This window comes from Microtus oregoni, unplaced genomic scaffold (genome assembly GCF_018167655.1).
Source record: "Microtus oregoni isolate MIOR12 unplaced genomic scaffold, Mior012 000015F_ref0000493, whole genome shotgun sequence".
NCBI classification, from domain to species: domain Eukaryota; kingdom Metazoa; phylum Chordata; class Mammalia; order Rodentia; family Cricetidae; genus Microtus; species Microtus oregoni.
Window position 1 is genome coordinate 29,450,437 of NW_024543074.1, and position 127,280 is coordinate 29,577,716.

General features: G+C 47.3%; 5 protein-coding genes, 1 long non-coding RNA gene and 12 other non-coding genes across 24 annotated transcripts; 7 read left to right on the forward strand and 11 right to left on the reverse strand.

Moving 5' to 3' along the window:
* Window positions 1-17,887: 17,887 nt before the first annotated feature.
* On the reverse strand, window positions 17,888-18,023 carry LOC121457185. Its single transcript, XR_005975687.1, has one exon. It is a non-coding gene; the product is annotated as a U8 small nucleolar RNA (small nucleolar RNA).
* Window positions 18,024-18,430: 407 nt separating this feature from the next.
* Tmem107 (transmembrane protein 107) lies at window positions 18,431-20,719 on the reverse strand. Of its 2 annotated transcripts, none has more exons than XM_041665405.1 (5): window positions 20,524-20,719; window positions 20,270-20,337; window positions 20,087-20,187; window positions 18,940-19,015; window positions 18,431-18,706 (listed from the first exon to the last, which is right to left on the reverse strand). In XM_041665405.1, exons 1-5 carry the CDS (start codon window positions 20,608-20,610, stop codon window positions 18,637-18,639), a joined length of 402 nt encoding a protein of 133 aa, XP_041521339.1. In that variant the 5' UTR covers window positions 20,611-20,719; the 3' UTR covers window positions 18,431-18,636. The 2 variants fall into 2 exon arrangements, with proteins under 2 accessions (XP_041521339.1, XP_041521338.1); XM_041665404.1 differs by having other exon boundaries at window positions 18,919-19,015.
* A 1,108-nt stretch (window positions 20,720-21,827) lies between these two features.
* LOC121456225 lies at window positions 21,828-27,339 on the forward strand. Its single transcript, XR_005975619.1, has 3 exons — window positions 21,828-21,906; window positions 22,049-22,082; window positions 27,303-27,339. It is a non-coding gene; the product is annotated as an uncharacterized LOC121456225 (long non-coding RNA).
* A 177-nt stretch (window positions 27,340-27,516) lies between these two features.
* Window positions 27,517-27,588, forward strand: Trnaw-cca. Its single transcript has one exon. It is a non-coding gene; the product is annotated as a tRNA-Trp (tRNA).
* Window positions 27,589-27,946: 358 nt separating this feature from the next.
* Window positions 27,947-28,028, forward strand: Trnas-gcu. The gene has a single exon. It is a non-coding gene; the product is annotated as a tRNA-Ser (tRNA).
* A 219-nt stretch (window positions 28,029-28,247) lies between these two features.
* Window positions 28,248-28,321, forward strand: Trnat-agu. The gene has a single exon. It is a non-coding gene; the product is annotated as a tRNA-Thr (tRNA).
* A 342-nt stretch (window positions 28,322-28,663) lies between these two features.
* On the forward strand, window positions 28,664-28,737 carry Trnai-aau. Its single transcript has one exon. It is a non-coding gene; the product is annotated as a tRNA-Ile (tRNA).
* A 759-nt stretch (window positions 28,738-29,496) lies between these two features.
* On the reverse strand, window positions 29,497-31,323 carry Borcs6 (BLOC-1 related complex subunit 6). Its single transcript, XM_041663909.1, has one exon. It carries the CDS (start codon window positions 31,261-31,263, stop codon window positions 30,187-30,189), a length of 1,077 nt encoding a protein of 358 aa, XP_041519843.1. The 5' UTR covers window positions 31,264-31,323; the 3' UTR covers window positions 29,497-30,186.
* A 13,832-nt stretch (window positions 31,324-45,155) lies between these two features.
* Window positions 45,156-52,227, reverse strand: Aurkb (aurora kinase B). 3 transcript variants are annotated; one of them, XM_041664864.1, is made up of 9 exons: window positions 52,049-52,227; window positions 51,741-51,879; window positions 50,029-50,131; window positions 49,870-49,921; window positions 49,498-49,689; window positions 49,170-49,308; window positions 48,938-49,086; window positions 46,346-46,520; window positions 45,156-45,904 (listed from the first exon to the last, which is right to left on the reverse strand). In XM_041664864.1, the coding sequence occupies exons 1-9, from the start codon at window positions 52,198-52,200 to the stop codon at window positions 45,731-45,733; spliced, it is 1,275 nt and encodes a 424-aa protein (XP_041520798.1). In that variant the 5' UTR covers window positions 52,201-52,227; the 3' UTR covers window positions 45,156-45,730. The 3 variants fall into 3 exon arrangements, with proteins under 3 accessions (XP_041520798.1, XP_041520799.1, XP_041520800.1); XM_041664865.1 differs by having other exon boundaries at window positions 51,741-51,812; window positions 52,049-52,135; XM_041664866.1 differs by lacking the exons at window positions 49,498-49,689; window positions 49,870-49,921; window positions 50,029-50,131; window positions 51,741-51,879; window positions 52,049-52,227 and having other exon boundaries at window positions 49,157-49,240.
* A 3,319-nt stretch (window positions 52,228-55,546) lies between these two features.
* On the reverse strand, window positions 55,547-55,618 carry Trnaw-cca. Its single transcript has one exon. It is a non-coding gene; the product is annotated as a tRNA-Trp (tRNA).
* A 511-nt stretch (window positions 55,619-56,129) lies between these two features.
* On the forward strand, window positions 56,130-56,201 carry Trnag-ucc. The gene has a single exon. It is a non-coding gene; the product is annotated as a tRNA-Gly (tRNA).
* A 1,725-nt stretch (window positions 56,202-57,926) lies between these two features.
* Window positions 57,927-57,998, reverse strand: Trnad-guc. The gene has a single exon. It is a non-coding gene; the product is annotated as a tRNA-Asp (tRNA).
* Window positions 57,999-58,453: 455 nt separating this feature from the next.
* Window positions 58,454-58,525, reverse strand: Trnap-cgg. The gene has a single exon. It is a non-coding gene; the product is annotated as a tRNA-Pro (tRNA).
* Window positions 58,526-60,823: 2,298 nt separating this feature from the next.
* Trnat-agu lies at window positions 60,824-60,897 on the reverse strand. The gene has a single exon. It is a non-coding gene; the product is annotated as a tRNA-Thr (tRNA).
* Window positions 60,898-61,184: 287 nt separating this feature from the next.
* Window positions 61,185-61,266, reverse strand: Trnas-aga. Its single transcript has one exon. It is a non-coding gene; the product is annotated as a tRNA-Ser (tRNA).
* A 385-nt stretch (window positions 61,267-61,651) lies between these two features.
* On the reverse strand, window positions 61,652-61,725 carry Trnai-aau. Its single transcript has one exon. It is a non-coding gene; the product is annotated as a tRNA-Ile (tRNA).
* Window positions 61,726-62,007: 282 nt separating this feature from the next.
* On the reverse strand, window positions 62,008-89,561 carry Ctc1 (CST telomere replication complex component 1). 3 transcript variants are annotated; one of them, XM_041664880.1, is made up of 23 exons: window positions 89,502-89,561; window positions 82,463-82,626; window positions 80,874-81,111; window positions 80,381-80,592; window positions 79,057-79,213; window positions 72,916-73,194; window positions 72,690-72,818; window positions 71,610-71,839; window positions 71,338-71,515; window positions 71,045-71,245; window positions 69,797-69,923; window positions 68,972-69,086; window positions 68,535-68,850; window positions 68,356-68,445; window positions 67,951-68,144; window positions 65,844-65,932; window positions 65,574-65,748; window positions 65,069-65,146; window positions 63,700-63,850; window positions 63,512-63,576; window positions 62,988-63,153; window positions 62,783-62,894; window positions 62,008-62,654 (listed from the first exon to the last, which is right to left on the reverse strand). In XM_041664880.1, exons 1-23 carry the CDS (start codon window positions 89,532-89,534, stop codon window positions 62,515-62,517), a joined length of 3,639 nt encoding a protein of 1,212 aa, XP_041520814.1. In that variant the 5' UTR covers window positions 89,535-89,561; the 3' UTR covers window positions 62,008-62,514. The 3 variants fall into 3 exon arrangements, with proteins under 3 accessions (XP_041520814.1, XP_041520813.1, XP_041520815.1); XM_041664879.1 differs by having other exon boundaries at window positions 67,951-68,147; XM_041664881.1 differs by lacking the exons at window positions 65,574-65,748; window positions 65,844-65,932 and having other exon boundaries at window positions 67,951-68,147.
* An 8,444-nt stretch (window positions 89,562-98,005) lies between these two features.
* Window positions 98,006-118,259, forward strand: Pfas (phosphoribosylformylglycinamidine synthase). 2 transcript variants are annotated; one of them, XM_041665688.1, is made up of 28 exons: window positions 98,006-98,085; window positions 100,404-100,580; window positions 101,408-101,543; window positions 102,404-102,509; window positions 103,138-103,327; window positions 103,446-103,551; window positions 103,870-104,010; window positions 104,130-104,254; window positions 104,733-104,861; window positions 107,715-107,846; window positions 107,963-108,091; window positions 110,164-110,237; window positions 110,348-110,504; window positions 110,751-110,812; window positions 110,929-111,090; window positions 111,444-111,566; window positions 111,694-111,825; window positions 112,055-112,285; window positions 112,433-112,613; window positions 112,697-112,780; window positions 112,979-113,134; window positions 113,317-113,436; window positions 114,053-114,198; window positions 114,483-114,690; window positions 114,796-114,887; window positions 114,973-115,087; window positions 115,927-116,250; window positions 116,341-118,259. In XM_041665688.1, exons 2-28 carry the CDS (start codon window positions 100,439-100,441, stop codon window positions 116,649-116,651), a joined length of 4,014 nt encoding a protein of 1,337 aa, XP_041521622.1. In that variant the 5' UTR covers window positions 98,006-98,085; window positions 100,404-100,438; the 3' UTR covers window positions 116,652-118,259. The 2 variants fall into 2 exon arrangements, with proteins under 2 accessions (XP_041521622.1, XP_041521623.1); XM_041665689.1 differs by lacking the exons at window positions 98,006-98,085; window positions 100,404-100,580 and adding an exon at window positions 102,192-102,310 and having other exon boundaries at window positions 101,479-101,543.
* Window positions 118,260-127,280: the final 9,021 nt, after the last annotated feature.

Consider the following 127,280-nt stretch of genomic DNA (forward strand, 5'->3'; position numbering starts at 1 on the left):
GACCACCAAATTCTAATAAACCAGAAGCAAACTTTATTCCAGAAACCAGAATTCAGGAAAAAAATAAAAAATAAAATAAAATATCTCCATGAGGCACAAAAAGCTTATCAGCTAGTTGAGACCACAGCCAGAGATAGATTTTGTCAGACTGTGGCAAAGGCCTGTTTCTAAACCCACCTTTTTATAGTAGGGCCACCAAGCATTAGGTCGGAACCTTTACAATCTCAAGGTAAAACTCAGATATAGATTGCCTTACTTTACAATCTCCATTAACAGTGTTTTTTAGTTAAATTAGTGTTTGTACTTAATCTATTGTCTTCCTTGGTACTTCCAGGTGATTTTACTGAAGCCCTGTGTTCTCCCCTTTGATGCTGCCAGTTTCACATAGCAGGGATAATGCGTAACCCAGAGGTCATATATCTATCTCCTAAAAGTTGACTCAGCTCATATCCATAGGCTAGCTCTCAGTTTGCAGAGAGATGCTTTGGTCTTGTGAACAGAGCTATGGGTTGTAAAGCGGAGAAACCCACTGTTAATCCTCGAGCTACTGAGAAAGCTGCTGACAGTCTGTTCTCATCCTCCTAGGCTTACAACTTTATATTTCTTTATTTCTACATTTCTATTTCTGGAATCTACATTTTTATTTTTTTTATTTGTTTGTTTGTTTATTTATTTATTTATTATGTGTACGACATTCCTCCCATGTGTGCCCGCAAGCCAGAAGGGGGCGCCAGGTCTTATTATAGATGGCTGTGAGCCACCATGTGGTTGCTGGGAATTGAACTCAGGACCTCTGGAAGAGCAGTCAGTGCTCTTAACCACTGAGCCACCTCTCCAGCCCTGGAATCTACATTTTTATATTCTTATTCTTGGACCCTTCACTCTGCAGACCAGAGCTGGCCTCAAACTCACAGAGATCCCCTCCCTCTGCTTTCTGAGTGCTGGGATTGAAGGCCTGTATCACTGCCACCTGGCAGATGGAGTCTTTTTTGGTTCGTTTTGATTTCATCTCTTAACTTTTTTTTTTCCACATCCAGGAACATTAGGTTGGATTTTGTGCTTGTGCTCGCAACATTGGAGACTGAAATCGGCATTTTTCTGCTTTTTTTTTTTCTTTTTTGGTTTCTTGAGATAGGGTTTCTCCGTGTAGCTTTGGAGCCTGGCCTGGAATTTTCTCTGTAGACCAGGTTGGTCTCAAACTCACAGAGATCCTCCTGCCTCTGCCTCCCAAGTGCTGGGATTATTAAAGGATACGCCATCAAATAAAGGATGCCCGGCCCTAATGGTATTTCTTTGCCAAGTCGTTTTATAGTGAAAGGTAACATATGCACACAGAAGTCACATCTTGTGGCTGGAGAAGTGGTCCTTACTGCTCCTCCAGAGGATTCTGTTCCCAGCAATTAGAGTAGTGATATAAAAACCACCTGCAACCACAGCTCTGGGGGATCTGAAGCCCTCATCCAGGACACAGACCCACACAAATAACCTACAACCACAGCTCCGGGGGATCTGAAGCCTCATCCAGGACACAGACCCACACAAATAACCTACAACCACAGCTCCGGGGGATCTGAAGCCTCATCCAGGACACAGACCCACACAAATAACCTACAACCACAGCTCCGGGGGATCTGAAGCCTCATCCAGGACACAGACCCACACAAATAACCTACAACCACAGCTCCGGGGGATCTGAAGCCTCATCCAGGACACAGACCCACACAAATAGCCTACAACCACAGCTCCGGGGGATCTGAAGCTCATCCAGGACACAGACCCACACAAATAACCTACAACCACAGCTCCGGGGGATCTGAAGCCCTCATCCAGGACACAAATAAAAGATAAAAGTATTATATTATGGGGTTTTAGACAGGGTTTCTTTATATAATACCCCTGGCTGTCCTGGAAGTCGCTTATGTGCACCAAACTGGCTTCAAACTCACACAGATTCTCCTGCCTTTGCCCCCTGAGTGCTGGGAGTAAAGGTATGTGCCACCATGCCCAGCTATCTTGTTTGTTTTTAAAATTGCATTATGACATGTGGTTATCAAAGGACCACTTACAAGCTTTTCTTTCTTTCCACCATGTTCGGTGATGGACAGGTCATCAAACTTGGCAGCATGTCCTGGTGAGTCATGTCAATGGACCCATTTCTTTGTTCAGACATGGTCTCACTTACAGTTCAGACTGGTCTACTGAACTCTGAGATTACAAGTCTATGTCATGGCACCTACCTGTTTTAAATGGTATCTGTTTCATCTGTGTAGTTTTCCCTACCCAAATACAAAGCGCCATGCCAGGAAATTTCTGAATAAAGAAAGATCAAAACAGTGGTGCTCAGTGAAGAGTATTCTAAGTGAGACTCAGAATAAAGAAATACATAAGCACTAGGGAGTGGTGGCGCCGATCTTTAACCCCAGCGCTCAAGAGGAAAAGTCAGGAGGATCTCATCTGAGTTCCAGGCTTTCCAAGGCTGCATAGTGAGATCCTGTCTTCCCCCCCCCCCCCCCCCCCCCGCGGAGACAGGGTTTTCTCTGTAGCTTTAGTGCCTGTCCTGGAACTAGGCTCTTACAGACCAGCCTGGCCTCAAACTCACAGAGATCCTCCTGCCTCTGCCTCCCGAGTGCTGGGATTAAAGACTTGTGCCACCACAGCCCAGCCAAGACCCTGTCTTTAAGGGCAAAAAAATAGTTGTCAGGAGGCAAAGGCAGGTGGATCTCTGTGAGTTCGAGGCCAGCCTGGTCTACAAGAGCTAGTTCCAGGACAGCCAGAGCTACACAGAGAAACCCTGTCTCAAGAAAAAAAAATTTTGTTTTCAGTGATAGAAATAGAGTTTATTAAGGAAAAAAAAAGGCGCTCCTGAGGGTGGAAGTAAGTTAGTGACCTGGACAGACAGACACTTAAATGTCATTCATTTTATTTCTTCTTACAATTTATTGTATTTGGGGGCAGGGTAGGTCAGAAGACACTTGTTGGAAACTGATTTTCTCCTTCCGCCATGTTAGTACCAGGGATTGAACAGAGGCTGTTAGGCTCGGCAGTGATGTGGGAATGTCATATCAATCTGTTGATTTCATTGGTTAAGCAATAAAGAAACTGCCTTGGCCCATTTTATTGGTTAAAACATAGGTGGGAGGAGTAAACAGAACAGAATGCTGGGAGGAAGAGGAAGTGAGCTCAGAGACTCCACAGCTCTCCTCTCAGGAGCAGACGCCTCAGAGAGATGCCATGCTCCCATCTCCAGGGCGGACGCGAGAGCTCTGCTCTCTGAGACAGACGCGATTCAGCTCCGACCCAGGATGGACATAGGCTAGAATCTTCCTGGTAAGACCGGTGCTCACAGATTATTAGAGATGGGTTGATCGGGATATCAGAATTAGCCAGTAAGGGCTAGAGCTAACGGGCCAAGCAGTGTTTAAATGAATACAGTTTGTGTGTTGTTATTTCGGGCATAAGCTAGCCGGTGGCGGGAGCTGGGTGGCAGAATGCAGCCCCACAGCTCCCACTACACAGCAGCACGCAGTTTACAAGCCAAACCAGCTCTCCAGTTCTGCGCTTTTATCTTTCAAAAGTTACTTAGGAACTGGTGTGGTGGTGCAGGCTTTTTATCCTGCACTGGGGAGGCTCAGAGAGTCAGAGCTACATAGTGACACTCTGTCTCAAAATAAAATAAAAAGTTATTAAGGGCTGGAATGTAGCTCAGTGGTAGAGTGTGTGACTAGTGTGTTCAAGGGTTTGAGGCCCCATCACCTCAGAATTTTTTTGCTGGCATAGTGGCACATGGCTGTAATCCTAACACCCAAGAGTCTCAGGAAGAAAGATCGCCATGAATGAGTCTGACGCCAGCCAGACTACACAGGGAGACCTGGTCCCCAAAACAAATTAGTATATAAATTTGTGCTCAGAGCTCCAGAACTTCAGAAGAGCATGCAGGGGGAAAGAGAGCGTCTCTTCTTGCATCCCAGGTGCCACATTTCCAATAACTGATAACCCCCGTGCCTGTGCCTCCTTGCAAACACACATTTTAATCTTTCTTCCTAATGCAAGCAATCTATATATACTGTTCTGTTCTGCACTTGGTTTTTCCATTTAACATAATTTGGAGATTGTTCCATTATATGTAGGGTCTAAAACTCACAATTTTATGATTGTGTAGCATCCTGCTGTATGGCTGTAACATGCTTTAATCAATCCACTGTAGACAGTCTCTTAACTTTTTGCCAACCTAAACAAAGCTACAAAGAATATTCTACACCTTCCAATTTTACCTATATGCAAATATGTCGGGTGAATTTCTAAATATGAAAATCCTAGGTCAAAGCCAGGCACAATAGAACATACCTTTAATTCCAGCACTCTGGTGGCAAAGACAGTTGGATCTCTCTGAGTTTGAGGCCAGCCCGGTCTACAGAGTGAGTTCCAGGACAGCCAGGGCTACACAGTGAAACCCTGTCTGAGAAAACCAAAAAGAAAAGAAAAGATAGAAAAAGAAAATCAAACCATAGACAGAGCTGGGCCAGGAGGGAGAGCTTTAATGTGGTACTCAGGCGGGTGAGGTGGAGAATCACAAGTGGAAGGCTGTCTAGACTGCAGAGTGAATCAAAGGTCAGCCTGGGAAGCTCAGTGAACCCAATATAGCAAACTGAAAAAATAAAATATCTTGAGAGGTTGGTGATAGAATTCATTAGTGGAGTGTCTGCCTGGTACCAATGGGCCCTCGGTTCAACCCTGGTACTGGAAAAACAAATCCTAAGCCCAAAGGTGCTTGTGATTTTAACGGATATTGCCAAGTTACTACCCAGGGATGTGCTACCAAGTTTTCCTCCCACCCAGCAAACATCTCCTATATGCTATGAAACTTTTTAGGCATTGTTAATATGTTGGGGCTGGAGAGCTGGCTCAGTGGTTTGGAGTGCCTGCTGCTCTCCTACCAGATCCAGGCTGGGTTCCCAGTCCCTAGCCAGCAGCTCACAACTTCTAACTCTAGCGCCAGAAGGTTCAGTGCCCTCTCCTGGCTTCCTCAGGCGTCTGCACACATATCACATCATACACACACAGATATAGACATACACATATGTAAAAAGAAACCTTAAAAATAAATAAACATAATGCCTGGTGATGGTGGTGCACACCTTTAATCTCAGCACTCAGAAGGCAGAGGCAGGTGGATCTCTGTGAGTTTAAGGTCAGCCTGGTTTACAGAGTGAGTTCCAGGATAACCAAAGCTACATAGAGAAACCCTGCCTCAAAGAAACAAAACCAAAAACAAACATATTAACTAAACACAATTTTCATTTCTTGTATGGTGGATGATATGAGGTTTCTTCACATGTTTGTTGTGGAACAGAATATTTGTTTAACTATGCAAAGATGTGTTACTGTTTCACCTTGCCTGCCTAAGGCACCTGAGTGGTCTAATAAAAAGTAGAATGGCCAATATCTAGGCAGAGGAGGGATAGACGGGGCTAGTAGGCAGAAAGAAAAGGGGAGCCAGCCAGGGGCCCAACCAACCAACCAGCCAGGGGCCCAGCCAACCAACCAGCCGGGGATCAGCCAAGACGAAACGGACGAAGCAGGAAAGCAGCACGGACAGTGCATAGACAAGGTAAACAAGTCTTGGGCCAGCACATAAATTAATAGAAAGGGGTAGATTAAGTTAAAGTGGAAAAAGCTAGTTAAAAACAAGTCTAAGCTAAGGCTGAGCATTCATTAATAAGTCTCCATGTCCAAGAAAGCCTGCTACATGGGGGCTGGGGAGATGGCTCAGTGGTTAAGAGCATAAACCTGCTCTTCCAAAGGTCCTGAGTTCAATTCATAGCAACCACATGGTGGCTCACAACCATCTGGAATAAGGTCTGGTGCCCTCTTTTGGCCTGCAGACATACACGCAGACAGAATATTGTATACATAATAAATAAATAAATAAATAAATAAGAAAAAAAGAAAGCCTGCTACACATTTCATAGTTACTTTTAACTCTACTTATCTGTGAAGTGCTTATAAATTATATGATTTTAAGCTATTCATACTTTTCTTACAGATCTATAGATTTTGTGTCAACATTAACTTTTTCTCTACGAAATGATTTACAAATATTTTCTCAACAGTATCATCTGGCTTTCAACTTGTTCTATTTTTTTATTTTTACTGTGCATAAGTTTTGTTGTTGTGTTTCCTTGTTTTTACTGACAAAGTGTCCCCGGAATCACTTAGGTTGGCTTCAAACCTGTAATCCTCCTGCCTCAGTCCCCTGAGTTTCCAACATGCACCAGGATCCCCAGCTACAGAGTTTCAATGTTTTGAACTAAGGATTAATCTCAGAATTTAGTGTATCCTAAGCATGCCTTCCACCAAGCTACACCATCCCAACATTCCTGTACAGTTAAATGTGCTAGTATTCTTTTACAGCTTCTGTTTCTTATCATATAAATATAAATTATACATTTATATGTAAATATATAATCTACTCAAAATTTATTGTTAAAGACTCCGCAGAGTTGAGTGTGGCTGCAAACACCTGTAATCTTAGCTATCAGGAGGTGAGAGGATTGCTCTAGTTTGCTTTCTGTTGCTTTGATAAAACATTGATCAACAGCTAAACGGTGGTGGCACACATCTTTAATCCCAGCACTCGGGAGGCAGAGGCAGGCAGATCTCTGTGAGTTCTAGACCAGTCTGGTCTACCAACCAAGTTCCAGGACAGGCTCCAAAGCAACAGAGAAACCCTGTCTTGAAAAACAAAACAAAACAAAAAGAACCTGTTCTCAGCAATCAAAGAAAAAAAGAAATTCAACGCACCTTTGAGTATTTTCTTGTGTTGAGGTAGGACTTCCCTATAAAGCCTTAGCCTGGTCTTTTACTTGCTATCCTCTTGTCTCAGCCTCTCCAGTTCTAGTGAGAAAGGCACTAGCTCTCTGTAGGTAGTGAGGAGAGAGGCCGCAGTGAAGGGTGAGTTGCTCAGACAGACAGCAGACAGCAGAGAGGGCAGAAGCTGGAGCTAGAATGAAGGTTAGGACTTAAGTGACAGCACTAGGAGCACTGAGGAAGATGGCCGTGCAAGGGCAAAGCTCCGGCCAGTGACAGCAGGGCCCTGTCCCTCCCCACCACAAAGTGCTTAAGAACCTATGTAAGACACATATACATAAGTATAAATAAATATTTTTTTAAATATTTATTTATTTATTATGTATACAATATTCTGCAGGCCAGAAGAGGGCACCAGACCTCATTACAGATGGTTGTGAGCCACCATGTGGTTGCTGGGAATTGAACTCAGGACCTTTGGAAGAGCAGGCAATGCTCTTAACCACTGAGCCATCTCTCCAGCCCCCAAATAAATATTTTTTAATAAATAAATTTATTTAATAAATAAATATTTATTTATTATGTATACAATATTCTGTCTGTATGCCTGAAAGCCAAAAGAGGGCGCCAGACCTCCTTACAGATGGTTGTGAGCCACCATGTGGTTGCTGGGAATTGAATTCAGGACCTTTGGAAGAGCAGGCAATGCTCTTAACCACTGAGCCATCTCTCCAGCCCTGTAAGACACTCTTGTCTTTCCACATACCCTTGCAGCTCATGTAGCTCTTTGGTTTTGTTTGTTTGTTGTTTCTTGAGACAGGATTTCTCTGTGTTGCCCTGACTGCCATGGAACTGGAGTTACAGTCCAGGATGGCCTCGAACTCATAGAGATCCCCTTGTCCGTCCCTGCCTCCTGAGTGCTGGGATTTAAGGTGTGGGGTGCCGCTGCTCCGTTTAATGTAGCTAATTGTAACAGATTAAAACATAAAGATGGCTTCGGACCAGAAGATCACACCGAGGCAACTGCCTCAGGCAGCCTTACTAACAAGAAGCTAGGTTTGAGGTAAGGAAGAAGGTGCAGCCACACCCTGGTGACTGGGATAGGGCTAACTCTCTGCTGTGGTAAAGCTACCAGCAAGAACAAAGGCTGCACAGTATAATGAATAGCACTTGTGAGGCCTGCGTCCGAGGTCGGAGGACAGTAATGCTGGCCAGTCAACTCTCAGCTAGCCAAGCGTCCAATTCAAAGATGGAGAGCTGGTTTTCTCCCTTCACAATGCGGTTCCAGGCCATCAGGAAAGTGCATCTACCCACTGTAGCAAGTCTTCCTCTCTACTGCCGGCTCCCAAATAACCACACAGACTTACTAATTATGAAAGCTTGGTAAATATGAAATATTTAGCTTAGGCTTGTCTCAACTAGTTCTTATAACTTAAGTTCTTATTACTTAAATTAACCCATTTATATTAATCTATGATCTGTCATGTGGCATTACCTCTCTTCCATCTTTTGTTTTGTTTTTTCAAGATAGGATTTCTGTGTGTAACAGCCCTAGATGTCCTGGAACTAGCTCTGTAACCCAGGCTGGCCTTGAACTCACAGAGTTTCACTTGCTTCTGCCTCCTGAGTGCTGGGATTAAAGGTGTGTGCCACCACCGCCTAGCCCCTCTCTTCCATCTTTCAACTGTTTTCTTTTCATGACTGAAGGGCAACTCTACCTTTCTTTTTCCCAGAAGCCTCTCTGCTCCTGGAAGTCCCACCTAACTTCTTCCCATCTAGCTATTGGCCACTCAGCTCTTTATTAAACCAATCACAGTAACATCTTCACACAGTGTGCAAATATCCCACAACAGCGTCTTATACCATATTCTAGTTCTGAGTCAGGAGAATTGAAAGTTCAGTGCTAGGTTGGCTACATAGCTGGGTTATGTCTTCAAAGAGCAATAACGAAAGTCAATTCTTTTGGGAGGGGGAAATAAAAAGCTTGTCTAAAATTGAGGACAGCAGACAAAGAAAAGGCAACAGTGGCGACAAGGAAGGACAGCTGTAGACAGAGGATTCGGGAATCTGAAGAAGAGAGAGATGGTTTTCTCCTTTCAGCTCTGTCAGAGGGTTTTTGGATTTTGCTTTTTTGTTTTCTCGGTGGATATGTGAGTTCAGCCTGCTTTGTTTTAACTAAAGAAAATATTATGAAGGGCTGAAGAGATGGCTTGGTAGTTAAGAGCACTTGATGTTCTTTCAGGAAAACCAAATTGGATTCCCAGCACCTACATTGGGTGGCTCATAACTGCTTGTAACTCTTTATAGGTGGATCCAGTGCCTCTGATCTCTGAAGACACCTTCATTCAAGTGCACACAAGCACACACACAAAATTAAATTTAATAAAAAATATTTAAAGTTATTATCTTCTTGATGTAGGCTGGTCAGCCTCCTGAGCACTGAGATTAGAGGTCTGAGCCACCACAGCAGCCTTGTAAGAGAGAGTTCTTTCAAATGTCCCAGAGGCCATGTATTAAAGGAGGAATCCTTTTTTTCTTTTTGTTTTTTTCTGTCATATATATATATATATATATATATATATATATATATGTGTGTGTGTGTGTATATATATATATATATATATATATATATCTTTTGTTTTTTGTAGACAGGGTTTCTCTGTGTAGCCTGGCTGTCTTGGAACTCACTATGTATCTACCTAAAGCAGGGATTCTTAAAGTTTCTCCAGAAAAAAATTTAAGGAGACGCTCCCCTAGTGTATATGTATGTAAAACAGATATACGAATCAAACATTTCCTGATTAAAAATCACAAAAAAATTATCTTAAAATAATTCCAAGAAGAGGCAGGTGGATTTCTGTGAGTTCAAGGCCAGCCTGGTCTATAAGAGCTAGTTCCAGTACAGGTTCCAAAGCCACAGGGAAACCCTGTCTCAACCACCCCCCCCCGCAAAAAAAATTCCAACAGTTGGAATTATTGGAAAGATGATCTATATAGCAAATTCTAGTCTGGCTAGAGCTGCATGGTAAGACCCTGTTATTACCTCAAGTCGGGGCTGGAGAGATGACTCAGTAGATTAAGTACACTGGCTGTTCTTCCAGAGGCCCAGGTTCAACTTCTAGCATCCACATGACAACTCACAACTGTCTATAACTCCAGTTCCAGAGGATCTGACACCCTCACACAGACATACATATGTTGTGGAAGCTCCATCAGCCAACAGCCTTTAAGATACAGCCCACTTGGGTGTGGTCTCTTATACTATAAATGCAGCTGTAAAGCGGGCACTCACTCTCTTGCTTTCGGCTGCTAGACTCTGTTCCCCATTCATGCAGAGGACTGTGATCTAGGACAGTGATCTGTGATTCTTCCCTAAATAAATAATCTTTATTATACGTAAATCTAAACTAGTGTGGGATTATTTTTTAACTTCCATCATCATACATACATGCAGGCAAAACACTGATGCACATGAATAGATTAATTTTAAAAAGTAAATTAATGAATTAGTGAACAAGATATGAGATGGGCTAAAGACCAGAAGGAAGGGGGATGATAGGGTAATAAAGAGAAGGAATAGGATTAAAGTATGTTACATACATGCATAAAAATGTCACAATGAAATTCACTACTTTGTTCAAATGAGCCAATAAAAATTAAAATAGCCGGGTTTAGTGCTAAGTTTCTTTAATGCCAGCACAATGGGCAGAGGCAGCTGGACTTCTGTGAATATGAGGTCAGCCAAGTCTGTCCACATAGCATGTTCTGTGCCATCTGGAGTTACATAGTGAGATTCCTCATCTCAAATTATTAATAATTTAAAAAAATTTAGAACTGAGTGGTGGTGACACACATTTTTAATCCCAGCACTTGGGAGGCAGAAGCAGGCAGATCTCTTGAGTTCGAGGCCAGTCTGGTCTACAGAGTGAGTTTCAGAACAGCCAGGACTACACAGTGAAACTCTTGAAAAACAATTTTTTTTTTAGGTTTGCTTATTTTATGTGTGTGAGTGTTTTTATCTGCATGTGTGTATGTACACAATGTGCATTCCTGTGGAGGCTAGGAGAGGGCAATGGATCCTTGGAACTGGAGTCGCAGATGTTGTGAACCACCATGTGGGTGCTGGGAACCAAAACCAGGTCCTCTATAGAAGCAGTAAGTGCTTTTAGTCAGTGATCCTCAACTTAGAATGGTGAAAACCAAACCACACCACACAAACACACAAACAACCATAGCCACTGTAGCTCTCCTGTGCTCAGGAGCATTAAGATTCTTCTTGTCCTACCAGTCCTGTGTTCACCTCCATTCTCCATCTCCCTCACAGATGTTCCTGTGTACAGTACATAGGGACCACATTCTTCTGGCATATGGCTGGACACTTGGGACGTTTCTCCTTTGCTTTCATGAATGATGCTGCTGTGATGGAGTGTGTGTATATCTGTCTTCATCTGTTTTCAGTTCTTTTGGAAACACACACATGTATAGTTCAGAGGTACAGTTTTTGCCTGACTTGTGGCACTTCTACATTACCCCTAGCAATGATGCAGCTTAAGTTTTAAGAAGCACTTATCATTGTAAGACGTGTTCCTGGACAGTAAAGAATTACAGATTCACATTTGGACAGATTCAGACATTAAAAAAAACTCTAAATGGGTCACAGTGTTGGATAAATGTACGTAGACTTGGGAGGGAGAAGAAAAAGAGTATAAAGAGTCATAAAATAAATTTAATGCTTAAAAAAGGGTAAAATCTTTAAAGAGACAGAGTACAGATAGTCATAGATTAAAAGGAGTAAAGAAAAATAAGCCACATAAAAATGGAAAAATCACAGAGAGTCAGGATTATGTATATTGTGTTTTCTTTGAATTTTTTGACTGTGAAGGAGCTAAGTACAAAGAGACATTTCATTGTATGGGCTGCTAAGCTAAACCAGCATATATGTTCTAAATGTATCTTGATTCCAATATTTGAGTCTAAGGATATATTGCACTGGAAAAGAGGTTTGTTGTATGAGCTGCGGGCTGCGTTCCTGCCGCCAGCTCCCGGCTGCCTGGCTAGCTTATGCCCCAAAATAACAACACACAAAACTGTATTCATTTAAATACTGCCTGGCCATTTCTATTAATGTGTGTAGCACCGAGGTGCGCTTACTGGGAAGATTCTAGCCTACGTCCATCCTGGGTTGGAGCTTCATCGCGTCTGCCCTGGACTGGAGCATGGCGTCTGTCTGAGGCATCTTACCTCATTTCCTCTTCCTCCCAGCATTCTGTTCTGTTTACTCCACCCACCTATGTTCTAACCTATGAGGGCCAAGCAGTTTCTTTTTTAACCAATGACCTTCCTCCATCAGAGGTTTTTCTTTTGTTTCCACAGAAGATGAGAATCTGTGGAATACTTCTAGACAAACATGGTTTGATAGGTCACACCCCCCTGAAAGGTCACCATGAACACCCTCAAAAAATTACTTCACCCAGATACTGACTGAGATGAACCTAGCACACAGGATACACCATAAAAGACCTGATTAACAGCGCCCCCAATCAGCAGGAAGCAGTACGGACAAAACTATGCCCATATTCCCAAATATTGCTTATAAATGTTCTTTTACATTTAAAGGGGGGTATTCTACAGAGATTTGCATTGGTATGGATCTTGGTTTATTGATACAAATTTAAGGTCAATTTTGTTACATGTATATGTATTTCTGATCTTGATTAAGGCATTGTGTTTGTATAGCTCATTTAAAAAATGTAATGCATAATTAAGAAATATAGCACTGCCGGGCAGTGGTGGCGCACGCCTGTAATCCCAGCACTTAGGAGGCAGAGACAGGCAGATCTCTGTGAGTTCGAGGCCAGCCTGGTCTACCAAGGGAGTTCCAGGACAGGCTCCAAAGCTACAGAGAAACCCTGTCTCGAAAAACCAAAAAAAAAAAAAAAAGAAATATAGCACTCAGGAGGCAGAGGCAGGCAGATTTCTGTGAGTTCGAGGCCAAACTGCTCTACAAGAGCTAATGCCAGGAGAGGCTCCAAAGCTACAGAGAAACCCAAATGTGTGTGTGTGTGTGTGTGTGTGTGTGTGTGTGTGTGTGTTAATAGATAGTCATCTATAATAGTTAAGTTTATATTCATGTTATTTAGATTTTCTAGATTTTCTAGATGTATAGAGATATATTTCAGATGGGTAGACATTCTTCAAACCTTTCAAAAACTACAGAATATGGCATTTAAAATGTTTAAGAACTTAAGACTGTTCATGAAAGTGAGACACATCTGCTCCTGGCAGCACCAGTTACTTCAAGAGGAAGATGGGTATTGAAGAGGCTCCTTAGCCACTTGCATAAGAAACTTCTTGCTTGGACTGCTTCACTGGACATGCAGTACCCACAGAGAGATGACTGCTGAACTTGCCTAAAGGTGAGATGGTGCTTTGGGGTTCCTGCTTCATGAAAGAGTCTGCGAGACATTCTGCAGGACACAGAAGAAAGTGATTGAACTGTCTTTGAAATTTCCTGTTTCATGGAAAAGTCTGCTTGATGGTATAGGCCTGTAGGCTGAAGATGGATGCCCCAATGGTACAGAAGAACTTTGGGTGACTGTCCATGCAGTGAGATGTCTCTGTCAATTCTAGAGTTTTAGAAGTTGCTTACTTAGGTAATATTATATCCTTCTGGAGTCTGATGGAGCTGAAGAATAGATAGTTATAGTTTTCCTTAGTTGTGATAAAAGATAAAGTAAATAGAAATATTGTAACTGTAATTATTGCTTGATGCCTGTTATATGTAATTTTACTATGTTAAAGTTAAAACCTTCCTTTTTATTTAAATAGAAAAAGGGGAGGTGATGTGGGAGTCCCCTCTGTGTGAAGCTATTGGTTAATAAATAAAAAACTGCGTTGGCCTGATAGGGCAGAACTTAGGTAGGCAGAATACACAGAAAAGAATTCTGGGAGGAAGAAAAAAGAGTCAAAGAGATGCCACGGATCCATCAGAGACAGACCCTGGGAATTTTACCTGGTAAGCCACTGCCATGTGGCAATACACAGATTAATAGAAATGGGTTAAATTAAGATGTAAGAATTAGCCAATAAGAAGCTAGAACTAGGGGGCTGGAGAGATGGCTCAGAGGTTAAGAGCACTGACTTTCCTTCCAGAGGTCCTGAGTTCAATTCCCAGCAACCACATGGTGGCTCACAACCATCTGTAATGAGATCTGGTGCCTTCTTCTGGCATGTAGGCACACATGCAGACAGAACATTGTGTACATAATAAATAAATCTTAAAAAAAAAAGAAGCTAGAACTAATGGGCCAAGCAGTGATTTAATTAATAGTTTCTGTGTGGTTATTTCAGGGCTAAGCTAGCTGGGCAGCCAGGATGAACAAGCAGTCCCCTGCAACATGTATATAGCCCTGGCTGTCCTGGACCTCGCTCTGTAGACCAGGCTGGCCTCAAACTCACAGAGATCCACCTGCTTCTGCCTCCCAAGTTCTGGGATTAAAATCATGTGTCACCACCACCCGGCAGGGTTTCTTTATGCAGTGCAGCTGCCTGGAGCTTGCTGTGAAGATTAGGATGGCTTCCAACTCATAGAGATCCTCCTGCCTCTGCCTCCAGAGTACTAGGACTAAAAAGGTATGCACCACCACTCCTGGCCATTTTTTAAAGTTGTGTGGCTATATATGGATATATGGCCATGAGTGCAGGTACCTATGGAGGGGCCTCACATCCCCTGCAGCTGCAAGATGTGGGTGCTAGGTACCAGAGCCTGGGTCCTCTGCCAGAGCAGCACAAGCCCTTATGCACTGAGCCACCACTCCCTCTCTACTGTTCTAATCAGTTGATTTTGTAGAATGCTTTATTTATCAGAACCCTAAGCTTCTCTTTCCCAAGTATGCAGCATGAATCCCGGCTTGTTAAGGTTTACGGTTGAATTAATCACTGGAGCAGGGAAGATGGAATGCTGGTATTGGGCAGGTTAAACTACCTGGTCACCCCTGAAGCAAAAAGAGGATTAGGAGAGAGTGACTGTCAGCCTCTTACTGAGCATAAAGACTAAGAACGGGGTACCATTCTTAAGAAGCCAAATGGGGTACTATCATTAGGAAAAGGATAGATGCTGAACAGGTGAAAACAACAGATGTCCCCATGATCCAAGTAAACTCATGGAAAAGGTCCTATCGTTATGGATCTGACACACTACTGCCCCATCTACCCCATCCCCACTGGGATTAGCTCAATCTTCCTTGCAGCCCCACCAAATAGTCTGTGAGCTGACATGAACCAATTTGGTCCCTTTCACAGGTGGCTGTAGCACACCTGTCCACACCCATAAAAGTATTTATTACTGAGAAATAGCAAGCAAGTTCAGTCAGATGGCTGCTCCTCAAACTGCAGGTGCCCACCCTTCACCCTGCCTTGCAGGAAGCACACCCCATAACAGACTTAGCACGCTCACAGAAGGTGTCAGGTAACTACAGATCTAGGACGAAGTGGCCCGAGAGAGAACCTTCAGGACTCAAGCCTCAGAACCATGAGTACTCAGGCTGCAGACTTCATTCCTCCAGTTACGACGAGGGTCTCTTAAATAGTCCTGAGATCTATAGCCCAGCGTGTTGGCACACATCTTTAATCCCAGCAATCAGGAGGTAGAGGCAGGCAGGTCTGTGAGTTCAAGGCCAGGCCAATCTACATAGCAAGTTCCAAGATAACAAGGGCTATGTTATCTTGAGAGCCTGTTTCAAAAGAACCAAAAATGAACAAATAACCCTCAGATCTAGAAAGCCATTAACATCACAGCAAAATGACAATCTGTTTCTGATGCTGACCGGTAAGTCCTCTGGCGCTGACTTGTGAGTACAGATGAGGGAGCTGAGGCAGAGGGAGGGTAAATGGCTTTTTGGTGACGGGGAAGCATCTGGGTTCAGAGTTGCTGCTCCACAGTTACAGAACAACCAGAAGCATCTAGCTGATATTTAAGGGCTAGAGAGGAGACTAGGAGTGGGAACTAAGGGCATACTTCAGGTGGGAGAATGCTTAGCTAGCACACACAAGACCTTAAATTTCAACCTCAAAGCCACAGAAACTGAGCACAGTTGGGTGAGCCTTCCTGTAATCCCAGCACTTGGGAGATGAGGACCAGAAAGACATTCAAGGTCATCCATCCTTAGCTACACAGCAAGTTCCGGGCAGTGTGGGACACTTGAGACCTTGTCTTTAAAAACAAATAAGGGCTGGAGAGACTGCTCCGCAGTTAATAGCACTGACTGCTCTTCCAGAGGACCTGAGTTCAATTTCCAGCACCCATATGATGGCTCACACCTATGTGTGGTGAGATCTGGTGGGTGCCCAGAACACTGTATACATAACAAATAAGGGGTGGTGGAGTTAGAGGGTAAAGATGCCTGCTCCCAAGACTAACACCTGGTGGGTGGAGAGTACCGACTCTGGCAAGTTCTTGTCTGACCTTCCCATGCGTGTGGCCACAAACATACAAGCATACCACATACATCAACGGAATGTAATTAAGAAGTAGTAGTAGGGCTGGAGAGATGGCTCAGTGGTTAAGAGCATTGCCTGCTCTTCCAAAGGTCCTGAGTTCAATTCCCAGCAACCACATGATGGCTCACGACCATCTGTGGGGAGGTCTGGCGCCCTCTTCTGGCCTTCAGAATATTGTATACATAATAAATAAATAAATAAATAAATAAATAAATAAATAAATAGAAGTAGTAGTAGTGCCAGGTGGTGGTAGGACTGAGAAGGCTATGAAGTCCTGAGTTTAATCTTAAACTGGGCACAAAGGAGAAGGAGGGAGAGGAGGAGGAGTCAGCAGACAGTGCTCACCAACACTTATTTAGTGGGCTGGTGACAATGTAACAGTTCTAACACTCTTTTGTTGTTTTGGTTTTTTGTTTTGTTTAAATAGGATTTCTCTGTGTAGCTCTGGAGCCTGGCCTGGAACTCATGAGGAGGATCTCTGTGAGTTTGAGGCCATAGTGGTCTACAGAGTGAGTTCCAGGACTGGCTCCATAGCTACCCTGTCTCAAAAAGAAAAACAAACAAACAAAAAGTGCTTTGAGAAACTTTTGAAAGATTTGACTACAAAAAGGAGCATTTTTCTGGGGGGTCCAAAGGGATCTGTTCTTGACAATCCAATCAGCAGAGGATATTGTTCAGCAGTCGGCAGACAGAACTGTTTCAAGCCTGCAAGCTGCCTAGGAACCTTCTCAGGCTGAGATTAGCCTCCATCCTGGGCTGCAGTACCACCACCCTCTTCGTGGCTTTGATGCTGGAGGAACTCAGCACCAACCTCCACAGCTGGACCAACTTCAGCAAGGTCTCACTCTGTATCCCTGCCTGGCTCGAATCACTCACACTGCAGATTAGGCTGACCTGCGCATGTGAGTGCAGGAACTGTGGGCAAGCATCGCCATTCTGGCTACTTTTAAGTTTTTGATGCTGAGGATCTCACCCAGAACCTCAAACACAGCAAGTATGCACCTACTTAATTGCAAGTTCACACTGTTTAATTTTAAATAATAGTTATATTTGGCAACCTGTCAGTAAAGCTCCCGAAAAAAGCTATTTTTTTCCACATTCAGTAAGACACATGCAAGGGTGTGGACTTCTCTGAGAGTTGTACTCAAGCAATAGCTGAGACATGTAATATTTTGGTGGCTCTCAAGTCATAACTTTAGGAGTTATAACTCCTAAGTAGTTGTGGGTTTGGTTTTTTGTATCCTGTACCACAATCTCTAGTGCTTGGCCTACGGTTAGGTCATTGAATCAAGGTGAGAAGAGAGGATGCTAAAGGTCATAGGGGTAAGGCTGTTAGTAGGCACTAGACTAAGTGTCATTCCAGGACTCTGGGTAGGTGTCAAAAGAGCCTCCAGCCAGGACTTTACCTTGGAGATTGGCACTTCCCACAACAGATAGGTCTGAGCAATCAGACAACTAAGATAAAAAAAACAACTATCAAAAAGAAACCTAGTCAAGCTAACAAAACAAGTTATGAAACTAAACACCTACTTAGAACACTCTATCAATTTGTACTGCAGAAAATAAGTGTGATCGTCAGAGAATCAGATAGGAGCAACCAGGATGCTGTCAGGTCCTGGCTACACGGAAATGCTAATCAGCAAGTCATGCAAGCTCCACTCATCATTTTCTATCTGCCCTCCAAAAGGAGGAACAGGTAAGGATTAACCTCCTGACGATATAGATCGCGGGGTCCCATTGTTTATTGGGCAAAGATATTTCCGGTTAAAGCAAGGGTGAAAATGTGACAGTTTTAGCACAAACCCAGTAATTCAGGGTTTTTGCAACCGTAGAATAAAACCTATTTGCAAGTCGCTATATATAAATTATTTTCCATTCGGCGCCCAAAAGGGAGATATAAAATCCTCCCAGAATGCTCCGCTCGCACACGGCAAACTAGAAGCTCTGTGTGCGGTGCTTATTTACATATCTCCGCCCACTTACTTCCGTCTATCGTGTACCGTAAAAATCCAAATAGAAGGATCGCCTACTAGCTTACGTACAGGAAGGCTAGGAAAAAAGTTTTTACACCAGCTCCTTGGCCCACCCAGTTGTCTTCTGAAAAATAGTATCAGACTAGCTCTTACTAAAAAATTATTTTATTACAAGGCTCTAATAAAATTATAAGCCAAGATTTCAGAGATCTTATCCCAACACTGCCATCCTCTGCTTAAAAGCAGTGAGCGGGGCTTAAGAGTAGGGAGAGAAAAAACTGAAGCCTGTCTTTCTTCTTCCCCCACCGAGAGAAAGCTCATCACTTTTCCAGCCTTGGTTCCTACGTCCAGGTCGTGATCAGAAAGGTTTCTTTTTCAGCCCAAAGACAGCGATGAATAAAGCCGTTTCCGTGAGAGCAGGGATGAGGCTGTGAAAAGGAGGGCATGGGTTCAGGGCCCCTTCCAACACAAACACCCAAACCTCCAAACACTATACGGGACTGTGCTTCGGGATGCGTATGACACTTCAAAACACTAGTAATTTCACAGGCGCACGAACGATCTAGGAGGGGAAAATCTTCAGATTTAGGCTAGACTTTCCACCCCCACCCCTGTTCTAGAATATAGGGTGCTACGGCACCTGCAGAAGGCAAAAATGTACCAGTATGTGGTACATTCCCATCGCTCGAATATGAAGAAAGATAGGGCCACAGATGCGCTACAGTGGGCTGCAATGGCTTAAAAACACAGCAGAGTCAAGGAAAGTAACGGAGTGACGGGCCCCATCTGGACCTGGGTTCATCTCTTATTCCCTCCCCATAAAGCAAGTGCCCGAGTGGGCAGTCATGCATTCTGAATGTGTGGACAAAGATGCTTAAGAGACCAGAGCTCAGACTAGAGGCGGTGGTACACAGCTTTAATCCCCAGCACTAGGGAGGCCAAGGCAGGTGGATCTCTGAGTTCAAGGCCAACCTAGACTACAAAGCTAATTCTAGGACAACCAAGCTATGCAAGGAAACCTTGTCTCAAAACACCAATAAAAAAAGGGGGGGGGACCCGTTTCTACGTATCTAGGACAACCCTGCACACTTCTGGGGGAGGTTAATGTTACATACACCCTAGGCCACACATGAATACCTACAGGCCTGATAAACTGCAGGAATCTCTCCAGTGCCTGATCGATCCTCCTTGTCCACAGTTCAGTCAAGAGCCGCGACCATTGCCTTCTTCTCTTCTCCTCATCCTCCTTTCTTTCTTTCGTTCTTTCATTCCCTCCATCCTTCTCTTCCTTCCCTTCCCTCCCCTTCTTTTCTTTCCTCCCCTCCCCTCCCTTCTTCCCTTCTTCTTCTTCTTCTTTCTTTTCTTTTTTTGAAACAAGGTTTCTCTGTGTAGCTCTGGCTGTCCTGGCACTCGTTCTGTAGACCACACTGACCTCGAACTCAGAGATTCGCCTGCTCCTGCCTCCCTGGTGCTGGGATTAAAGGCCTGTGGCACCACATTCTGCCATCAAGAACCTTCTTTTGTGCTTCATTGTCTTAGTTCCTTCTGAGTTCTCGTATTGCTTTGTATTTTACATACTCTGCAACTAGTGATTATCACACTGATTCACAGATGTGTATCTCCCTCCCCCTCGAATGGGAGAAAATGGCTTATGACAGGGATGAACAAATGTTTGAAGACTAGTAATTCCCCATACTGTCTAAGACCTCTCACCTAGAGAGATTCGGTTTGCCCCCTGAGCAGAGACTTCTACCCAAAAGGTCTAAAGGGGTGGAAAGAGTGGGGCGCTGGGCAGGCAGAAAGGATACAGAGGAGGCTCTGGGTGCTATTGAACATGGAAACTCCTGAGAGGAAGCCGGCCAGCTCCACCGCAAAGAAGCCCAAGGTGAGACAGAGAGCTACCACCAATCTGCAGAAAGGGAAGGGGTTGGATCAGAGCTTCTGAGAGTCTTTGAAGACCCCTGCATTCTCATCCCGTCCCAAGCGCTCACTGGACGTCCTGCTTCTCATATTCCTCGGGGGTGAACTTGAGAGGCAGGCAAGCCTGGATGTTGCTTTCCTGGTGAACCGGGCAAAAAGGAAGAAAAGTCAAAGGAGGGACGGGGTTGCGGGGACAGGTGGGGGAGGGCCCGGGGACCGGGCGCAATGGACTGGGTAAGGCCCGGGGGAGGAGTGGACTGATCTGAGCTGGGTCCACTCCAAGATGAGAACGGCTGGGCACGCGCGCGTCCCGTCCGTGTCTTACCCGGGACCAGAATAAAGTGATGACAACCACCAGATGAGCCAAGAGCGTCAGGAACCGAGAGGGCACGAGCCCGGAGATCCGACCCATGGCCTCGGGGACCCAGAGCGGGGGTCGTGGAAGTCAGAGATGGGTCACGCCTCAAGTCTCCCGCACCAAGCAGGCCAGACCTCTCTGTTTAAGCCTCCTTCCCGGGCACTCAGGCACCGCCCAGTTGCCATGGTAACTGCGTCCGCAGGCGCCACGCAGCTGTTTCCGGAAGTCTCGCGATAGCGCCGCGCCCCGGGCCGAAGTCGGGAGATCGGGTCTCCAGGCAGGCGTGGCGGTGAGCGGTTGAGTGGACCCCCCGGGGGCGCACCGGGAACCGCCAAGTCCTCCCTTCTCCTCTGGACACGAGGGGAGAGGAGGGTGTGCGGAGCTGGTCCCTCAGTCGCCGTCATGTCACCGAACCCCTGGTTGTCAGAGGACCCCCCCCAGATCAAACTTTTACCCCTCAAAGAATGACTCATTTCTCCCCCAGAAAACGTGTTTCAGTTTAATGAGAGATTTGCCGAGCGCAGAAACGATTAGAATAGGATTTGGGTGAGGTGAGTGCTTCGGGAACCGAGGGGGTTAAATCAGAAACGGTGAGGAGTGGAGGGATGAATTGGAATAGCGTTGAGTCCTTTGGGAGGCTTAACACAGACTGGGGATGCTGGGCCAGCATCCCTTTTCACTCTCTTGAGATGTCAGGTCTCCGACATCGCTCAGTTACAGACCAAGACCTTGTTACTAGGGCGACCTGACTGATCTGGGGCTTCCAATGAAATCCCTGCTGATTGGAACGTCCTCACCACCTTCCCCGATTCACAATCAATTCCATTGATTATGGACCTCCCAGCCAACTGGCAGTTCTCTTCTCTCCATTCCTTTCCTTGTGCCTTTAAACGAGTCGAAAAGACAAGGCTCAGAGGTATTTCTGACTTAATTCACTCAACTAATCTTTCTAGGCGGCTCCCAAATGCCAGGCACAGTGCTTGACTCTGAGAGTATGTTGATATATAAACTAAAGCCTCTCCCTCCAGTTTTATAGTTTAGGGAGGGAGATCGGTAGCAAACATTTAAAAAGTAATAATAAAAAGCCCTGCACGGTACTATAAATAAAAAGGGCAACGCAAATAATATCAAAGGAGAATTTGAAAACAGATAATTCTTAAAGTTTTGTTTTAAGGAACTGACCAAAACCTAGAAGAAATATATTTGTCTTCCTAGAGTAATACATGGGTTTCCTTTTCCTAAGTTTTCAGAGCTCAAAGTCAAAATATTTTAGTTAAAGGTCGTGAAAGACAGACTGAGGAGTTCTGAATGAAGGGGACAGAGCTGACAATACATGGGATCCCAAACCAGGTAAAAGGATCCTCCACACATGAGCTCCCAAACCGTAAAAGCCCCCGTCACACATACACTGGAATGCTGGATAAAATTTGTGTAGGGCTTGTAACTTAGATAATAGTGGTATAAAAGTGTGATTTCCTGATTTTTTTTTCAGCATTGGCGATAAATTCCAAACCGCTTTCATATAGGTAAGCACTCTCTACTGAGGTATACTTCCACCCTCCCTTCTAAATCTTACAGGATCATCATTAATGCCTGGAATGGCACTCGAAAGCATGAGGGATAATTTATAGCATTGAAGGTCCCTATTTATCAATTCAGGGTCTGGACCGTACCAAGCAAGGGCTTTACTACCAAGCGCCACTTGAGGTCCTAATAGTGAAACTATCTAATACCTTTTTCATATGAACCTGAATCTTAAGCTAGGTAGGGGCAAACACTTACAACCCCAGAATTTTGGAGGTGGGGGAAGGGTCAGAAATTCAAGGTCAATGCTCAATTATGTAGTGAGTTGTAGGTCAAGCTGGACAGTGTCAGATCCTGTCTCAATAAAAACAAAGCAAAACAATAACAACAAAAATTAGAGAGATGGCTCAGTAGTTAAGAGGACATGGCACACACCTTTCTTCCCAGCACTTGGGAGGCAGAGGCAGGAGGATTTCTGAGAGTTCAAAGCCAGCCTGGTCTAGAAAGCAACTCCCAGGACAGCCAGGGCTGTTAACACAGAGAAACCGAGTCCAGAAAACAAAGAAGCAAAGAAAAAGCACATAGTGCTCTAGCTAAATTCAGTTCCTAAACCCCATACTGTGCAGCTCACAGCCTGTAACCCCAGCTCCCGGGGACCCAGGCTAAAGAGGCTGTATCACATAGGATGAAGAGCCAGGAAAAAGCTAGGGTGAGCTTTTGAAGATTTCCCAAGGTCTGAGGGCAAGAAGTCAGCCCAGTGGAGATCTGGGGAAACAGCATTCCAGGCGGAAGGAGGATCAAGGGCATGTTTATCAGACAGAAAGGAAGCCAAGGATTCTGAAGCCTACACTAGAGGGGAGAGAAGAGGGGAAGAGAGGATCAGAGTGATGTTGAATGGCTAAATTCTCTCAGCCTCTGCAGCCATGGAGTGAGACATAATCCGATTTGCATTCTAGACTCTGGTTGCAACATAGAAAATAGATTTTAAGTAGAAGATAAATGGGAAAGATATGAAAGAAACATCTAGAAGGGATAGGTTGGACTTAAATCAGATGGAATCTAGCAGGTGGATTGGAGGGAATCAAGAGAAACTTTTTTTTCTTTTTTAAAGCTAAGGTTTTACTCTGTACTCCTAGCTAGCCTGAAGTTCACTGAGTACTCTAGGCTGGCCTTGTGTTCACAGCAGTTTTCCTGTCTCCGCCTTGCAAGTTCTGGGATCTCTGGCATGAGAGATATCTAGAGGAAAAAGATCTGGGTCTGGCTGTGTGCTGTGGGGTTCGAGCACCTGGAATTTTGGGGTTTCCTGCCTGTAGTGCTTCTAGTCTAAGGGGCTACCAGATGGCAGAAACTAGGTACTCACACTTGATGTTATATGGTAATGGCACTAAGTGAGCTTGGTGGGTCTGTCCAGTCCTTTCCACGACTTTGGTTCTCAGAAGCCTGCCCTAGAAAAGCTGTTTCTGAGTTTTAGTGCCACTCTGTGGCCTTAGGAGGTACTGTGGGTGATGCATGTGCTTCAGCTGTCTCACTTCGGACTGGGGCTCCTCTCTCCTAATGTTTGTGGGGTGCACACACACAGACACGGGGAAGGGGTGTTAATGACATCAATCAGGAAAAGTGACCTGCAACATTATCTGATTCAAATCACCCTTGTTGGGAAGGAACATAAGAGTATATGTACATCTCTGAGCTTGGGGCCCTTCCAGGGCCTAGGGGACTGTGCTTCCTGCTCAGACAGCTGCTCTGGAGTTTGGTCACAGGCATTCCATTTAACATGTTCTGGTAGCCTGTTGGCAACATGTGCCGGGCTTCGGCTTCACCCTAGCCTTACTCAGCTGGTCTCCAGAGCGGTTGCTTAGGAATGGACTCACTTTGGCAGCCTGTCCTAGAGCAGCCAGCCGTCACCGTGGAGGCCTGTGCCAGCCCCTCCAGAAAGAGCTGCCCCGCTGCTGGTGACTTGCCCTTTGTGCTGATCATCAGAAAAGAATGCTTCTGCCTGGGTTTTAGAGTCTGCCCACTGGGAACATCCAGCTCTATCAGGACCCAGGGATCACGGAGCCTACCTGCATCAAGGATCAAGACCCTACTGTGCAATGCTGTGGATGTTTTAACCTAGGTGGCCGTCATGCTTTGGCCAGCCTGTCCACTTCTGCTCCAATATCAGTGACCCACAGTCGGGGCTGCTGTGACTCTTCCACTTCTTTCAGGCTCAAGGGGCCCAAGATGCCAAGGACCACCCCCCCTGGTGGGGCAGAGCTGGTTATTCAAGAGGGAGTGCCAACAGGGGTCAGGCTTGAGCCGCTACCACATCACAGAACGGCCTGCAAACTGGCAAGTGCCTGCACCAAGTGCAGGTGCCCAGGCCGCCATCTTAACTTTTCAATTTTATTTTATGATTATATTAAACACATGATTCCAAAGCAAAACTCTACAAAGTAGAGTCATCTAGAGATCTCAGTGTCCCCGTTTAATCACACATAAACCATTTTATTAGTTTCTGGCTTACTGCTCCATCAAAAACAAACCGGCCTCAAGCTTGCAGCCAAAGATGGCCTTGAGCAGATCTTGACAGCTGTGCGGGCCCACCAGACAGTGTCTCACTAAGTAGCCCAGGTTGTTCTTGAGTCTGAGATTCTTCTGTCTCTTACCCTCCTCTAATGCCGGTACTTCAAGGCTTGCCACACGAGGACTTTATTCTTCACTCACTCTCATTTTAGGAGAGAATAAAAGGCCGTTCCTTGTTTTGAGACAGGGTTCCGCTATGGCCCTTGACTTGCCTGGAACTCATTACGTAGACTAGGCTGGCCTCCAACTCTTGGAAATCCCTACGTCTGCCTCCTGAGTAGTTGGATTAAAAACATGAACCAAGCGTTGTTTTTTCTAAAACAAGAACAATTATCAGTAAAGACTAAATTATATGCCAGTTGGCGGTAGAAGTGGATGCCTTTAATCCTGGAACTCAGGAAGCAGAGGCAGGGGGATTTCTGAGTTTGAGGACACCCTGGTCTACAGAGCAAGTTCCAGGACAGCCAAGGCTACCCAGAGAAACCCTGTCTTGGGGGGGAAAAAACCCAACCAAACAACAACAAAAACTCTAAATGATCACATTTTATGGAGTCAAACTTTTGATGGTCATATTGTTTCCATTATAAGGAAAAAAGGTGTGTTGCCTTCTAAGAAGTGATTTTACCTTATTGTCTATATTCTGAGAAGTCCTTAGCCATGAACTCCCTGAACTTGGATGATGCCACCCCTTCCCCAGTGCTGGAGTGCGGAGTCAGCAGCTCTACCCAGCTGTCTCTCTCTGCCTCTCTCTTTTATTCCTTCCCTCTCTTGCCTTCCTTTGACAGAGGACCTCCATATTATCCAGGCTGGTCTCAGACCACTAAAATGTAGCATGGGGGTGGAGCAGAAGAATTGTGAGTGCAAGGCCTGCTTGGGCTACTGTAGAAAGTCAAGGTCAGCCTGGGAAATTTAGCAAGATCTTGTTGGAAAATAAAAAGCCACAGCCCCAGCACTCAGGAGCCTGAGGCAGGAAGATTGTCAAGAATGTTAGACCCTTCAGCCACAGAGTATGACAGTGCTCAAAACAGCACAAGGAGTATTTAAGTGCCCTTGTGGGGGAGAGAGAGAAAAGGCACGCCACGTGGGGAGGAAGTCTGCCCCGAACTGAGTCCTGAAAGCAATGTGAGGGATTTTGAAAGCCCTTCAAGCAATACCAAAGGCCGTGGTTCAAAGACATTTGGGGTCGTCATGAGTTTAGACATTTGAAAATGATTCAGCAGGTGCTAGGCATATAACTTAGTAGCCTAGCATGTAAGCGGTCACTGGGTTCATTCCTAGAACAGAGGGGAAGGAAGAGGAGGAGGAAGGAGGGAAAGAGAAAAGAGAGAAAAATAAATGAGTTGGTGGCACACATTTGTATTCCCAACAATTGGGAGGCTGAGGCAGAGATTGCTGAAAATTCAAGGACAGCCAGAGCTATAAAGTAATATATATTATATAGTATTCTGTCTCAAAAAGTAAAAATGACCAGAACCTTAAAAGTTAGTTTTAGCCCTGTGTTCCTGTAATCCTACCACCGTGAAGGCTGAAACCAAAAGAATTCAAGTTCAAGGTCAGCTTGGACAACTAAGGAGCCAGCTGTCTTTAACGAAGAAACGAGCAAAAGTGAGTAGGGGCTGATGCTGGTGAGATAGCTCAAGGGTTAGGAGCACACATTGCTCTTCCTGAGGACCTGTTCCCAGGAGATCAATTCCCAGGACCCCCAGCTGCGGGGGATCTCACACCTGTGCACTCTGCAGACACTTGCATTTATGTGCATGTACTCCTCCTACATACACACAATTAAAATAATAAAAATAAATCTTAAAAAATAGATAAGATTACAAATCTTAAAAAGATAAAATTACTAACCCGTTGGTGGTGGCCCAGCCTCCAAGGCAGGTGGATCTCTGTGAGTTGGAGGCCAGCCTGGTCTATAGAGCAAGTTCCAGGGCAGCCAGGGTTACAGAGAGAAACGCTGTCACAGAAAACAAATCACTCAAAAATGATTACGTAAGTGTACCAAGTAGCCTATATATGAATTGTATATGAGGAGCCCACAGGCGTTAGGAACTCAACTTCTTGACTCTGTAAACCCAAGGAGCTAAGACTGGATCCGACTTCAAAGAGCCTTTGATTTTAAGCCAGGGAGCGATGGAGGACCTTCCGGAGCCCAAATGAGAGAGGAGCTTGATACATAGCAAGCCAGCCCAGGAGGCCCAGAGAATGGACATGGGTATTGGCAGAATTCCTGAGGGATTGGAACAGATGGGATTTCGGGACTGGAAACCGGATGTGTGGGAGAGGGAAGGGTCAAGAGTCTCCCCTTTCATGGCCTGTCATGGGCATGCAAAAGACCTGGGAAAGAAGAAATGGTTAGTCAAGGGGAGATGTCCGCTGGCGCCAACACCAGGGTCTGTGAGCAAGATTCAGGAGCCCTGAGTGTGTACAGTTGAGAGCTGGAGCTAGGGAACACTGCAGCCTAAGGAGAGAAGACAGACCCCTGATGAAAATGGGCGCGGGGGGGGGGGGGGGGGGGGGGAGGCCAAGAAGTCGCTGTCCTTCTGCATCCAGTTAAGAGCAGGCCTTAGTAGGTGTGACAATGGAACACCAGGCCGCTGCTTGCCTTTGCCGGAGTGGGGGGGAGGGGACGGGACCATTCTTTGCTTTCCTTTCAGCTGACCTTCACAGGACTCCGGGAACGGACAGGGACGGGAGGCCGTGGAGTCGGAGGGATGGAGCTGCTTTTGCTACGTTCAGATGGTGCGGTCTCCTCCGAGGGGAGAGGCTCCAGCCATATTTTGGGTTTCCAGAAACATTAGAGAAAAAGAAAAAAAAAAAAAATCCTTCCAATAGTGCCATGAGGTGATCCGTGCAGGGCTGTGGCCGGCCGGCCTCGTGGCGCAACGGTAGCGCGTCTGACTCCAGATCAGAAGGTTGCGTGTTCAAATCACGTCGGGGTCATTTACACTTTTTTTTCCCCCCAATTTCCTTTACTTTTGTCCCAGTGATAAAAAAAAAAAAAAAAAATCTCTTAAAGAACAAAAAGAAGAGGCTCGGGAACCAAATCTTGACGCCGCCCAGTCAGGATATCTCGGTGATCTATTTCTAGTGAGCATTTTTGCGATAATCCAGAAATTCTGGGCAAAGCGGGACTCGAAGCCAGCCAGCCCGAATTGGAGCCTTCGGTGTTGGCTCCATCACTGCTCTGCGAGTGCGCGCGGCAGTTAGGCCAGGAGTCCTGGAAACGCAGACAGGGGCGGCCTCGGTCAGGAGTGAGGGTTCAGGTCTCAGAGAAGCCAACGCGAGCACCGCCTGTGTGGACGAGGTGGCCGAGTGGTTAAGGCGATGGACTGCTAATCCATTGTGCTCTGCACGCGTGGGTTCGAATCCCATCCTCGTCGTCGGTGTAGCTTCTACGGTCTACATTCAGTTTTGTAATCGAGAGACAAATTGTGACAATTTCCAATTTCCGAGTCACTCTGTCTTCAGAACACCTACTACCAGGGCGGCTTCCAGTCCTTTCTACTACCTTTTCCAGCAGCACCGAGATTTATTTCCTGGTTGCTCATCTGCCCTATGAGTGACCTCGCCAAGTAGTGAAGGAGTTACCTCATCGGATAGGCGCCGTGGCTTAGTTGGTTAAAGCGCCTGTCTAGTAAACAGGAGATCCTGGGTTCGAATCCCAGCGGTGCCTTTCCCTTTTACAGAAACTAGAAAAGTTCCAACAAACACGAGACGTGAACAGACTTTGAGTCCATCTACTTACGTCTACTCACTGCTTTGCCTCTGGCGTTCCGATGATTTTGTATTTGGGAGTGGGTTCCAGAACCTCCTTCCAGATCACATTTACGTACTGACCCGAAATCAAATGTCAAAATCGCATCATTCCATTCTTGCCTGTTAAAATTGCAAGTTGTTAACTACTCACTGCTAGTTTGGATATATACATTTTCCGTCCTCCAAAATGTCTTTTCTTGGCTAGACTGGAACATCTATTCCTTTTACATGCCTTTAAAAATATATGTCTGTTGTAACTGGCCGGTTAGCTCAGTTGGTTAGAGCGTGGTGCTAATAACGCCAAGGTCGCGGGTTCGATCCCCGTACGGGCCAGAGAGTACTATTCCTTTTGAATTTCAAATAATAGGCTGTTTTTGCAATTATTAGATGGAAGTATAGAATTGTTTTCCTTTTATCCCTTTTAACAATGTGGCCTTTTTTTCTCTGCAATTTTAGATAAAGGTATAGAATTCTCTTAGTCTTTTTTTATTACTCGTTTTAGTTGGATTCCAAGATGGTCTTACTAGTTTTAATTATTTTTCTAAAAGGGAGACATCTAAGAACACTTCATAAAGCAGTATTTCTAATCCTGAAACAGTTTGAACTAAACAAATGTACTGGAATATGTCCAAAATGTGGGATTCGGGTATCATTTTTGTTATCTTGGAGATTCGATGATCATAATATGTAGTTCTTGAATGTACTGTGTAAACTGTAAGGAGAAGACAGTCTTTGTGGACTGATCTGCACTGAGGTCAGGGACAGAGCTGCAGGAGTTTATATTTCCTCATTACCAAGATAACCAATCTGCCGAGCGTCTGCTGTCCATTGGAAGCAGAAAAGCCACCACCACCACCACCCCCCGGCCCCCAGACCCGTGCTGGCTTCTGCTTGTAGTGGCTCTGAGAACCTTTGTGTAATCATCTCCTTCAGATCTGAAGCAGGCCTTAGATCCTTCTCCCTCTAGCATGAGACTTCCTCCCCCACACCCCCAGTTCCCACCCCCAGGGAGCTCCAGGAACCACCCCGACCTTCACTCCCATTCCTCTGCCTTGTCAATCCCTGCGACCCCACACAGAAACAGGCTCAGCCTTAGCAGCAGCGGCACTTTAATTCCACAAAACTCTCCACAACAGGTGGGCTTCAAAACCAGCAACAATTCTAAACTTAACCGAGAGCGGTGAGACACCTCCCACCTCACCCTCTCCACCAGGGAATGTGCACCTGCTTGCTCCACCCCGTGGCATTTTAGGGGACCAGAGGGAAGAAGCAGAAGGTTATGCATTAGCAGATGTGCGCCCTTGCCTGCACGGCGCCTGCCGAGGACCACTCAAGCTCCTAAAGCCCCTGGCACTTGGGGTCTGATCACTGGGATCAGGACAGCCACAGCAAACAGTGGCCCCTTCCGTTCTCTTCTCGGCACGCGTGGTGGTCTGCTCCACCGCACCAGCAGAGATCTAAAGGCCTGCGTTCCCAAGGATGGCGTTCTAGCGAGGGAGAAGAGTCAGGAAGAACAGGGTAGACTGCTGGCCAACTGAATAGAAGCAGAGCTACAGCCCTTTGCAGTAGGAAAATCTTTACGACTTCCCCATTCCCCATTCCATTCACACATTACTCCGAGAATGGGCACAGGCTACGTAAACGCTTGTGGAAGAACCTCTAACGCACAGGCCTCCCCTCAACCTGCAGTTTCCACCAGAGCTTCTCGAAGAATCCTTAGGGTCCAACTGGACCCTGGCCTGGCCAGGTTAGGCATGGCCTCTCTCTCCTCTGTGCTCCTGGTCACTTGCATAGGGCCTCCAACACCTCCAGAGTACGTCGGATATCTCGGACTTGGCGTGCCAGCCCCTGAACCGGTTGCAGAGCCCGTTCCAGCTCCTCGCAGCGCGCAAGTAAGGTGTACATGCCCTTGATGCTCATGTCCACGGCCTCGCCTAAAGAATCCACGGCGTCGCGGTAGGTCTGGATACAGCCCACGCTCAATGCTGTCAGCTCCTGCACCGCACCACCCAGCCCGCGGAGCAGACGGTCCACCCTGCCGCCCAGCTCGCGACTCAGCCGCTCCAGATCCCTCAGCACGTCGGGGTCGATGGGAGGAATAGTGGGAGTGGGTGCGGGGGTCAGGCTGGACCGCGCAGAGGCAGGGGGAAGGGGCGGGGGGGCGCCACTCAGACGGATCTTGAGTTGTAGGTTGTTGGCGACGAAGTGGGTAAGGTCGCCGTGGCGGCTCACCGTGCCCTCGAGCTCTAGGGGGCTGGAGATGGTGGCGCGACGTCCCCCGCCAGCGCCGGCCTCGCCAGTCGCCGAGGATCCCCCTCCGCCGCACGCCCCACTCAGCCCGTCCAGGCTGCGGCTGTCCTGAAGGCGGCTGGGGAACGAGCGGCCAGCCCTACCCGCCGCCGCCTCCTCTTCGTCGTGGTCTGCATCCTCTCGCTGCGGAGGCTCCACATCCATCTCGACGCCGCCGGGGCTCCCTCGACGGCAGACCCTCAGGGCGGAAGGCTGGTTCTCGCCGGGCTCGGGGTCCTGGTGCCAGGAGGACGGGGGCGGGGCGAGCTCAGAACCTGCGGGTCCCCCGCGGCCCCGGGTCCCTGACGGCGTCGCCCTGATGCCCGGCTGTTCCTCCCAAGCTCCCGGCTCCGGCCGGCGGACGATGCTGCCGCTCGACGTCTTCGGGGACGCTCGTGGGTGACGGCTCGCGACCCCAACGTTCTCAGCCTCTTCCTCCCCGGACGCCCTCAAGACTGAGGGCGGCTTCGAAGGCGTTCGGACCGGCTGGCCGCTGAAATTCGCGGCCTGATGATCGGCGACGGCCGAAAGGTCCGGTTCTGGCCCGAGCCGCCCCCCGGCGGCCTCCATGCTGCGGGTGGGGGCCGGAACTTCGAGTCGCTCGCCCGGTTCCGCGGCGGCGGCGGCGCCTTTAAGGGGCGGGGGCGGAGGCGCGCCGATTGGCAGCGGGCTGCTCGGGGCACGGACAGGAAGGACTCTGCGATTGGTCGCCGCCCCAGGAAGTTACGGACGAGGAGTGTTGTTGAACTGCAGAGCCCACGTGAAAGCCAGTCGGGTAGCGGCTGGGACGTGACAGCTGCGCCCGGAGTCCCGCGGGGCGGAGCCAGGCTCTGGATCCACAGTTACTGCCTAGCAATCACACCCCACCGGGGATCGTTCTAGGATTTCTGGAGGTTCTTGGGATGCGACTATTTTAAAGCCAGAATTCTCAGCGGCACAAGAGTGATTGGTTCTGTTCTTGAGACCCTGAGACCTGGTCGTTGACACCCAGAGCGTCTCACTGTGGACAGAGTTGCAGCAAGGTCTGTGGATTTTCTGGGTGTGTTTGCCACTCTCCGGCCTCCTGTCTCCTCTGGGTAGAGCTTTGTCTCATTAGAGGATAAAACGTGATTTTGTCACAAAAGAAAACATTCAACAGATGAAAAGATCAGAAATATTGATAAACACTGTGCGGGAAATAAAGGACTGTAATTGAGAGTAAGTAGTACTAGTTAGAGGAGGCCTCTGATGGGAAGACTCGGAGAACCATCAAGAGCATCAGAGCCACCTTGCAGGCAGGGTGGCTTTCCTAAATCTCAGGGGCAAAGAGGGGTGATATAAACAAAAAGTGTTGGGGCGCGGGGCTAGGGAAGAGATAGCAAGAAGATCCTGGGGCTAAAATAAACGAGAAGGAAGGAGGATTTCCAACATCGAGACCAAGATTCAGGCAGGAGGTCCATCTCGCCGGGCGTTTTAGTTTCTGTAGTGGGTGAAGATTTTTTTTTTTTTCCCAAGGGCAAACTGTTGGTAGAAAAGTTGTTAGTTACAAAATAGAACCAAAGCTCTGGGTCCCTTGTATTTAGCAAAGCAAATTATTAATATCCTCCTTGGTTTATAATAGGTGTGATCGTTCCTGTTTTGGGAACGGAAACCTTTGTGGAAAGTTTTCACAGTCACTGCTGAGCCACTGCAGGGTTGTTACTTTCCCTTTTTGCCAGCACCGACATTGGCCTTAGCAGTTCTATCCTGACTGTCCTAATTCTACTCTTGCACGTGCCACCACCGCCTGGCGAGCTTTTTGAGTTTTTTTTTTTTTTTTTTTGGTTTTTCGAGACAGGGTTTCTCTGTGGTTTTGGAGCCTGTCCTGGAACTAGCTCTGTAGACCAGGCTGGTCTCGAACTCACAGAGATCCGCCTGTCTCTGCCTCCCGAGTGCTGGGATTAAAGGCGTGCGCCACCATCGCCCGGCCTTTGAGTTCTTTTTTTTTTTTAAAGCGTAATCCAAGGAATCCTAAAACATGCCAGAGATATGTCTTGCCACCACCAAAATGGGTTTTAAATTTAAATTTCAATTCAAATAACAAGATGACATTTGGTGTGACAGTAAGTGTACATTTTGGCTATTTCTCTCTGTGTGTGTTTCTCTGTCTCTTTCCCTAATAGATTTTTTTAAAAAATTTATTGAAAAAATTTCATATAATTTATTTTAGTCGTGTTTTCCTCCCCCAACTCCTTCCAGATCCTTCCCACCATACACCCAATTTTGTGCTCTTCTTTAAAAATAAAACAAGCCAGGCGATGGTGAGGCAAGAGCTTGTCTCTGTGAGTTCGAGGCCAACCTGGTCTACAGCATGAGTTTCAGGACAGCCAGGGCTGCACAGAGAAACCCTGTTTTAAAGAAGCAAAATATAAAAAGAAAGACATGGAAATAAAAGGCAAAGAAGCTGGAGAGCTGGCTCAGCAGTTTAAAACCCTGACTGCTGGACCTGGGTTCAATTCCCAGCACCCACATGGCAGCTCACAACTGTAACCTCAAGATCTAACACCCTTACACAGATATACATGCAGACAAAACACCCACATGCATAAAATAAAAATAAATAAATAAAAATGAAAGAAACAAAAGTAAAGCAAGAAACACCAAAAAGCTACAAAAGTGAACATCAAAATCGAGCAAAAGACTAAGACAAAAAAAAGTGCTTAATGGAAAACAAAATGAAAAGCCAGTAAAAATACCCCCGAGTTGGTGTTGTATCAACTCTCTGTTCCTGGGCATAGGACCTGCATTTGAATGTGATTGATATACCCAATGGGACTCAGTTAAAGAGAACTGACTTGCCTTTGCCAGCAGGTAGCCATTGCAGATAGCTTTATTAAGGGTGGGACTTTCTGTCACTCCCCGTCGGGCTCCTGTCTGGCTTGAACCATGCTGTCACAGTCACTGGGTTCTGATGTGCATCAGTCCCATTGCGCTATTGTGCTTAGAAGATGTGGTTTCCCTAGAGCCAGCCATCACCTGTGGCTCTCGCAGTCTTTCTGCCTCTTCTGCAACATGGATGCCTAATCCTTGAGGGGAGCATTTGATGAGGACTCCCATTTAGGACTGGGTGCTTCAAAGTCTCTCACTCTCTGCACATGGTCTTGGTGTTAGTTCCCATACACTACAAGAAGATTCTCTGATATGGCCTGGGCAAGGCACTGATCTATAGCTATAGCAGTATGTAATTAAAAGCCTTTTTATTGCAATGTTCCTTTAGTAGAGTAGCAGCAGCAGCAGAGTAAGTGCTAGCTGCCTAACCTAGGCCCGTGACCTACCTAGTCAGGTTCCTGGCCACTTTAGCGATACCAGGTATGGGTTCCATCTCATGGAACTTTAAAAAGTGGCTGGTTACTTCCACTTGTGCCACTGTCGCACTAGTATATCTTGCACGCAGGTCACTATTGTAGGCAACACTGTTTGTAGCTGGGAATAATGATGATTACCTTTCTTCTCTGATAGCATGCAGAATGCCTTCCAGTTCCATACCATAAATACTAGTCAGTAGGAGTAAAGCTTTTAGTTAGACACCAGCTTGACTTCTCTGTGTTCTGTAACAGTAGTGTTGTCTTCAGCAATGGGGACTTACCATTAGGATGTGGAAGTAACCAATAGGCTTGGCAGCAGCCTTTAATCTTTAGAGGGCTCCATGGCCAACCACTCAACAAGATGTAACCCATCCCTGCCACTGGAGGATTTTCTTGGTGGCATAAGATGTCCAGCTGGCCTGGGTGATGGTGGCTAGCATGTCTTTAATCCCAGCACTCAGGAGGCAGAGGTAGGCAGATCTCTGTGAGTTCAAGGCCAGCCTGGTCTACAGAGCTAGTTCCAGGACAGGCTCCAAAGCTACAGAAAAACCCTGTCTTTCTTGAAAAACCTTTAAAAAAAAGTCTGGTTGGAACACCAACTTTTGGGGACACCATTTAGATTTCTTTCATATATGTATATATTTTAGGAAACTTCTACAGTAGGTTTTCATATGGTTGTTTATTTACGCCAAACACGTGCGTACCCATCTTTGACTACTAACCCTCAAAGAGCATCCGTTCCTGTAGAGCTGCCCAAGTGGGGGGTACTAGGTAATAATAGCCATTTTAATTACAAATAACCAGGTATGCATAACTGTAGGGGAAATGTGTTACAGTTGTAGTGTTGCAGAAATACCCTGGCTAATCAGGAAGCCAGGATATACTTAGAGCCTCAGTAGGACAGCTCTGGAGGCTGGAGCCACAATAGGACAGCTCAGCCCTGGAGGAAAGGTGTCCTAACTATCAGGAAACCAGGCTACCTTAAGCTGAGGTGTGGTGGGGGATGGTCTCCCCTCAGGATCTTCTCCTGGAGAGCCGCTACAGCTGAGTTTTGCTCTGTTCCCTTAAGGGAAAGTCCTAGAAGAGCTATCTGTCTCTTCTCTGGCCCAAGATGTTTCTTCTTCTGCTAACACTCTGCTAACGGGGATGCCCCTGCAAGAAATGTAGCAATCTCCTCCAGCTTCTTGAAAAGTTACCTTTTGCTGCCTGGCCTTGCTCAGCTCCGGCTTAAGGAGCGTCCTAGTAAGGGTCTTCTGTTGTGCTGCGCCTTGCTGAGACCCTCTAGGGAGCATCTCAGCAAGTTTAGCTCAGTCCTCTAAGTGATGTCCCAGCCAGGTTCTTCTAGTCTGCACCAGCGAATGAAGGTCATCACCCAAGACTCCGGAGAAAGAGATTTATTTGAGAAGGAGTCCAGGAGAGCAGTTGCCCCTGCCAGGGAGGGATTAATGGCAGCCTTTAACTGAAGGGGCCCTGAGGCTTATATAGAGCTTCTTAGGGGCAGAGTTTTTCCAAGGAAAAGGGGGACTGGTTAGTTTTTTCCTGTTCAGGGATTGGTCAGTGTAGTTGTTCAGGGGCAGAGATGATGGCTCTGACTTTATGACCAATTTGTTTCTCTCACTGGTCCTTTTTAGCTTTCTGACTCTCATCTTAGGACCAGGGTATATATTTCTCTCACTGGTCCTTTTTAGCTTTGTGACTCTCATCTTAGAACCAGGGTATATATTTCTTTCACGGGCTCTGATTCTAGGGACAAAGTGTGTTTCTTTGACACTAGTTTCAGAGTCAGGGTACATTTTTTTAGTCCTGGGTTCAGGGATAAAGATGTTTCTTTCACTGGCCCAGGTATCAGATGGGGGGGGGGGGGGTGTTTCTTTCACTGGCTCTGGACTCAGAGTCAGGGCACTCAGTGATTGGTTGGTTTCCTGATCCAGTTGTCCCTTTTACCCTACAATAACCTCCTGCAGAGGACTGTGAGAAGGATGCCTGAGAGCCGTTAACACTGAAGAGTCACCTTAGTTGTTGTCTGCTGGTGTCGGATCTGCTTCAGGAGACATTAAAGGAGAAAGAGGGTTAACAAAACCACCCCACCAATTAATGCATATGTGAGCATCCAGGAGGGATCCAATAGCCTTTTCATATTATGCCAAACACTTTTTTAAAAATGAAAAGTCAAGCTGGGTAGTGGTGGTGCACACCTTTAATCCCAGCACTTGGGAGGCAGAGGCAAGTGAATCTTTGTGAGTTCAAGGCCAACCTGGTCTACAAGAGCTAGTGCCACGACAGGTTCCAAAGCTACAGAGAAACCCTGTCTCGAAAAATAATAATAATAATAATAAAGAGTCAGGGGCCATAACCTCACCCTTAATAAATCAATTTGGGGGCTGGAGAGATGGCTCAGTGGTTAAGAGCACTGACTGCTCTTCCAGAGGTCCTGAGTTCAATTCCCAGCAACCACATGGTGGCTCACAGCCATCTATAATGAGATCTGGTGCCCTCTTCTGGCATGCGAGCATACATAGAAGGAATGTTGTATACATAATAAATAAATAAATCTTAAAAATAAATAAATAAATAAATAAATTTGTTAGGGGGGCAGTGACGGGCAAGAAAGGGGAAACATTACCCATCCTGGGTTATTCCCTCCTTGGTGGAAGCAGGCTGATCCATGGCTGGATGTACATCTCTTACCGGAGTCCATATTAGCGTTGTGGCAGTCTGAGGAAAAACACAAGCATACCCTCTCCCACAGGGAGGTTGGAGGCTGCCTTGGAGGGAGACAGGCTCTCTCCATCTCACCAGGGGCAGGGAGTGGTCCTTGGTAGAGATGCCCAGTGCTTGTAAGCTGGACTGAGCCCCTTGTCATCAAAACTGAAGAAGCTCTTATGGAAAAGGACCTCTGTTCACGCCAGATGAGGATCTCTCCTAGTCTCTGGTGAGACTGCCCTGGCCAACAGCTCCTGAAGAACTCTATTGGTCTCTCCACAATGGCTTGTGCCTGTGGATTGTAGGGGATGCCAGTGGTATGGGAAATCTTCCAAGAGCCTAGAAAGTCATTGAATTGTTGAGAGGAATAAGCAGGACCATACATTGCATACACTTACAAATAATTAAAAATAGGGTAAATATGTTAAAATGTAATAATATTTTATTGAGTATATATGTCACATCTATTATTATCTATCATCTATCATCTGTTTATGTATCTATCCATTGATCTATTTTTATCATCTATCTATCATCTTCTTTCATCTATATATCTATTTTTCTATCAATCTATTTATTTTACCTATCAGTCTGTTAATATATACTTAGCCAAAGAAAGGTACTGAAGAGTCAAAAGGGAAAAATAGAATTTTGGAGTGATAACAGAGTTTTGGCAAAAATAGTCCCTAGATTTTTTTGTTTTCTTCTGTCCCACACCAGGTCGCCCTTCTGATATGAGACAGAAACTCTGAATTCTTTTTCTCACATGCTTGGGTTTAGAGAAGGAGAGAGCCATACTCCCAAGCCAGCTTTGATTTTTAACTGAATTGGGACTACACCTTTTCTGAGAAGTAGAGAGAGATAGATGTCTAGGTAGTGAGATCTAATATGTGACAGGTACCCGTGCTCATCCCTCTGAGTTTTTATTGGAATCTGACAAGGCCAGTGTGATGTTAGGACAGGAGTGGGTGGAGGCGGGGACTGCATGGAAGGGTATCTTTATTAGACGTGTAGAGAGGCCTGCTAAGAGCTTGTTTTTCGGCAAATGATTGTCAATTAGTTTGATGTTGTATCTAAAATGATAGTATCTGATAAACCATTCAGTCCAGGGATGTCCAGGAGATTAGTCAGTCCTGTCCAGTTAATCCCAAAGGTGGTTTCCCAAGGAGGAAGACTAAAGACATGTCACCCATCAAGGGCTCCCGGGTCACCCACATTGTCCCATCAATCTGAATACTTCACACACCAGTTCCACAAGAATATCGTTTGATCTCCAAATCAATCTTACAATCTCCTGCAAAACTAGTCTGAAGGCCCAGAGGAATTTGTCTTCTGTTTACATTTTCAGTATAAGCCTTAACACTGTTGACTCTAAGGGGCTGCTGACCCACGTTCACGTTTGCTCCCCGCACAGCTGGTTCTTGGTTTCTCGAAAGACCTTCTCTGTGAATTGACAAATAAAGGCCCCACGTGCTTTCCCATATTATTTAGCCGTTCTACTAGTTCAGTGTCTGAAAAATGAACCCAGGTGGTCAGACTGCAGGTGCACCCTCAGGCGCACAGCCTGCTCCTTGTCCTCCAACAGCGCTAGCACACAGCACAGGCGGCTGGCCTTGGCGCTGTGGCTCCTGCGGCACCAGGTGAGAAACCCAAGCGCCAGCAGCACTGAAGATCCGCCCCGGGTAGCCGAGGGCATACACTGACAGGAGCAGCATGAGGCTGTCGAGAGTCAAAGGGGATCAGGAACTGTGAGGACACCCCGGAGCAGCCAGCTGCAGTGGGCCAGTCCCAAGCTCCCACCGCTCGGGCCCCACAGAAGCAGCAGGCATTCCTGACTGCTCTGGTGGGCTCGGGCCCTTGGGGTGGCACAGGCCTCAGGCCTTGGGACTCCAGCTTTACCAGAGAAATGCTGCCATTCCCGGACAGGCTGCCGAAGCCCAAGGCGGGCCCCCGGCTGCCCTCCAAGCCTTACTGGCATGTCTGCTGGGTCAGCTGCGCAGGGCCAGACCTATCGGGACCACCTGGAAGGACAGAAGCCGCGGAAGAAGCAGGCGGCTCAGAGGACAGGTACACAGTCCAGCAGAGGTCCGACAGGGGCCCACAGCCTTCACTGCGGCCAAGTTGCACACCAGGCTAAGGAAGCCTAGGAGTGTCACCAACTCCTGAGGCTCAGACAGCACCCTGAGACCCCAGTCAAGCAGGAAGCTCACACCAGTGACAGCTCACACCTCAGGCCTGGCCAGCAGGGCCTCCAGGCACTCATCTCCCAGGCCGCCCCACAGCTCACTCTCCCTGTCATCCCACAGATGACAGATCAATATTACAGCCACAACGAAAAAAAAAAAAGCTGACCAAGCGAGCTCAAACCCTGTTAGCAGTCCCTGTTCCGGGGCCAGACATCCTCCCGGCACCCAGGCGTTCTGATCCATTGGCAGCTGACATTTCATTCTCGTCTCTCATAGGCTAGGCACGATCAGGACCTCTGACAGCGCCTATTGCTAGGTAATCAGGAAACACCGCTTGGTCGCTCCTTATTGGACCCTTTGACAGCTCCAGGCAGTCTCCGGGCTGGCTCCTTTTGGCCTGGCAGGCTTTAACTTCCTACAATGATGAAACAAGCATTCTGAGCTAAACTGAGGGACACGTCGTCTCCAGAGACTTTAACACCCGCTTTCACTTTTGATACTAGGACTGGCTTTGCCCTCAACGGTGACTTTTCGTCCATCTCATCCCCTGGTATGAGAATGAATTTGGCTACAACAGGGTGACAGATGGGCTTCATGGTCCATATAGCTTTCAAGGAATAAGAAGCCCCGAAATGCACACCCCAGGGAAATATGGAAAACAGAAGCCGTTGGCTGCTGAGGGGTCCCTACCTCAACTTAGCTCCCACCCTGAGCATCTCCCCTCAGATTCCATCCCAGACCTTCACCTGATCGCCAGGGCTGCCTTTGACTCTTGACAAATAGAGCTTAGACAGTCCTACCTATCTAGCAATATAGTTCATTGTATCCAGAAAAAAAATTTCAAGACAGGGTTTCTCTGTGTAAACAGCCCTAACTATCTTGAAACTCAAGTAGACCAGGCTGACCTTGAACTCATAGAGATCCACCTGCTGCATCTGCCTCCTGAGTGATGGGATTAAAGGTGTGCACCACCACCACCTGGCAATCCTTCTTTCCTTCCTTCCTTCCTTCCTTCTTTCCTTCCTTTTTCTAGTTTTTCAAGGCAGGGTTTCTCTGTGTAACAGCCCTGGCTGTCCTATTACTCACTCTGTAGACAGGCTGGCCTCAAACTCACAGAGATCCATCTGCCTCAGTCTCCCGAGTGCTGGGATTATAGGCATGTGCCACCACGCCTGGCTGCAATTTTTTTTTAATTAAAAAAATAAAGTGTGATTGGAGTAAAGGTGAGGGTCTGGTGACTCCACCCTCTTCCGTAGGGAACGTCAGCAGGCTCAGTCTTGAGGGTCTCTTGCAGATAGTCACTGCTGTTCTGAGGAAGCACTTATTATGGTAAAGCAATCAGGAGTGGGCCGGTTCCCACCAAACTCCAGTAGCTGCACCACAAAAGCGGGAAGGAGAAGCTAGGGGCAGTGACCACAGTGTCTATGACATCAGTGGTCAGCAAAGCATGACTCCCTCGTGGGTCAAACCAGCTCATCAGCATGAGACCTGAGAGGAAGGTTGCTTATATAGGCCGCCTTCTGTATATTTTGTTTTTTCAAGAAAGGGTTTCTCTGTGCAGCCCTGGCTGTCCTGGGACTCTCTCTGTAGACTAGTCTGGGTTTGAACTCATCTGCCTGCCTCTGCCTCCCAAGTGCTGGAATTAAAGGTGTTCGCTACCACCAACCACGCAGTTTTTATATTTTTATAGGGTTGAAAATAAGGAGTATGAAAAGTTATGAAGTCAAATGTCCATGTCCCCAAATAAATAGATATTGGAATCTAGTCATGTTTACTCATGTATGTGCAGTCTATGTTGCTTTGGGGCAAGAACAGTAGAGTACAGTCACAGTGGAGACCATATGACCTGCAAAGCCTGAACTAGGTGCTGTAGCTTTGGATGTGGGATGTTAAAAGCCTTCGTCCCCGGCAAGGCACTACTGACGGGGTGGAAACAGTAAGAAATAAGGCCTAGGGGCTGGAGAGATGGCTCAGTGGCATTTGTCTTTTGCTTTCTGGTTATGAAGTGATCCGTTTCGCTTTGCCATGTGCTTCTACCACGATGTGCTGTCTTGTTTCAGGCCCCAAAGTGACAGGCCAACCAAGTTGACTATCTCAGCCTGTTACAACCATGGAAAAGCTGATGAATGTTTTAGTCATCACCTGAACGTTTGGCACAAGGGCTCTGAGCTCGGGTGGTCAGGCCATTATTCTGTGCATCAAAACTCTAGGGCAACGCCTTTATTCCTGGCATTTAGGCAGTGGATTCAGGTGAATTTAAGCCCAGCCTGTCCACATAATAAGAGAATTCCAGTCCAACTGGGACTACCCTGTCCCAAAACAAAACAAAACCAACCAAAAAAAAGCTCTAGGGTATATTCACATCTTCAGAAGAGTGAACTCTCTAGGTCCGAGCCTCTAGGGTAACATGGTCAGCCCAGTCTCTGCTATGCTCAGGTCCATGCTGTGGAAGTTAGAGTCAGCCACATAGCGCAAGGTAAACAGCTTTTCTGGCAGGAACTGGGAATGTCCTCTGCTCCCAGCACCAGACAGCTTGCATCACCAGCCAGGAGGTGCCACATTTCAGGGGCCAGGTCCTGGAGTCAGAGCCTCCAGGGGTGAAGGGCAGGTGGGCATTAGCAGAACCAAGAGGGGACAACTGTTGCCTGAGCAAACTGTTCACAGTTTGGTAAGTGTCCTGCCTCAGGACTGTCCCCTCCGCCACCTCACCCACTCCCCACCAACGACATAAAATTATGACGTTCCCTTGTTTGTTCCCAAAATGTAATTGTATTCTGGAATGTACTTTTCTCACTGAATGTATCGCACGCAGATGTACCTCTAACTCAGCAGAGATCTGAATTAAGAATTGCATAGGCTGGGCGGTGGTGGAGCACACCTTTAATCCTAGCGATTGGGAGGCAGAAACAGGTGGATCTCGGAGTTCGAGGCCAGTTCAGTCTACAAAGTGACAATCAGAGTTAGAGAAATTCTTGGAAAAACAAACCAAAGGTGAATTGTACCATCTGTACATATGCTGTACTTCCATGTATGCAGGCAAACACGCATACATCCTTAAGATAAACTGCATACAGTCCACAGATAGGATGGTGCTAAGCTTTGAACCTTTGACACCCGCAGAGTCATGTTCTGGAGTTCGAGAGCTAGCTGACAGGTTGGGGCAAGTGACTGGCTCGTGAGGACTTTAACCAAATTGTGGATTTCCTTAAAATCATTTTTTAATATTAGAATATAAAGAAATAGACTTAGTTGTGGCATTTTCAAGCATATATATCATTATTCTTTATTCTTTTTTATTCATGTTCTTGTGTGCACACACGTGGGTGCCTGTGGAAGTCACAAAAAGATGTCAGATCCCATGGAGAAGTCACATTTGGTTGTCGGTGGCTGTGAATTGCCTAACCTGGGTTCTTTGGACCCACACCTGGGTTCTTCTCTGAACTGTTATCTAGCCCCGTTATGCTGCTCTGATTCACCCCACTCCTCCCTATCCTCCTCCCCCTTCTGTTCTCATATAAATTTCATTTCCTGATTTCATTCCATTTCTGTCTTCACATTTCACACACACACACACACACACACACACACACACACACACACACCCATCATAAGGTCAGAGGATAACTTGAAGAAGTCCGTTCCTTCCTTCCACCATGTTTCCCAGCAACGGAACTCTGGGGTCCTCGCTTGGTGGTAAGCACCTTTACCTGCAAAGCCACCTCACAGCCCTAAAAGCACGTATCATTTGCATTTCCCTGAGGGATGAGGGGGTGAACACTTTCTCAAGTATCTATTGGCTTCCTTTGAGTACCATCTATTCATTTAGTTAGCCTATTTTTTGGAATACCTCATAGAGCCTAGCTATTAATTCATCACGAGATGTGTGTGCAGCTGGAAAGACTTCTCCTCGCTCTGTGGGCTGTGCCGTTTCCTTGACTGTACAGCTTTCTATAATTCTGATCTCGCCCTGTAGCTAAGGCTGGCTTTGAACACGTGATAATCCTGTTGCTTCTGTTTCCTGTGTACTAAGACTAAAGGTATGGGCCACTGCTCCGGGTTTGACCTATGTTGACTTTTTTACTTTTAAATGTGTGAGTGTTTTGCCTGCAAGTATGTCTGTGCCTGGAGCCCTCAGAGACCAGGTGTCGGGTGCCAGGAAACTAAAGTTACAGTTGGTTGTGGCCTGGGTGTTCTTAGGAAGAGCAGCCATCACTCCAGTCCCTCGACTTATTATATTTTTTGAAACAGTCTCACTAGGTAATCTTGGCTGGCCTGGAACTCACTCTATTAGACCAGGCTATCCTCAAACTCAGATCTGCTTGCCTCTGCCTCCAAGCACTGAGAATAAAGGTCTGCACCAACCTGACATCTTTAACTTTTTTTTTTTTGAGACAGTTTCTCTGTGTTACTCTGACTGTCCTGGAATTTACTCTGTAGACCAGGCTGGCTGGCCTTGAACTCAGAGACTCCTCTGCCTCCCAATACTAGGATTGAAAAGGGCGTGCACCACTATCGCCCAGCACTTTAATTTTTTTATATAAAAAATAGGTTCTTTTGGAGTGGTGGTGGCACACACCTTTAATCCTAGCACTTGGGAGGCAGAGGCAGGTAGATCTCTGTGAGTTCAAGGTCAGCCTGGTTTACAAAATGAGTTTCAGGACAGCCAGAGCTGTTACATAGAAAAACCCTGTCTTGGGCTGGAGAGATGGCTCAGAGGTTAAGAGCATTGCCTGCTCTTCCAAAGGTCCTGAGTTTAATTCCCAGCAACCACATGGTGGCTCACAACCATCTGTAATGAGGTCTGGTGCCCTCTTCTGGCCTGCAGGCATACACGCAGACAGAATATTATATACATAATAAATAAATATTTAAAAAGAAAAAAGAAAAAAAGAAAAACCCTGTCTTGAAAAACAAAAAGCAAACAAACAAAAAATAAGATTATTTTCTCATATAATATACCGATTATAGCTGCTGAGTGGTAGTGGAGCATGCCTTTAATACCAGCACATGGAAGGTAAAGGCAGGTGGATCTCTATAAATTCGAGGCCAGCTGGGTCAAGAAAGAGAGAGAGAGAGAGAGAGAGAGAGAGAGGAAAGAGAGGAGAGAGATACAAAACCACACGGAGAAACCCTGTCTTTAAAAAAAAAAACAAACAAATCCAGGCGGTGGTGGTAAAGACTTTAATCCCAGCACTCGGGGACAGAGACAGGCAAATGTCTGTGAGTTCGAGGCCAGCCTGGTAGCCTGGTCTATAGAACTATTTCCATCCAGGACAGACTCCAAAGCAAAGAGAAACCCTGTCTCCAAAACAAACAAACAAATAGCAACAAACAAAAACCCAACCAACCAAGGCTTCTAAGAGATAACAACCAAACCTAACAAAACAAAACCTAGTAAAATGAAGCACGAGCTTCCATACCGCAGTTGGTCACGGCCGCCCAACAGAGGAGAAGAGCCCCAAGAGCAGGCAAGGTTAGACTTGCATCACTGCCTCTCCTGGAACTTGTTTTTTTTTTTTTTTTTTTTGGTTTTTTGAGACAGGGTTTCTCTGTGGTTTTGGAGCCTGTCCTGGAACTAGCTCTGTAGACCAGGCTGGTCTCGAACTCACAGAGATCCGCCTGTCTCTGCCTCCCGAGTGCTGGGATTAAAGACGTGCGCCACCACCGCCCGGCTCTCCTGGAACTTGTTATGTAGAACAGGCTGTCTTCGAACCTGTGGCGATTCTCCTGACTCAGTCCCTTAAGTGCATGTACCAACATGCCCAGCTAACTTGGTGTTTTGGCTTCACAATGTTGGCTAGCAACTATTTTTTACTCTCAATACAGTATTCAAAAAAAACTTGAAATAGCTGGGCAGTGGTGGCGCACGCCTTTAATCCCAGCACTTGGGAGGCAGAGGCAGGCGGATCTCTGAGTTCGAGACCAGCCTGGTCTACAGAGCTAGTTCCAGGACAGGCTTCAAAGCCACAGAGAAACCCTGTCTCGAAACCCCCCCCCCAAAAAAAAAGGGCTGGAGAGATGGCTCAGAGGTAGAGCACTGACTGCTCTTCCAGAGGTCCTGAGTTCAATTCCCAGCAACCACATGGTGGCTCACAACCATCTATAATGAGATCTGGTGCCCTCTTCTGGAATACAAACATACATGGAAGGAATGTTGTATACATAATAAATAAATAAATCTTAAAAAAAAAAAAAAGAGCTAGTTCCAGGACAGGTTCCAAAACCACAGAGAAACCCTGTCTCGAAAAACCAAAAAAAAAAAAAAAACTTGAAATATTTAAGACTTCATTATAAAATATACTTTGGGCTACATATTTTTTCTGAATTTAAGATAGGCTAGGCTAAGCATGTTTCATAGACAAACTGGATTAAATTCATTTTTGGCTTATGGTATTTTAAAATAACATTTGGCAAATTGAAAGAAATCAGACTATATGGTTTTGGATTGTGTATGGGCATTTGGCCTGTATGTATGTGTACCACATCCATGCCCAGCACCTGCAGATTCCTTAGACTGGAGTTACAGATGGCTGTGAGTGCCATGGGGTGCCGTGCACTGAACTCCTGGGTCTCTGGAAGAACAGCCAGTGCTTTTAACTGCTGAGCCATTGCTCCTGCACTGTTTTAGTTTTATGTTTCGTCTACATGTGTGTGCACCCCAGGTAAGCCTGGTTTTGCCTGTGGAGGTCAGAAGGGGGGGTCAGATTCCCTAGAACGTTGAGTTGTGCATAGTCATATACAACCCTTCCCTCCCCCAACACAAATATACAAAGAAAATATACACAAATATACAAAGAAAAACCAAGCAAAGGACAGAGACAAAAATCAAGAACCAGGCTGAAGGGCAGAGGGAGACAGTACCCTCTGAGAATGGGCCCGGACCCAAGGGTGAGCTGCAACCTGGGCCAGGGGCAGCCGCTCTGAAGGGTTGTGCTTGAGCAGCTTAGAGATGAGGTCCTTGGCACCCTCAGGCACAGACGGGGGGAACTTCAGGTCCACCTGCAGGCCAGGAAGGCAGAAAGGTTCTGTCTGTGTTACTCTGGCTACTCACTCTATCAAGAGAGTTGTGCATACCCCACCCCCAGGATAACCCACAAAGGATGGCTACAGGGGGCGGGGGAGCCATTTTCCTTTGGGAGGTTGCTGGTACTCATGCAGGCAGCAGCACTAGCTGGTCTAGGGAACTATAAAAAAAAAAAGGACATGAAGGTGGGTGGGGCACGTGTTGGGAAAGGAGCTGGGGGCGGGGCTTGGAGAGGGGTAGGGGAGTTGTGGGGGGGGGACAGTGGATACGATCAAGGAACATCGTATACCTGTATGAAGTTTTCAGGGCATAAATAAGTACTCACAAACAGGGAGCCTTTGCAGAGCCCTATAAATCCACGGGGCCCACCCCAGACCCTGGCTGCCACAGTACACAGAGTCCATGAGGCCTCCCACCTTGACAATCCGACGGTATGTCTCACTGTGGTTAGCAGTCTCGAAGGGAGGGTTTCCCACCAGCAGTTCATAGCAGAGCACCCCAATGCACCATAGGTCGACCATTTCATTATGCATGCGCCCCTCAATCATCTCTGGGGGCAGGTAGTCCAGGGTGCCACACATGGTCTTCCTCCTGATGGGATGAGGAAAGTGGGTAGGGTACCAGAAATCAGTAGGCAGACCAGAGAACCCAGGATGCACTGGGAGGGGGGGTGTCCATCTAAATCAGACAGTGCCTGGAGTAGGATGTGGTAATGGTATAAATCAGAGTGTCCAAGATAGGCAAACATGGCTCCAGCATAGCCACACTAATGCAATATCTTATTTTATTTTTTTTTTTTTTGGTTTTTCGAGACAGGGTTTCTCTGTGGTTTTGGAGCCTGTCCTGGAACTAGCTCTTGTAGACCAGGCTGGTCTCGAACTCACAGAGATCCGCCTGCCTCTGCCTCCCGAGTGCTGGGATTAAAGGCGTGCGCCACCACCGCCCGGCTTTTATTTTTTTTTAGTTTTTTTTTTTATTTTATTTTTTTGAGACAGTTTCTCTGTGTAGCCCTGGCTATCCTGGAACTCACTCTGTAGACCAGACTGGCTTCCATCTCAGAGATCTGCCTGCCTCTGCCTCCCGAGTGCTGGCATTAAACGTGTGCACCTCCACTATCCGGCTATTTTAATCTCAATAAATAAAAAAATAAAACAATCAGAGATGAGGACAATGCTCATTTCAAAGAAAAACGACAGAAAATATCTCTAACACCCAGCAAGCACATGCTACTTAAATCAGATCACGTTTTCACTGTGCAACACCACGGAGCATTAGACACGATGCAGTCACCAGATACTGTGATGTACACCTCTAATCCCAATGCGTGGTAAATTTTTTGTTTTGTTTCTCCTGAGCTAGGGTCTCCTTATAACATAGGTTTGGCTGGCCAGGAACTCACTAGGTAGAACAGACCAGCCTCGACCTCAGAGAGATCTGCCTCCTTAGGGCTGGATTGAAAGGCATGAGCCACCTGGCTTATCCCAGCATTTGGGTGGCTGAGGTAATTGTCAGTCTGAGGCCAGTTTGGGCTCCCAGGTAAAATTCTGTCTAAGAACTGGGAAGGTGTGTGTGGGGGAGCTCAGTAGTTAAGAGCACTGACTGCAGGACCCAAATTCAATTCCCAGCACCCACATGGCAACTCAGAGCTGACACTCTTACACCACACAGACATATAGGCAGACAAAACACCAAAGCACAAAAGTCATCAAAAAATGCTTATTAAAGCCGGGCAGTGGTGGCACACACTTTAATCCCATCACTCGGGAGGCAGAGGCAGGCAGATCTCTGTGAGCTTGAGGCCAGCCCTGTCTAAAATTGAGTTCCGCTGGGCGGTGGTGGCGCACGCCTTTAATCCCAGCACTCGGGAGGCAGAGGCAGGAGGATCTCTGTGAGTTCGAGACCAGCCTGGTCTACAAGAGCTAGTTCCAGGACAGGCTCCAAAACCACAGAGAAACCCTGACTCAAAAAACCAAAATAATAATAATAATAATAATAATAATAATAATAATAATAAAAATAAATAAATAAAATAAAATTGAGTTCCAGGATAGCCAGGGTTAGAGAGAAACCCTGTCTCAAAAAAAAAAACAAACCAACAACAAAACGTTAAAATACTGAGAAGAGGTGTTGAGGGGTGTGGCTCACTGAGAGCATTTGCCTAGCATAGGCAACACCCTGGGTTCCATCCTCAATACCGCAAACACACAAAACCAAATAAAATGTGCCATGGGTAACCAGGCAGCGTGTGCCCGTGATGCCAGACACTCATTTGGACTGCCTGGGCAGCACAGCGAGGCCATTTTTCCTTAGTGAACAGGGTTGGCAGGGGTAGACTTGACAGAGTGACACAAGCCTAATCTTACTGTGCTTGGAGGTAAAGGCAAGGATGGTGAACTTTGGCTACACAGAGTCTGAAGTCATTTACATAGGACCCTGTTTCAGTTCTAATCAGTCACTGTGGGAGTTTTCACAATGATGTGGTGGGAGAGGGCCCAATATTTAATAGAAAAGGTTAGAAAATTCAGGGCATGAATCATAGCGTCACCTATTTCTGTAAAGATATCGCTATGTCAAGCCAGGCGGTGGTGGCATGCACCTTTAACCCCAGCACTCGGGAGGCAGAGGCAGGCGGATCTCTGAGTTCGAGGCCAGCCTGGTCTACAAGAGCTAGTTCCAGGACAGGCACCAAAGCTACAAGAAACCTTGTCTCAAAAACAAAAACAAAACAAAGCAAAACAAAACAAAACCCCAAAAATATCACTATGTCTATATTGCAAGGAGACAAACTTCATCCTGAGAAACGAGATATTTTTATTTTGTTTTTTGAAACAGGGTTTCTCTGTGCAACGGTCCTGGCTATCCTGAAACTCGCTCTGCAGACCAGGCTGGTCTGCCTGTCTCCTAAGTGTTGAGATTAAAGGCCTGCGCCACCACCAACCAGTTACAGAAGAGTTTTATACAGAATGTCACAGCCGCACACCAGGGACAGTCCCCTAGCCCCACCATACCTCAGGGAGGGGGCATGCACAGACCAGCCGAAGTCCGCAATCTTCAGCTCCCCCTGAAGACCTAACAGCAGGTTCTCAGGTTTTATGTCTCTGTGAATGACCTTCTTCTTGTGGCAGTACATCAGGGCATCCGACAGCTCCTCCATGATCTGAGAGGGTCCACAACAGAAGGTCAAACCGGCCTTCACTTCCGCCAACAGCCCCAGCCTCACAGCCCACACTGGGTCCTGACCGTGGCTGTCCGCTGCTCATCGAAAGTTCGGTTCTTCTGTAGTTCCTTGTAGAGCTCCCCACGCGGGGCATATTCCAGTATCAAGTAGATCCTCCGCCGGTCGTAGAAGTAGTTGTAGAGCTGAAGAATGTTGGGATGTCTGGGGCAAAGAAAGAGGAAGCTTCGGCTGGTGTTTAGGAGACAGAGGGCAGAGACCGAGATCGGGGTGGGAGTGGTAAAGAGGAGCTGGGCAGGTGGGCCCATTGTATCAGACAGGGTTGGGATTGCAGAAAGAGGAACGTGACGCCATTAGGTTGCAGAGGGGCGGGGGTCGGGGCGAGTGGCATACTTCAGATGCGCCTGGATTTCGATCTCTCGGCGCAGCTGGTGCTCCACTCCCTCCTTCTCAATCTGAGACTTGAAGAGGATCTTGAGCGCCACAATGAACTGGCTTTTCTTCTCCCGGGCCAAATACACATTTCCAAATTTGCCTTTGCCCAGAGGACGCCCAATCTCAAAGTCGTCAATAGTGAGGGTCCGCCTGATTAAAAAAAGTGGGGGGAAGGCGCTAGCTCAGCGCATGGCTGGCTTAGATCCTCAAGGTGTTTGATTCCTCGCTCCTCGATCAGCTGCACGTTTCTCCATCCCTAACCCCTTAACTTTGCCATTCCAGCCCCACCAACCACTGTTCAAGCTCCCCTACCTGCTCTGGGGTACTTACAAGGCAGTGGGGCCCCGACTGACATTTTCAGACAACTTCTGGCCAGGGGCGGCTAAAGGAGAGAGCAGGCATGTTGAGTTCCACCTCTGGCATTCTTACCTTATACCCTCTCTGAGGTTCCAGTCCCCTTGGGCCAGTTCTCCCCACTGTCCCAGGTACCTGTGCACTGGTCACTGGTCCGGTTCATGAGAGCAAGTGTAGATGTCACAGCAGGCTCCTTCCGCAGCACTCTCTGGGGCAGGGTGTTCAGGCCCGAATAAGACTGGGGAGCAAAGGGTGGCTCTGAGGGTGTCCTTGTCCCTGAGGCCTAGCTGGAAGCAGCATTTCAGCTACCCATCATCCACTCACAGTTCAAAGAGCAATAGAGACACACTGTCATTTGGCTGGCTGCCTAGCCCCAAAGTTCTGCCCTTGCTCCATAAGAAAGGGGAAATTAAGAAACAGCTCGAGAGCCCCGTGTGCTGGCACACATCTGTAACCCCAGCCCTTAGGAGTTCAAGACAATCCGCAACAGTCAGTTCAAGGCCAGTGTGAGCTAAATAAGACCTTGTTTTAACATCACCCACCCCCCAAACAAAATAACAAAAACGGAAAAGAGCAAAGTAAATGAATGAATGAAAAAAACAACCCAGGGCTGGAGAGATGGCTCAGTGGTTAAGAGCATTGCCTGCTCTTCCAAAGGTCCTGAGTTCAATTCCCGGCAACCACATGGTGGCTCACAACCATCTGTGATGAGGTCTGATGCCCTCTTCTGACCTGCAGGCATACACGCAGACAGAATATCGTATACATAATAAATAAACCCAAGACAAGGGGAAAAAAGATTGACCCTGACATCTAACAATTCCCCTGGTCCTGGCCCACACAACCTTCTCAAGCATGGCGCTGTCCAGATAGTTCTACACACAACCCATTCATCCAGGCTCCCGTAAGAGCCTGAGCTCACCAAGTTGTAACATCAGTATTTAATCTTTTACAGTAACAGACCAGGGGTACTGAGGGACACAGATGGCCTTTGCGACCTCTCCCCTTTCCACTTCTCTGAGTAACAAAGCATTTCTTCTGGGAGTGACCAGGGTAAATGTAACAGTGTGTCTCATTCAGACTCAGCAGTGCTCCGTGCAGGGAGAGGAAGCCTGGACAAGGAAACAGATGGACTGTCCAGGATGCCCAGGTCCCACTGACAGGGTACAGCCTGTGAAGGGTTCTTCATTTTGGGCGGGGGGAGCACAGGGTCCCATTATTTTGCCAAGCTCACTACAGGTGTGCTGTATTACAGGTGTGAAGGCGCCAGTGTGCCTACAAACCTCCTCCAGTGATCAGTATAGACTGGTCCATGTATTCACACACACACACACACACACACACACACACACACACACACACACACACCATTTCAAATCTATTTGCATCCTTAGTCCCAACCACTCGTTAAGATCAATTCCAGGGCTGGAGTGTAGCTCAATGGTACATCAAAACTCAAGGCTTTGATATCCAGCCTCACAAATAAATACCAGACAGACCTGGACCTTTTTTAAACATTAGCTTTCTATTCTACAGTCTAATTTCTGTGGAGCTAGTTTTTTTCAGCCTGGAGGGTGGGACTCACGGTCCGAAAGCACAGTGCTGCTGCTTGCTCAGTCCAGCTATTATTTGTAGGTGACAAAGATCTCGGCTCTATAGAAGCCCTCAGATTCAGGTTGGCAGCATATGACACGATAAGGCTGCAAGGGGTCGACTGGGCTCTGCAGGCAACCTTTCAGGGAACGTGGCCTAAGTGCAGGGCGGACGGCCAGCAGCAGTGCCCTTCACCCATCTCCAAGGACTCGCCTTCCGGGGGAGGTGGGCGAGGAATGTGGCCAGGACCTTACCTTCAGCGAGTTGTAGGGCCAGGGGTAGGCGTTTTCCTTCTGAGCCATTCTCCAGGAAAAGACGGAGGAGAGCTGGGCAGAGAGGGCAACAGCGGTGAGAGACGGAAGGTGAGGAGGCGGATCTGCGGTGAGGGAGAGCCTGGGCGGGCGGAAGGAAGTGCCCAGTAAGTTGCAGGCCGAAGTTGGGGCGCATCCCTGCGCTCCCTCTGCACTCCTCTCCGCACCCCCTGCACCTCCTCTGCACCCCTCCCTCTGAGCGACCCGGCTGGCACATGGCCAGTCCCACGGAGCCCGACCCCGTGGATCACCTGCGCTCTCGGGAGCCCACGGCTCTGCCGCCCTCCTCTCGGCTGGGCGCTTGCACGTTGGAAGAAGCTGTCCCGCAGCTCCGTGACCCCGACACGTTCAAATTACCCGCTCTGAGTCCATTGGCTGAGCTGCCATGCAAGCCCACTGTCATTGGCTAAGCCTCTGGTGACATAACTCGTTGAGATGCAAAAAAAGGTGCGGGTTGAGGCTTGTTTCTTTATCTTGAGGCTGTGTCCCAAGGTCCTCACACTTTTTTTTCTCGTTCATAAAAAATTAAATATTTAAAGTGGACGGTGGTGGCTCGCGCCTTTCCCAGCACTCGGGAGGCAGAGACAGGCAGATCTCTCTCTCTCTCTCTCTCTCTCTCTCTCTCTCTCTCTCTCTCTCTCTCTCTGTGTGTGTGTGTGTGTGTGTAAAACTTTCGTTTTCTGTTAGATGGAGAGTCTATTATGCCGCCACTGCTTAAACTGTCTGTTTACCTCAGGAGGGAGAGACAGGTGGATCTCTGTGAGTTCGAGGCCAGCCTGGTTTACAAAGCGAGTTCCAGGACAGGCAAGGCTAAACAGAGAAACCCCGTCTGGGGGTGGAGGGGACGACAACAAAAAACAACAAACAAAATGTCTGGTTCTCAGGAGAATTTAAATGCTGCCCTTAATATACTTTTTGAATATACAATCCTCCTTAAGTATCCTTGGTATATTGTCTTTAGAACAACCTATGATATCCAAACCCGGACTACTCAGGTCCCTTCTAGAAACAGGCATAATATTGTATACGGCCTAATTTTTGCATTAAGTTTGTAATTCTTTCGGGCTCATTGGCTAATCTCTAGATCGATCACCTAACTATCAAATACTACGGCAATACTGTGAAACAGTAGTAAGCTGTCTCCGAGGAAATATGACGCAGGGAGGAAAAGTCAATACAGATGCAATCGATTAGATGAGATGCAGACAGGCAGACAGACAGACAGTTTGTTGGGTCCATGGTTGTATTTCTGGGTTCTCTATTCTCCTTGTCTGTTTTGTATTTGGGTTTTGTTTGAGACAGGTGGCTCTGTTTAGCTTTCTGCCGCGGATCTTTCTGTGCTGGTTCTCCGAGGGCTGTGGTGTTTGAAGACAGTTTTAAAAACCAGCGTGTTCTCCATTCCTTAGCTAGGCACACTCCAAATCCACTCTTCTGCAGATGTTCTGTTTGTGTGTCCTTGTTGTTTCGTTCTTAAAAATCCTTTAGCATTTCTAGTTCTAGCATCAGGCTTGGAATTCCAGCACTCTGGAGCCTGAGGCAGGAGGATTGCCAGGAGTTCCAGGCTACAGTTTGAGCCATTTACTCAAACAAGTAAACAAATTCTGTAAATTAGCAGTTCCCACTGAGTTAGCTCTTGATTTTCATCCCATCTCTGAGTAAAGGTAAATGTAGATTCTTCTGGCCAAGTAACATTGAGGGTGGTCACGAGGGACTTTACCCGGTTTTCCTGCTAAGGGCTGACACTTCACACACCTGAGGAGCAGAACTATTTTGAGGGCTCCAAAGTTTGGGCATATGCAACTTCCGCAACAAAGACTGTGTGTCCCTGTCTTAGTACATGTGACAAAGTGACCGATCTGGCACAAGATAGGACAAGGCCCAGGAGGGAGTGCGGTGAAGGGGGCAAGATTCTAGTTGGCTTGGCATCTGTTGGGTGGGCAACATTCTGAGGCCCAAATTCCTCACTGGGAAACCCTCCCGCACAGACAAAGTGTAGCTGCTGGAGCAAAGAAGTATCAGGATGTGAAACTGTCTATCTATCTGGGAAGACAAGGTGTGTGTGTGTGTGTGTGTGTGCAGGTATGTGTGTATATATGTGTGTGTGTCCATGTATGTGTGTGTGGTACGGGGAGGTGGGTTGGGCATGAAGAGTTTGCTAGCTTGGGGTTTCTCTTTCACTTCTTTCTTTTGTTCTGCTTTTTTTTTTCCCTTTTAAAAAACAAACTGAAGGTGGCAAAATGTCCATGGTTCCAGGACCTTAGGGGAAGTATGGAGGGAAGTATCGTTTATATGCAATAGTCTGTGTTCTAGACAAAGTTCATCAGAGAGGGGAAAACTACTTTAAAAAATTTGGACTCACCCATGGTGTCTCATTCACTCCTGTAATTTGGAGGCAGAGGCAGGAGAGTCACTGTAAGTAGAAGCCAATTTGGTTTGCACAATAAGTTCCAAGACTGGTTATGAAATAATAAAATAAAAATAAAAAAACAAAAATTGGACTTAAATTTTATTTTATTTTTGACTTTTCAAGGTTTTGATAGTCAAATGCTACGTCTGATTCATTTCAACTCCTTCACTGCCAAACCTGGGGGATGGGGTACTGACGGCTTCCTTCTTGTCTGTGATGACCAGGGTGTACAGATACCTGCCGCAGCGAACCTTGAACTTCCCGTTATCCTTATTCTTCTTCATCTTGACGGACGCCATTGGCATCCCTCCGCCAGACTGTGAACAGAAAGTCTTGATTTCCTCACTTTTCTGAGAAATGGCGACGGGCGCTCTGCGCTGGCAGCCGCACCAAAAAAAACACAGCAACGAGACTTAAATTTTCGATAAGGCAGCAACCCTTGGGGGCGGGGGGAGATGCTTGAAAAAGTTTCATAGCCCCTAGAGCCTTTTAAAAACAGCTAAGGTTTTTAACAGTACTGAAATTCTAGAATTCATGTCCTAGATCTTATCTAGTCAAGGCAAGGAAAGGTTAGGCCGGTGAAGCAGAGCTTGGGAGTCGCAGAGGGCAGGACGAGAGTTCTAGACCAGCCCTAGGGCTCCCAGGCCCGCCAGGGCTACAGGAGCCCACACGGAAAAAGCAAACCCCAACAACCGTGCCAAACCCCAAATCAACAAACCAATAAACAAGCAAGAAGGGCGACGCTGGTGGCAACATTTTAAATAGTAAGAAAAAGTGCAGATAATAAGATGGCCAAATCTCCAACTTCAGAAAAATTGCTTAATACTTTACATGATTGTCATAAAACTTTAGGTTGTCGCTCTAACTATAAAGAATATAAAATTATATTTTTCATACAGATGTTGAGCACAAATAACGGAGCAAAATTGTGGACCCCACCAGTAGACATAAATTAAGAAGTCCAAAGCGAAAAAAAGTGGTTTGGGATAAATACAGTCTGGAACTAGCTCTTGTAGACCAGGTAGCATCGAATTCACAGAGATTCGCCAGCCTCTGCCTCCCGAGTGCTGGATTAAGGGCGTGAGCCACCTCTCGCCCAGCTATTATAGTTTTTAAAGTGATTAATTATTCCTACAATTTATCCGATAAAAGGAACATTTATTACCATAAATACATTTTCTTAGCAAGAGTTGGATAGGGACTGCTAATTAACAATTACTGTTAGGATATCTAAATGTTTAAAACTAGAGGAATGAATATTTCTACAGAAAACTGAAAAGGTGTAATGATTAGGACCCGACTACTAAAGTGACCTACATAACTAGAAAATTAGGACACCAAATGACCCCGACGTGATTTGAACACGCAACCTTCTGATCTGGAGTCAGACGCGCTACCGTTGCGCCACGAGGCCTCCGAGGTTCCCTTGCTTGACGGGTGTGGTGAACTGATGCTTCACCGCAGTAAGCACGGAGCGTGTGCACGGAGTGTGTCTGTCTCTTCAGGCTCGGTCTCGGGCTTTGCTCGCACGGTCCTCGGACCGAGGGAGGCTCGTGTTCACGTGGAAATGACCGCGGTTGAACGATGAGATGTGCTTTGGTACGTTTGGCAGAAATGCAGATTCTTAAGTCTTGGACTACACTAAACTCACTCAGAGAAGCTACTTAAACGTTTGGAACGATTTTTCCCTCCCTGGGGATGATGTCATTATGGTGTCACTGATTCCAAACAGAGTTTTAGATTTAATTCCAGCTGTGCTCATGACAAAAACCAAAGCAAAACAAAGTCCATCTCATTTAGTTTCTTTAAATCTTGTTTTTCTTACTCGTACTTTTGATATAATCATACAGTTTAACACAGTAACGCCGAAAAGGTACGCGAGAAAATAAATATAAATAGGATCGAAGCAGGACCGCCTCACATCTGCGTTGGTGGTATAGTGGTGAGCATAGCTGCCTTCCAAGCAGTTGACCCGGGTTCGATTCCCGGCCAACGCAGTTCCTACTTTGTTTTTTTTCTCCCTTTGCTGTCCAGAGAAACCTTTATCTCCAAGGTCTTGGTGTCCACGCTTGTCACTTCTTGTCACTCCGGCCCCCAGGTTCCTGCAACATGCGTCCTATACTTTCTCCCTGTGTGCACCCTGTGTGGAAACACAGAAACTGCTCGGGTTGCTGGGCAAATCCAGACCCAGATGCCTGGGAAGGGCCAAAGCAAAGGTTGAATCAGCCTCTACATTCTTTGAGATTTTAACCAGTAAAGCTTAGGCTGCGAATACTAGAATTACAATGGGGATTGGAAATATAACTATTGAGTGAGCATTAAGGGAAGTAATTGTAGTTGGGATAAAAAGTGAAAGTATCATCCCTTCTAGGCACAGTAAGGTTGATATAAGGTGGGACCGAAATATTGGTGTTCCTAGGAATGAGAAGATAAAGGCTAGGGTAATATTAAAAACTGCAGATGTCATTTTGGTAATTATGATGAAGATCATAATCTAATGAGTGGGAATCATTAATTTTAGTTAAACTGATTACCAATTGTTCTGTTCATTCTAGACTTTTGGGATCATTCATAGGCGAGGCCTAGCGCTAAAACAGTGATTAGAATAAATGCAATTAGGGCTGTGGAATTTAGGTTGGAGATTGTAAGGCTCGTGGTTGGGGGAGCAGTAGGGCAATCTCTAAGTCAAATAATAAAAATGCAATTGCTACTAGGAAAAATTTTATAGAGAATGGAGTTTATCGGGTCAAACCCGATTCATAAGGGTTTGCTTTTTCTGTATATAAATTTAGATGAGGCAGTCAGAAGGCTACTGAAATTAAAATTATAGATAAGGTGATGCTAATTAATAGAACTAATAGTATGTTAATTACTTTCTTCTAAGATAATTCTAGAGCTAACTGGTTGGAAGTCAGATGTACTGGTTGTACTAAGAAAGTAAGCTCCTCTTCAATAGACAGAGACGTGTAGGAAAAGTCAGACTACATCTATGCCGTGTCAGTATCAGGCTGCTGCTTCGAAGCCAAAGTGGTGTTTGGATGTGAAATGGAATTTTAGTTGTCGAAGGAGGTAGATAGGAAGAAAAGTAGATCCAATGGTTACGTGTAGGCCATGGAAGCTTGTTGCTGTTTAAAGTAAGTTGATCCACAGATTCCGTCTGAGATGGAGGATGGGGTTTCGAAATATTCTGAGGCTTGTAGGAAGGTAAAGTAAACTCCGAGTAGGAATGTAATTAGCAGGGCTTGATTTATATTACTACGTTCGCCCTCTATCCAGGCTGTGGTGAGCTCATGTAACTGAGACTCCTGATTCCAGAGGGCTAATGTGTTGAGCAGAGGGACTTCTAGAGGGTGTGGTGGAACAAAACCTGTTGGCGGTCAACAACCTCCTAGGTCGTGTGTACGTACTAGGCTTGAGTGGTAAAAGGCTCAGAAAAAGCCTGCGAGAAAGAATACTTCGGATATGATAAATAGGGTTATTCTGTAGCGTAATCCCTTTTGGATAATAGGTGAACGAAAACTTTAAAATGTCCCTTCTCGGATAATATCACGTCAATGGCAAATTGTAAGCACGTTTGCTATTAATTCTAGAGATAGCAGGGTAAATGAGTTGCAGTGGAATCATATTACGAAGCCAGAAGTCAAGTAAGCAAATCCCTCAATTTAAGCAACGAATGGCAGTGCGCAGTTTACTGGGATTGCTGAACAAAAGATATAGCGCTTCTCCCCGTCGGGGAATCGAACCCCGGTCTCCCGCGTGACAGGCGGGGATACTCACCACTATACTAACGAGGAGTGAGCTGAGGCGGCCTTACTCCGGATCCCTGATCTGGGTTCTAGGCTGAAGCTGCTCTGCGGTCTATTCCCCCAGCCACCCAGAGTGCTAATCAGAAATCCACGGCCGCAATCAACAGCATCGGAAAGTGAGTCAGAAAGGCCGGAGACAGTAGGAGTGATCGAGAGGCACGAATGGTCTCCGAGGCTGGCGAAACCCGAGCTCTGACAATTCGTGGCTCTAAGAGGACCCAGAATATCTCCGGCCTCTCATCACCTGTCACCCACAATAACAAGATGGATGTTTGTAAAACTGATACCAGCCTCCAGCGTCCAAGGAGAGGTCCCTAGCAGGAAAGAAGAGAGCAGAAGTCGAGCGACCTGCCTAAAACTGGAGGGTGTTCCGAACGTCAGCTCGGATTGTGCTAGTTAGAGCCCACAGGCTGCTCGGTGACACGAACAAAAGTGCAAAGACAGGGCTCGTCCGGGATTTGAACCCGGGACCTCTCGCACCCGAAGCGAGAATCATACCCCTAGACCAACGAGCCGGCGTGCGACGAGCCTTGTGGACACCTATAGAGGTCGTGTGCCTTGTGCTCCCGTCTGCGCGACAGCCGGCCTAGGAGGAGGGCGGCTCGGAGACCGCCAAACCCTCCGGAGCAGGGGCCAAGGATCTCCGCCCGCTCGCGAGCTCCTAGGAAGTGGCGTTGAGGAAGTGGGAGGTGCAGGCTCGCTGTCCCCGCGCCTCCGTGCTGGGCGCTTTCCTCACTACTCGTGCGGTTCCTAACCCTGAGGTCTCCGCCTTCCTCGCCCTGCCCGGAGTCCTCCGGCCCAGATTTGAGCTTTGACGTTAATCCGTGGACCGGCTTGGCTTGGCTTGGCTTGGAGCCGTGCTGGGGACCGCGTCCTGGACTCCCTGGGTACGTTAGCCGTCCTGCAGCAACCTAGGACGGGGCTTCCGTAGTCCACCGTCTAGCCACGCGACCCGTCCAGCAACGCCCAGCTAGAAGTCCCAGAGACCCAAAGACTTCCTCGGGGGCGCTGCCAGCCCCGGGTCCTGGGCTCCCAGCTCGAAGCGTCCGAGTCCCTCCCACCCTCCTGTCTAGCTTTCTCATTCTGTCCCAGTGTAACTGGGTGTCTGCCGCCTGAAACGTGGGCAAAACCCGGGAACTGAGTCTTTATTCAGAGAAGACAATGAATTAACATCCTGAAGGGTCTGTTTCACATCTCGTTAGCCAGTGGATTACCTAGGGAGGAGAAACAAAGGCAGGGTTGAACTTCGCCTCTGTAGCCAGCCGCGCCGCTGAGATTCGTGGTGTTGGCGTTTTTCTCCTTGTCATTCGGTCTCCTTTCTCTCACTGGTAGAGGAAGGGTTCACAGACGCCAAGGCCACGGCATTATGCATTCCTTTTAGCTCCCTACAAAACGAAATGCAAATGTGCCCTCACACACTGCGAAGTGCTCTTATCATTCGTCTTTGATGAAAATATCTCACACTAATAGGAGCCAAAGCCTTACACTGAAATGCGCAGTTCTAGGGTTTAACTTTGAGCTGCCACCCTTGATGACTGCCATTGGGATAGGGCAAGACGTCTTGGTGCGTCTACACTAGGAGACTTCCCACAGGGCCTGTCAGTTACTAAGGTATTATTTTTCCAAAGCCTGTCTAGAACTTTCCTCCTGTAACTGCCCACTCCTGTGTGTGTGTGCTCTAAGTAACAGGCACATGCCCCCAACTAAGTATTTAACACGTGTTTTAAAATGTGCGTGGGTGTCTTGCACACGTCACTTCGTAATTGCAGAGCCTAGAAGAGGATGTCAGATTCCCTGGAACTGGGGTTAACAGATGGCTGGGAATTGAGCCTGACTCCTCTGGAAGAGTCGTTTCTCCATTCCCTATGTCATTATTGTGTCAGTCCCGCGCAGCCTGTTGAACAGTGTGTTTTCCATGGAATACCCAGCAGCTTTCTACCTGGTCATCAAGACTTAGTTTATCTCATATAGAAAGCTGAGCCTGCCCACCACCTTCACTTTCAGGCATGATCAAATGCGACCTCTTTCTCATGCTCTTGCCTTGTTGAAGGAGCCGGAGACAAAAGTCTGCCTTACTGCTTGCTTTGCTCATGAATGTGCTCTGGGTTCAGTTTTCATCGCCTTGTCCCCGAGGGAGCAACGCCTTCAAGGCCACACTTTTTCTCAGACGTCGCCTGTGGGAAAGGTGTCGAGAGCTATCTTCCAAGGAGGTTTAGCTACGCCAACATATCACTGTTGGTTCTTCTGCTCCTTTCAGGAGCCGCGTCACCGTTATCATCCAGCCTCCATATACCAGGAACACTCTCCGATGGCTGTCGTCACGATGCCCTCTTTACTCTCTACCCTTCAATGGCGGCAGCCCTGTCCTGCTGAATTCCTACCCTAACTTGCTCCTTGTGGATAGATGGAGATGGCTTCAGCGGTAACTTCACACGAAAGGCCTGTTTGCTACAGGACTGCATCGAGAATCCACACAATTTTAACATATACTTTATAATATATCCAAAATATAAAACTATGAGGCCCCAAAACAAAAGACAGTGAAATAAAACAATAATAAAACGTCTTGCCCTATCCCAATCAAATAGTAGTTCAAATACAAACAGTAACAGGATTAGGACAGAAGCATAGGGATGAGATCACAGGAAAGACGCACTATGAAAGTTTGGACTCGAGGTAAGGTTTCTTATTTGTATATTACTTATACCTTATCATTTGGTGTAAGTGGGCCATCTTACAGCCATATAAAATTGGTAAAGGTTAATTCAAATTAAAAGCAGAAGTGTGTATAGTATATTCAGTGAATACACACAAGGCACCGCTGGGATTCGAACCCAGGATCTCCTGTTTACTAGACAGGCGCTTTAACCAACTAAGCCACGGCGCCAAGGGCACAGAATTGTCTTTCTGGTATGTATTACAGGAATATATGATTCACGGTTCAGACTACAATCTGTTGTACAATCTAAAATATGTTTGTTTTGTATTGCGTTCCTGTCCATAGGGCTCCCTTAATGTTGATATTCCACAACTAAGGAACGGAGGTGCATGTTTAAGCTCTGACTCTAAAATTCGGAGAGGACGTTTAGAGTGCTGTACAGTTCATACCTAAGACAGCAATGACACCAACCAAAAAGTAGAAACTTTAAAGTTTAAAAAAAAGACACTTTCGGACGTAGTCGGCAGGATTCGAACCTGCGCGGGGAGACCCCAATGGATTTCTAGTCCATCGCCTTAACCACTCGGCCACGACTACAGAACATACAAAATGGCTTTTATCCTATGCCTTTGTTATTTCATATGGTCTTCCTCCACCCACTAGTATTTTGGTTCTGGTTGTGTGAGACAGGAAAATGTTGCAAAGGCCAGAGCCTGACAGAATCGGATTGGACCGTTGGCTTGGCACCGCACTCTCCTTCCGGATCCTTGGTCCCCAGCAAGGGTCGCGTGTGAAACGAAGCAGCACGGGCAGCGGCGACGACACAGACTAGTCTCTACTTCTGGAATCTGGAGAGCTTCCTTCCTAGACCGCCAGCCATTCGGATTTTAAGAGATCGAAAATGATACATTCTTCGATCACAAATCCCTGGAAGAAATCGTCTACATAAGAGCATCTAAAAAAAAAAAAAAATGCGAGCTATTGGCCCGTACGGGGATCGAACCCGCGACCTTGGCGTTATTAGCACCACGCTCTAACCAACTGAGCTAACCGGCCAGCTGCGACTGTGGTGATCAAGAGGCCACTCCAAATCTGTTATATAATGGTTTTTTTTAAGTAACCAAAACAAAATAGAGCAAAAGGAACTATACTGAAAGCAATTCCCAAAAGTGCAAGAAAAACCAGGGACTCTGCCGACTTGTTGGCCAAGGGTCTACCTTGGACCTTACCCGGGGGAACCCCAGAACAGGTATTCCAGCCCCCTCATCCGTTTTTGTTCCTATCACTTGACTCTCCCCTGCATGTCCGCTATTCCAAACATTTCCAGGCCCTCCGACTTGACATGAACCCCACTCCTGCCAACCTCGTTGAGACCACCACCTGTCCCCAGTCCCTGACACTTCTAGTGCGTCTGACTGGTTTCTATCATCCCTCAGTCGGACAGGCAGTTCTCCGAACCACTTTCCACCTTCCATACAGGTACTACATAAGTGACAAAAACGGCAACGAATGACAGCCAGCCACTAGGGAGTGAGTCTAGGCGTGGCACCTCAGAGATGAACCTAGGTCAGAAGTTTATTGTCCCCAGAGAGGTTTATCGTAGCACGGTGATAAGAACAAGGTTTGGGTTCTGCTTTGCACACCAGGCAGACCCCAAGTACTCAGGGCCACCTGGGAATGCAGGCCCAACCCGAGAACACCAACACCTTGCTGCGATTTGCGGTTCTCATCATGTTCCCAAGGCACACTGAAACCACAACGAGAAAGGAGAGTGGGGCCGTAGTTGGTGACTGCAGCGTCTAGGGTCCTGGAAGCACTGAGACCGACCACCTTTGGCAGTTCCGGTCAAGAGGACGCGGCAAAAATTTCTAGAGGGCTGGGGAGCTCCGGCTCCTGGAGAGAAAGGCAGACGAGTCGGAGCCTGGGTTTCACTCTGGTCAGCAGGGGGAGCTCTCCACACTGGAACTGCTGCAGCCGCGCCGGTTCTAAGACAGCAAGGGCAAATGTCCTGTGTGTGGGTGTTAGTTCCTAGGCACCATTTTCCTCCCCAGTCTAGAAATCCCCTGCCAGCCCCATCCATCTTCCTTTCTAGGGCCTGTCCATCTGTCCTCACCTTGCGGAGTGATATCAGAGGGCCTCTTCTCAAGTGCAAATGAAAGCTGAACAGGTCGGAGGACAGAGGGGCTGTCACAAAGGGTCCGGAGGAACAGGGCCAAGGGTTCAGACTAGAAAGGGAAACTCGGGGTTAATTGGAGTCCAAGTTCCCAACCATCTATCAAAACTCCAGAAACCTGGATATCTATCTTAACACTTCTTACCTCTGTCTGGGCTCCAGGGCCTTTAAACTGCAAGGCCACTCTCCCTGGCCCTCGTGCACATTCTAGGATTGCGGTCCATTCACTTGGACTCAGCCCTAGTGCTGCAGCCACGTGATGATTCCTACAGGTCACTGTGGCTTCTGCAGTGCCATCTTCCACCAAGAGCCTAGGGAAGGGGAAGCAAAACTCCAAGAGCAAACCCACATGGACAATCCCCAGATCCAACAGATCTCTCGACACAATGCTTCCACTATTTAGCTCACTGCACCTTCATTCATTCATTTAAAAAATTATATACACACATAACACATATACATATATAATGTATAATGTACTTATATATAATATATATAGGGGGAGGAGAATGATACAGGGTCTTGCTATGTAATCCGACTGGTCTGATACTCACTAAGTAGTTCAGGCTGGTCTCAAACTTACAGCAATTTCCATCAAACAAAAATCATGCTGCTGCAAACATCACACGCTGCGGACCTAGGAAGTAACCAGTGTGACATGGTACCCACCTGACATTGGCCTGGCTTATAGCTGTCTGAGCTGGACAATTGTGGTCCTGCCGACTACACCTCCCCTGGGATAAACAAACAAAGCAGTTGTAAAGTCCTCCTGACCTGATGACAGCTCTCTGCCGCTTCACACTCAACTCAATCTGTTCTCCACTTCACACCCAACTCAACCTGTTCTCCCCCAATACCTGGGGAGAGATGCTGGTGCAGTGAGCACACACCCACAGGATCTGAAGGCTCAAGACAAGAACAATATGGCAAAATGTAGTGGCCTGGAATGGCACCTGGCCCTGGCCACCTTGGAGAAGTTCAGACAGGTAGATGTGGGGCAGGGGAGCCCTAAGGAGAGAGAGAAATGAGTCAAGAGGCAGGCGAAGGAGCCAGGCACAGTAACATGGACCTACAACCCCAGCAGAGAAGCTGGGCTTAGTAACCAGTACCTACAACCCCAGCACAGGAATTCAGTCTCATCAAAATTTCATTGTTACCCAGACATGGAAGCACACAACTTTAATCCCAGCATTTGGGAAGCAGAGGCAGGTGGATCTCTCTGAGTTCCAGGCCAGGCAAGGCTACAAAGTGAAAACCATCTCAAAGAGCCTAAAGCAAGGGAAGGAGTCTCAAAAGGAAGGTGAGTCTAACTGGACTTGACAATCCTAAGGATGCAGACAAGGACAGCAGTGAGCTCACTCCTGGAAGCCCACAGTCCTTGCCACACTCTGGTTCCTCATCTCCAAGAGCCATCAATTACTTCTCAGACTTGACCAAGATATTAGTCAAGAAAGACACACCTGCATGTCAGATGGAAAAGTCTTAGAGAGCTTAGAACCTCAAGCTTTTCTGGGTAAATTAAGAGGCCTGGGCATTTTTTTTTCTATCTATCTGGAGCATATGAAATCCTTCTGAATAAAAAAATACTCTACTAGGGGGCTGGAGAGATGGCTCAGAGGTTAAGAGCATTGCCTGCTCTTCCAAAGGTCCTGAGTTCAATTCCCAGCAACCACGTGGTGGCTCACAACCATCTGTAATGGGGTCTGGTGCCCTCTTATGGCCTGCAGGCATACACAGAGACAGAATATTGTATACATAATAAATAAATAAAAAATATTTTAAAAAAAATACTCTACTAAATTAAAGGCACACACCTTTAATCCCATCACTGGGGAGGCAGGCAGATCTCTGAGTTCAAGGGCAGCCTGGTCTATGGAGTCTGTTCCAGGACAGCCAGGGCTCTGTAGTGTCTTTTTTTCTTTTTAATATTTATTTATTTGTTTATTATGTATACAGTATTCTTCCTGCAGGCCTCATTACGGATGGTTGTGAGCCACCATGTGGTTGCTGGGAATTGAACTCAGGACCTTTGGAAGAGCAGGCAATGCTCTTAACCGCTGAGCCATCTCTCCAGCCCCGAAACCGTGTCTTGTAAACAAACAAACACAAAACTACCATGATCAAAGAAAACTAGAAGACTACACCTGTGGCAGACGGGAACCCAGACCCACGAGTGGAATGTCAGGTGAAGCAGGGACATCTAGAGGTCAGAGCCTAAACACTGACCTGACTTTGGTCTCCGGGGGGAAGCTCAGGACCTGCACGGAAGTGGATGGCCGGAAACAACAGTAAACATTGTTGGATCTGCAGGTAAAAGAACAGTGACTTGCAGAGAGCAAACAGGCTGGGGCCGGAGCTGAGCAGAGGTCACGTCACACCTCGCACCACAGGCTCAGCTAGCTCTCTTACTCCTAGGACACCTTCAGCTCTACCACAGCAGCAAACAGGAAGACAGCTGACTAACAACCAAAGTTACAGTGAAGCTGGACACAGTATTTCCAGAATTTAGGAGACAGGCAGAGGCAGGAGGATGGTGGTAAATGTGAGGCTAGCCTGGGCTACACAGGAAGTTGCAGAATAGCTAGGAGTACATAGTGAGACCCTGTCCTAAAACAAAACAAAATAGTAATAGCAAAGAAAAGGTGTCCTTGTAGCACAGTTAGCTGGGGAGTGAGTGTCAACAGGACGTGAGGAAGCAGAGAAGATATGGCCATACAACACGGGTCTTCACCTGGAAATCTTTTTCTCCAGCTGGCTAAAGTGGACTCGGGCTCCTGGAAGGAGTCCTATTTGGGGAGGCAAGTGTGGCTCCTCGATATATATGTCCAGGTGAGGGGGATAGGCACAGCCGTCCATTTCTAGAGCTACTGTTAGCTTCACGCCCGCTTTAACAGCCCCAACATTCTCTACAGATAGAGGGAAGGGTGGCTAGTGGATCAGGCAGGACTTCAAAGGTCCCATCGCTCTAATTCGAATCTTCTCCCAGTGACAAGGATATTACCAGGCTTTATCCGGCGAAGGGCCAGAGGTGGTTCACATAGGATCCGTGACAAAATTTCAGCAGAGAAAGACACCAAGGAATTGGAGAAGCTGAAAAAAGACAGAAATACGTGAGGACACATACAACTGAGAGCTCAGCTCATAAGACAGAGAAGGAGCATTGTATCTGCTAGAATACCATATACGAGGGTCGAGAAAGCCTTCAGTTCACAGTCAAAGGGCATCTGAGAAAAATAGGCGTGTAATAGAGATCAATCTACCTAACTAAAACAAAAAGAAATCTGCCAGGCAGTGGTGGCCCACGCCTTTAATCCCAGCACTCAGAGGCAGGAGGATCTCTGTGAGTTCCAGGACAACCAAGGCTGCAGAGAAACCCTGTGTTAAAAAAACAAAACAAACCTACCACATTAGAGACAGAGGACTTCCCAGAGGCCTTCAAACCCCCCTGCATTTGGACCTTAGAGTCTCAGCTAGTCCACCGCTTAGTCTTCTGTTTTGGGGCTCAAGCCCCTTCCCGAAGATGCAGATTTCTAGGAAACATTCATTTTGACTATTACCCTTCTGTTTCAGTCCCTGAGATTGGTCTTGCTAGGCTGGCTTCAAATCTTCAGCACTTCTCCTGCCTCAGGTCCCTAAGTACACACATGTGTACCGCCTTGGCTTCCTCCTTTCCTGCTCCCTCTTCTTTTTTTATTTTTTTTTTAAAGACAGGATTGTCTGTGTAGCCCTGGCTGTCCTGGAACTTGATCTTGGCCTTGAACTCAGGGATCCTCAGAGTGCAGGGATTAAGGGTGTGTGCCACCTCACAAACAATTCCAGTCTACTTTTACTTCCAATACTAAAGATCAATCTCAGAAAAATCAAGGACAATCCTCCTCTTGTTTTGGACACAATCTCTTTAAGACTGATGGCAGCACTGCCTAGGAACACACCACCTCCCAACTCCCAGTCTACCCACATTCTTTAACTTTTAGTTATGTGCATGGGTGCTTTTCCTGCATCTGTCTGTGCACCGAGACACTCAGAAGCCATAAGAAGATGCCAGATCCCCTGAAACTGGAGTTACAGACAGTTGTGAGATGCCGTGTAGGTGCTGAAAATCAAATCCAAGTCATCTGGAAAAGCAGCCAGCATTCTGAGCCACTAAGCCATTCTCCAGCCTCTATATTCACTCTCCGCCGCCCCCCACTCTGTTCCTTTTTTTTCTTTTTTCTTTTCTTTCTTTTCTTTTCTTTTTTTTTTTTTTTTTTTTTTTTTGAATTTTCGAGACAGGGTTGCTCTGTAGCTTTTTTTTTTTTTTTTGGTTCCGGTCCTGGAACTAGCTTTTTTAGACCAGGCTGGTCTCGAACTCACAGAGATCCACCTGCCTCTGCCTCCCGAGTGCTGGGATTAAAGGCGTGGGCCACCACTGCCCGGCCCCCCACTGTTTCTGGGACAGCATCTCACTACTTAAGACCTGGATGGCCCCAACTCCTTACATAGACCAGGCTGGCCTCAAACTCACAGAGATCTGCCTGCCTCTGCCTTCCAAGCACTGGGATTAAACATGTATACCACCCACCATGCCTAGCTCGTATTCACTTTTAGTAATAAAGACCAGTCTCAAAAATTATACACAATCCAGTAGAATTTTTCTTGACACAGGAAACAGTTTTTTCATTTGCACTTGGAGCTACCTACAAAAGCTTCTATGAAACACCACGTTCCCGTGTTCATCTATCAATTACATGCCACCTAAGCAAAGGTCCTCCACATTTTCTTCTTCCTTGTAGTTTCTTATGTTTGTTTCCTTTGATCGCTAAAGTTAAGGAGAACCTTAACTGTGAGGATATTTGCACAACTGGGTGAAATGGTGACAACATTTAGGGGTAACGGCAGGAAGCAAAGGTCATCTTCAGCTACACCTTCAAGACCAGCATGGCTTTATTGGGGGGTGGGGGCGGGACACGCAGGGAAGGTGAAATTCCAGAAGAGGCAGCCTGAAATAGAACCTTCCTTTCCTGGCGACATCATCCCTCTATAGGCCAGACCACACGGAAATGCGTAGACTGCTCCTTAGCCAGAAGCAAGCGTGGCCCAAAGAACCAGAGGTGATGCACGACACTTACTTGTCACTCAGCAGGTGGGTCAGCGAGGACTTGGGCAGTGTTCTGGAGATCTCCTGCATATTAGGTATGTCCTGAGAGCTCCCAAGTTCCAGGGTCCACTCGTCCTGGACAGTGAGGCAGGACTGTATGCCAGCCAGCTCCAGAGGACGCTGAGACGTGCCAGATGGACCCTCTGTCTCAAACAATGTTGCTGTCTGCTAGGAAACATGAAAATAATTGCCTCTGCATGTGCCTAGGCCGGAAGAAAGCTCCCTAAATCCTCCAATCTTGACCCATCCTGGAGCCTGGAGAAGGAACGGATCCCAACAGTGATTCTGCCCCTCTAAATTCACTCTCTTCCAGGAAACAGCATGCCTGCTCCAGACTCCCAACCAGCTTGCATAGAAGAGGGGAGAAAGCACTCACTGGGGGGCCGGGAGCCACGAGGCGGTAGACTTGGTTTGGGTACAAGAACGGAAACCATCTAACTGAGGAGCCAAGGAAGATGAGGGAGACCTGTGAGGAAGGATAACACAGCATTGAACCCCTAGTGTGGAGCCTAGGGCATGCGAGCTCAGGCCCTGGTACCTGGAGTCCCAGCTTACCTTCTGATCCTTGTTCTCGACTCCAAGAGACTGGGGTGGGCCCCATCCAGACCGCTCCTTCCTCTGTGTGCCACAAAGCCAAGTTCCCGACGCACAGAAGCTCAGGGCAGGCTTTGGAGGCTGTGAGCCAGCTCCCGGAAGGACAAAAAAATTACGTTTCATGAGGGCCTCCTTGTGGGACAGCAGGAATAGTCGGCTCTGTCCCCCATGAGGTCCCTCTGGGCAGGAAGGATCTGTCTGAGGTGGCTCTGAATCAGAGGTGGGTCTGGGTACAGGCAGGATCATGGCGTCAGACAAGAAGAACTGGATATAAACTCTGTGGGAAGAGACAGACCTTTTGTGGGGCAGGGACTGAGTGATTTGGACCCCAAGTCCCCACATACCAAGTTTTTCCTTCCCCTCAGACCCAGGAGGACCAGCACCACTTGAGGGCTGACCTGGCATGCTTCTTTTGGATGAAGTCTGGCGTGTCCAGCTCCTTCCAGGAAGGGAAGCTGCTCCTGACTTCTCTCTCTACCACCAGCTGGAACTTCTCTACCCGTACCAGACAGCCTAGATAAAGAAAGTTTTCTGTCTCAGCAAGAAAAGAACTACGGGGAAAGCAGTGAGACAGAGAAGTCAACATGTCTGTCTGTGCTCTGTGTCCATCACAGCCCGAGCCAATGCCCTCTTCTGAAGTGAAGTCCACACCCAATCATCTCAGCCCCTAACAGAAACCATTCCACAGGCATGTATAATCCTGCCCCTGACTCCATGGGCTAAAAGGCCTTTGTTACTCTTCCCCCAAACCTCTAACAAGCCTTTTTCTGAATCTAACAAGTTTTCCCCTCTTTAGAGTTTCCCTTTTTTGTTTGTTTGGTTTTTTTGAGACAGTTTCTATTATATAGCTCTGGTTGTCCGGGAACTTGCTGTGTAGATCAGGCTGACTTCGAACTCAGAGATCCACCTGCCTCTGCTGGGATTAAAGGTGTGTGCTACCAGGCCAAGCTCCCCTTTATGAAACCCAACAAGTCAAATAAGACCAGTGTTTTTCCAAATTATGAATGTAGGAAACAGGAAGGTGAATGTTTAGTGGCCGTGTAGGAAAGAAGGATGCTGGGAGTTGTAGCTTTGGCTCCTTGGCTCTCCCATCAATCCCAGGCTCTCAAACTTCCCCAGGCGATGACCAACAACAGTAACAAATCTCAACAGATGCCTCCTCCTGGCTCCCTGTCCCCAAGAAGTCCCCACCACCACCACCTTTTCATCTCTCAATTTCACACCTATGAGCTTTGGGTCAGTGAGGGGCTGTGAAGTCTCAGTCAAGGGCATGCAGGGCAATGAAGCTTTTAGGTCCCGAAGCTGCAGACAACCTTTCTTAGATGAAGCCACCAGCACCCCAAGGAGAACCTGCAGGAGAAGAGGGCTGAGCTATTAAATAGTTATTAAAGAAATAGAGGGGGCTGGGTACAAGTCCAGAAGGGCTATTCTGCTGTGGGAGCTCTTTCTGTTCCTTCAGCCAGGAGCCTTTAAGATACCAGCCCACTTGGGCATGGTCTTTTATACTATAAATGCAGCTGTAAAGCACACACTCTCTCTTGCTTCAGGCTGCTAGACTTTGTTCCTGTTCTCCGTTGGAGCAGTGGACTGTTATCTAGGACAGAGATCTGTAAGTTTCCCCTAAATAAATAGCCCTTTATTATTCATAATTCTGAACTAGTGTGGGATTATTTTGTCACTTCCGCCTTCACTGTTCCAAGTTTGAGGTTGTCCATATTATGAGTTCCAGGCCAGCCAGGGTTCACAGTGAGATCCACTGAGCATCTGCCATGTGTCATGTGCTGTTTTAAAAGTTAGTGGTAACAAAGACAAGCACTCCTCATGTTGGAGTAAGAACTAAGTTGCACAGTTGAGCATGGAGGTATATGCTAACAGTCCCAGTAATCAGGAAGCTGAGGCAGGAAGAGCTCTGGGAGTTTAAGGCTAGCCTGGGAAAAGAAAGCAGTAACAAAACTCACCAGAATTCTATATTCTGAGCGATAGTTTTGGGGGTTGTTTTATTACACGTATTGGGGGTGTCATTTAATTTCTGTGGAGGTCAGAGGGAAACTTGAGGGAGTCAGTTCTCTTTCACCGTGTAGATTCTGGGGATCACACTCAGGTCCGCTCTTGACACCAAGAGCCTTTACCCTAGCCATCTCGCTGACTCTGCTTTTGTTTTTGAAGCAGGGTCTCACTGTTTAACTCTGGCTAGTCTGAAACTGTGAGCTGTGTGACCTGAAATGGAGGGTGTTTGTGTTTGTCGTCTCATTATGTAGTCTAGGCTGGCCTAACTCATCCGCTTATCTCTCCCTTTCTAAGTACTAGGATTAAAGGCGGGCAGCACCACACCTAACCCAAGCTGCGATTGGTTCCATTCTTCCCGGCTGCAGTCTAGTTAGAAAGCCAGCACAGTCAATGACAAAACCCAAACAACAAAAACCAGTGACCTGAACAAGGGAGTGGCAATGAACCTTCTAGAATTCCCTTACCTGCGTTGGCTGGAACACAGAGGATGGCAGGCAGAGCCAGGACCAAGCTAGGTGGCGATTCAGTTGGCAGCTGGTTAGGTGGGCAGCTTCTGAGAGAGGCAGAAGGGCCTTTGGGTCAAAGGTAGCCCAAGCCCTATGCTGCCCTTCCTTTTCCAGGGCGAATAAAGTCGGGAAAGAGTAAGGAGTCCGCAGCTGGGCATACTGTAGGGAGAAAGTAATAATGAGATTGTGTCCCCTGTACGGTGTCCTCCAGTGTTAGTGCTGTTGCCCATCTTTCCCCCACATTCTCCTACTTTCTGATGGGGACAGTTATGTGGCTCTTCCAGGATCTCGCTATGCGCGTGCCGAATGGGGCCACCAGGTGGAATCAGAGCATCCCAGGAGGGAGCCAGGAGCTGCAGGGCCAAGCTGGGGTTCCCAGGAGAGGAGTGCTTCAGGAACTGCTGGTATCTCAACACAGAGGGACATAGCCTGGCCAGGGAGAGGAGGGCAGTCATCTCCCCAAAATCTGTCCCTTCCAGGATCCTCCCTCCCCCCCTCTCCACCCAATCTCCATCCTCCTCACTTGCTGGCCAGCTCCTTCAGTGCCTTCATAGCCCATAAGTATAAGGGAAGTCCTAACTGATATTCCCACACGAGTTGCTCATACAAAGAGGCACCATAAACTTCGAAAGATGGCAAAGTCTCTGGTTTAAGACAGGAGAAGTGTTGAAGAAGAACGGTGCCATGGAGACAAAGTGCTAGAATGGGTCTTGTTTCTTCACCCACTGCTTGGAGGAGATGAACATCTCGGAGCTGCAGAACAGAAAAGCAGAGGCAAACTGTGTGGTACACACCTGTGAACCCTAGTGCTTGCGGGGCAGAAGCAAGAGACTAGAAGATAAAAGGCCATCTTTGGCTACACAGAAGCTCGAGGCCAGCCTGAGTTACCAAGACCTAAATAAAGGGCATAATCCCAGCACTTAGGAGGCAGAAGAAGGGAGATCTGAGTTCAAGGCCAGCCTACAGAGTGAGTTCCAGGACAGACAGGACTACACAGAGAAACCCTGTCTCAAAAAAACAAAACAAAAGAACACATGTAATTCTAGCATTCCAGAGCAGAGGCAGGCAGATCTCTGTGAGGTTCAGGCCAGCTTGTTTTACACAGTTAAGTTTCAGATCAGCCAGCAACATATGAGACCTGGACTCAAAAAAAAAAAAAAAAAAAACTACTACTCAAGAGCTGGAGAGATGGCTCAGCAGTTAAAAGAAAGTACTATTCTTGCAAAAAGCAAGTTCAGTTCCTAGTACCCACTACGGGTGACTCAAAACCACCTAAACTTCCACTCCAGGGGATTTGATGACCTTCTCTGGCCTCTGCAGGAGACTTATTCATGTACAAATACTAACCCTATCCCCACACATACAAATATACACAATTAAAAACTAAAAGTAAATCTTTATACAAACAAGCAAAAAACTAAGCCAAGAAGAGCAGAGGTAAGAACCCAACTTACTCTCATGCGGAAGCTGCTACTGTTTCCACGCCGTAGGTTCCAAGAGAAGCTCACGTCCCCCTACGTTGCCTATCTCACTATAAATCTCATCTCTCTGAGGTCACCCATCATGTCCCATGAACTGAGGGTCTCTGAGCTATTTGACATACCTCCAGACGGACCCCTGGTCGAATCACCCGCCTGAGGCCATGGATCTGCTGGTATGCGAGGCAGAGAATCAGCTGCCCATCTAGAATGTAGAGGCTGGCAGACTCATTCAGCACACGGGTGACTGTTCCCTGTCCAGGAGACAGAAGTTCAGTTGGCCACTGTTTCCTTCTTTGGAGGCTCACATTTCTTATGCCACAATCTCTAGGATTAGTTTCTTTCACTCACCGAATAATGTAAGACTTTGGAATTGCGGACATGACCGTCCTGTGCCCTACTGTCTCTGGAGCTGGTGGGCTGGGGCAGCGGTGTAAGGTCAGCTCCCAAGAACGGTACATCCAGCTCCAGCTCTCGCACAGAATCTGGTCTCAGTGGTATCAGATCCGAAGATGGAATGGTTGTCCAAATATAGTGACGGTAACCTCGGGTCCTGGTAACTCGCAATTTTGTCAGCACGTAGGCCCTATCAGGCCGAAGGACTCTGTGCCACCCCATCTGGGCAGGAATCTGGCTTGGACAGAGGGAGGCAACATCACACATGAGAGATGTCCTGCCCCCATTGCTGCTCTTATGCCAAAGGCCCTTCCCAGTACAGTTTGACCCCAAAGATCTTGAGTCTCCTCTCCCCTTTCCACCCTTTGCTTGCTTGTTTGGCTGTTGCTGTTGTTTTGTTTCAGATAAGGTCTCCAACAGCCCAGGCTGGCTTCATACTCACTGTGTAACCAAGACTAGTGTTGAACTCTCAATATTTCAAGCCACTGAACCTTAAAGACTTCTCCCTCCATGTGAACAGGAAATGCCACACATTTCTCGACCTTCTCACAAAGATTCAAACCATCCCTAAAATTTCCTTCAAAATTGATAAACATTCCATCAAGAAAATTATGTTCTTTTCGATATATCCTCTCTCATCCAGGGCATACAAGCCAAACACTGATCTCACTGATGATCTGAGTGTCTATGACTCCAGTGTTGAGAGAGACGCTAAATAACAAGTTACTCTTTCCTCTTTAACATGCTTCAAATCACACGGAAGACAAAAACCTAAGCAGTAATAGTCACACATGATCATGCACCAAAAAAATACATACTTAACAAAATCTTGTTTATTTTTTTCCTTTATTATCCTGGGGAATCAAACCCAGGAATTCGTGCATGTGAGGCTGGTATTCTACCGCTGAGCTGCAAGTCCAGTCCTTGTAATGTGGAAAGAAAAGGGGAGATGAGACCCGATGAACAAGGGTGGACCTGGAGGCCCTGAGAGGTACACAAGCCCATCTCACCTCCCTTTATCCAGACTTTTAAAAAATTATTGTCAAACTATGCCCATGGAGGATAGGGGCCTCAGCTCCTCCCGGGGCTGGAGTTCCAGGTACAGGTGATGCACCCAATGCAGGTGCTGTGCACGCAGATCTTCCTCAAGAACAATACGGTTCTTAACCACTGAACCATTTCTCTAGCCCCAAGGCTGGTATCTCTTATCTAAAATACAGCCAAAAATATTCTAGATTTTTTTTTTGAGATTCTAGAGTATCTACATATATAAGATATCTTGGCCGGGCGGTGGTGGCGCACGCTTTTAATCCCAGCACTCGGGAGGCAGACGCAGGAGGATCTCTGTGAGTTCAAGACCAGCCTGGTCTACAAGAGCTAGGTCCAGGACTGGCTCCACAGCTGCAGAGAAACCCTGTCTCGAAAAACCAAAAAAACAAAAAACAAAGATATCTTGTAGATTGAACCCAATTCTAAACATGAAATTCACTTGTTTCATATACATCTTAAATATGGAGGCAGAAATCTTATACAATATTTTAGTATGCCTGTGTTTTAACTTCAGTCTATTATACATGACCCAGCCAGTTTCAGATGTCTGAGCATTTCAGATTTCAGATAAGGATACTCAACCAAAGCCCATCTGGGCCACAGGACAAGCTTAAGGCCAGACCCTGCAACTTGGACTCTGTCTCAAACTTTAAAAACAAATAAAAAGAGTACAGCTGGGGACACAGCTTAAACCAGCTGCCTCCTGAGCACAAAGCCCTAGATTCAAACCTCAATAGAGCCGTTAACTAATTTAGATTCAAAACTTATCTATATTTTACAAGATCCAACTCAAGTTTAACTACCTCATGGTGGATGCCCCACAAAGTAAGTTCTAGAGCGTCTGTTATGGCACCTGCAGACTACACCACCCATAAGCAACCTCACTATTTGTAATTCTCCATTATATTGCTGTGTTGCCTGGCATTTTGAGTTTTTAATACTATAATATTTGGAACACTTAGGCAATTAGAAAAACTTCCAATGACCAGCAAAGTTGGTTCACTCCTATGCTACGGTGTGTCTAGGGAGAAACATCTGAACTGCACTTCAGTTTCTTCAGACTGCAGAGCAGGGTGAGAGCTTCAGGGAGATTCCAGTCCTACTGGAGGTCCTAGATGATTGTTGTTTGTTGTTTAAAAAGTTGTAGTTGCGGGCTGGGGTGGCTCACACCTTTAATCCCAGCACTCGGGAGGCAGAGGCAGAGGCAGGCAGATCTCTGTGAGTTCGAGGCCAGCCTGGTCTACAGAGCTAGTTCCAGGACAGGCTCCAAAGCTACAGAGAAACCCTGTCTCGAAAAAAAAAACAAAAAAAAAAAAAACAAAAAAAAAAAACAAGCCGGGCGGTGGTGGCGCACACCTTTAATCCCAGCACTCAGGAGGCAGAGGCAGGTGGATCTCTGTGAGTTCGAGACCAGCCTGGTCTACAAGAGCTAGTTCCAGGATAGGAACCAAAAGCTACGGAGAAACCCTGTCTCGAAAAACCAAAAAAAAAAAAAAAAAAAAAAGTTGAGACAGGACCATACTCTGCAACCCAGGCAGGCCCAAAATTCATGCCCATATTCTCGCATCTGTTTCCCAAGTACTGGGATTACAGATCTGAGCAACCATATCTAACTTCAGAGCATTGTTTTTCTGGACTGGTTTGGTTGCTGTTTACAAACTTGCTTGTAGCTGAGGCTGGCTCTGAACTTCTAATCCTCCCATTTCTCCTTCCTGAGGCTTAGACACCATGCCTGACTTTTGTTTTTTGAGACAGGGTTTCTCAGTGTAGCCCTCGCTGTCTGGTGACGCCTGCCTCTGGTGGAGTGCTGGGAATAAAGGTGTGCATCACCATGCCCCATTTACATTTTTTTCTATCTGTGTGCACACAAGTGCACGTGTGGAGGTCAGAGAACAACTTGCAGGAATTGTTTTCTCCTCCTACCACGTGAGCCCTGGGATCAAACTCAAGTTTTCTGGCTTTAGCAGCAAGTGTCTTTTCCCAATGAATCATGTCACCCATCCCTCTAAGCAGTTTTTTTTTTTTTCTTAAATGTCCTAAGCATCCTCAGGAACCGATCCTCTGTGATACTGAGAGATGGCCTTCTTCACATTTATTAAAGACTTGTTTGTTTTTGTTATATATACAGTATCACAGTATCCAGTCTGCATGTTTTTGGTAAACATATAAAATATTGTTGGGACATTTTCACACATGTGTAACAGGATGTGGCTCATATTCTTCTTCTCATGAGCCTCCCTGTGTTCCCTCAACCCTCCCCGTGGTGTCCTTCCTCTCCCAGGTGGTCTCCCGTCTACGCTCACGTCCTGTGTATCTATTACCTAGCAGGGTGTCAGGCCTGTCAGAATTCCAGACACGGGAGATGAAATCAGGAAGATCAGAAGTTCAAAGCTGCACTAGACCCAGTCTCAACAAACAGATCTAGGTTCCATATAAGAGACACAAAAAAACTTGTCTTTGTGTATGTACACATATGTGTATGTATGTATGTATATATGTGCTGTATGTGTACAGGTGACAAGTGTGCTCATCTGCTCAAGTGCATGTGGAGGTCAGAGGTTGATGTCAGAATGTCTTCTTCAATCACTTTTCTTTAAAAATCTATCTATCTATCTATCTATCTATCTACCTACCTATCTATGAGTGTTCTGCTTGCTTGCATAAGCACCACAAGCATGTGGAGTTTAGAAGAGGGTATCAGATGACCTGGAACTGAATCCAGGTCCTCTGCAAGAGTAACAAGTGCTCTTCACTGCTGAGCCTTCTCTATAACCCTTCAATCTTATTTTTTGAGACAGAATCTCTATCTCCAAACCTCAGCGCTCAGGACCTGGCTAGTCTGGCTGCCAGTGTCTGGCTTCTGCCCGTCTTCACTCCACGGCACCGGGGCTAAAGAGGCATGCGGCCACATCTAGCTCTTTACAGGAGCTGGGATCTGAACCAAAGTCCTTATGCAGAAAGCACTTTGCCCACTAAGCTGTCTCTCTAGCCGCTTCCTTTAGTTATTCAAGACAGGGTTTCTCTGTGTAGCCTTAGCTATCCTGGAACTCACTCTATAGACCAGGTTGGTTTCAAGCTCAGAGATTTGCTACCTCTGCCGCTTAAGTGCTGGGAATAAAGGCAGGTGGGACCACCACCCAGCACCTCTGACTAGATAAGTTACTTTCCTCTCATGACTTGGCCAAGTTATTTCTAATACAAGACGTAGACTCCTTAGGATAGGATAATTATTGAAACATTTATCACATGTTTCTTACTTGACATTGTTTATGCTGGTTGTAATTCTAATTTTTATACTTGATATTTGTTCTTACTGTATATAATTTTGTATTAGGCTTAGAACTCTCTAATTTAAACAAAAGGGGGAGGTGCTGTAGGAAATCCTTCAGCCAGTAGCCTTTAAGCTACCCGCCCACTTGGGTGTGGCCTCTTATACTGTATATGCCAATGTAAAGTGCAGCTCCCTCTTTTCGGGCTGCTGGATTTGGTTGCTGTTTCCCATTAGAGCAGAGTGCTGTGACCTGTGAGTCTACCCCTAAGTAAACAACCCTTTATTACACTCAATTCTGAGCTAGTGTGGGATTTCTTTTTAACATCCATCTTCACTCCATTTTTGGGGGGGGGGAAGGAGGGGTTTGATGGGGTGGTTTCAAGACAGGGTTTCTCGGCAGCTATGAAGCCAGTCCTGAAACACATACTGTAGACCAGGCTGGCCTCGAATTCACAGAGATCTGTCTGCCTCTGCCTCCCGAGTGCTGGGATTAAAGGCGTGAGCCACCACCACCCGGCTCTGTCATTCTTTTTAAAAATTTATTTATTTCAGTTTTGTGTATATGAGTGTTTTACATGCATGCACATCTGTGTACCATTTGCACGCAGTGTTCAAGTTGTATCCTTTGGAACTGGAATTATAAACTGTTGTGAGGTGTCATGTGGGTTCTGGGAACCAAACTAAGATCCTCTGGAAGACAAGCCATGCTATTGAGCATCTTTTTAGTGCCCCTCCATTTTATTTATTTATTTATTTTTTGAGCAAGGTCTTACTTTGTAGCCTTTAGATGTCCTGAAACCCTGGAACTTGCTACATAGACCAGGCTGTCCTTGAACTCACAGTGATCCGCCTACCTCTGGCTCTCAAATGTAAGGATTAAAAGCATGAGCCCCCACATCCAGCACCCATCTTTCTTGTGTGTGTGCAGGTGCACACGTGGGCAGATGTACCTGTGTCTATTCATGTGGATGTCAAAAACAATCTTAGAGCCGGGCAATGGTGGTGTAGGCCTTCAATCCCAGGCAGAAGCAGGCAGATCTCTGAGTTCAAGGCCAGCCTGGTCTACAAAGTGAGTTCCAGGACAGCCAGGGCTACACAGAGAAACCTTGTCTCAAAAAACCAAAAACAACCCACCAATCTTAGGTATCATTTCTCAGAAAGCCTCCTACCTGGTAAGCAGGTCTCTCGCTGACCTGGAACGTCCACACAAGGCTGGCTGGCTAGCAGGCTCCAGGACTCTGCCCACCTCTACTTCCCACTTCACTGTCACTGGGATCACAGGCCATGCGACCATGGCCAGCTTCTTACACGATGATTAAACTCATGCTTGTAGGGAAAGTCCTTTCCTAAGCCATTGCCTTAGCTGTCTTTTTTCCCTCCCATCATCCTTTCTTTTCTTGCCTTTAGACCCCTTCCTCCTTCCACAGTTCCTACTTTAGTATTATATGTATAAATCCAGACACTAACGTAAGAAACATGAGGCTTGAGACCTGATCCGGGCGGTGATGGCCTTTAATCCCAACACTCAGGAGGCAGAGGCAGGTGGATCTCTGAGTTTGAGGTCAGCCTGGTCTACAAGAGCTAGTTCCAGGACAGGCTCCAAAGCTACAAAGAAACCCTGTCATGAAAAACCAAAAGAAAAGAAAACAGAAAGAAAAAGAAACGTGGGGCTTGTCCCTCTGCGCCTGGCTCACTCCCTGTGCCCTGTGCTCTCCCCATGCTGTTCTATCGCTCTAACACTCCACCCACGTGCCCACCTTTCCCCTGCTTCTCACCTGTACAATGATGGACACCTGGCTGCCAGCTTGGCTGTCGGCTTCGGATAGCTCACCAAGGGTCATGATGAAGTATCTTTTGTTCTGAGTTACCACCAGAGCACTCAGACGGACCAGTTTCCCGGCCAGGTTTGGCTCCTTTACTTTGTGCTTCTTTCTAAGGAAAGAGAAGAAAAAAAAAACATTGTCATTTCTCTTTTTCCCCATACAAGTCTTCCCTTCCACTGTAGAGAACAATCCCCTACTATTGTAAAATGCCCATAATTCAAAGCTATTATCGGAAACCTTTCCAACCCTTCTTGCCCTCAGACAGGGTTTACTTCTTTGGGAGTCAGACATGGCTCTGCTGGCAAAGGTGCTTTCTGCCAAGGATGACGTCTACATTTTGATCCCTGGGAACCACATGACAGAAAGAGAATTATCTCCCACAGTATGCTCTCCGACCTCTGTGTATGCTATAATGGGAGACACACACACACACACACACACACACACACACACACACAGAATCCTCTTGGGGACCAGAGAGACAGCACCTATCTAACTTCTAAGACCAAGTTCTATTCCTAGAACCAACTTTAAAACAGTGGCCGGGCGGTAATGGCACACGCTTTTAATTCCAGCACTTGGGAAGCAGAAGCAGGTGGATCTCTCTGAGTTCGAGGCCGGCATGGTCTACAGAGCGAGTTCTAGGACAGCTAGGACAGTTAGACAGAGAAACCATGTATTGGAAAGAAAACAAAACACCCCAGTGCTTTGGCATAATCCCTGTGGTGAGAGAGACAGGTGGAGCTAAGTGGCCAGCCAGCCTAACTTACAGGCCAATTGGAGACCCTATCTCCAAAAATAAAAAATTATCTTACTTTATGTGTCTAAATGCTCTCCCTGCATGTATGTCTATGTACCACACGCATGCCTGGCACACAGGGAGACCAAAAGAGGGAGCAGGAAATACAGATGGCTGTGGACCGTGAGGGTGCCAGGAATCAAATCCAGGTCCTCTGAAAGAGCACACAGTGCTCTTAATCAGTGAGCTATCTTTTCCCCCCCATCTCTTGAGAAAGGGACTCTCAATGTAACCCGGACTGACCTGGAACTCACTATGTAAACTACACAGTCTTCCTGCTTCAGTGTACCGAATGCTGGGATTATAGAGGTGAGCTACAATCAGCTCAGAGTCTTCCTCGTGACTTTCTTGACATTCAAAACCCCACCACTCCCTTGTTTCATCTCTGTTACTGTCAAAACGTCTTTTTCCCCACGGAAGTACCGTCCTCCTCCCAGTTTCACCACCTTCCCTCCTTCCTCCAGAGTGGATAATTACCTGTGTCTGAGCAGGCGGGACGCCTTTGCTGGGTAGAGGACAGGGATAGGCGAGAGAGGGCCAGGACTGATGGTCAAAGGAAAGACTGGCACAGGTGCACCCCACAGCTCCAAGTGCCCTTCCCCCATGGAGTTCTTCTTGGCAGGAGGGAGGTAACTCCAACTGGGGAACAGGAAGAGGTGGCCCAACCAAGAAAGGTCTAGATCTATAAGCTAGAGAAGATCAAAGTCACAGGTTAGCCAGGATGTTAGCACCTCCTCTACCACTACTGCTCATCCTGCTGCTGTCCCCCGTTCCGCTCTCCTGGCTGCTGGCCCCCCTTCCACTCTCCTGGATGCTGGTCCCCCTTCCCCTCTCCTGGTTGCTGGTCCCCCTTCCACTCTCCTGGATGCTGGCCCCTCCTTCCATTCTCCTGGCTGCTGGTCCCCCTTCCACTCTCTTGGATGCTGGTCCCCCTTCCCCTCTCCTGGCTGCTGGTCCCCCTCCAGCTCACCTCACAGCCCAAGAGTCCGGTGTTATCTCTCACGTACAGGCCTCCACTCCTGCACTCTTGCTCCCAATCCCCAGATAAGTCTATTAGTGTCCCTAAGAGTAATAACTGTTGCCGGGGCAGGACTCTGCCCCCTGACCCAGCTCCTTGGGACCAAGTCTGGTAAGCATTAGTGCTCCAGGACAAGTGACTGCAGCACGGGAGAGACTGCTGGGTCTTGAGATTCTGTACCGAAACAAAGCTGGAAAGGAAAGAAAACAGTTCTGCAAATCAGTTACATCTAAAATACTCTCATCCTTGACCAACACCTAATAGCCGGAAGTGGGGCTGGGAGAGAACATGGACCAGGAGATGTTTGACTAGAGAAGAGCCTATAAGAGTAAGGGTGGGGCTTAGGCCTAAAGGTTGGGCAAAGGCCCTAAGAGAAATGGGAAGAAAGCCTGTGATAAACAGTTCTATAACAAGGGCTCAAGGGACGTGAAGCAGACTGTGGAACAGCCTGAGGAGTAAGTGTGCGTCCATAAAGAGTGGCTGAAGCAGTGGCAGCGGCTCAGCAGTTAAGAGCGCTGTCTACAGCCAGGCGGTGGGGCATACACCTTTAATCCCAGCATTCAGGGGGCAGAGACAGGGATCTTTGAGTTCCAGGCCAACCTGGTCTACAGAGTGAGTTCCAGGACAGCCAGGGCTACACAGAGAAACCCAAACCCTGTCTCAAAAAGCAAAACAAAACAAACAAGAAAGCACTGTTCGTTCTTCCAGAGGACCTAGTTTCAACTCCCAGTATTCACACAATGGCTCACAACTGTGTGTAACTCCAGGGCATCTGATTTCCGCTTCTGGTCTCCATGGTTACCAAGCATGCATGTGGTGCACTGACATACATGAAGGCAAAATACCCATACGCGCAAAATAAATTTAATTGAAAAGAGAAGCGAATGTAAAAGGATCTAGAGGTAGGCTGGTATGTGAATAAGCAGGCCCGCGTCCGCTGAGAACAGTGCGCAAACAGACGCTGAGACTGCCATCAGCATCTCCCTTCAGCTTGGCGATTTCTTTCTTTTTTTTTTTTTATTTATTATGTATACAATATTCTGTCTGTGTATATGCCTGAAGGCCAGAAGAGGGTGCCAGACCTCATTACAGATGGTTGTGAGCCACCATGTGGTTGCTGGGAATTGAACTCAGGACCTTTGGAAGAGCAGACAATGCTCTTTAACCACTGAGCCATCTTTCCAGCCCCAGCTTGGCAATTTCTAAAGGGAGAATCAGATCAAAATAGACTTGGGAAACCTCATAAACCTTTTCCTTTACACCTTACAGAAAAGAGCGAAGCAAACATGACAAAATGCAGGAGCCTTTTAAGGTGGGCTGGTTTTAGGTACATAGCCATCTGGGTACCGCTGTACACCTCACATCAGCTAAATTGCCTTCTTCTTCCTCTCCTCTCTACAAACACGGCCCAAGCCAAGTTAGAATGAAGAAGAGGAAAATTCCGCAGATGAGGGTGTGTTTAGATTACCTTCTTTTCCACACATTCCCACTTCTTTCTCAACACTAAATTCAACCACCCACCCAGCCCCAGCTCACCCTACCTGTAGCTCAGGGGCAGTGTAAAATCCCGATTCTCCCTCTGGGACAGCCACGTCTTCTTTACACAATCAATTACTGACAGAGTCAACTGCTTGTTAGGCTCCTGGCCAGCTGGGAAAAGGGTCGCTTGGATGAAGGTATGGGCAGACTCAAGCCAGGCTTGCTCCTAAGGAAAGTGAATCTAGTCAAAACATCTTCACAACCATCCTGCCCACCAACAGAGTTTTGGAGAATAAAGACATAGAATAAATCGTCAGGTGATAGCAGTGTACACCAGCACTTGAGAGGCTGAAACAGGAGGATCTCTGTGAGTTCAAGGTCATCTCTGTGAGTTCCGGGACGGCCAGGTAGCTACACAGAGAAATTCAGCCTCAAATAAACAAACAAATAAATCCAGATTATCGAAAGTCGAATGTTTAGAACCTGGAGAAGTTTTAAAAGTTAGTCCAAGACTGAAGGTGGAATTCCGTGAAGAGTGCTTGCTAAAGTCCAGACAGGGTCAAGCAGGTGGCCACTTAGCTTTCATTTCGCCTCCTCTAACAAATATGTACTGATCTTTAATATGTTCACTTGAAATACAGATTCCTAGGGGCTGGCTAGAGAGATGGTTAAGTCTTCCAGAGAACCAAGTTCAATTCCCAGAACCCACAAGGCAGCTCACAACTGTCTGTAATCCAGATTCAGGAGCCCTCTGTGGACACTGTACACACATGGTACACAGATGCACATGGTACACAGACGTACTTACAGGCAAAATAAGCAAACAAAAAAAGAAAAAGAGTTGAGAGGTAATGGTGCAGGCATTTAATCCCAGCACTCCCAGGAGGCAGAGGCAGGTGGATCTCTGTGAGTTCAAGGCCAGCCTAGTCTAGCGAGTTAGTTTCAGGACAGGCTCCAAAGCAACACAGAGAAAATGTCTCGAAACCCACACTCCTCAAAACAAAACAAAAACCAAAAAAACAGAAAGGAAGGAAGAAGGAAAGAAAGGAAAGATTTCTCTGTGACCCTTCCTCTGGCCATCCCAGGTCAACTGCCACTCTGACCATGGAGCTTGCATAGTATCTTGTACACATGTCTATTACATAGCACAGGCCCCATGTTTAGGGTTATCTCCTCTTATATGGAGTCTGGTTCTAAGTCAGTAAGTTAAAAAGTCAAAACGACAAAAATTGTTTCCAAAAATCCATAGCTTAAATCCCAGCACTAAGGAGGTAGAGGTAGACAGATCTCTGTATTCAAGGACAGCCTGTTCTACAGAGCGAGTTCCAGGACAATCAAGGTTACACAGAGAAACCCTTTCTCAGGAAAAACAAAAACGAAAAAACCTTTACTTAAATATAAAGTTAAAAAAAAAGGGTTGATGCTCATATGATCTCAGAGTCTACGGTAGCATGTACAAGACCTGCAGGATTTCAAGTCAGACGAAACTCCAGCAAGGAAAAGGGGAAGTGGACAAGGAAACCCCACACCTAACCAAGCAGCTATTTGCAACTGATACCTGTTAGGAGAGGGAAATGTTTTCTCCAGTGGAGTGGCACTGGGCAGATTAAGCTGAGCTGGCTGCCCAGCACAAAATACTGTACTTTCTGTTTGTTTCATCTTTTATTTATTTTAGTTTGAATTTGTGTCTTTACATTTTTCCAGGAAAGAGTGACAATATGAAGTTGAATGGGTAGTATCTAGGAGCTGACAGAGGGAAAAAGAATAAGATCAAAATATATTGCATGAAAAAAATCTAAGTCTAGAAAAAAAACCCATATTACTGCTCTTAATATGTGAATATGGTATGTCTAATAGAAAATAAAGACGCCTTTAATCCCAGCACTGGGAAGGCAGAGGCAGGTGGATCTCTGTAAATTCAAGGCCAGCCTGGTCTATAGAGCAAGTTCTAGGACAGCCCTTGGGCTGTTACAGGGTTCATAAATGACATATGCAAAGGGTAATTTATTTACTTATATCAAATATATATATTTATTTTGCATGTATGGATGTTTTACCTACATGCATGCCTGGTGTCTATCCCATCTCCCGGAACTGGAGTTAAGGATGGGGTGTGAAACAGTAGGTGCCGGGAACTGAAGCTGTGTCCTCTGGAAGAACAGCTAGGACTTTTAACCACTGAGCCATCTCTCCAGTCCCTATTTATTTTTAATTAATTAATTTATTTAGAGACAAGGTCTTGCTATGTAACCCTGATTGACCTATAACCCAATTGATAGACCAAACTGGTGTTGAACACACACAAAGATCTCCTGCCGGGGGCTGGAGATATGGCTCAGTGGTTAAGAGCACTGAATGCTCTTCCAGAGGACACGGGTTCAATTCCCAGCACCCACATGGCAGCTCACAACTGTCTGAAGATCCAGTTGCAGGGGATCTGACACCTTCACACCAATGCACATAAAAATAAAGTTAAATAAAGCATAAAAATATTTAAAAAAAATCTCCTGCCTCTGCTTCCTAAGTGCTGGGACTACAGGCATACACTTATTACCATCATGCTTGTATTAGGAACATGTGTGTATGTGTGTGTGTTGTTTTTCAAGACAGGGTTTCTGTGTAGCCCTGGAACTTGATCTGTAAACCAGGATGACCTCAAACTCAAAGAGAGCTGCCTCCTAAGTGCTGGAATTAAAGGTGTGCACCACTGCCCTGCAGGAGTATATATACTTTTTAATTACTCTACTTTTTTCATCAAGCACAGGTACCTGACTATATAAACTAAATATATATAAATATATATAAATAAATATATATAAACTAAATATACACAAACCCACTCGAGTTGACGATGTCCTGTGTGTCCAGCCAGTGCTACCGTCACAGCTCCACTCTGGTCCTCCGCATTCAATGCACTCAGCATCCCACACTCGGTACATCTTAGCGCCTTGGAGAACCACTGTCAACATTCTAAACGACTTCAGCATCCTTGTGGACAGTCCTCCTGCTTTGCCTTCATTCTTAGAGGCTTAGACAGTGAACTAATCCATCATCCAGATAGACCTCATCAACATCTTCAAAGCATTTTCAGGTTTGATTACTAGTTCTCTGATGTTGATGTCTCAAAGTGAAAATCAAGTTTGGTTTTATTTATTTATATACTTACTTTTATTGTTTTTTTAAATGTATTTTTATGTGCATTGGTGGTTTGCCTGCATGCATGTCTGTATGAGTTACAAACAGTTGTTAGCTGCCACGTGGGTGTTGGGAATTGAACACGGATCCTCTGGAAGAGAAGTCAGTGCTCTTAACCACCTAGCCATCTTGGTAGCCTCATTATTTATTTATTTATTTGAGGCAGGGTTTCCTCTGTGTAACAGCTTTGACCTCTTTTTTTTTTTTATCTTTTTTTCTTTTTAATATTTATTTATTTAGCCGGGCGGTGGTGGCGCACGCCTTTAATCCCAGCACTCGGGAGGCAGAGGCAGGCGGATCTCTGTGAGTTCGAGACCAGCCTGGTCTACAAGAGCTAGTTCCAGGAGAGGCTCCAAAACCACAGAGAAACCCTGTCTCGAAAAACCAAAAAAAAAAAAAAAAAAAAACAATATTTATTTATTTAGCATGTGTGCCTGATCTCATTACAGATCTCATTACAGATGGCTGTGAGCCACCATGTGGTTGCTGGGAATTGAACTCAAGACCTCTGGAAGAGCAGGCAGTGCTCTTAACCTCTGAGCCATCTCTCCAGCCCTTGACTGTCCTCAAATTGACAGAAATCCCTCTGCCTCTGCCGGGATTAAAAGCATGTGCCACTACTACCTGGCTAAACTTGAAAAAAAAAATAAAGAAAATGGGGCCAGTATGGTGACACTCCCCTTTAATCCCAGCACTCGGGAGGTAGAGGTAGGTGGATCTCTGTCAGTTTGAGGCCAGCCTGGTCTATAGAGTGAGTTGTAAGACTAAGTAGAGAGACTCTGCCCCCTCAACCCTGAAACCTCCATCCAAAAAAAGGCAAAGGCATCAGTTTCTTGACCTGGGTCTCCAAGAACAGGACTCTGATGGTAAGGAGCTTCCTGCAGAGTTAACCGGAAGGCTGGGAGAGGACTTTTGAAGAAGCTCATTTCATAACAAAATGATAACAATGAATGAATCAGTGAGGTAGCTTCGCAGGAAAGACAGGTGGAGTGCAAACCTGATCACCAGAGCTGGAGCTGGAAACCCGCATGAAGGTGAGTGAGAGGAACGACTCCATACAATCGCCCTCTGAACTGTTGGCCTTATGCCCCCCCACACACACAGAAGGGCATGTGGTTGAGTGGTGGAGCACTTCACCAGCATGCATGAGGTCCTGTGGGCTGAGGGGGTGGTGCAACTCCAAACAAGCTGGTGTGGGTGTGTGTGTCCATAATCCCATAATCAATCCTTAGACACCTGAGCAAGGACATCAAATTCAAGGCCAGCCTGGGCTACGTAGTGAGTTTAGAGGCCAGCCTTTGTTACATAAGGAAGACTTTGTTTTGTTCTGTTGTTTATTCAAGGCAAACCAAAGGCATTTATTGAATCCAATGAAGCACAGGCCTGTATTTCGAATGAGCTGAGATTCGTTTTGTATAATATAAACTTAACACTATACACTTTGCCCTCAAAGACTTCAGTTGCCTGCCTTTTTGTTGTTTTTGAAACAGTCTCATTATGGAGCCCTGCTGCCCTGGAACTTCCTGTGTAGACCAGGCCTGTCCCAACTGCTAGGACTAAAGGCTGCACCAGCACACTCGGCTGGACTGCCTGCCTTGAACAGCCTTTGAAAGGTGACTTGCTCTCAGATCTATACTTTAGCTTGAGTGCTCTATCCTGAGACCTGGTCTATCCTGAGATGGTCTGCCCATCACAGTCTGCTAACACACACACCCTCTTCACAGCCTCTCCAGCACCTAAGCTATGCGCAGAACTGAGCAGACAGCTAGCGGTTCTAGCTTGAATCCTTGGCCACTCCCTAACCCATTCCTCATCTTTCACAGTAGTCAGTTCCTGAGATTCTACCATCTCGCTCTTTGTTTGCTGAGACAGGGTTTCTTTACAGGGCCCTGGCTGTCAAGGAACTCCCTACATAGACTGACCTTGAACTCAGAGATAGCCCAGCCTCTGAGGACTGGGATTAAAGGCGTGCACTGTCATGCCTGGCCCTCTTGTACTTCTTCACCTCTGGTACCCCATCACTGCTACCATGGATGAAGCCACCACTGCCTCTGCATTTCAACCACTCTACAACCACAAGCCTCCAGACTACGACTTCAGTAAAATAAAACCCAAATCTCATCCATTACTCCTCTGTCCAAACAAGCAAACAAACCAAAAGGCCCACAAGTCTGCGCAGCACAGTGGAGGCTGAGCCTTATCCAGGCTACCCTACTGAATCACATAGCAAGCACCAGGGTTACACGGTGTTGACATGACAGTGTCCTTAAACTCCCACCAACTGCAGGGACACTAGCCCACTTGAGCTTGTGGCTCCGGCGGGCCTTCCCTTCTCCCTCAGCCCCTTGGCCTAGGTAAAAACCGTTCCTGAAGCTAGCTGCCAAGGTCAATTCCCTTATTTAGCCACTTCCTCCTCCTGAGGTTGATTACCAAGGTCCAGCTATTGCAGTATTGAAATCCAGTAATCAGAAGCCCCTTTGGCTCACCCAATGAACATGTCCAATTAAAATTAAACATCTCATTCTAACACAGGGTTTTTCATTTTACCTTTATAAACCACCATTTGCCTAAGGGCCATGTCTGTCTCCTCTCTATCAAAGGCAGTCCTTTGTCCCATGCTCTCTTTCACATGTCCCCTTCCCCTTGTCCCTCATCCTCTACCTTCTTTACCACCTTATCCTAGCCCATTCAAACACAGATTTCTCCTCTTAAAAATTACACCTGAGGGCCGGGCAGTGGTGGCGCACGCCTTTAATCCCAGCACTTGGGAGGCAGAGGAAGGCGAATCTCTGTGAGTTCGAGACCAGCCTGGTCTACAAGAGCTAGTTCCAGGACAGGCTCCAAAACCACAGAGAAACCCTGTCTCGAAAAAAAAAAAAAAAATTGGGGCTGGAGATATGGCTCAGTGGTTAAGAGCACTGACTGCTCTTCCAGAGGACCCGGGTTCAATTCCCAGCACCCACATGGCAGCTCACAACTGTCTGAAGATCCAGTTGCAGGGGATCTGACACCTTCACACCAATGCACATAAAAATAAAGTTAAATGAAGCATAAAAAAAAAAAATTTAAAAAAAAAATTACACCTGAGGGATGGAAAGATGGCTCAGCGGTTGGGGACCCGGGTTCAAATCCCAGCACCCACATGACAGCTAACCACTGTCTCTAACTCCAAGATCTGACACTCTCACACAGACTTACCTGCAGGCAAAACACCAATGCACATAAAATAAAAGCTTTAAAAAAAATTACACCTGGAAGGTCATTTAGATGTTTTTCTACCTGAGTCAGAAAGCAGCCACTTTAACTTTTCTTTCCCACTTAGTAAAGGATCTCTCTCGGCGAAAACAGATGTTTGGGTGGGGCTTGTGCCTTATCCGGGGTCCAGGAGGGAGCTCCTGCTGTGCAGGGGTCTCCTTCACCAACAAGGACCAAGAAAGTGCCTGCTCAACATGACAAGACAGTTCGCTATTCCTTCTGACCCCTCCACCTCCACCCAGTGGAATTTAGTTTTTCAAAAGACATCTGCTCCAACTCTTCCTTATCAACATGGATCTGCTGCCTAGTAACGGGTGCTCTTCCGATGCTTTCCCACCTAGCTACTCCTGCATGAACCCCAGGAGCGGGATGTTTCTCCTTTCCCATTCAGATACTTCAGGGGGACTCCTGCAGCCACACACAGCCCCACAACCTGCTGCTAGTTTCCCACAGGGCGTAAACCTTCGAGAGTGGACGGGCGGAGAAGTGTTCCGAGCTCAGACGGCGAAGGAACAAACCGCCTGAAAAGCTCCTGCATCCCGGGCCGCGGCCACAGACAGTAGGCGGAAGGAGTACAGGAAAAAAGGAAATCCGGAACAAGATGGAAAAACAAAACGGAAAACCCACGAGAAACACACAAACAGCACTCACGGAGGCAGTTGCCTGAGCTCCGCAAACAGCCATGATGAACCCCTACCCCGCAGAACGCGGGAAGGCTGAGAGCGAGGGCTCACGGGAGGGAACTTGTGACGTCATGGGGCAGCTCTGGCTCCTCCCCCAGCATTCACCTGCAATGGGACCCGCCCCACCTCTTTGCCTGGAATTCACCTCAAGAAGCACTCTGGCCTCAAATCTGGCGACCCTCCAGCTTTTGCCACCTAACAGCGGGAATTACAGATGTGCATCACCAGACGTGGCCAGCTGCTTCCCTTCTATAGTGATGGAGCGTCAGGCTTCTCCTAAAGTTTGATGAGCATTGGAGCGGGAGAGCACTAGAACGCACAATCCTCTTGGCTCATAACATCTTGCAGTCTCCCTAATTTTACCAAGTAGAGAAGTGTGTATCTTAAAAGTAGCCACGGCGCACGCCTTTAATTCCAGCACTCGAGAGGCTTAAGCAGGTGGATCTCTGTGAGTTTGAGGTCAGTCTAGTCTTCAGGGAGAGCTCCAGGACAGATAGGGCTGTTACACAGAGAAACACTATCTCTAAAAAGAACCAAAGCAAGCAAAAAGTAGCCACAGGCTGGACCAGGGACGCAAGCTTTTAATCCCAGCACTCCTGGTGCGGAGGTGGGGGAATCACTTGAGTTTCAGCCAAGTCTGCTCTACATAGTGAGCTCCAAGCCAATCAGAGCTATGAAGTGGGGAGGGGGGGGGATGATGAAAAAAAAGCAGATATGGGGGGCTCCCCCAGTCACATATGTGCTGTGGACTTCACTCCCTGACGTATTCAGCTCTTTCCTTTACTCACCTGTCATTCTAATGCCTAGAACTGTGCTTGTTACTAACGAACTTGGTGAAAAATGTGTAGCTCAATTTTTTTTTTGTTTTTAATGTGTAGCTCAATTAATGAAAACTTTTGCTTTTCCTAATTCAGTCAGTCAGTTCTGGTGGAGTAAAACAGAATTCATCTATGTGCCAGGCACTGTTTTAGGCTCTGGGTGTATGCACTGAAGAAAACAAAATCCCGCATTGTTCTAAGGGAAGGAGATTGACAGTGGAAAATGAGCAAAATATACAGAATGTTAGTATTATGGAGGGGGGGGGAAGGCAAAGCCAGCGAATGTCTGACCAGTTCCAGGAGACCCAAAGCCTCCAAGGGCACCTGCACATGTGTCGTACATGTATGCAGGCAAAACACTCAAACACACAAAAAGGGAGGAAGAAAATGAAAACCCAGGCGTGGTGATGTCTGTAAACACAGCATTCAGAAGGCAAAGGCAGGAGGAGCTTCGTGTCATCATGAGTTTAAAGCCAGTCTGGCCAACATTCAAAAGAAATAAAGCAATATATTAAACCATCAAATTACTGTATCTTTTCATTCAGCTTCACTTTTGGCACAAACTGTTCTTTAATTGATGAAATACACACTGTGGCGATGAGAGGGAAGTTAGGGCAAAAGCCCCAGGCCAAATGGCTCTAAGTCCTAACTAAAAAGATTTTGTAGCCAAGGTAGTCTTTATGGTCTAAGGAGTACTTTTGTTATTTTTCTTTTAAGATATTCCTCAAGCAGGCCTGTTGTTCCTGAAGTTCAAAGTAACTAAAGGGAAGAAAGACCCAGGAGTTTCATAAGGAAGAAAAAAAGGAAATAATAAACAAAATCCAGTATCCAGTTTAAAACAAAATGGAAAGGCCAGCCTGGTCTACAGAGCTAATTCCAGGGGGCTGTTACAAAACAAAGCAAAACAAACTAACAAAGAATGGAGCTGCGGTGGTCAATAATTAGCATTGCCTTCAAAAAAGCCCTCAGCAGTCCTTGAATTTTGCTGTGTGGCCACAGGTGACCTGAAACTCTCGAACCTTCTGCCTCTGCTTCCAGAGAACTGAGATTACAGGCGCTTGTCACCGCACAGCCTAACAAGTTCCCTTCCTTTCTTTTCTTTTCTTTTTCCAAGACAGGGTTTCTCTGTTTATCTCTGGCTGTCCTGGAACTCACACTGTAGACTAGGCTGGCTTCAGACTCACAGAGATCCACCTGCCTCTGCTTCCAAAGTGCTGGGATATATATGAAATAGCTTTTTAGAGCCAGTGTAGTGGTATACACCTGTACTGTCAGCCCCTTAGGGGGCTGAAGCAGAAGGCTGAGCCAAGTAGTTCAAGGACAACTTGGGTGGAACCTCTGTCCCAGAAGAACAGCTAAGTGGGCTGGTGATCAGCACTTGGAAGGTGGAGACTGGAGGGTCAGAATTCACGATCAGCCTGGATTACAAGACACCCTGTATCAAACAAAAACAAAACCCACAGAAACATTGAGTGTAAACTGAATGTTTCTTCCCAATTATTTCCCATATTATGTCAGAGATACTTATTTTTTTTCCTCTTTTCTGCAAAACAACAAGAACCCCCCCCACACACACACACCCAGCCTCCTCATTAGAATGCCTACCCATCTTACTCCTTCTCTTTGTTTCCAGCATTTCCCAGTCTCTGGCAGAACCCCTCCATCTATCCTGTCTGTGACAGTGTGTCCTATAGCCTGGGATTCACCTTTGATGGTTCATAGAAAAGTTGGATTTAGGCTACAGCAATCACTGAAGAAGTATTACTGGATCTTCTTCCACCATCCCATTAATGTGACTTAAATGTTGGGTTGCCTTAATGTGGTGGGGTGGTCAGAGGAGCAGGGGAAAGACAACACTCCATGCTGCTGTCCCCAGTAGCAGGATTGGTTCCTTTACCTTCTAGGGCACATGCATGAGGGGTTCCTTTACCTTTTAGGGACGTCCACTCCGATAAGAGGGGAATCCTTTATCTCAGAAAAGAATCTCAGGGTGACCCAATAATGAAACAGAGTTAGTCTTAGTGTTGGTTTCTTTTCGTCTCTCTCTCTTTTTTTCTTCAAGACAGGGTTTCTCTGTTTATCTCTGGCTGTCCTGGAACTCGCTCTGTAGATCAGGTTGGCCTCGAACTCACAGAGATCTACCCACCTCTGCCTCCCTAGCACTGGGATCAAAGACTTGTGTCACCACTGCCTGGCTCTTTTTTTTTTTTTTTTTTTTTTTTATTTTGGTCTTGGAGAGAAGTCTGAACAGTCAAGAGCATGTACTGCTCTTACAGAGGACCCAGGTCAGTTCTAAGTTTTAAGTTCTAGTCCTAAGTTTTATTATTCACAAACATTTCACGGTTTACTCTGACTTCTGCCACATTCTTAAACTTTTTGACTTTGTTTTTGTTGTTCCCTTTCTGATTCACTTTTGCCAATTTTTCCAATGAGTAGTTGGGAAAAACTACTCATTCTACTTTAGGACAAAACCTTTTTTTCTGTTCTTTAAATTTTATTTTGTTTGTTTCTTGCTTTTGAGATAGGGTTCCACGTAGCCTAGGCTTACTCAAGCTCTATACAGCCAAGAATGACCCTGAGTTTCTGATCCTCCTGTCTCCACTTTCCAAGTGTTAGGGCTAAAAGGCACGAGTCACCACGCCTGGCAAACGTTTTACACACAAAAGTCCCTCCTTATTCAAAAAATACATTCTTATATCCAGGTAGGTTATATATAAATATAGTCTCACATCCTTTGTATGCATATAGAGACAAGTCTTTACAACTGGAAGACAGAACGATGTAAACAAATTTACGAGCTTAATAAAAGAGAGGAACCTAAATTACATTTACAAAGTCCCTAAGAAACTAAAATTATCTGTTTAAACATGGTCTAATCGTAGTTTTTGTCTGTTGCAGGTCTTAGGCAGACTTTATTTTTATCAGGGTCTTTTAAGGGCTCTTTTGTACTTTTCTCTGGGTTTCACATGAGTCTGAGGGTCTCATTTTAGCATGATCAAGGTAATTGAAGTTCTAAATTGAATGACCTTGGAAAGCCTACTTATGGTGTACAAGCAAGAAAGCAGAGGGAGGGGCTGGAGAGATGGCTCAGTGGTTAAGAGCACCTGCTGCTCTTCCAGAGGTCATGAGTTCAATTCCCAGCAACCACGTGGTGGCTCACAACCATCTGTAATGAGATCTGGTGCCCTCTTCTAGTGTGTGGGCATACATGGAGGCAGAATGTTGTATACACAATAAATAAATAAAGAAAGAAAGAAAGAAAGAAAGAAAGAAAGCAGAGGGAGAGAAAATACAAAGAGAATCAAAAAGTTTTACCTTTTAACTTCTAAGATAGAATTTTGGCTGCAAAAGACCAATGTTCTCAGAAGGACTTGGGAGGAGGGCAGGGAATAATAAATGGTTACTTTCTCCAAGACGACTGAAGAAGGGAGAAGGAGGAGCAGACAGGAGAACAAGAGCAAAGGGGAGGCTGATTGTTCAAGCCCAATGGGAAGACACTGACTGTTGAGTTAGTGATACTGGACTTGTGACCCTCCTGGCAAAAGTGAAGATGCTGCCAGGTGGTGGTGGCCACCTTTAATACCAACACTCAGGAGGAGGCAGAGCTCATGGCCAGTCACCTGGTCTACAGAGTGAGTTCCAGGACAGCCAGGGCAGTTACACAAAGAAATCCTGTATTGAAATCCCCCTACAAAGAGCGAGAGCGCGAGAGAGAAACCTGAAAACGCTCCATAAAGAGTTAGCTGTACCACTGTGTTCATGAAACTGTTGAGACAATGGTCTATGAGGAACTGGAATGTCCCCCAAGAATTTCATAACTTTTTAGACTGCCTTGCAGGAGAGACTAGAGCTGAGACAATGATGGATAAGTGATGTGTGGAACACACTTTAATCCGAATTATTTGGTTATGAATACCTCCCTCCTTCCTCTATTTAAACCTAAATTCTAGCCTGTTTTGCAGTGTAAGTTCCAGGACAGCCAGGACTACCCGGAAAAACCCTGTCTCAAAAAAAGAAGAAGAAGGAGGACGAGGAGGACGAGGAGGATGAGGAGGAGAAAGAAGAAGAAGAAGAAGAAGAAGAAGAAGAAGAAGAAGAAGAAGAAGAGAATTGTCAGGCCCTAAACTTGGACCCTAAAAAGATCCACCAAGGGCTGGACCCAGAGCGTTTGTCTTCCTTACACGTTTTATTTCACTCGGATGGGTTGTGACAGAACAGGTTAAACTGTAGTGTGATGGTACACATCAGAGGACCAGACAGGGACAATATTTCTGGTGCAGGAATGTGTACAAGGGCTAGTTTGGAGGTTGTTTTTTTATTTTTTGGGAGGGGGGTAATTCTTTTTTCTATGTATATGGGTGTTTTTGTGCTTGCATGTGCTCCATGGAGCCTGCAGAGGCAAGAAGAGGGCATCAGATCCCTAGGAACTGTAATGACAGATGGTCGTGAGCTGCCATCAGTGTCCTGGGAGGCAAACCTGGGTCCTGTGCAAGAACAATAAGAATTCTCTCTCTCTCTCTCTCTCTCTCTCTCTCTCTCTCTCTCTCTCTCTGTCTCTGTCTCTTCTCTCTCGTGACAATGAGAATTCTCAATGCCTGAGGCATCTCTCCCTCTAAAAGGCTGAGCCATCTATCTCTCCAGTGAGTGCCAGTTGTTCTTATGAAGCAAAATAAATTATTTCTGTTTGAGGATCTGAGGATCAAACCTAGGACACTGCCCCCTTTTTTTCTTCTTTCTTTCTTTCTTTCTTTCTTTCTTTCTTTCTTTCTTTCTTTCTAGATAAGGCCTCCTGTAACCCAGGCTGGCCAGGTGCCATTATGCATCAAGCTAGACCAACCATTGAGAATTTTCCCAGTGGTGAACCTGAAGGAACTCAATGCCCAAGACTATTTTTGGTACTACTAAAGTACATCAACCCTGGAGTGGACAGGCAGCTTGTTTCTTTGCTTAAGTCAACACTCAAAACTGGGCTAGCCCCTGTGCCTTGTCAACATGGGGTTTACTCTGGAGCCACCTACAGGCCAGAGTGTCCAGTTGGCAAAGAATACTGACCTCGAAGGCTTCCTCCCAAATTGAAATTAGGTCACGGATTGGATATGAGGGTAGGGTGTGGGAGGATGAGGGGGATGACTCACTTCCTGGAGAAGTGAAAGTCTAGTCACCTATAAGCCTCTTGGAGCAGAAATTCTGGTCAGGACGGGCACAAATGCCAAAAGAGAAAGAAACGACAGGGAGAAGGTGGAGAGACCCACAGGGCATGTGAGATTGCTTTGGAAGGGTGACTGCAGTTAATTGTGACACACACTGGGGGGGGGGGGTCCAGGAGGAAGAAGAGTAACCACTTAGGGACTCCTTTAACTGATGTCATCTAGGAAACTTCCACTAAGAAGCTGTTTCAAATGGGAGGCAAGGCTTTTGGCAGACTCATCCTTATTCCTGTTGGGCTAGTGAACGTTACATGACTTTCCCTGGAATATCTAAGTCTACTCATTTCTCGTCTTCACAGATAGAGAAGGCAACGACGGACCAAAGAAACATCCAACCAGCTCCAGCTAGTGAGCCAATGAGCGTATTAGAGCAATTGCGGAAGCAGTTTCGCATATTACCGTGCCTAGCCGGCATGGGTGACAATGTGTCATTACTGAATGCATTCCTGAAGTCCCCAGTGCAGTCTCCTCTCCCCAGCAACTGTTTACCACTTAGATAACCTCGTAGAGAAGCCTTGTGAATCTAATGAGCTTCCTGCTAGTTTCATGAACCTTCCTCCAGTTTAGACTTTGAATTCAGGAAGAAATAGCTGTATAGTAGCAAACTTACCATAAATACTAGAAATATTAAACATCAAAGAGCCCCACCTACTGAGCTGCTCAATACATTTTCCAAACAAGCTTTTTTTCTTCATTTTTTTAAAGACAGGGTCTCAGGTAGCCCAAGCTGGCATTTTTTAAATAAAAGATTTATTTATTTTATTATTTTATATATTTAAGTATTTGAGTGTTTTGCCTGCATGTACATCTGTGCACCATGCCTGCAGGTACGTCTGGTACCCGGGGAAGCCAGAAGAGGCTGTGGACTCCCCAGGAACTGGAGTTGCAGACAGTTGTGAGCCACTGTGTATATGCTGGAAATCCACCCTGGATTCACCCCCATCTCTCACTTTTTTTTTTTTAAAGAGATTGGTGTAATGGTTAATCTTGATTATCAACTTGAGAGGATTTAGAATCAGTTTGGAGACAAACTCCTGGTCTTCTAGCACATTTACAGATGTGTGGAGGTGGGAAGACCCAGCATGAACATAGGCGGCAGTTTCATGAGCCAGGATCTTAGACTAAATAGAAAGGGGAGGGGAGGACAATGGGTGGAGGGGTGACGGAGCCTGACACGGGACCAGCATCCATTTGTCTCTGCTTCTTGCCTGTGGTTGCTAGGTGACCAGGTGCTTTGTGCTGTTGCTGTCATAGCAACTCTCACACTTGATCTCCGTCCATGATAAACTGCACTTTCCGAGTTAGACCAAAATAAACCCTTTCTTCTGTAACTGGCGTTTGTCAGCTATTTTATCATTAATAGGAAAACACATACAGCTGCAAATAGAATTCAGGATACAGCATTCGACTGGCATGTGCAAAGCGCTAGGTCCGTGTTTTTCAACCTGTGGGTCGCGACCCCCTTGGGTTCACCGACTCTTTTGCAGGGGTCGCGGAAGATCATCAGAAAACACAGATATTTACATTACGATTCATAACAGTAGCAAAATTGCAGCTATGAAGTAGCAATGAAATAATTTTGTGGTTGGGGGGGTCACCACAACATGAGGAGCTGTATTAAAGGGTCATAGTCTTAGGAAGTTTGAGGACCAATTCCCAGTACTGCGAAAATGTAAGAGAAAAAAAAAATCCTCTCGCTGTGTTTTCCTGAATTTATTCATTAACAAAAAAAAATACTGAAAACGAAGAGAAAGGAGAAGGAAAACAGAATCTTAGACATTTAAAAAGTTTCTCGCTCAGATTCCTAAATTCTAAGTTTTTGTCGTAATTGAAGGGGACAAGGGAGTCGAAGACGAGGAATTGAACGAATATGCTTTCATAAGTGTTATTTCAAGTTCGAGGTGGTTTCTCGCAGCTTTGGTTGGGATAGTCTCGAACTCAAAGAGACCCTTCTGTCTCTGCCTCCCCAGTGCTGGATTAAAAGAATTTGAGATTATTAAAGAATTCCGGAGCCGGGCAGTGGTGGCGCACGCCTTTAATCCCAGCACTCGGGAGGCAGAGGCAGGCGGATCTCTGGGAGTTCGAGGCCAGCCTGGTCTACAAGAGCTAGTTCCAGGACAGGAACCAAAAGCTACAGAGAAACCCTGTCTCGAAAAATCAAAAAAAAAAAAAAAAAAAAAGAATTTCGGGGCTGGAGAGATGGTTGGTTCAGTGGTTAGGAGCACTGGCTGCTCTTCCAAAGATCCTGAGTTCAGTTTCCACAACTATCTATAGTGGGATCTGATGCCCTCTTCTGGCATAAAGGTGCACATTCAGATAGATCACCCTATACAAAAATAAATAAATAAATCTAAAAAAAAAAAATCTGAGAACGATCCAACCCGAAGGAGGGCGTGGCGGCACCGCCCACGACAGGGGCGTGGTCGGTCAGGTCTCCGGAGGTGGCGCTCGTAGGTGACGTACGGTGGCGCTCGTAGATGACGTGCAGCGCGCCAAGATTTTTGGAATTCTGCGGGGACCGAATTACGTGAGTAGCATTGGCGCGTGCCTTCCCTAAATTCACTCCATCCACAGCTCCATTGGCCATACACTCAAGCCCGACCCAGGCTTTGTCGGTGTCCCGATGAGGCCGGGCTGGGCCCTCTTGGGCCCGCGGACCTTAAGTAGACCGTGCATCCGCTAGAGAGCGTGTTCTGCAGACACGCGGTGGAGGTGCATGATAGGATTGAAGGAGCCTCCCCTCACGGTTCCAGTCATCAAATGTGTCGGTCAGGATACGAGCCGTTGGGAATATAGCCCCGAAATAAAACCCTGTCCCGTTATTCCAGGAGCTTATATTTCGCTGGGACTGATAGACGAAAATCTTTGAAAAGTAACTCCAGAGGGCTGGAGATGCAGCTCGTAGAATGTTTTTCTAGCACGGGACCCCGGGTTCGATGCCCACAGCCTCATAAACCGGGTGTTGTGGAGAACACCTGAAATTGTAGGCATCGAGAGAGGTTTGTGGGAATGGTAGGATTAAAAATTCAAGGTCATCAGTTACACTGTGAGTTAGAGGTCAGCCTGGGCTAAATGAGGCCCCGTTTGGTCGTTATTGTCATTGTTTGCTTAAAAAAAGAATTCCAGGAAGACTGGGTGGTAGGGGTTAACTGAGATGTGGGGATAAAAGATTCATTCATTCAACAACTTGTTTGGTTGGTTTTGCTTTTTTTTGAGACAGGATCTCTTGTTCTCTCTCTCTCTCTGGTTTTTTGAGACAGGATTTATCTGTGTAACAATTCTGGCTGCCCTGGAACTCGCTTTGTGGACAAGACTGGCCTCGAATTCAGAGATCCACCTGCCTCTGCCTCTCAAGTGCTGGGATTAAATGTGTGTGCCACCACTGCCTGGCTTGACAAGGGTCTTTATACAGCCCTGGGTGGCTTGGAACTATATAAACCCTGGAACTCCCCGGCAGTGTCAAGTGTTTATCCACTAAGCCATCGTGGTCTTTGTGCTAGTTTGTGGCAAGTAGGATGTGGTTTATAGCAGTGGAATCAGAGGGCTCAAGAATTCATGCAACTGGGTAAAGTGATATAAACCTGTAGTCCCAGCATTTGAAGGCAGTGCCAATGTGATTGTGAGTTCCAGGCCAGCCTTGGGCTCTATATAATAACCTGAGTTTGTCTCGTAAAACAAACAACAGCAATAAAGAGACCAATACTTTGATCAGTCCAGACGGGAGATGATGGTGACGTGAACTGGAGAGGTAGCAAATATGAAAAGGCCAGAGATTTAAGATATGTTTGGAAGTAGATTTGTTGACAGATTGGGTATAGAGAGGCTGAGGGAAAAGAGTAATTAAGGCTGGCTTAATTTTTGCTTTTTGTAGTACAGAGGATTGAACCTCAGGCCTTGCACGTGCTGGCCAAGTGCTTTACCACCGAATCCTGTGTCTCTGCATCCAGTTGAGCAACTGTTTAGGTGGTAGTCGGGTTTCCTATGATGGGGAAGACTAGTGGAACAGCACATCTTCTGACTGGGAGTGCCCGGGGTACAGCAGTTACTGCCTAGCTTCCAGCTCTCTTCCCATGAGCCACATAAACTATTCATCTTGGGAAAAAGAAAAGGGGGGAAGAAGAAAGATAAGTCTGTTATAGCCTAGGCTGGCTTCAGTCTCACTGTGTGTCTGAGGATAAGCTTGAGCTCCTCCTGCTTCCACATCCTGTGTGCTGGGATTACAGGTATCTGTCACTTTGCCCAGTTTATATGGTCGGGAATCAAAACGCCCAGGACTTCATGAATGCTAGATAAACATTTTATTGTGTTAAATCTTCAGCCTCAGTTGGCTGTATTTATGACACATAAATAGAGGTGATGGTATTTTATTTATGTGTGTATTTATTTATTTTTCGAGGCAGGGTTTCTCTGAGTAGCTTTGGAGCCTGTCCTGGAACTCACGCTGTAAACCAGGCTGGCCTTGAACTCACAGAGATCTGCCTGCCTCCCGAGCTCTGGGATTAAAGGCGTGTGCCACCACCACCCGGTGGTGTAATGTTCTTAAGACCTTGCTGGGGCTCAAAGATGTGTCCATATGCCTCTCCCCCACACTCCTAATGCCCTCTTATGCATATGTTGGCATGTGCGTGTGCTAGAGATTGAGCCCAGGGCTGAGAACATGCTGTACTGCCAAGCCATCCTTTCCCAGTCTGGAAAGCCAACATTTTGCAGGATTAGTTAAAAATCCTCCCTTTTCTGGTTACTTAGTTTCCTGAATTCTCCTGTAATGTCCCCCTCTTTATCTCCAGTGTCTGGCTGTCCATGAAACTTGAAATCAACTACTGTTATTTATTTGTTTTGTTTAAGGGACCTAATTCATTGCCAGAAAGCCATCTGTAGAGATGGCCCCCGTCCTTCACTTTTACGTCCGTCCCTCTGGCCACGAGGGGGCAGCCTCTGGACACGCTCTTCGGAAACTACAAGAGAAACTGCCAAAGCTTCAGAGTGTGGAGACTGAGCTGTGCTACAATGTGCACTGGGCAGGTGAGGCCCAGAGTTGGGTTTAAATTTTGTTTTGTTGTTTGGTGGGTTGAGTCAGAGCATCATGTAGCCCAGACTGGTCTTGAACTCTCACTGTGGCTAAGGATGACTTATTCTCCTGGTTCTGCTGCCTAACCTTTGGAGGGTTGGCCTTGTCAGCACAGCTCATCACTAACATGAGTGCTGGCAATTAAACCTGGGTCTTCTGATAAAGCAGACTGTGATGCTAACCCCTGAGTCATTTCTCCAGTCTCCAGTTTGATTTGTGTGTGTGGTGTGTGTTGTGTGTGTGTGTATGTGTACTTGAACACTTGGAAGTGAGAGGACTCTTCTTTCCATCGTTGTCAGACATGGCTGCAGGTATGTTGCATGTATTTGTGTTTTTTTTCTGCATGCGTATCTGTGCACCATGTGTGCCTGCTGCTGCAGAGGCCAGAAGCGGGCATGGATCCCTTGGAACTGGAGTTAGAGATGTTGTAAGCCATGACATGGGTGTGGATGGTCCACTCAGGCCCTCTGGAAGAGCAGCCTGTCTTTTTAACTGCTGAGTCCATCTCAGCCTCTGGGTGTTGGGTTCTGGGTTGTTTTGTTTGGTTTGTTTTTAATTAATTAGTTTGAGTCAGATCTCTCTCTGTATAGTCCTGGTTGTCCTGGAGCTTAAACTGTAGACCAAGCTGGCCTAGAACTCACAGACATCTGCCTGTCTCTGTCTCCCAAGTGTTGGACTAAAGGCGTGGGCTACTATGTTCAGCTCTAGGTGTTGGTTTCTTAAAGGAGGTGGTCTGGTGCGTGAGGCCGTGTCTTGAGGTGCCTTTGTCCTGTCTCTGCAGCTGAGACCCTTCCCGGGGCAGAGGAGATGAAGAAGTTGAAGTGGTTGTTTGGCTGCCCATTGTTGCTGGATGATGTTGCTCAGGAATCCTGGCTTGTTCCTGGCTCTAATGACTTGGTGCTGGAGGTGGGACCCAGGTACGGTTGGGTTTCTTCCCTGGCAATTGGTCCCGTATTCCAGGGCACACCTCCCTTTCACCCTCGCTGTCCACCCCTCCTATTCCGTTGCTCTCCTTTCCCCTGTAATCTTTGGATATTCCGTTTGCCCCATCCTCTCTGCTTAGGAAGCCATGCAAATATTTTCCCCGTGTGCACAAATGTCTTGAAAATTGAATTAGCTCCCGAATCTATTTTAGAATTGACAGCTAACACTCTGAGAAGTTGAACTGTGGTTTCTCTCCGTTCCCATTTGTTAGGGATTGACCATAGGACTTAATGCATGCTGAGTAAGCCCTGTACCATTCAACCATTTTGGTTCTTTTACTTTTTCTTTGAAAGATGCTTTTGCTAAGTTTCCCATGCTGACCTTGTGTGTGTGTGTATGTTCACTTTGAGTGGAGGTGCCCATGGAGGCTAGAGCCATCGGATCCCCCTAGAGCTGGAGTTACAGGCAGTCCTGAGCCTCCTGACATGGGTGCAAGGAACCAAACTCTTGAAGAGCAGGCTGTCTCTTAACCACTGATCATCTCTCCAGCCTCTGATTAACTTTTTTCTTCTTCTTCTTTCGTTTTTTGTTTTGTTTTGTTTTTATGTGTTTTGTTGTTGTTGCTTTGTTTTTCGAGACAGGGTTTCTCTGTGTGACAGCCCTAGCTGTCCTGGAACTAACTCTGTAGACCAGACTGATAAACTTTTGAAAACAGGTTTTCTTGGCACCTAGTCTGAGGCAGGAGGCCAGTGACAAAGAGGTAATAGTGGTTGAGTAGACAACTGTGGGCAAGATCCACCTTCCCAAGGCTTGTTAGGGCCCTTGGACCGTAACCACCTGACTCTTCCCTCAGGCTGAATTTCTCTACCCCGGCATCCAGCAACATTGTCTCTGTGTGCCAAGCTTCTGGGCTGAGAGCTGTGGATCGGGTAGAGACCACCCGGCGCTACCGGCTTTCGGTGAGGTGTGGGCATTGTGCTGGAAAATCGAAGAGTGAGTGGGCCAAAGATTAGACCCTAAGCTCTAGCAAAGTCAGGGGAGAAGCAGAGTGGAGCCCTCGGACTTAGGCCTCCCCTGTATACTTGGGAGGTTGTTTGCTGCTTGAAGGTACCTGGTTGAACAATAAATGGGCCAGCTTGCCTTCCCAGCCTGACCTATGCATCCTGGCACAGGTTCATGCCCAGAGTGGAGTTTTTTGTTTTGTTCTTTTTTCAATATTTATTTATTTATTATGTATACAATGTTCTGTCTGTATGCCTGCAGGCCAGAAGAGGGCACCAGACCCCATTACAGATGGTTGTAAGCCACCATGTGGTTGCTGGGAATTGAACTCAGGACCTTTGGAAGAGCAGGCAATGCTCTTAACCTCTGAGCCATCTCTCCAGCCCTGTTCTTTTTTTCTTTTAATCTGAATAAAGATGCTTTGTGGGCCTGAGCATGCATAGCTCAGGGTTAGGACTTTTACCTACACTGGAATGGGGAAGTGGTGCTGTCTGGTAGTAGGGGGGCGAACAGCTTGAAGGTCCAGAGTCCTTTCTCTCAGTTCTTCAGCTCTGTCTGTTGCCCTCTTCTCTATCTTCCCACTAGTTCGCCCACCCCCCTACGGCCGAGATGCAGGCCATTTCTCTGGCTGCCTTGCATGACCGGATGACGGAGCAGCACTACCCTGACCCCATCCAGAGCTTCTCTCCTCAGAGCATCCCGGCCCCACTCAGCAGCTCCATCGACATATTAGCTGAGGGTCGGCTTGCCCTGGAGAAGGCCAACCAGGATCTAGGTGAGCAGGTGTTCATGGGAGATAAAGGGAAGGACCCGACGTAGTTCAGCAGACTACTGAGACGTGGAATATGGCGGCTTGAGGCATGCTGTCAGCTCTTCTAGGGTTTGTCTCCTAGGGCTGGCCCTTGACTCCTGGGATCTGGATTTTTACACTAAGCGCTTCCAAGAACTGCAGCGGAACCCCAGTACCGTGGAGGCCTTTGACTTGGCTCAGTCCAACAGGTGAGGAGGGGGATGCCACTGTCTGCTGTCTTAGCCCTTGGAGGTTAGAAAGGAATACCACAAGAACACATCTTCTGTGCTCTGCCCACATCTCTTGAGGGTCTGGCCTCCTTACCCTTCTAGGTGTCTACTTTTAAATCTTGTTTTTTTTAATCTTACTTGGATTTTCAACAAGCCACGGTGGCAGAGCACATAGTGATTTTCTGGGATGAACTTTGGCATCTCCTAAGTATGAGTTGGCCGTGACTGCTGTTGAGAAGACGCAGCACTGAGGAGTGACCCTCGCTTTTGTATCTTCCCCTCCTGTCACTCCTGCAGTGAGCACAGCCGACACTGGTTCTTTAAAGGCCAGCTCCATGTGGATGGGAAGAAGCTAGCACATTCTCTGTTTGAGTCCATCATGAGCACCCAGGCATGCTCAAACCCTAACAATGTCCTCAAGTTCTGTGACAACAGCAGGTCGGCTATGCCCTGGGCTGAAGGGGTCTTGGGTTGGAGAGAAGGGACGCCTTGGACACTGGTTGGTTTGGCGTGGCTCTTGGGGAAAAACACAAGGTATAGAATGGCTGTGTCCATAGTGCAATCCAGGGGAAGGAAGTCCGATTCTTACAGCCTGAGGACCCTACGCAACCAAGCTGCTTCCGGCAACAGCAGGGGCTTAGACATGTTGTCTTCACAGCGGAGACCCATAACTTCCCCACAGGTGAGCTGGGTCCCGGTGTAGATGGGTAAATTTAGAGAGTAGGAGGGCACAAAGGACCTAGGCCCTGAGTCTGAGCCTCAGTTGTTGTTCTTAAGTCCATGGAGGCCATTAGGGGTGTGTGTGTGTGTGTGTCCCTAGCTGTAACTTGCTTTATAGACCAGGCTGGCCCCTCAAACTCAAAGACCTGTTTGCCTCTGCCTCCAGGGTTCTGGTATTAAAGGTGTGTTCCCCCACATATGGTTTAGGGGTGTTTTGTTGTTGTTGTTGATTGATTGATTGATTGATTTTTCAAGACTGGGTTTCCCTGTGTAACCTTGGCTATCCTGGAACTCTCTGTAGACCAGGCTAGCTCAAACACACAGAGATACACCTGCTTCTTTTTCCAGAGTGCTGGGATTAAAGGTGTGTGCCGCCACCACCCAGCTAGGGGTGGGTTTTATCTCTGTGTCACCATGTCTCCTTTGCTCTCTCTTTGCAGGAGTGGCCCCCTTCAGCGGTGCAACTACAGGCACAGGTGGCCGCATCCGAGATGTCCAGTGCACAGGTCGTGGGGCCCACGTGGTAGCTGGCACTGCTGGCTATTGCTTTGGAAACCTGCACATCCCAGGTTTCTTCTTTTTCTTCTCTAACCACCTTCCCTTTGTCCCGGCAGGACCAGCACTTAGATCTCTCAGGTCTGAAGGTCATCTGGGTGTGAGGGAGAGCGTCACAGTGGTCGATTTTTGCTGGTCATGAACATGAGTAGCATAAATTGGGGGATTTGGAGATTGCCAGACTGGTTTTGGAGAGACCTATGGTTTTCTTAAGCCAGCATTCACATAGTTAGAAAACATGAGACCAGGTTATCTTATGACCAGTACTGGCCCACTAAATCTAGAGAACCTTAAGAGATTTGAGGGGCTGTTGTATGACCACTTATCCTGGGAAGACACAATATATATGTCTACTCACCCCACAACAGACCAAAGTACTGTTTCCGTCATAGTCCATCTATGAACCAATGAGTTTTATTGGAGCTACTTGTAAGAGTATGGGTCAGGGGTAGAAATGACTCAAAGACAGCCGCATTACCAAGGCCACCCCAGCATGGGTGACAAATGTCAAAACTGGGAACCTGGAGCACTCTGCACGGCCTGCAGGCAGCTCAAACGGTTGGAGCGTGTCCTTTCCAGGTGGCTCTTCTGGTTTCTGATTCTCCCAGGCAGCTGGTCTAGATTCAGCGTCTTTGCAGCTTAGCTCAGTCTGAGTTTGGCTCACACTGAGGAGGGTTGGGTCTGGTGGCTGGTCAGTTTCAGGGACTTCTGAAGATATTTTCAGTTTTTTCACCTTCTTACTTAAAGAGCTACGTTACAGGACAGAATGTTTCAATATCCGAAGAAATTTATGCAACAGGGGCTGGAGAGATGGCTCAGTAATTAAGTGTGCTATTGTTGCAGGGACTTGAGTTTTCTTCCCAGCAGCCATGTTGGTTGGTTGGTTCACAACTGCCTGCGTAACTCTAGCTCGAGGTGGGGATGCAATACATCTGGCCTCTGTGGGTACTCATACATATACACATCATTTTATAAAATGATAAAAATCTTGTTTAAGCTGGGTGGTGGTGGCACACGCATTTAATCCCAGCACTCAGGAGTCAGAGGCAGGCAGATCTCTGTAAGTTCGAGACCAGCCTGGTGTACAGAGTGAGTTCCAGGACTGGCTCCATAGTTACTGAGAAATCTTATCCTCAAAAAACCAAAAAAAAAAAATCTTGTTTAAAAAAGAAGCAGTGCTGGGCAGTGGTGGCACACACCTTTAATCCCAACACTTGGGAGGGGCAGAGGTGAATCTCTGGTTTGAAGCCAGTCTGGTTTACTGAGTAAGTTCTAGGATACTCAGGGCTACCAAAAAAATCTCTGTTTTGGAAAGTAAACAATGGAGCTGGGTGGTGGTGGTGCACATCTTTAATCCCAGCTCAGGAGGCAGATGCAGGCAGATCTCTGTGAGTTCAAGTCCAGTCTTGCCTATACAGCTAGTTCCAGGACAGCTAGGGCTGTTATACAGAGAAATCTTGTCAAGAGAGAGAGAGAGAGACAGAGACAGAGAGAGAGAGACAGAGAGAGAGAGACAGAGAGAGAGAGAGACAAGAAACAAGAAGGGGCTGTAGGGATAGCTTGGCAGTCAAAAGTACCTACTGCTTGTGCAAAGCATCCAAGTTTGGTTCCCAGCATCCATGGTGGTGGCCAGCAACTGTCTGTAACTCCAACTCCAGGGTTATCTGATGCCCTCTTCTGTACTCTGGGTACCTGCACTCACGTGTGCATATAAACATATACAAACATGTTTTGTTTTGTTTCGGGACAGGGTTTTCTGTAGCTTTGGAGTCTGTCCTGGAACTAGCTCTGTAGACCAGGCTGGTCTCGAACTCACAGAGATCCGCCTGCCTCTGCTTCCTGAGTGCCGGGATTAAAGGCATGCGCCACCACCGCCCGACACAAACATACAGTTTTTAAAAAAAACTACTCTTATTTTTATTTTTGATATACTATGTAGCCTGGAACTTACCAAGATCAACCTGCTTCTGCCTCGAGTGCTGGAATTAAGGGAATGTGTTACCTAGCCATTGGTACTTGTCTTGGAGGGGGACCTCAGTTAAGTCCCAGTTACCTACATTTTGATTCAAAGTCACTTGTAATTCTAGCTCCATGGGATTCAGCATCCTCTTCTGGAATCCATAGTCACCTGTACTAACATTTACACCCACACAGACACACAAAACCTTAGTGGGGTGGGAGGAGCTTAAGTGGTCTGATCCTAGGGCTGGGGAACAAGGGGTAGAGTTCTTCCTTAGCTTGTGCAAGGCTCTGATCAGGATCACTAGCATTGCTAAAGGGTTAAGAAGGATTAAAATCATGGTATTGGTGCACGCACGCCTTTAATCCTAGCGCTCAGGAAGCAGAGGTAGGCTAATCTCTGAGTTTGAGGCCAGCCTGGTCTGTAGAGTGAGGTCCAGGACAGTCAATGCTATACAAAGAAACTTTACCTTAATTCCCCCCACCACCACCACCAAAAAAGGTACCATAAATATGCTCTATATGGTTGCACAAGGGTTTAATCTCGGCACGCAAGAGGTAGGGGTAGGGGTATCTCTGAGTTCCAGGCTAACAAGGGTGCATAGCGAGACTCAAAAAACGAGAAAGTAACAAAGTATGAGTCAAGAAAAGGCTAGTTTTGGAGATGGAAGCAAACCAGTGTTGAGCTGTCTGCTTTACACCTTCACCTTCTAACCACGTGGGTAGCTACAGTGGCTTAGAGAATTCTCTGAAGATGTGTCCTCTATCTTCTGCTTTTTTTTTCTTTCAGTGCTGGGGATCTAGCCCAGGGCCTTGTGTGTGGTAGGCATTTGCTGACTTACTGAGCTGCCTCTTGAGCTCGTGCCCTTCCTTTTTATAGTCTACTGAACCTTATCTTTCCATCTCAGGTTATAATCTGCCCTGGGAGGATCCAAGCTTCCAGTATCCTGGGAACTTTGCCAGGCCTTTAGAAGTTGCTATTGAAGCCAGTAATGGAGCATCTGACTATGGCAACAAGTTTGGAGAACCCGTGCTGGCTGGTGAGCCTCGGGGTGTATAAGAAAGAATAACACACTCCAGAGGGGCTGTGGGCGTAGTGTGACCCAGGCTGTGGGGCTGCAGACACTGTGGACTAACCTCTTCACTTCCGCACTAGGATTTGCCCGCTCTTTGGGTCTCCAGCTGCCAGGTGGTCAGCGGCGTGAGTGGATCAAGCCCATCATGTTTAGCGGGGGCATTGGGTCTATGGAAGCCAAGCATGTCGGGAAAGAGCCCCCAGAGCCAGGTAAGATCCACCACCCTTCTCTGCATCTAACCAGCTTCCTCTCAGCGTAGGGCAGCCACCCGGGGGTGGGAGCTATGAAGGCGTACAGGGGTTGGTTTCTGCTCTCCTGGCTCCTATCTCTTCTAACAGGTTGTCAAGGCAGGATAGTTTCTATTAGGTAGGCACTCTCAGTCTCTATGGTCTTTTATCTCTTCCAAGTGTACTTGTGAGTTGCAGGGGCCCTCACCCCACCCCGGTGTTAAGGCTTTGAAGCCAGTGTTTATGTTTAGTATCAGTTTATGCTCAGTACTTTTATCTGCTGGAATAGAGCAAAGATTTATTGAGTGCCCACCAGTTGTGTGCTGGGCACTGTGTTTAAGGCTGTGATTAAAGTCCAAGTCCCAGACCAGTTGGATGCTCAGTGGGTAAATCGCCGACCAAGCCTGGTCTCTGAAACTCGTCAAGGGAGGAAGCTGACAACTGGAAGTTGTCCTCCGACCTCCATATGGATGTAGTACTCTGGTGTCTGCATGCTTATGTGTGTGACAAAGATGTAAACTCACACACTAATTAAGAAAAAAGAAAGTGGCCAGGTGGTGGTAGTGCAAACCTTTAATCCCCGCAATCAGGAAGGAAGGTCATTTGGCAATGGTGGGCGTGTGTCTCAGTAGGAGAGGACCTTCCTGGCATGTGCGCGGCCATGGGTTCAAGTGTCCAGCTCCACACACGAAGTCAGTTGACTGTAGACTTGTGAGTTCATTTCTGGATGGACAGTTCTGTTTAATTGATTTATATCTGCCCTTAAAGCTAGTTTTGCACTGTTTTTATGACTGAAGCATTGTGGGAAGTTCTAGAAACAGAGCTGAGAATGTGACTCAGTTGTGGAGTACTTGGCTAATGAAACACAAAGCTCTGGGTTTGGCCCCAGTACCATAAGTAAATGCAAAAAGAAAGCTTTCAATTTTGTTCTAATTTGAGATTGTTGGGTAGGCTGGAGTGATGGCTCTGCAGTTAAGAGTGTGTATGTATTGCACCGGGCAGTGGTGGCACACACCTTTAAGCCCAGCACTCAGGAGGCAGAGATAGGCAGATCTCCGTGAATTCGAGGTCAGTCTAGTCTACAAGAGCTAGTTCCAGGACAGGCACCAAAGCTACAGAAAAACCTTGTCACGAAAAACAAAAACAAACAAAACAAAACAGAAAAAGAAATTAAAAAAATAATAAAAAGATTGTTTTTGACTGGTTTAGGTTTAATTTTTTTTTTAGACAGGGTTTCTCGGTGTAACAGTCCTAGCTGTCCTTGAACTAGCTCTTGTAGACCAGGCTGGCCTCAAACTCACAGGGATCCACCTGCCTCTGCCTCCCTAATGCTGGGATTAAAGGTGTGCGCCACCACTGCCCGACAGCTTAATACTGTTTTATGAATTTTAGAATTAAGTTATCAGTTTGCAAGAAAGTCAGAAAAGACTTTAGCTTTGATAGGCACTGTATGGAATCTAAGATAAGTGGTGGGGAATATTGCCATCCTAAAGGTATTGCCTTTTAGCCTGTGTGTAAAGGCCTCGTATTGTTTCCTGTATTTGCTAAAACAAATACTTCGGTGTTTACTCTTCCACGTAGATGATTTTGTGCTTGTTAATAAAACTATAGACTAAATTCCTTGGCATATATTTTTGCTATTAGAGAATAGGTGTGTTGGTGATTTAACTATTTTTACTTTATGCGTCTGGCTGTTTTGCCTGCATGTGTGTGTAAGTGCATTGAATACAGGGTGCAGTGCCCACCATGGCCAGAAGAGGGTATCAGATCCTCTGGAGCCGAGTTAGAAGCTGTGTGTGCTGAGAGCTGAATCCAGGTCTTCTGCAAGAGTAGCTGGTGCTCTTGAGCACTGCGCCATCTCTAACTCTGCGTCTTTGCAGTGTTTATTATCATCACATTGTCCTCCATGGGTTGTATGGTTGCTCTCCCTTCTACCTAGTGGATTATGTGGTCCTGTTCCCCTCACATCACATTCTTCTGTACTCCTATTGCCTCGCTGTGATAGTCTCTTATGTAGCCTCTCTGGCCTCTGGTTTAAACTTCCTTCTTTGCAGGCATGGAGGTTGTGAAGGTTGGGGGTCCCGTCTACAGGATTGGAGTTGGGGGTGGAGCTGCTTCATCTGTGCAGGTAAGTGAGACTAGTTAAGGAGGCCACCTTGATGTCCCTGGGCCCCTGTAGGGTGTGTTCATGGAGCTTCCAAGCCTTTCTGAGCTGAGCTATGTCCTGTGCTTCCTCAGGTTCAGGGAGACAACACCAGTGACCTGGACTTCGGCGCTGTGCAACGGGGAGATCCAGAAATGGAGCAGAAGATGAATCGTGTAATCCGGGCTTGTGTGGAGGCCCCAGGAGGAAACCCCATCTGCAGCCTCCATGACCAGGGTGCTGGTGGCAATGGTGAGGGAAGGGGTCAGAACACGAGGCTGGGTCTACTTGGTCTGCGGTCAGATTTGGTTTGGGGAGAAGCACTGAGGGTTTGCTGCCAACCACCAAGCTTGGCAGCACCTTCTCCATGCCCTCTTCATGCTGGACAGGCTCGGGTGGAGGGGTGGATCCTGTTACTGCCCTGGGAGGGTAGATAGGAAGCGTATGGCAGCAGCTCTCCTGGGGCTGACCATGACCAGGTTGCCATTGTCTCACCAGGCAATGTCCTCAAGGAGCTGAGTGACCCAGCAGGAGCCATCATTTATACCAGCCGCTTCCAGGTGCAGAGGCCTCATCCCTGACGCCTGGCTGTCCTCTCTGCCCCATTCCCAGCAATACTGTGAGGCAAGGCAGTGCCCGCTGACCCGTCTTGTTCTTCCCTGCCATGTCTGTGCAGCTGGGTGACCCAACGTTGAATGCACTGGAAATCTGGGGGGCCGAGTACCAGGAGTCAAATGCACTTTTGCTGAGGCCCTCTGACCGGGACTTCCTGAATCGTGTCAGTGCCCGGGAACGCTGCCCAGTTTGTTTTGTGGGCACAATCACTGGAGACAAGAGAGTGAGTTGAAGCCGATCGGTGGTGGTACATGCCTTTTATCCCAGCATCGGAAGGCAGAGATGGGTGAATCTCTGTGTGTTCTAGACCAGCTTGATCTACAGTGTGAGTTGTAGGATAGGCTCCAAAGCTAGGGAGAAGCCCTGTCGAGAGAGAGAGAGAGAGAGAGAGAGAGAGAATGGATCCCAATGGTTAGGAGCAGGTGCTGTAGGTGGGCTTGAGCAGCCTGGGTTTGGAGAGATGAGGAACTCAGGGATGCCAAGACAGGATGGGATACTTTTCCCTGCTCTCTAAACACATTCCCTGCTGGTGTTGAAGCTCTCATTTTCTACGGGGACTGTCCCCGGGGTCCACAGATCACTCTAGTGGATGATCGTGAGTGTCCTGTGGGAAAAGATGGCCAGGGAGATGCGTCGCTAACACCTCCAACCCCTGTGGACCTGGAGCTTGACTGGGTTCTGGGAAAGATGCCTCAGAAGGTATGTGGGCCAGGGTGGTGAAATGTGTTTCCCTCCGGCCTTCCTGTCATACTGGTTTTCCCTTCCCTGTGTGTCACCTGTGCCCAGCCTTCTCAGGTGCTTCTACTCGGCCACTCTTCCACTACAGGAGTTCTTCCTCCAGAGGGAGCCCCCTGTGCTGCAGCCTCTGCTCCTGCCCCCGGATCTGAGCGTACGCCAGGCTCTGGAACGCGTCCTAAGGCTGCCTGCTGTGGCCAGCAAGCGCTACCTCACCAACAAGGTCCTCCTGGCACCACACTTGGCCTTCTGCGTTGTTCCCTGTACTGCATCCTGGCCCTCCCCTGCACTGGGGTGTCCTAGGCTTTGGGAATGAAGGGGTTGGGGAGTGTGACATCCTCAGTAGCCTATTGTTCCTGCTCCCCACCTTCTGTATGTTCTTGCTTGCACTTCAGGGCATAGCCAGCCCTCGTTGACCCTTACCTTCTTTCTAATTACATCCGGTTCCATAGGTGGATCGCTCTGTGAGTGGCCTTGTGGCCCAACAGCAGTGTGTCGGGCCCCTGCAGACTCCTCTGGCTGATGTGGCTGTTGTGGCACTGAGCCACCAGGAGCTCACAGGGGCCGCCACAGCCCTGGGAGAGCAGCCAGTCAAGAGCCTGCTGGATTCCAAGGTTGCTGCCAGGCTGGCTGTATCTGAAGCCCTCACCAACCTGGTGTTTGCTCTGGTGACTGACCTCCGAGTGAGTCCACAGCTTTCGTCCTGCAGTCCTGGGCCTTTGTATCTGTCAGTCCCTCTCCCTCTCTCTTGTTATCTTCTCTCCATAAGCCCCAGGCCCTCTGCATCTCTCTGTCTCTCTAATGCCGTGTCTGTTTCCCAATGTTCCCAGGATGTGAAGTGCAGTGGGAACTGGATGTGGGCAGCCAAGCTCCCAGGTGAGGGTGCAGCTCTGGCTGATGCCTGTGAGGCCATGGTGACACTGATGGCGGCACTGGGTGTGGCAGTGGATGGTGGCAAGGATTCCCTCAGCATGGCTGCTCGGGTTGGCACTGAGACCGTGCGGGCTCCTGGTAAGGACGAGGCCCTTGGGAGAGGGAAGAAGGCATGTGGGCTGGGCTGGCACCTCACTTCGTTCTTCCTCCTCGGTGGGTAGGGTCGCTGGTCATTTCAGCCTACGCTGTCTGTCCAGACATCACAGCCACTGTGACCCCAGACCTCAAGCATCCTGGAGGGAAAGGTATGACTTCGTCGTCCTTAATCTTGTGTATATATATTCTAAGCTTGGTCCTTGGTTTGGGGTCTGCTTCATGTGTCCTGGTCCCCCTCATCCCAGCCCTGAGCTATGTTGGCTTTCTAGGACTGGCAGTTGGTAATGTCTCTGTGTGCTGGGAATACTGAGGCAAGGTCTTGAACTGATCTCCCCTCATTTCCTTAGGTCACCTGCTCTATGTGCCTCTGAGCCCTGGACAGCACCGGCTGGGAGGCACGGCTCTGGCACAGTGTTTCTCCCAGCTTGGGGAGCACCCTCCTGACCTAGACCTTCCCGAGAACCTCGTGCGTGCCTTCCGTATCACCCAGGGCCTGCTGAAAGGTGAGTGGGCCTAGTCTGTGGTAGCAGACCCATGGCAGACGCTCTCCTCCTGAACAAGTGGGGTGCCTGGGGTTCAGGCTCTTCGTTCCTACGAGTGCCTGCCGTCCCACTCATTGGCTCTCCAGATGCTGTGGAGCCGTGAGGCTTGGCCTGAGGTGGCTGAACTTTCCTTCTTCCTCCAGATCGCCGTCTTTGCTCAGGCCATGATGTCAGCGACGGAGGGCTTGTCACCTGCCTGCTAGAGATGGCCTTTGCTGGGAATTGTGGGATAGAGGTGGATGTGTCTGCCCCCGGGATCGACGGTGAGGAGCTTGGGGTCTAGCCTAAGGCCTGGGCTGTCTTCTTTATCTGTAGACCTTCTGGTGTAAAGAATATGGGTGGCCTTGTGGCCCAACAGCAGTGTGTCGGGCCCCTGCAGACTCCTCTGGCTGGTGTGGCTGTTGTAGCACTGAGCCACCAGGAGCTCACAGGGGCCGCCACAGCCCTGGGAGAGCAGCCAGTCAAGAGCCTGCTGGATTCCAAGGTTGCTGCCAGGCTGGCTGTATCTGAAGCCCTCACCAACCTGGTGTTTGCTCTGGTGACTGACCTCCGAGTGAGTCCACAGCTTTCGTCCTGCAGTCCTGGGCCTTTGTATCTGTCAGTTCCCTCTTTCTCTCTCCCGTTATCTTCTGTCCTTAAGCCCCAGGCCCTCTGCATCTTTTTGTCTTTCTAATGCTGTGTCTATGTCACTACTGTTCCCTGACCCTTGCTCCTGAGTCTTAGCTGTCTCTTTCATGCTTTCTTCATGTTCTGAACTGGGTCTTTCTAAGACCTCTTGTAGCTCCTGGTGCAACTTCCATGTACCCCTCATCCAGACCCTGCCCGCTTGGGTCCTGGCAGCATCCTGGTCATCCTGGCTCACCCCTGTTTCCCTTCCAGCGCTGCCTGTGCTGTTTGCGGAGGAGCCAGGCCTGGTGTTGGAGGTACAGGAAGCAGATGTAGCCGGAGTGTTGCTGCGGTACCAGGGTGCTGGCCTACAGTGTCTGGAACTGGGCCACACAGGCGAAGCTGGACCCCAGGCCATGGTGAGAAGCCAAGGAGAGGGTAGTGTTAATGTGAGCCTGTAAGAAAATACCACTCCAACCGGGCGGTGGTGGCGCATGCCTTTAATCTCAGCACTTGGGGGGTGAGGCAGGCGGATCTCAGTGAGTTCGAGGCCAGCCTGGTCTACAAAGTGAGTTCCAGGACAGCTAGAGCTGTTACACAGAGAAACCCTCTCTTGAAAAACCAAAAGAAGAAGAAGCTGCCGCTCTGAAACTATCATGGGGCCATACTTTCTCCTGGTCTTTAATCAGAGTCCCCTCTCCAGGTCCGAGTGTCCGTGAATGGCACTGCCGTTGTAGAGGAGCCTGTTGGGCAGTTGAGAGCCCTCTGGGAAGAAACCAGTTTCCAGCTGGAGCTGCTGCAGGCAGAGCCACGCTGTGTGGAAGAAGAGAAACAGGGCCTAAAGGAGCGGACAGGGCCCCGCTACTGCCTGCCACCCACCTTTCCCATTGCCTCTGTGCCCTGTAAACCTGGTAAGGGAGTGGGCATGGAGGCTTGGGTACCTGGACCTGCTCCGGGGAAGGTATCTGGGGTTTGGAGCGGGTGGGTAAGCATCTGCTCAGAGACATGTCTTCCAGGTGGTCCCGTCCCCCGAGTCGCCATTTTGCGAGAGGAAGGCAGTAATGGAGACCGAGAGATGGCTGACGCCTTTCACTTGGCCGGGTTTGAGGTAAGCACGGTGGCTAGCCGAGCTGGAGATCTTGATCTGGTCTTGGTTGTATGCCCTCTGACGGTTCTCTTCCCTGTCCTTTTAGGTGTGGGATGTCACCATGCAGGATCTCTGCTCGGGGGCCATCGGGCTGGACACCTTCCGCGGTGTGGCCTTTGTGGGTGGCTTCAGCTACGCAGATGTGCTGGGCTCTGCCAAAGGTCAGTGTGGAGACGGCTGCATGCTCCATTCCCACATTTCTTGAAAAGGGCTTTGGCTCCTTCTGCATGGCCAGGGCTGGCTTGTCACCATCACAAAGACAGGCAGTGTGCTCTGGTTCAGTACCAGAGGTCAGCGAAAGGACCACGGATCCCTGACACGAGGCCGCTGGCTTCCCAGGGCTGTACAAGGCTGGAGGGCATATGTCTCATTTGAACAGTCAGCTGCTCTTCTACTTGATCAGGTTGTCCTGTCCTGTGGGAAGATGGCTCACCACAACCGCAAGAGAGGCCAAAAGGCCAAAAGGTTTTTGTGTGTGAAATCTTTTTTTTTTTTTTTTTAATAGTTTCATGAAAGCCTAGGCCGCTCAAACTCACAGAGTAGTCCTAGGACCTACGTTAACTTTTCAAGTACTGGGAGCTCTAGGTGTGAGTCACCCATGTCCAAATAAAATTTTTTTTCTTGAGACAGGATTTCTCTGTAGCTTTGGAGCCTGTCCTGGAACTCACTCTGTAGACCAGGCTGGCCTCGAACTCACAGAGATGCACCTGCCTCTGCCTCCTCAGTGCTGGGATTAAAGGCGTGCGCCACCACCACCTGGCTCACCCAACAGAAATCTTACTATTGAGTCTTAGACAATTACATAAAATTAAAAAAAAAATATTTTGGTTTAGCATAAAGAAAATCACAGATCCCTGGTCAGACTATCTGATTGAAGCAGGTAAGGTTGCCCCAGGCTCTGTAGAGAGGACCTGGCTGTTAGCATTTTTCTTGTTGCCCTCATTCCCTGCTTCTGTTTTTCTCAAACTGTTTACATCTCGATTTGTCTTGTTTTTCCTAGGGTGGGCAGCTGCAGTGACCTTTAATCCACGAGCCAGGGAAGAGCTAGGACGCTTCCGCAGGCGGCCAGACACCTTCAGCCTGGGAGTGTGTAATGGCTGTCAGTTGCTGGCTCTTTTGGGTTGGGTAGGAGGTGACCCCAATGAAGAGCAAGATGAGTCAGGCCCTGATTCGCAACCAACAAAGCCAGGCCTCCTGCTCCGCCACAATCTCTCTGGGCGGTTTGAGTCCCGGTGGGCCACCGTGCGTGTGGAGCCTGGTCCAGCCCTGATGCTTCGCGGGATGGAAGGCTCTGTGCTGCCCGTGTGGAGTGCTCACGGGGAAGGTCAGGCTGGGGAAGGCAGGGGAGGCTATGGGAGCTGGGACTGGGCCTGAAGATGCTTAGCATTCACTTTCCTTTCTTTTTTGCTTCCAGGTTACATGGCATTTTCTTCTCCTGAACTCAGAGCCAAGATCGAGGCCAGGGGCTTGGTGCCGCTACACTGGGCAGATGATGATGGGAACCCCACAGAACAGTACCCCTTGAACCCCAATGGATCTCCAGGGGGCATAGCTGGCATCTGCTCCCAAGATGGTCGTCATCTGGCGCTCATGCCACACCCTGAGCGGGCTGTGAGGCCTTGGCAGTGGGCTTGGCGACCCTCTCCCTTTGATGCTCTTGCGACCTCCCCTTGGCAGCAACTCTTCGTGAATGCTTGGAACTGGACACAGGAGGACAGGAGCTAAGGAAGATGCATGACCACCCTGGCCCACAGCTCATCCTTTGAGTCTGCTGCCCCCTTTTTCCCATTGCCTTCAGGAGTACTCACATGATTCCCAGAAGCATCTTGTACAGACAAGAACCAAAGTGCTAGGGGCATCTCAGCTGCATTGCTCATTTTATTTATTTTTTGTTTGTTTTTTTTTCCAAGACAGGGTTTCTCTGTCCTGGAATCGGTCTCACAGAGCCTCGAACTCTCAGAGATCCACCTCTGCCTCCCGAGTGCTGGGATTAAAGGTGTGCGCCACCACCACTACCGGCTGCATTGCTCATTTTAGCTTTGCCCTTGCAGGAGCTGCTCTCAGTTCTTGAGTTTCGCCTGAGTCTCCAGCAAGCAGCCTCTGGCTTTAGGGACAGCTGACAGTACAGGGTAGGCAGAGTTCTGCAGGCTCTCCTTCCCGCGATCATCACCTTGTCCCTCATTCTCTTGTTTGGAGCTCTGAACAGGGTTTTCTGTCCCCTTTTCTTTTTTCTTTTTTTTTTGGTTTTTTTCGAGACAGGGTTTCTCTGTGGTTTTGGAGCCTGTCCTGGAACTAGCTCTTGTAGACCAGGCTGGTCTCGAACTCACAGAGATTCGCCTTCCTCTGCCTCCCGAGTGCTGGGATTAAAGGCGTGCGCCACCACCACCCGGCTTGTCCCCTTTTCTCTTTGGCATTTTGAGACAAACTTTTTTCCTTCTTTTTCAAGACAGGGTTTCTCTGTGTTGTTTTGGTGCCTGTCTTGGAACTAGCTCTTGTAGACCAGGCTGGCCTTGACCTCAAGAGATCCACCTGCCTCTGTCTCCTGAGTGCTGGGATTAAAGACGTGCGCCACCACCGCCTGGCTGAGACAGGCTCTCAGGCTGTAGCCCAGGCTGGCCCTAAACTCAAGATTCCCTAGCTTCAGCCTCTCGGGTGAGTGGTGCTGTGCTTGGCCCTGGTTTGGGGTCATGGTTTAATGTACCAGCCCCTCCCCAACCTCAAGAGCAGATTCTGGATTCTTTTTCAGACATGCTCTGCTAGCTGTGAGGAATTGTTGCTTCTGGCCACGCTTACAGTTGACCTGTGCTGCCTCCCATCACATTCCTGGTTGTTATTCTCCTAATTTAGACGCCGCCTCCCTTCCTACTGGAATACTACCAACTGTCATTCATTCTTCTTGTTACTTGATCAGGGATGGTGCCAAGCACTGGTACTGCCCCAGTGGAGTTTGTAGTCATTAGGATTTATATAATAGTGGCTTAGCTTGTACCGCAAAGCTAAGGCAGTGCTGGGTAATTGATGAATCTGAATTCTCATAAAAATTAAGAAAGGTACTTGAGGCATTTTCCAGTTAGCAGAGGAAAGTTTAATGATAAATTGCCTTTGATTGGTTGCAACTTGAAAGGGACAGCAAGGGCCGTGCCCAGCCAGCTTCATCTGCTTCCGATCATCCCGTGGTCACAGGTCACATTTCCTGGAAGCAGCTGTTCTTGCTGACAGCCATCTCCCATCATTCCCTTCTTTGTTCCCTCAATAAATGTATTCAGAAGTCACTTGTCCACCAGAGTCAAGTGGTCTGTGATGTTCTCTATCATGATTAAAGGGTTTTCCCTATAAAAACAGGCATTTTGGATTTTTTAAATTTTGTATGCATTGTATTTTGCCTGCATGGGTGTCTGTATGAGAGTGTCCGATCCCCTGGAACAAGAGTTAAAAGCAGTTGTGAGCTGCGATGTGGGTGCTGGGAATTGAACCTTGGTCCATCTGGAAGGGCAGTTGGTGCTCTTAACTCCTGAGCCATCTCTCCAGCTCTGTGTCTTATGATTTCTAAAGGTGTCGGAGTTTGGGGGAGGCAGAGCACTTGTGCCTCTGCAGAAGTGGTGCCCTAGGAAGCGACCAGTAGCAAAGCGGTGTAAATTGCAGGTTGTGGGCACAACGGAGTGGTGGGGCTCTTGCCTTGCTTGTGTGAATTTCCTAATTTGATTTCCCTATAGCACCATACGAAGGAAGGGATGTGGAGATAGATGAGGTTTTTTTGTTTTGGTTTTTGGGTTTTTTTTGTTGTTGTTTTGCAAAAATACCTTTCCTAAGCAGAGTGGTTCTTAGGATTTTGTTTGTATTTTTGAGCCTATCTAGTCCTGGCTGGTCTTGAAATCACGTGAGAGTAATCTTTAAATCCTGGTCTTCTATCAAATGCTGGATCTGACCTTCTGAGTACCATTTGAACATGTGAACATTCCTTTCTGATGATGTATGAGAATATGTATTTTGCCAGCCATGGTGTGTGCATGCCTTTAATCCCAACACTTAAGAGACAGAGGCAGGTGGATCTTGTAAGTTCAAGGCCTTGCCTACAGAGTGAGTCTCAGGCTAGCCAGGCTATACTCTCTCAAATAGATATTTAGATAAACTTATTTTTATATATTTTATATATAAATATATTTAAACCCGAGATGGCAGAATGGCTTAATACAGTGATCCTCAACCTTCCTAACGCTGCAACCTTTTAATACAGTTCCTCATGTTGTGACCCCCAACCATAAAATTATTTTTATTGCTGCTTCCTAAGTGTAATTTTGCTAGTGTTTCAAATCATAATATAAATACCTGTGTTTTTTGGTGATTTTAGGTGACCGCTATGAAATGGTCATTTGACCCCGTAGGTTGAGAAACACTGACTTAGTGGTTAAAGGTATTTGCTTCTAAGCCTAGTAGCTTGAGTTCAGTCCCTGGAACCTACATGATAGAAAGGAAGACTGTCCAGGCAGTGAGATGTCTCTGTCAGACAATTCTAGACTTTGGGAAGTTGCACTTGCTGTTAACTTAGTTAATATTATATCCTTATGGGGTCTTCGATGGAGTTGCAGAATAGTTATAGTTTTCCTTAGTTATGATAAAAGATAAAGTAGATACAAATACTGTAACAAATCCTTGCTTGATATCTGTTTTGCTATATGTAATTACTTGTTAAAGTTAAAACCTTCCTTTTTATTTAGACATAAAAGGGGAGATGATGTGGGGTTCCCCTCTACATGCTATGAATATGTTTTATTACCATTGGTTAATAAAGAAGCTACTTTGGCCCATAGCAGGGCAGAATATAGCCAGGTTGGACGAGATATAGGGAGAGAATAGGGGGAGTCAAAGAGATGCCATATAGCTGCCAAAGGAGTACATGCTGGCACCAGTAAGCCACAGCCTAGTGGCAATGCACAGATTAATAAAAATGGGTTGGGCCGGGCGGTGGTGGCGCACGCCTTTAATCCCAGCACTCGGGAGGCAGAGGCAGGTGAATCTCTGTGAGTTCGAGACCAGCCTGGTCTACAAGAGCTAGTTCCAGGACAGGCTCCAAAACCACAGAGAAACCCTGTCTCGAAAAACAAAAACAAAAAAAACAAAAATGGGTTGGTTTAAGATGTAAGAGTTAGCTAAAAATATGCCTGAGCTATTGGCAAAACAGTGTTCTAATTAATATGGTTTCTGTGTTATTTTTGGGTGTGGGCGACCACACCCAAATGAATGAGCAGTCTCTGCCCACAGGAACCGACTCTCCAAAGCTGTCTGATGAGTTAAACGTAGGTGCATGGCACATGTGCAGCTGGGCATGATGGTGTGGCCTTTAATCCCATAACCAGTCAACAATACTTTCAAGAACTTTTTGTTAATGGAAAATTTCAGACAAGTAAAGCCATTATTCTAGAGAACACCTATCACTCATCACCTAGCCAGTGAAGGCTGATGTGTGACCCACATCTTCCCGCCTCCACTTTTGCAGGAAATGCTATTTCTTCAGCCGTATTTCAGCATATAGCTCTAAAGATGGGAGCTTTAGGAAAACAACCCACTTAAAAGCCAGGTGTTACCGCTGGGCAGTGGTGGCACATGCCTTTAATCCCAGCACTCAGGAGAGGCAGGTGGATCTCCGGATTTCAGGCTAGCCTGGTCTACAGAGTGAGTTTCAAGACAGGCTTCAGTGCTACAGAGAAGCCCTGTCTCTGGGAAAGAAAAAAAAAAGCCAGATGTGGGGCATTCCTTTAATACCAGAACCCAAGAGGTAGAGGCAGGCAGTTCTCTGAGTTCAAGGCCAGCCTGGTTTACACAGTGAGTTCCAGACCAGCCAAGGGTACATAGTGAGACTCTCAAAATAAAACCTGGAAATAAAATTAATTACCCACCTGTAAAGAAAATGGGATAGGAAGGAAGGAAATTAGAGAAAAGATGCTCCGTGGCCTTCAAAGGAAGCACACCATGAATGGAAGTGTTGGCGACCCAGTCTCATTCCTGTGTATAACAAGGGTTTGATTGGAAATGTGTTGACAAGATGAAGCCTAGGACAGACTTCCTTATACTATTTAGTTACTACTGTAAAGGGTGGTTTTGAGATTCAGGTATGATGACCAGGGAGATAAGTGGTTAAGAGCAATTGTTGCCCTTGCAGAGAACCTGGGTTCAATTCCTAGTACCCACATGGCATTTTGTAACCATCTATAACTCCAGTTCTGGGGGATGCCCTCTTCTGATACCTGTTGCTGGTTTGTTGTGAGGTGCTGGGAAATGAACCAGAGTCCTTTAGAAAGCACTGAGTGATCTTAACTACAGAGCCATCTTTCCAGCCTCTGGCATAGCCTTTCAGCCAGGGGGTGGTGGCGCACGCCTTTAATTCCAGCACTTGGGGGGCAGAGGCAGGCGGATCTCTTGGAGTTCAAGGCCAGCCTGGTCTACAGAACAAGTTCCAAGGCAGGCCCCAAAGCTACACAGAAACCCTGTCCTGGAAAACAAACAAAAAACCAGACAGTGAGCCGGGCGATGGTGGCGCATGCCTTTAATCCCAGCACTCAGGAGGCAGAGGCAAGCGGATCTCTGTGAAAAACCAAACAAAAAAAAAACAACAACAAAAAAACCAGACAGTGGTAGTGCACACCTTTAATTCCAGCACTTGGGAGGCAGAGGCAGGCGGATCTCTGAGTTCAAAGCCAGCCTGGGCTACAAAGCAAGTTTCAGGACAGGCTCCAAATCTACAGAGAAACTGTGTCGCGTGTGTGTGTGTTTGCTGGGTTTGTAGGTAGATTGGCTCTGCTGTTCCCTGAGTGCAATTCCCCTTTTTATTTCCTTTGTTGGTTTGTCCAGTCATTCAGAGTTACAGAGTTCTTGTCCTCAGGCCAATGAAAGACACTAATTTGACATTAGTTTCTCTCCCTCTTCCCCCCTCCCTCCCCCTTTCTCCCTTGCTTCTCTTTCTTCAGTCCTGCAGGAGGGTGTATCACAGAACTAGGCACACTACTATCACCTTCAGTCTGTGCCCAGGTGCTGCAAGGGAGCACCTGCCGGGATGGCAGGCAGGCAGCCGGAGGTTTATGGACTGGAGGGCTACCAGGTGAGGGCTGCCTTCTGGAGTCACCTTCTCCAAGTCACCACTGTGATCTTCATACACACACTACAGCACAGACAGGGACTGAGACAGAAACCGAGGTGGTGCCAGGCAGCAGCGAGGCTGCCGACAGAACAAGCTGCTTCCAGAATCCCAGGGTCTGTCTAACTGTCCTTGCCTCACACCCGATAATCTCCAGACCCTGTGGTTCTAAACAGCCAAGAACGCTCCAGTCTATCGTTGGACACTTGGGGGCAGCAAACAGCCAGAGGTGGAGATCCAGGGGCCTGCCGGATGGGCTTCAGCATCTCCAGGGCTTCAAGAAATCAGTCCAAATAAACTGGCCATTAGGATTGCCTTTGGCATAGGGTCATCCGGCACAAAAGAACACGGGCAATAGCACCTGCCTGTTCTGGCTTCAGGAGAAAGGGTGGGATAGGGCCTGTGAAACCAGAACAATTGTGTGGTGTTAACGATTGTGTAGAACCTTGGCACTGTGCTACCCTGGAGGGAAGCTGACTTGGGATAGGTGATTTCTTTCTTTTACCTTGAGGGTTCTCAACAGCACAGGTTTCTGGAGGCAAGAACACAGCCATTTGCTTGCATAAAGTGCTAAGAGGGTGTGGGAAACGGTCGATGTTTGCCGAGGGTTCCTACGCAGAGGAACTGAATGAATGAAAATGATCTGCCTGGAACACGAAGAGCAGACACAGACCGAAAGCACGCCAGGCAGGGACCTAGCAGAACATCCGGGACAAGAAAGAGCAGTGGGAAAGCAGTCAAAGAGGTGGAGGCAGGGGGCGGTGTGAACAGATTGATGAGTTGACTGTTTTGAGATAGGAGCCCAAGTAATCTACACTGGCCTCAAACTCACTGTGTAGCTGAACCTTGAACCCTGCCTTCACCTCCTGAGGGTTGAGGTTATAGGCGTGCAGTACCACAGCTGGCTTTATGTGGTGTCTACACTCGAACCCAGGACTTCACACTACTGTACTGAGTTATACACTCAGCCTCAGACTTGGGACCTAGAGATTGTGGAAGCTGTGGAGAAGGGAAGATGAGAGGTAGAGAGAGTCCGACTGTGAGCTATAAGTGATGACATAACCAGAGTATTGCCTGGAACAGTAGTTGGCATTAGAGATGGAGAAGTGGGAGCATTTGAGAAACAGTGGAAAGTTAAATAACCAAAAGTGAGCCTGGTGGTGGTTTTACACATCTTTAATCCCAGCACTTGGGAGGCCGAGGTGGAGATCTCTCTGAGTTAGAGGCCAGCCTGGTCTACAGAGCTATGCAGAGGGTAAGTGTGAAGAGGAGACAAGGAAGGAGCTGGTGGAGAAGAGGGCAAGTCAGTAATACAGTAATGAAGCCCAGAGCCCTGGCCTGCCCGCTGGACCATTTCACTAGTGGCCACAGGAGCAACATCTGGGAAGCAATCTTACAGAGTTACTGGAATTACCAAGCTTGCGGTAACAATGGGACATGCTGAAGGAGGTATGTATGCCCGAGGGGTATCCAGGAGGCAGTTAGAAGGGATTGAGGCCCTGGGATGGGGATGGATGAGGAAGTTTATCTGGGGGGTTGGGGGGGGGGTAGCAGGTCTGAGAAATGCCTGGCTACTAAGGTCAGGTCTAACCGGTCGAGTGGCTTTTCCACTGCCAGAGTACCCTGGGATGCCCTGGAAAGTACCCAGGGCAGCAGAAAAGAGCTCTGTTCTTTCCCCCACTGAGTCCTAACTGGGCTGGCCCAATCTTTGCCCAGAGGCAAAGTCCTCTCTCTGCCACTACAGTGTGGTAGGCCCTGCCCACTCTCCCAATAGCTCCCCTGGGAGACTCTACAGATGAGAAGATTCAGCTGTGTGTAGCTTTATAGTTTCCAAAACAGATGGCATCGAAGCAGTTCTCAAGGATCCGAGAACAAGGATCCTGGATTGTGGGCCAAGGAAGCCCCCACTCACCCTGTCATATTGTGGGTCCCTCTTCCCTAGTGAGGTCCATGGGGCTCTGAAGAGCTGTGATGGGAACCACCTCCATACCCTTCCTCAGGTTGGGATCTGATACCACACACCCTGTCTTTCATTAGCTAGTCCACATCTTGTCCTCTTCCCACCTCTGGAATACGTGTGGAGACAGGTAAGAGATAGGGGGCCCATGAACCTGACGAGAAGTCTCGAGAAGGGTTTCCAGAACGGAGTGGGGGGTATGTAACTTGCTTTGGGGGAGCCCTGGCTATGGAGTAGTTGTCCCCGAGTTCTCAGTACTGGGATTTGAAGGGGCCTGCCCCGGTACTACTCATAATGAAGCTTGGGTTCCAAAGCAGCAATGTCAGGGAGGACTTGTGGCGGGCATTTGGGTCCTGGAGACAAGGCCCACAAGAATAAGTAGGATGTTTTCATCAGTTCTCCCTGGTACTGTTTCTCTGTGTAGCCTCGGCAGTCCTGGAACTCGCTCTGTAGACCAGACTGGCCTCAAAGTCACAGAGATCCACCTGTCTCTGCCTCCCGAGTGCTGGGATTAAAGGTGTGTGCCACCACCGCCTGGCACTTTTTGAGGGAGGGGTTCACAGTATAGCCCCAGCTAGCTTGAAACTTACTATGTAGCTCAGGATGGCCTCAAATTTGAAGAGATCCTACTTCTGCTTCCAGAGTACTGGAAATACAGGCCTTAAGTAACCACACCTGCATGAAAAATATGAACTATGATGTTTACCTTGCGCTTAGAGGAAATGAAAATAAAATTATCTGAATAGGGCTCTGCCAGGAAAAATGGCCTTGCTTCCTCTCTGACTGGCTTTGAAGGCAATGTAAACAGAATGGGAAAGAAAGGGGCTGCTCCATCTGCTTTCCTACTTTCTCCTAATCTCTTCCCCCAGTAGTAAGGATTGAACCTAAGGCACTTGAATGAGAAAAAGAAATAAAAGAGAAAGGCCACAACTGCTCCTAGGTAAGGTGAAGGAGAACGTTGATTGTAGATGAAAAGAATAGCCAGAGGCAGGTGCGTCTGGGAGACCCTGAGCCATGTGGTGGGGGAGGGGAGAGCAGCTGCTGACGACACACACACACACACACACACACACACACACACACACACCACCCTGGGCCTGGAGAGACTGGCTAAGAGAGAAATGGAGAGTGTGGGGGGAGACCAGGTACCCAAATGGCTGGATTATATAAGGAAGGGCGGCTGAAGGAAGGACAGCCCAGTCCCTAGGCTGTGGCAGGGTATGCCAGCCATACCTTGTAGCAGGTAGGGATTGAGGGATGCAGGGAAAACCTGGTGGCCATATCCGCTTTTTATGTAAAATAGGCTTCTCAGTTAGCCTTTGGCCCTGGTTGGCAACCTAACAGCCTCTTCACTAAGCCTTGTCCTCAGCCAGAAATCCACAATGCAGCCAAGGATGGCCTTGAACTTCTTTTCTTAAAAGATTTACTTTCTTGGGGCTGGAGAGATACAGACATTAAGAGCTCTTGTAGAAGACTATAGTTTGGTCCCAGCTCCCAAGCCTGATTAAGCTCTGGATTTTGGTCAGTGTATTTAAGTACTATATTCTACTTTAGCCCAGCAGGGCTGCTTGTGTTTGTAATTCTAGCAGTCTCATTGCCCGAGGGAGGCTATTATGGGCTAGCCTGAGTTCAGACCTTGTCTCAAAAGAACTAAAAAATAAATAAAAGCACACACCTTTAGTCCCAGCAGTCGGGAGGCAGAGGCAGGAGAATCTCTGAGTTTGAGGCCAGTCTGGTCTACAGAGCAAGTTTCAGGACAGTTAGGGCTACACAGAGAAACTTTGTCTCAAAAGACCAAAACAAACCAAAAGCAAGCAAGGAAACAAAAACAAATAAATAAAAGAATAATACATAATATATTTGGTGGGGCAGAGCAGAATGGCTGGTTTTTTTGTTTGTTTTTTGTTTTTGTTTTTTTGAGACAAGGTTTCTCTGTGTAGCTTTGGAATCTGTCCTGGAACTCACTCTGTAGACCAGGTTGGCCTTAAAATCACAGAGATCCACCTGTCTCTACCTCCGAGTACTGAGATTAAAGATATGTGCCACCTGGCAATAAGTAAATCTTTTAAAATGATAGTAATATGCTTTTGTTTTTAGTGAGGCATGGTGGCACACCTGAAATTCTGGCCCTTGGGAGGCTGAGGCAGAAGGACTACCTCAAATTCAAGGCCAGATTGGCATACACTGTAGTGACAAAGACACTCCCGTCTCAAAGGAAACTCGGGACTGCCAGAATGGCTTAGCGATGGCACTGGCTGGTCTTGCAGAAGACCCAGTTCAGCAGCATCCACATGGTGGCCTGTAACTCCAGTTTCAGGGGCTCTAACACTCTCTGTGGGTAGCCGGCATTCAGGTGGTACACACACATACATGCAGATACAAGACTTATCCATATTAAGTAACCTTTAGAAAACTGTGAAAACCAAAACTCCACCATCACGACGCTGGAGAGCTGACTCACTGAGTGTGTATCCTAGCACCCATTTCAGGTAGCTCACAAAGCTCCAGCTCCCGGGGGGATCTGACACCTTCTTCCAGCCTGGCACACACACACACACACACACACACACACACACACACCACATACAAATAAAAATAGGTCTTTAAAAGAAAATAGCCGCAGGACTGGAAAGATGGCTCAGCACTTGTTGTGTTTACAGAGGACCCAGGTTTGGTATCCAGAACCCACATGGTGGCTCACAACCATCCTTAACTCCAGTTCCAGGGGATCTAGTACCCTCTTCTGAACTCCACAAGTAACACACACACACACACACACGCACGCACACACACGCACACATGCAATGCACGTACATTCAACGGTAGACACTTCTCTGTGTTTGGAGCTAGCCTGGTCTACACGTCGAGTTCCAGTTCAGCCAAGACTACATAATGAAAAACAAAACAAACGAGTTTCTCTTGTGTTCTTAAACATTTTATTTTATAATTTACAAAAATTTGCTGGGTAAGTATTCATGAATCTCACCAAAATATCAAAGGGGCCCATGGTAGGATGGAAGGCTTAAAATTCCTGCACACAAGAAATACGTTGCTTTAACTCTTCCATAAAAGGATGTTTGCCACTGGATGCTGTATTTCTGGGGGTCGGAGTCTTTTCTTTTCCATTAGGTTTATTTTTTATTTTATGAGCCTGCACCTGTGGGCACTACACGTGTATCTGGTTCCCGAGGAGATCAGAAGAGGGCACTGGTTCCCCTGGAACTGGAGTTGCAGATGGTTGTGAGCCACTATTGGGGGCTGGGAACTG

Coding starts and splice junctions, on each gene's coding strand:
- Tmem107 (XM_041665404.1), bottom strand. CDS start 20,610: ATGGGTCGGATCTCCGGGCTCGTGCCCTCTCGGTTCCTGACGCTCTTG. Junction 20,188..20,269: donor TATGAGAAGCAGGACGTCCA/GTGAGCGCTTGG, acceptor CCCTTTCTGCAG/ATTGGTGGTAGCTCTCTGTC. Junction 18,707..18,918: donor TACATTTTTGCCTTCTGCAG/GTGCCGTAGCAC, acceptor TCCTTTTCACAG/CCTCATCCCTGCTCTCACGG.
- Borcs6 (XM_041663909.1), bottom strand. CDS start 31,263: ATGGAGGCCGCCGGGGGGCGGCTCGGGCCAGAACCGGACCTTTCGGCC.
- Aurkb (XM_041664864.1), bottom strand. CDS start 52,200: ATGACAGTGGGCTTGCATGGCAGCTCAGCCAATGGACTCAGAGCGGGT. Junction 51,880..52,048: donor GTGGGCTCCCGAGAGCGCAG/GTGATCCACGGG, acceptor CCGCCCGCCCAG/GCTCTCCCTCACCGCAGATC. Junction 49,087..49,169: donor ATGAGCAGCGGACAGCCACG/GTCAGGACCCAG, acceptor GGACCCTCTCAG/ATCATGGAGGAGCTGTCGGA.
- Ctc1 (XM_041664879.1), bottom strand. CDS start 89,534: ATGGCTGTTTGCGGAGCTCAGGCAACTGCCTCC. Junction 65,147..65,573: donor CTGGAGAAAAAGATTTCCAG/GTGAAGACCCGT, acceptor TTTTACCTGCAG/ATCCAACAATGTTTACTGTT. Junction 63,577..63,699: donor GCACCAGCATCTCTCCCCAG/GTATTGGGGGAG, acceptor TGTTTATCCCAG/GGGAGGTGTAGTCGGCAGGA.
- Pfas (XM_041665688.1), top strand. CDS start 100,439: ATGGCCCCCGTCCTTCACTTTTACGTCCGTCCCTCTGGCCACGAGGGG. Junction 104,011..104,129: donor AAGTTCTGTGACAACAGCAG/GTCGGCTATGCC, acceptor CTGTGTCCATAG/TGCAATCCAGGGGAAGGAAG. Junction 104,255..104,732: donor GACCCATAACTTCCCCACAG/GTGAGCTGGGTC, acceptor CTCTCTTTGCAG/GAGTGGCCCCCTTCAGCGGT.